The sequence below is a fragment of the Gastrolobium bilobum genome, unplaced genomic scaffold, assembly GCF_033153095.1.
Source record: "Gastrolobium bilobum isolate Gb01-03AN ecotype WA unplaced genomic scaffold, APGP_CSIRO_Gbil_v1 utg2195, whole genome shotgun sequence".
Lineage (NCBI taxonomy): Eukaryota > Viridiplantae > Streptophyta > Magnoliopsida > Fabales > Fabaceae > Gastrolobium > Gastrolobium bilobum.
The window spans coordinates 1359382-1491797 of record NW_026895782.1 but is presented as its reverse complement, the minus strand read 5'-3'; the positions used below and the strand labels follow the sequence as shown (position 1 = coordinate 1491797).

The window sequence follows — 132416 nt, the reverse complement described above, 5'->3', positions numbered from 1 at the left end:
AATAAAATCTTTGCATATATGTTGATGTCTTATTTACGGAATCTTCTCATCCATCAACACCTTTTCATTCTATATTCAAATTAATCTATTAGCAATCAGGTTGTGGCTATTTTTTTTTTTTCTAAAAAACAAAAGACATAGAAAAACAATAACTTTTCGATAAGTGCTACGTTTTCTTTTCTTTTTTTTCAAATTCCTGAGTAAGTTAAACACAGAAAAACATCTGAAATCGACAAATTCAGATGACCCATTCCTCCTTTTTCGATGTCTTTGTCTCTTCCATTCCAAGCTCCATGTCATATCAACGGTTACTTTCAAAAACGTTCCTAACTCGACACGTGGCAACATCGCTTTCTGCGACGATGGAGCTCCTCTCCTTTAATTATAGCAAAATTAACTTCGGAGTTACCTCGCACAAGGAATTTCGGAAGTGCAATTTGACCATTAGAAAACGGCACCGTTGGGTCAAAGCCGTACGAGTCTTGTTTTGACGCAGAAACATAGGACATTAGGACCAATAAAATAAAGAAGTCCATCATGGACCCCCCAGAAAATGATATTTTGATTTAATTCGGTAGAAATTACAAAACAAATTTTTGATAAATTACGAGTTAACAATCAACACGAAAAGATTAGATCATATTTTCTTGAATATTTTCTTTTCAAAAAAATTAAATAAAAATAAATAAATAAAAATCAAGCAGGGGAAGGTAGTGTTGTGGGATCAGCTGAGGATGGGATCTCCGGTCCGACCCGGCAACCTTGTAGCATGAAAACAACATCAGTCATAGATGGTCGATCAAGAGGATCAGGTGCTGTGCATAAAAGACCTACTTTGATACCTAACAAAAACTCTTCCCATTCTGATGACTCTGGATCAAGCTCAAGCAAACCAGGCTCTAACAGCTCTGAAATTTGACCCTTTTGTAATTGCCTCTTCACCCACTTCACTATGTCTTCATCTTCCGTGAACATCACTGGTTTCCTCCCTGTTAGTATCTCCAACAATACAATCCCAAAGCTGTATACATCAGCTTCCTTTGTGGCTTGCCCAGTTAATGCAGCTTCTGGTGATACATAGCCTAAGGAACCAACTGGGGTGGATGATGAGGATGCTTCTGTTTGGGTTGCTGCTATTGTTAACCGTTCCAACCCAAATTCTGACAAATGGGCTTCAAAATCTGCATCAAAGAGAACATTCTGAGGCTTCACGTCACCGTGAACTATTGGCACTGAGTGCAAGAATTCTAGACCTCGAGCAATGCCTAGTGCAATGAGATGACGCATTGGCCAATTCAATACATGGCCATCTTGCTGAGATGCCTCTTGAAGAAGTGTCCCTAAGTTCCCATTGGGCATGTAGTCATAAACAAGAAGCCTTACATCAGGTGGTCCTGCATAATAACCACGCAAAACTGTTAAATTACGATGCTTCACTTTGCCAAGTGATTCCGCTTCTTTACGGAAGGTACCCTCATTCATGAATCCCGCAAAAAGGCGACGAATTGAGAGAACCATCCCATCATTGAAGGAGGCTTTGAACACAAGGCCATATCTTCCCCTACTCAACACATTTTCTTCATCAAAGTTTCTGGTTGCTTCTAATGTCTCAGCATAAGTGATCTTGTTGTTGAACATTACTAGTTTTGGGCCCCCATTTTCCCCACTCCCTCTGCTTGCACCACTTGTAGCAGGGCTACGTTTCTTCTCACCCGTTACCCCTTCTCGAAGCTTATTGCGCCACCTGAAGAGGCTGTAAACATAGCCACAACAACACAATGCCAAAAGACAGAGTCCAACCACAGCCACCCCTATGAAGATTATTAGCCTTCTCCTCTTTCGCCTTCTTACATTTGCACATTCTCTATGCAAAGGTTTTCCGCATAGCCTCTGGTTCTTTCCAAACACAGAAGGGTCATTGAATCGAGAACCAAGCATTTCTGGAATCTCACCCTCGAGATTATTACTGGAGAGATTTAAATGCTTCAAACCAGGAATGCGTGAAAGGTTAACTGGAATTTCCCCGGTCAATAGATTTGAAGATAGACTCAACACTGTCAACTTTGATAATTTAGACAAGGATTCTGGTATATGACCCGTCAATTGATTACCATCCAACTCGATTGAAGTCAAAGCGGAACATTGTGATATTTCATCTGGGATATCACCCTTCAAACGATTTGACTGCAGCTGGAGCACTTCTAGTTGAGAACAACCACCAATCTCTCGCGGTATTGTTCCAGAGATGCTATTGTGAGACAAAGAGAGAACAATTAAGGAACTAAGAAATCCATAGGTTGGTGGAATGTGGCCAACAAAGGCATTGGAAGTGAGATTAAGATACAGTAGACTAACTATGCTGCTGAAGCCCTCAGGAAGAGCACCACTCAAATTGTTTTCCTCAAGTGCCACAACTTGCAGGCTTGGTAATCCAAAAAGCTGAATAGGCAATTCGCCCGAAAGGTTTTGCTTGCTCAAATCCAACACTGTTAGTTTCATCAAATTGCCCAGAGTATCAGGAATCCTTCCTGAAAACCCACAGTGACTCAAATTAAGAACCTGCAAAGCTGTCAAGTTCCCAATGTTAGATGAAACTTGGCCCGAAAATCTGTTGTTGCTGAGATTCAAAGCACTCACGTTGCCTAATTGCATGATCTCAAGGGGCACATTCCCTGTTAATTTATTGTTGCTTAAATTCAGAGTCTCCAGGGAAGAAAGTGTTCCATAGCTCGTTGGTATTGAACCAGTAAAAAGGTTACCACCAAGAGATAACTCCTTTAGGTTCCTCAGTTGCCCGAGAAACGAAGGAATAGGACCAGATAACCGGTTACCCTGAAGATCAAGAACCCACAACAACCTGCAATTCACAATGCTACTGGGGACCACACCGGATAATGAATTATTTGCCACTCTCAGTTCTTCTAACCTCACAAGATTCCCAATATCAACAGGAAGAATACCTGAAAATGAGTTTCCCGAAAGATCAAGAGCCCTTAACGACGTCGCATTGGTCAACCAAGACGGAAACGGAGCGTGAGTAATGTGATTCTCCTTAAGGTCCAAAAACTCCAAAATGCTAACGCAGTTCCCACTTTGCGGCTTGGAAATGCCCGTGAGCTTATTAAAGCCAAGCTGAACGATTCTCAGAGACCAAGTGTTGTTGTTGTTAGTCGAATGTACATTGCAAAACAAGGACGTGGGGACCGAACCAGAAAGTTGATTCAGCGACAGTGACAGCACTTGAAGCTTTGGCATCATCCCCATGGTGGAAGGTATCAACCCACTGATTGCATTACCCTCTGCGCTCACATGCACCAATGAGGAACAGTTAGCAATTGCAGAAGGCAAGGTCCCTTGTATTTTGTTGAAGTCTACCCAAAGATACTCCAGATTTTGCAATGCTCCTATTGTCACCGGTATTCCGCCGGTGAAGCCATTGTAGGACAAGTTGATGAGCTGAAGCTGAGATTTCGAAGTGAAATTCCCCGGAATGTCACCGGAGAATGCATTCGACGATAAATCGAGGAACCGGAGGGAGTTTGAGAGGTGACCGGGGACGGTGCCGGAGAGAAGGTTGTGAGCGACGTTGAGAATCTGAAGGTTGGTGAGGTTGAGAATCGCCGGCGGAAGGTTGCCGGAGAGTTTGTTGTTGTGAAGGTAAAGGGCGCGGAGGAAGGAGCAATGTGAGAGAGAGTGAGGGAGAGAGGAATTGAAGTTGTTGGAGTGAAGACTTAGCTTGCGAAGTTGTTGAAGGTCGGAGAGTGAAGGAGCGAGTCGACCACTGAGTTGAAGACGAGGCAAGCGAAGTTGGCGAACTCGGTTGTTGAAACAGAGAATGCCGCGCCAATCACAGGGAGCGAATGGCGTGGATGGATCCCAGCCGTCCAAGGAACCAAGAGGGTCTTCAAGGTTGATCTTGAAGGCTATTAAGGCTTCGATCTCCGATTGAGTCGCGTTGTTCTGGGCACACGTTAAGGTTAAGCACGTCACTGCCATGAAGCTCAGAAATATAGCCGTTGTTGCCATTTGGGTTTGGAGAAGGAAGAAGGAAGAAGGAAGAAGAAGAAGAAGATAAACTGTGGTTGGTGGGTTACTGTTGGAACTGTCAAATAATGTATGAGTGAGTGAGTGGGAGCTTAATGTGGGTTCGGGTTCTGGCTTCTGGGATTGGCGTTTCTTTGTACAGTGAGGAGCGTTTGATGTTGCCTACTGCAAACGTTGTTCCCACACCACGACCACAATAGTGTGTTTTATGTTACCATATTACTGTTTGGTGCCTGTTTTCTGTGCTCATTGGTCGTGTCGTTTGACCGATAATTGAGGTCACCAATATTTGTATTATAATCAAAATTATATAGATCTGAGATTTTAATTTCTAGTTTTTTTTTTTTAATGATAATAATAATAATAATAATTAATACACATACTTATGACGCGATGGTTTCACGAATTCTTGAGCTAAGCATTCAAAGTGTAGCAGTATTTATGAATAAATGGGGAATGCATTATTTTTCACATGAATCGTGCGAAAGTTATGCGATAAATTTATCCTGTGAATGCAAATTTAGGATCAACTATAATATGAGATCAAGTGTTTTCAGGCGAAAATTATCTTCTGATTTATGTGAGGCTGGCTCCTTACAATTTCAATTCCCACGTGTTGCTAACTTAAGGGGTTTGTCCTGGTTAATAAGTTACAACTTTTTACTATTTTTTCCAACTCTTGTTGCTTTGAATTGAAGACATGCCCATGCCCGAATGAAGAAAGAATCGGGGTTAAAAAGGGAGTACAACCGCGATGATTTCAGGGGGCAAAAACAAGTTTAAGCAGCCACTCGTACCTACCGGTGGATAATTGTGTATTAAACTTATGCTCACAGAGTCACAGTATACAGGCTTGGACTGAGTTCTATAAAAATGTCAACAACAATGACAGCAACATGCTTTCGTGCATCTTTCCCGTGTGACTGTCATTAAGATAAAATTGACAACGACCCATCATTACTGGACTAAATACGCTGCGTGACTGGGCCTGCAAAAGTGTCATGAGCTATTAAATTCCGGGTTTTTTTTAATGGTGTAGGCCATTATTAAATTCTACATTGGGACTCTCTCACAACTCAAAAGAAATTCAAGAATATATTAATGCAGGCTTAAAGGCTTTTGTTTGTTTTAGTCATGCACTGCACCCTATCCCATCACATGTTTAATTTATCACACAAACAACTTAGGTCTTTTCCAATTCAACTCTCTCACAATTCAATTCAATTCAATTCTCTAAAAAGATACGATATGATTATATAGACAATTATAATTATATAAATATAAATTAATGGTGATAAAAAATATTAAAATAGATAATTATTAAATCATAACAATTAATTTATTTTTATATGATTATAATTATCTCACATAATCATATCATTTTATTTTTAGAAAATATGAGAGAATTTATTTCAACGAATTAAATTCCTTTATATTGTAATATATTCATGTCCATGAGCATACATTCATTTTTCCTGCCAATATATAACTGTTTCACAAAATTAATAGGAGTGCGACGACGATGGGGACATTTAAAATAGACTTTATTTTACGGGGTTAAGTGGAGTGGCTCGCAACCTGTCCTAAATGAGTCGGGTTGGGATGGCCTAAATGAGCTGTCAACCCGATACAACCCGATCCGATACAACCCTAACCCAAACGAGCCAGCCCTCGGGTTAAACCGGACAGCTCGCGGGTTGGGTATTTTTTTTTAAATTAAAAAAAATAAAACGTTTGGTTTGAGCGTTTTAACGCTGAAGACCATAATCCTTTTCCAGCATCAGGACGCTAAAACGTTTGAGCTTTAACGTTTTAACGCTAAAGACCTGCGTATTTCTGGCTTTGACGTGCAGCAGCGCGCTAAAACGTTCTGGATGGACGTTTTAGCGCTCCAGACCAACATCTTTTTACTTCTTTCTGTAGCAGGGCGTGTTCTGGATGAACGTTTTAGCGCTCAACACTTAGAATTTTTTCTCTTCTTCAGAATCTTCTTCCTTCTCCTAGAGCCAACCCGTGAGCTTTTTTCCGAGCCAACCCGCGAGCTGATTATCGAGCCAACCCGCGAGCCAACCCTAACCCGGCTCGGGTTGGGCTGGGTTGGGTTTTCTGGCTCGTTTATTTTTTCGAGCCAACCCTAACTCGACCTGATTTTTACGGGTTGAATGCGGGTTGGGCCGGGTCGAGCCGGGTTGGCCCGTTTTGCCAACCCTAAGTGGACCCCTTTTCTCGGCTAAATGGGTTTAAGGTGCAGCCTATAAATAAAGAAGGGCTGCCTTTAAAATATATCTGCTACATAATAATTTATGAAATGATGAATTAGTTAACTAATGAGATTTTTTTAAAGCGCTCTAGGTCTATCATTTTATTGGGTGGTCTTTTATGCAAAATAAAAAAATTAATTTTATTTAAATCTCTTTTTTATAAAAATAATTCTCTCCAAATTCTTTCCTTTTTTTACTTTTTGGCCGGGACTATAATTAGGGGTGTAAATGGGCTGGGCTGGGCTTTGGCCTTTTGGCTCAAGCCTACGTCAAAAAAAATTCAGCCTATCTGGCCTACTGGCCTATTAAAGGCTTTATTTGTAGGCCAAGTCCGGCTCATTTTTAAAAATAAGAAAGTCTGACATGGCCCACGGCAGGGGCCTTGTAGGCCTCCCACTGTAGATACTAAGCAAAAAAATAATTGTATAGAGCAAAGAAAGTTTCATTCATGCATGCACTAGTACTTCTGATAAGAAAAAAATGACAAACAAGAAAGAGTCAACATAATACCCCAGCTCTAGAATGTATATCATAGAGGAATAGAGTCAAAGAAATGGAGGAAATAAGAAAAATACAATTACCAGATGTTAAAATAAAGTTTACAAGAGAATGTTATTTATCTAAAAATCTTTAAACCACCATCAAGACAAGGGAAATAAGAGTATTATTAAAAGATCTTCATCAGTGACATCATAATCCAGCAAGGTACCCATTACTCCATTATATTAAGCTACAACAGCATGTAAAATTTGGAGACATTAGACAAGTAAGAGATATTAGTATTTGGTACTTTACGTCTTTGCCACATAAAATAATATTATTTTATTTTAATAAATTAAATAGGCTAGTTTATAAGGCTGTAGGCCAGGCTTGACAAAATTGGCATATGGCCTATTTGTTAAAAAAACTTTTTTATAAGCCTAAGCCTACTCTACTTTTTTGAAAGGCCGGACTTTTGCTGGGCTCAATGTAGGCCGGGCTGGGCCAGCCTGACCCATTTACACCACTAACTATAATACATCGGTAGCATTAAAAATATGCTTTTAACTAATGAGTTATTGGTTAAGTTTAATTAAATTTATATAAAAATATGTAATAAATATATTAAGTTAATGGATCATTTTCCTTTCGTTAGATGTTAAGTTTGAATCCGAGAATTATAATTATGGTCATAAAATAAGTACCGCCGGGTGGGTTACATGAGGAAAATATTATGGATCCCAAGCGTAGCATGTAATAATATAAACAATCACTTCAATCTAAAATTTTAAAGTTTTGAGTTAGGGCATTTTCAATGATTTATATTATTTTCTAAGATATTCCCTCACGCAAGAGTTATTTGGGCTAGAAGTGTGGATATTGTACATGTCTGATTTTTGGTTTACCTTTTGTGTTTTTTATTTTAATTCCACTTTAAAGTGAAGGGCGGTGAGGATCGAACTTGTGACCTTATAGTCACTCAAGTTCTAATATCATGTAAAGAATCACTTCAATCCAAAACCTTAAGGTTTTAAGTGAAGACATTTTTAATGATTTATATTATTCTCTAACAAATAACATTTTTTTGGGACAATTTTGAAAAACTCAACTTGAACAATTTACTGATTGAGTAAGTAGCATGCCAGAAACAAACTTATGTATAAGTGTTCTTGGTACTGCCCAGCACAAGAATTCACAGAAAAAAAAAATAGTATTCCAATGATAATCTGCTGTGTTTTAAGTTCTAACCTTTACTCATTTCAATAGTAATAAATTACAAAACATTTAAAAGCCATAAGTAAAATCGTTGCATATATGCATGTTGTTGCCTTATTTATAAAATCTTTTCATCCATCAACACTTTTTCACTCTCTAGCCAAATCAATTTATTAGTAATCTGATTGTGGATATTATTTTCTTTAAAAAATGAGAGAAAAAAAACAAATCTTTCTAGAGAAACAAGAACTTTTCATTAAGTGCTGCATTTTTTTTTTTAATTCTTTAATAAATTAATCAAAGAAAAAAAAAACTGAAATCGAAAGACGTCCCATTTCTCCTTTTTCGATGTGTTTGTTTGTTCCATTCCAAGCTCCTTGTCATATTAACGGTTACTTTCGAAACGCTCCTAACTCGACACGTGGACACAACACTTTCTGCGACGATGGAGCTCCTCCTTATAACGAGAATGGCTTTGGCGTTATGTCGTGCAAGCAGAAGTGCAATTTGACCATTTGAGACCCGCAAGGAATAAGTATTTATAATTAAATATTTGAATTCTTGATGGACTAATTAATAATATAAATTACAAAAAAATATTGAAAAATGATAACAATAAATTACAATCCAGAGGTGTAAATGGGCTAAGCGGCCTACCGTCTAACTTATATTAGGTCAGACTTGGTCTGTTATGAATAATAAAATAGAATAGGCATATGCTTTTAAAAAAATCTATTTAAAATACAAGGCATAGACTTTTTTGTACATATCGGGCCTATAAATCTACAGATCAGCCTATATCATATTATTTATTTTAAATAAAATAAGTAAATTATTATTTTAATAATTTTGAATAATAAAATAATATTATTTTAGTTTTTCTTTTAATTGTTGAATGTTTAATAGGATTAAACAGGCTAACAGGCCAATGTCAAAGCTTTTATTTTTTAAATATAAATCAGACCAGACTTGTAATTTGGGCCTACACAGGCTAACAAGTCAGGTCAGACTCTGTTTTTTACATGTACTTAACCTATTTAAACCAAAACGTAACCTAAGTTAGCGTATTTACATCAACATATTGAAGTATTCTTTATCCAGACGCCTTCATCAAATATTTTATCTGATTGGCCTTAGAGAATCATGTTCAGGTCAATCTTCGAGTCTTATGCCCCTTCAAAAGGGAAGATCTATTAAAGTATTTAGGACACGACATGTCCATGATGCACCCGTTGGACTCTGCTATTATTATGCAGGGTGTGGTATATATATATATATATATATATATATATATATATATATATGGGCAGATCCTTTGACACCGGTGTCAGATTTGAAGTTTGACACCTCATCTGAAAGCCGTTAGATCAAAAAAGATCAACGACTCTGATTTGTAAGCATGTAGCACCATTGATCTTTTTTGATCTAACGGCTCTCAGATGAGGTGTCAAACTTTAGATTTGACACTGGTGTTAAAGGATCTTATCTCATATATATATATATATATAATATAATAAGATATTATGTTTATATATTTTTATGTCTACTTTACCTACTCGTCTCTAATATTATTGGATCAGAATTAAAAAAAAAAAAAAATTAAAATTCCCATCTAATGTATTGAAAAAAAAAATAAAAAAAAATATTCTATTTCAATATATATTATAATGCTCTTGTTCGGGGCAGTGTACTGACAACAGGAGAAACCGAGAGAGAAAAGGGTTCCTTTATCGAGAAAATTAAGGAAAGAAATTAAAAAGAATGCATACATTATATTATTCATTAGGATTGATTTCGAGTTGAAATGATCAACTTCACTTTTATAATAAATTAAATTCACCCTAATCAAGTGTATCAATCCATAAAGAGTACGGGAAAATTATAAAAGTATATAACAAGGCAACTTATTCTTCTGGTAATCTTTAAATCTTTATAAATTTTTAATTAAAAAACAATAAATTTATTTCACAAGCTTGCTATGTGTTTTTTTTTTTTGGAATTAACTTAACTTTAATTATTTCTTTAAGGTGAGTTGAATTTTTTTGATATTCTCATAAGTTTCGATTTTTTGAATCAACTGAGACTAATTCAGAGTGCGGGACGAGTCAATAAAAAGATATTTAAACACCTCTCAAACATGACACGTGAAAATTGAACTGAATATCTCCCTGACTACCAATTATAACAGCATGTTACGACGTGGCTTTTTTTACATTGGACTAATCCGATTCACATGGAATTTTAAGTGTTAATAACCTCTCCTAAAAAAAAATAAAAAAAATGTACAGAAATTGACGCGGACGAATCAAATAGCATTCATAGCACAGTCATTTTATTTCCACGCGGACAATGTATTTTTGCATTTGGGAGTTTAAAGTTTAAACCAATGGCCGTTCACCCACCCAAGATAAGTTTTTAGTTCCATCATAAATGGGTAGGCAGGTTAGCCAGAATTGTTAATATATACTCAATTCATGGATCAATCCATTTAAATAGTTAAAAAAAGTAAATAGAGTTGTCATATGGGGACCTAGGTGTAAATGGATTAGATATTAAGTTGTTGATAAATTTTCCAATTGTATTTTTCAATTTTATTGATTTTAATATTTTTTTTTTGTGAATTGTGAATAATTTTTAATTTTTTTACAGTTTTTTAATAAACTGACCCTTATTTTGTGCGTGAATGAGTTGGTTAATATATTAATAACGGCGTATATTTTTCTCATATTACGTGATAACATATCTTTTTTATTCATACATAAAAAGTTATGTTAATATTTATTTATTTATTTTAAAAGAGTGAAATCCATATAGTCTATGTCTATAATAGGAAATGACAAGTCTTCTATGACATGTGACTCGTATTCGCCATTAGTAATTAATTGTCACTCGATTTGATTTTTTCAAAACAATAATAATTGATTAAAAACCTCAAACAATATGGACTAATAACTTGCAAATTCCCTTATAAAAAATGAATAAATTGATATATGACGTTGAAAATTAGTAAAGAACTAATTTAATTCAAAATTTAAATTGTTGAGTTTTATATATTATTCTCTAATATATCCGCTCATGTAAGAGTTTTTTGGATTTGAAGTTGCATATGCTTAATTTTTTATTTATCTTGTGCTTTATTTAATTTCACTAGAAAGTGGAGGTGATGAGGATTAAACTCGTGACTTCGTGATCATTGAAGTTCTAATACTATGTAAAGAATCAATTCAGTCCAAAACATTGAACTGCTAGTTAAGAATCTTTTTAATATTTTATATTATTATTTAACAATATGCACTAATATAGGTTTAAATACAATCTAGAAAAATAATATAAGAAAGAAATAAAATGTTTAATGGTTCACTGTCCAAGTGTATGCTTCAAAAAGAGAAAAAAAAGATATAAATAAGGAAATTTTAAATAATCGACTATGGGTGCTGACTGCTGAAGCCAGTGAGCCTTGTATTAATGCAACAACACATGTCCGTGGTGGGACAAATTTGTACGGGCATTCTGATGCAGTCGAATAAGATATCCCATTAACAGCAATATTGAAATAACACCCCAATGTTACAAAATGTTCTTTCCGTGAGCTGTTTCTGAGTCAGTTTCGTTGTGTAACATTGCTGTTAATGAAATTGAACCATAAGAAATTATGAAGATTAAATTTATATATTAGTGCAAGTGTCATTACTCATGAGAGAAACTTAGGCCATTTGACAATATGGGGCGTGTATTTTATACGCTTAGAATGCTTTCAAAAAGCTATTTTTCGGTGGAAGATATTTATCGCTAACTGGCATTGCAAAATTGTTTTTATATATTTTTTTAATTTTCTTAATGAGTTCTGCACGGTGAAAAAAATTAATTAATTACAATTTAAATAAAAAATTATGAATTTATTGTTATTTTAAAATTATTTACGCGTTTGTCATGCTTGGATTATGCGTTATCAGTCATACCTAAATTAAGCGTCACTCATGCATAAATAGTTTCAAAGCATAAATTAAATTAATTAAATTTTTTGTCGTTCCACGGGGAACTTTTTTATTTTTTATTTCCTGCTTTTAAGTTTAGTGGGATTCTTTGGGGAAACTCACGGATCGTGTCACTTAACGCGATTTCAATCATTCAAAGCAATTAGCTTTATAATATCCACACACAAAAAAAGCAATTAGCTTTAAAATAATATTAATGAGTTTTCCTAGAGGAGTTCATGAAACTTATTAAAAAAATATGAAAGTAATTCTGCAGGTCTATTCGCGGAACTAAACACCTCTCACCCCGAAAATAACTTTGAAAATATATCAATTGGGTAAAAATATAATTGAGGAACCTGAATGGTCAAACAGCCGAGAAACTTAATCTTCCAATAATTATCAAAGTTGTGAGAAAGAATGGACCATACCCACAGTGAACAGAAAGCGTTCAATGGATGCCTTGACTTGACTCGTGAAGTCGTGATGGATTGTTCTTTGCAACTCGCACCGGGTACAAATCCTTCTGGCTATTTTTAAATGTACCTCAAAATTTACAAATTGTTTATTTTTGAACTCAGTAATTTTTCTGAGAGAGAGAGAGAGAGAGAGGAGGGAGTTATACTAATTAAATACAAGAGTATGTATATATATTTAATCTTTTGTCCACGTTTATTTTCTTTTTTAAATTCTTCAACACATAATATGAGATCATGAACAATTTAATCCTCGGCCCAAAAAAAGGGGAAAAAATTATTATGTGAAATCTAATTGCTAGTTAATTTATCTGAGCGAAGTATGATAAATCTGAATATACATAAATAAAAATATTATTTTTCCCTCATTGATTATGCATCCTTGAAATATCAAAAATTGACAAAAAAAATTAAAAAATATGAATTTTTGTAATGAATGTAATGATGTAATAAACAAATAAGATGTGTTACATCACTTTAAAAACAGAAACTAGTAGTGTAGTATCTAAGAATCCATCAAAGCCCATTTATTTATGTCAAATCCTGTTATTCCCAACGCATCCTGGAAATCGTAGGTTAATTGGTGCAGCAAATATTTTAAATGGGGAACGAGATATCATTTCCAGATTTCCCCGCACAAAATCTTTCTTTCTTTCTTTTGTTTTCCTTTTCTTTTTATACTATAATCTTGGGTGGAGTCTCAAGTCTCAACCGTGATATGCAACAAAAGGTTTTTCTCAGATGTCACTGCAATTGGCAAAAATAAGCCTGCACCAAAAACTATTAGGCTGTTAAAAAGGAAAGAAGGAAAGAATTACGTTAGAACAAATAATCATGCAATCTTATTCACGAACAAAAGATGAAGATGAATTGAGGTAAGAAGCATTTAATTTTAATTAATCGCTATCATCTTACATTTCTTTTCACTGTACAACCAGAACCTAGAAGTCGAAAGTGGAAGAAGACTGCAAAGCTAATTGAACCGACTTGAATTTCACGTCGGTGTAACTGCGTAAATGTCATTTTCTCAAGCTCGGCTCAAAGGGTAGACACTGTGTCGTTCCAATTATGGGATTTCCTGCTCTTACGTCCGGCTAAGAAGCCAAGTCCAAAAATCTTCTTTGGGGCCTCACCCGAGTTTATAAGACCAACCAGCTTCGCAACAAGTGCTGCACTTTCCCTTACGTGGTTCAAGTCTCTTGTATTCGACCATAGGAGCCATGCTAATTGTATGCTTCTGTGCTTACTTTTCAAATCAATACGCCACTTCAGGTAAAGTTCCTCTCTTTCCTTCCTCCAAAACTTCTTATGCACTTGCTTACTTAGCATTTTCCTCTCACGATCCAGAGACAACAGGCTGTCCATTAAAATGGGGGGGGGGGGGGGGGGGGGGGGGGGGGGGGGGGGGGGGCGGAAAGTGTAAAAATACTGGACATGACATAAAAATAGAGAGATTGTGTCTGGATATTCCTATTTATGTGCCTTTATCTATGTGTTCGATATAGAATAAGTTTCGTAAGTGAGACACCAGTCACTATTTCTCATGAGATGATCTCGTGCTTCATATTTTCAGGATGTTGAAAGGCCAAATTTAGCATTACGCTTGGATGTGGCTAGAAAGTATCTTTTTACTCTTGCACTTCATGACCATGAGCATATCAATATGGAGTTTTATATCAGTCTGCAAGAAATTTCTACTAAACATACTTTTCAAACAATGTGGTCTATTTTCTTGGTTTTTTATTTCTCAACATAACCTTCCAGTCAAAAAGAAATATTTAAACAATTATAATGTGAGTTCAAAATGCATAAACGACAGAGCACAAATGTCTTATATGAGATATAACAAAAATATTACCCATGCAGAGTGGACGAATCTGTCACTGAGAATCAATCAATATGATTGGTCATGTTTGCAAATGCAAATTTGAATCGCTTGTCGAAAATCTACTTATGAAACAAAAAGATTTTACCTCGAATTAGGTGTGACATCCAGACCATCTTCTCCTGTAATGTAAGTTCCCCTAGAAAAAGTATCCTTAAGAAAGGACAAACGTCTGAGCTCTACATCCAAGAACACGGAATCCGAAAGTTCACCTTTGATGAGAAGGAAAAAATAGGATCTATGTACCAGTGGTACATTACATGCATCCCAAAGTTCGATTATATCTCTCTGCTGCATCTCAAATTTTGAAGGCATCATAGCTCCCGGAACTCCATGGAAACTGACACCTTTTACTCTGTTCATACGTTTATTGATTCCAGGTGTCCTTGCACATACCTATCACGCATATAAAAAACACAGAGACACATGGGCAAAGGCTTCATGAAGGAACTCTGAGATGATCATGTGACATTTAATTAAGTTATAAGGCTAACCATGCACGAAAGATCCGAGGTTGAGAAAGAGAATTAGATAAGACATCCTATTTTCTGTATGAAGATAGCTATATATATAAAAACAGAACTAGTTCGTGGTAGCAAAATTACATTTTATAAATATTTTTTAGTACAGAATTGAATTCATAGATAATATTTGGTGCTCAAGTATGCGTAAATGCCAATTGCTTTAGTTATTCTGACTGATAAAAAGCCAAGTCTGCTGCTCACCTCTTGTTAAACGGCATGAAGGATTTTAAAGCAAATGGGATAATTTTATATATGCTAATCAATTGGATCTCAAAACCTACAATTTCCACACACTATTCATATCATGTTTAAGAATTAGGATAAGTTTCATGTTCTAATATCCCAGGATCATCTTTCCACCAATAATATATATATATATATATATATATATATATATATATATAGAGAGAGAGGGATAGATCCTTTGACACGAGTGTCAAATTTAAAATTTGACACCTCTTCTGAGAGCCATTAGATCAACAAAGATCAACGATTCTGATTTGTATGCATGTGACACCATTGATCTTTTTTTATCTAACAGCTCTCAGATAAGATATCAAACTTTAAATTTGACACTGATGTGAAAGGATCCTAGGATCCTTTGACACCAATGTAAAATTTAAAATTTGACACCTCATCTGAGAGCCATTAGATCAACAAAGATCGACTCTGATTTGTAAGCATGTGACACCATTGATCTTTTTTGATCTAACAGCTCTCAGATAAGATATCAAACTTTAAATTTCACACTGATGTTAAAGATCCTACCTTATATATATATATATATATATATATCATGACATCATCAGAATATGTGTTAGTATGTGCATTTGTGCTTACCATGTGATCATCAAAGTCCTTGTTCAATGGCTTTGACTTAGCCCTTTCATTCATTCTTACCACAAAATTGAGGACGCTGGCAGTATCCTCCGTATCAGAATCCATAACAGATTCTACGTCTTCAACTGGAGCATCCATCTCGTGAATTACAGAATATTTTCTGGACGACCTTCTCTTTTTAGCATTTAACTTCGATTCAGATAGCTTGTCAAGAAAGCACGACAAACCACTACGATATTCCTTCTCGACCCCAGCTGGTAATGTGCTCGATACCTGTTCCAGCTCATCAAGTTGAGGAGGCAACGTAGTTTTAAGCTCTTGCCCACTGGATTCCTTTGAGTGGTCAACAAAAAGGTCGTTGGTCCTTTGAAGGTCCCGAGTTTTTTGCTGCACAGCATCTTGACTATTATCTAAGGTAACATGACTCAACTCACTATGCCCATTCCCTGAGGATGATTTAGCATCTTCATTCACGACTTGTATCATGGGTGTATTTCCTCCACTTTCTTCAAAAACAGGAATCGAAGTATTAACATCTGCTTTGTGGTCTGTTTCCACTTCTTTTATTTCAATGCATGGAAGTTCCATGCAGTTATCTTCAGATTCAGCTCTGCTAGCTATCTCCTCCCAACCTTCACATGGATCAGGCCCAACAAACATGGGAGGACTGCCATCCAAGAGAAAGCTGTCTTCAGAATTCTCAGGTTGCTGTAAAAAGTGCTCATTCGAAATAGACACACTGGATGTTGTTCCGTTAAGATTCTCAGATCTTTTGTCCGTCCCGGGACGAGGATTATTAGCAACACCTGACGATTCTGAGGCCACATCTTTATCTACTCTTAAAAGCCGATCTTTCCCAACTGACTGGAGCAGATTTTCAACATGAGATTGAAAGAGATCACGTTGCCGAGTCAATTCTTTGATCTCTTTATCCATCTGCTTATTTCCAAATTACGGGGGAAAAAAGAACAAACTGAATAAAAATTATCAAAATAAAATGGTCTGCCAAATTTGTCTCTTCTCTATATTTTCTTAATGTAATTATGCTATCCTTGACTGTTAATTGTCTCTTGGCAACAGATTGAAGAAACGATTGATTGTTGACATATGTGCTATGTACATCTGATTATAGGTCCAAGTCAAAGACTGGGGGGAAGTATGGAGCTGACGATTAATAGGAGTTCTAATCTACAGTCCTCCTAAGGGTCCTTATTACGTTGATCTCAAATTCGAAGTCTTCGAAGTAACGATAGCTTTGGACAATTATAATTACGTAGCATTATTTAAGAAACTAGGATATAATAATTCACAAGCAATGGGAATATTTTACGAAAAGGTAAAGGATTTTTGCTCATAAGCACAATGGGTTCTATTGAGGAAATCATAAAAAAAGAAATGAAAGACATACTATGCAAAGGGTTGTACTATATTCAGCAGCAAACTCAACCTTACTAGGAGATGAAACTATCCTCGCAGTTCATCTCTGATGTGAATGAAAATTGTGTATCATGGTGCAATCAGTCTGATTCTTTTTTTCATTCAAAGCAAAGCTAGTGAATAAATTTAACCTAGTTCAGCAATGCATAATTTTTTTGAAGTGAACCATAAATGTAAATATTGTTCAACGTCATATTATAACAGTCGATAAAAAAAAAACCCATCTTATTGAATCCGCCCTCACCTGTTCAATCCGAAGTTCTCTCTCCTTAAGTAAGGTGGTATTTGGGCCGAAGCTCCTCAACTCATTCTCCATTCTAGCCAATTCGTTTTGCAGTTTCTTTACCAACACCTTGTCTGACATCACTAAATTGACCTGAGCATTAGTAGTCACCTGTTTTGCGCAGCCAGCAAAAAATAGAGTATTTTTTGACTGCTCAACCTGGCTGCGTGCAGGACTAATGGTACAAATGATGGCTGTTCTGGCATTGCCTCCTAAAGAGTTATGCAGAATGCGAGTAAGCTTAGAGTCTCTGTAAGGTATGTGTCCATTTCTTTCCTTGCTGCGTTCAATAATTGTGATATAGAATTTAGACAATTTATGTAATTAATAGTAACATGGTGTGGAGATGAAAAAGGAAGGAATTATAAAATAAGAGAACTTTCAATGATGATAACGTGGTGCAGGGGGATGCACTCAACATTTGAGAAGTCAAAGATGAATCTAAACTTGTTTATCATAAGAGGAGCTGATGGTAGGGGGAGATTTATCATTACATGGGCTGAGCTACAGACGTCTATTATAAGTGGGTTTAGATATTACATTTTAGGGTTTTATTAGTGTTATGTTACATGATTTAAGTGTTGTTTCCAACACACACACAAAAATGGAGAGAGAAAGTGGAATGATGAAAGAGAAAGAAAAAAATATGGACCCCACCTCTTTAATATGTGTGTAGGAAAGTGATGTTATATCATGTTACATGATAAACATAAAACCCTACATTTTAATTCAAAATCTTAAAGTATAGGATCAATTGGTCTTTCCACTTATATGATCTCACTTAACACATTTCTAACCAATATAAAATTTCACTATTTGCACTTCGATTCTGTTGAGAAATATAGTTCCACATTGGTTGTATGGGCAACTAATGTGAGGTTTATAAGGCCTTGGGCACTCCCACCCTTTGAGCTAGCTTTTGGGGTGGTGACCTCAAGGTTCTTAACATAGTATCAGAACGTTTGAAATCTCACCGCCTCCCACTTTCTTTATGGTGGAATTTCCACATGTAGGTGGACTTGTATGTTGTCCACCCTTAAAGCCCAGTGGGTTCTCGTGTGAGGGGGCGTGTTGAGATATATAGTCCAACATTGATTGTATGTGCAACTAATGTGGAGTTTATAAGATCTTGGGCACTCCCACCCTTTGAGCTAGCTTTTGGGTGGTGACCTCAAGGTTCTTAACATAGTATCAGAGTGTTCGATATCTCACGGCCTCCCACTTTTTTTGTAGTGGAATTTCCACATGTAGGTGGACTTATATGTTGTCCACCCTTCAAGTGAGACTATATTTCTCAACAGATTCTAATCTCCAACAAAACAAAGAATTAAAGATGAAGCTGCAGGAAAAATAATTAGCAAAGTGAAAATGAACGCTCCACAAATAAGAGAAAATTTCATAAAATGCATGGACATACTTGCTCCAAGGCCAAATTGAGTCTCGTTTCTCTAGGCCAATCACTCAAAATGCGGATTAGCATAGATAATCCATAGCTTAAATTCACCAAAAATATCTATCTAAAATTTGTAGTTCCAATTTCTTATATTTATAGAAATTTAAATAGGAATTGCATAACTACTAAACAAACTGCGAATCAGGATCTTCAAATGTAGCATTAGTGTCACCCAAACATTGCTGACCGATTATGAATTTCGAGTGTGTTCATGGAACGTGTTGCGTCGGGTTTAATGAACCCAATATTGTGGTCGGGGCCTATTTTGCTGACGTGGCCCCAGTTCACTATGTCCCAGCTAACGATCGGAATTGAACTGGGTTAACCTCTGATATTTTAACAAAATATATAAATTTAGATATTATACATACTTTAAGTCATAAAATTTTGAAGGTAGCAAATTAAAACTAAAGAATGTTTTAAAATGTATGTTATGAAACAAATTATGTCAATATAAATATGGGGAAATGATTCGTATTTTTAAAGGATATAATTTATGTGTTTTTAACATTTTTTTTTTTTGAAAAATATTCCAATCGGTTCATTGCTTCGCAATTGATTCGATTCGGGGTGAGCCTAGAATTAAGGCTTTAAACTTCTCCCAAAAGTGGAGGGGTTTAAAGTCTTAATCCTGAACCTGTCCCGAATCGGATTAGTTGATAAACAATGAGCCGATTAGAATATTTCTATAAAAAAAAGTCGTATAACTTTTTTTTCTCTCTTCAGACACTGTTTGCTGACGTGAAAAATGAAAAAAGTATAACTTTAATATTATAACTATGTATAACTCTTAATACATAGTTATAAATTATTAAAAAGATATAAGTTACATCTTTTAAAAAGACAAAATTTTAACTCTATATATTTAAGGAAAATCAATTCTCAATGAGACAGGAAAAATTGTACTCTTCTGCTATAGACTTATTAAAGTTTGTGTTGAGTTTATTTTTATTTTTTAAATTTCTGAAGTGGTGGTTCTGTTTGGAGAAATAATATTTTCTCCAATAATAGGAGAAAAACAACACCCATGTATTTATCACTTTCTATCAAAATAATTATATTTTAGAAATATTTATGTTAGTCAGCACAACCGAGTGTGTCCGAACATAACCCAAAATTCATCGGGGTCTAATATATAGAACCGAACACATCCAAATTAGCTGAAGCGGGTCCGGCCGTCTTGAACAGCCTAGTGAATTTAATATAAAGATTCCTACCTCAGAAATTGCAACAATAATGTATGTATTGGGACTGAGTGAGTGCTTGAGATTTCAATCTTCTCCTTGTCGAAAATTTATGTATGTTCACTTGTTCAGTGTTTGCTACAGAAGAAACTTCATGAGTTATAATATCCAATTCCTCGCTAAGAAACATCGATGCTTCACAAGTAAGGTAACATAACATCGAGTAATTCTGGCTCTTCAGATTTACTGATCTACCAAAACTATTACGCGCCCACCCACAAGCAGAACATTTAATCAACAGTTTCAATTAATTATATCAACATTCAGCTATTGCAGGACGCGCAAACATGAAAAGAATAAGAAGCAACTGGATGCAAAAAAAATTAATCTTTAGAAAGTAGGAGGAAAGTCTACCTTAGTTTCCGAATTACAGATCCAAGGGTCAGTAAACTGCGATTTATGTGGCTACCTTCTCTCAATCTTGCGCCTGCTGATAATGCTTGAGAAGCACGCTCACTTCCTGCTAGATCAACAAAATTCTGTACAAAGAAACTAACTCTTGTTCATTTCATCCACGAAACAATTATATATATAGATATATAAATAGGATAAAAAGGGGTGAAGATCATACCACACTGGCGACCAGAGTACCAGATCTTGCAGTGCCTACATAATCACTAGGATTGCTTTCAACTGTCTGCAGGAACTCATCAATTTGGGAAAATTTAGGAAAAAGGTAAGAAATTTTTATCTCCGTTACTAACTAATTTAGTGATAAAGTGGATACCAATCGAAGAATTTGATGAGATCTGGAGCTATATTCATTCATGGCTGTCTCTTCCGTTGTCCTTTCAGCTGCAAGATATACGCAGATATGGCTTGAAATAGAGCACCGGAAAGCATCAAAAGCAGTAATAAGTGTAAAACTAATTAGACCCCAATACCTGCACATGTGAGAAGGAGTTGCTGCAACTGTCTCCTCTCTGTCAAAGTCTCCTCTGTAAGTTTCTCCACAACTGTCCCTTTCTGTTTGAGGTGCATAGATTCTCAACCATTCAGCCAGAAACTGTTAAACATAACAGGAAAAAAAATGCTACTAAATTTACCTCTGGATCATCTAGGAGTCTTAATGAGGTAGCATTTGCATTGAGAAGGTCTCTGACAACTTCATTATAGATCTCCATTGCAGAGAATTTAACAACAAATTCTCTTTCTTTATGCTGTGACACAAAACAAATGTCATCCTACGGCAACAATCAAAGAACATTATTGTAAAACAACCAATTTAACCCAAGAGCGTAAGGTGTAGTGGGTGAAGCTACATTAATGATTTTTATATTTCTCTACCATGTCGGGGGTCACATGAGAACTCATTGGATTTGAAGAGCAGATGATGTATCAGACTCGGCCTAACTGAGCTTTGAAACTCCACAATATTAATTATTTATTAGTAGAATGGGAGTGGAGATCGAACTTATGACCACTTGTTGACTAAAGCTTTGATCATGTAGAGTAACTAATTCACCCAAAAGTTTAAATGGTTGAGTAATTTTTATATTTCTATGACAATTATCTTTTTCATTGCAAGATGAAACCAGGATTTAAATTGTTTTATACCTTCTGTATGTAGTCGTATATATCCCTTATTGCATATTCAGTAATTCCAGTCATGGTGTATGTCTTTCCACTGCTTGTTTGCCCGTACGCGAAAATGCTAGCTGAGATTATGTTTAATCAATGAGAAACAAAACACAACAATAGATGTAATCAGGAACTATAAAACAAGAAACAAGAAGATTACTCACAGTTGATACCACGAACTACAGAAAGGGCAACTTCCTTAATTCCTTGCTCATACACCTGCTCCGTGGACGACCTTTCCTCAAATACCCTGTCTGTTTCCAATAAACCAGTCAATAAAGTAGGAATTAGGATTCAAACGAGAAAAGCTTGAAAAACGGTCTGAATAATATTCACGGGTTCAAAAGTGTCATAAAAATACAACGATCATATTAAAGAGAAAAGAAATAACCCTCGTGATAGCATATTTCTTACCAAATGTGTAGGTTTCCATTGACAATGATCGCTGTTCTCCAAGACCGCTATTCTTGAATCTGATGGTGTTGCCAGAAATGCACTCCCAGTCCGATACATCGTTCCTTGTTATTTCTCTCTCGTTCAAAGGCCTTACTCTGATCGATACAAAAATTCTCTCTTCCTCAACATTTAACAGAGCCGTGTTTCCCTGCTTCTCTCTCCCTCCCCCCACGGATCCTGTATCTCTCATCTTCATGAACTGTTAGAACAACAACACGATCCTCAATATATTGGCATTACTTACACATTCGCAACTGCTGCAACAACAACCTGATCCCTTTCGTTTCTTCAAGCTCTCGTTTTCTGCTACATTACTCATGTTTCATCCGCAAGTTCTCTCGAATCAACATAGAACGCAAAAATCAACGACTCAACCGCTAACGATTAAATATCTACGAAGTATCAATACAGGACCGGGACACGAAGATATTCATTTTCGTGCGTAAATTTAAAAATAATGAGAAAGGGGAAGGAAAAGAAGAAGAAGATAATCTGTATTTAATTAATGCGAAAATCTGGATGATAAAATAGCAGGAAAAAACTAAAAGAAAATTCCGTTGGATACCGTTTTCTCTATCTCTGTCGCCGGTGGGTGACCAGAGAAAGAGACAACGGAGTAGAGAATCAGTTGCTGCAGGTTATAGGGTGGCAAAGCCGTTGGTTGATCTTTCCCTTCCTCGCTTCTGGATTCCGCAAGGACCGGTGAAATATAAAACCGTTGCGCCCGCTAAAAGAAAATTTATATTGATATACTATTTTGACCCTCAATTCCAATATGGGAATAGATAATTTCATGTGTTATTTAAAATAATCATATCATATAGGACGATTCTAATTATTTATTGGCAAATTAATGGTTGTGAGGAATGAGAGGGAAAAAAAATATTAAAATAAAGAATGATAAAATCACTACTGTTGATCTATTCATGAATAGTTAGAATCCTCTAACATGACGTGGTTATGTTAATTAACACATTCTCTAATTTATTTCCTAAAAATTTAAGAATTGCAATTTTAAATAAAAATAAAAATAATTAATATCATTTTCAAATATTTTACAAAACTAATCTAATCAATTGCGCTTAAAATTTGTGCACAATTGGTTATGCATCAATTGTGTGTGCAACATACTTCGCAAGCCCTTTAAATTGCACATCAAATGAGACGCAACTAAACGCATAGGTTTGGAGCAAGTCACGAAAGTTTGTCACGTGGCATCGTTGTTAGGAATAAATCTTTGGTTCATGGTTCATGGGTCCAAAGAATCGAACAATTTTATTTTATGTGAAATGGTTTTATTTTTCTCGAATTGGTTCATGGTTTAAAACCAATTTATGATTTATAATTGGTTCTCAACTAGTTTAAGAATACAAATCATAATGATCATAAAGCCGCAACTATCAATAATATATATATTTAATAAAAAAATAATCAAATAAACTAGGATTTGCAACGTCCTTAAATAGGCAAAGAAAAATAAAATAATTGAAATTACAATGTTGTTCGTACAAAAATAAAATGAAAAAAAATTAAAAACTCAATGAAAAAGAGTCTGAAAGCCAAAAATATGTTGATACTCATTGTAATCAATGAGCCTTGACAAGAAGACTGATTTCAAGGCTTGGTCAAATTTGAGCCCATTTTGAAATGGTCACCTCGGATCATTACCAATTCAGTCTCTCAATAATAAATCATATATTTTTACCAAATAAATAAATAAGAATAAACCATATATTACACGATTTATGTGGCAAACTCTTGTCAGTTGTTCCCAAACCTATACGTAACTAATTGCACCTCATTTGATGGCAACTCACAAAAGCTTACCACGTGACAGTTGCGCTTGGAATTGATGCACTACCACACAAATTTAGGACCAATTGATGGGATTAGTTTCATAAAATATTTGAAATGACATTAATCGTGTTATTTGTTGTTTAAAATATAATTTTTTGCAATGTACCAAAAAAATATATATATATATAAAAATTTTAATTTTTTTTTATATTTACTTCATCACCCTATTTTCCCCACTCTAGAGTTGCCATTGCCAAGTGCCATCACACCATGTGCCCCTCATCCGAAAAATTTCCTTTTTTATTTTAGTTAAATGCTATAAAATATATAATGTCAACCATACTTAACATTTTTTTGGGTTGAAGATTAAATTTAGTGGTTTCGCTAAGACAGGTGCATGAAATTTAAGGGGTTGTGTCTAGGGGTATAAATGAGTCAAGTCAAGTCAAGTTTTAGTCTAAATGGGCTAAAGTTATGTAAATTATTTTAAGATTGGCCTGACTAGTTAGCTTGATACAAGTCAGATTATAAGTTTGGTTTGACTTGTCTTTAAAAAAATATAAGGCTTGGTATGACCTATCAAGCCTTCAAAAAATGACAGTCAATTTTTAAAATGATAAATATATTATAATTTAAAATTTACGCAGACAAATCATATAAGGAGAACAATGATAATACAACTCAGTTCTGAAAATTTTCACGAATCAACCAATGTATATAAGAATTTTCAAATAAAAAATAATTAAATAAATAAAGAGAAACAAACAAAATAATCAAACACAAACATAAACACATGCCCAACAAACAAGATCAAGATATGTAAATGCATACAAAAGCCAAGGTCAAATAATATATATTTTTAATGGAAACTTTGAAAAGAGACAAAACTTGTCAACGAGACAAAAAAAAGCAAAATATATGGAGAATTAGAACTTATTAATTGCTTCCACCAATCAACTTATTTGAGAATTTTCCAACTAAAAACAATTAAACAAATAAAGAAAATACCAAAAATAAATCACAAACATAATTAAACACATGCCCAATAAACAAGAACAAAATATGTAGATGTATACAACACTCACAAGTTAACTATTTTTTTAATAGAAATTTTGGAAAGAGGCAATTTTGTTAATAGAATAAAAAAAAGAGCAAAAAGTATAAAGAACGAGGACTTACTATGAGCTGCAAAATTCTTAAGAGTCGATGGTGAGCAATTATGGTTTGGAGGGATGAGAAGTTGAGAAGGAATAGAAGAGAAGTGAAATTTGGAGGAAGAGAAACAAACGGTGACAACAAAGAAATTTAGTGTTAAGAAAATATTTGTTTGCCAAGTGAGAGAGGGAAGATTGTGAAAAATAAGAAAATTTTTAAAATCATAAGATACTATTTTATTAAAAAAAAACAAAATATCATTTTATTGAAAATAAAATAAAAAATTATTATAAAAAGATCTTTTAATGAGCTCAAACCAATGTTATTAAACCCGAACCGGTGATCAACCCGATCGGGGTACTGGGTCAGAGAGTCATTAGTTCAACCAGTGGGTCACTGGTTCAACCGCATAAACCGGATATGTATATAAATTTATATTTTATACTTAATTATATAATATATATTTTAAATGGTACAAGAGGATCAAGAACCAAATATAGCTTAGTGATAAATACTATAATTTATATCTTCACAATAAGGGTTCGATTCCCACTAGATGCAATTTTTAAATAATTCTATTAAATGATATGTTATATATATTAAATAGTGCATATTAATCAAAAAAATAACTTAGCCTAGTGGTAAGCTGTTGTTGGACATCCTTCCAAAACCGGTTCGACGGTTAATACCGATTGAACCGTGGTTCACGACCAGTTCACCGGGTTGATACCGGGTCAGCAGCATATCTGGTCCATTGCAAGAATCGGACCGGTTGATGGGCCGGGCCGGTTTTATGAACACTGGCTCAAACATATACTATTTTTAAAACAAAAATATTTCTGCAGTTACTCCAAATAAGCTATATGCATTTACTCCCAAAACAATGTCGTTTTGGCAATAAAATATTACAAAATTATAATTATAAAGACTATAATAATCCTGAAATAAATTAAAATTATAAAAACACAATGATTTCTGTCCCAAAACGACGTCGTATTGGGCTTACTGCAGATAACTTATCTGCAGTAACTGCAGGAAAAATGAACCATTTTTAAAATACACCAAGCTATAGACCTCTCGCAATCCCTAGTTGTGTATCTCATTTTCCGATAAATATCAATATCCCTCTTCCTTCATTTGGCAAAATAGATTCTAACTTCATCATTTGGATGCTTCCATATCAATGTCTAAATAAGGAACAACTGTCGGAAACCAAAAGCAAACATTTGCTGGAAGACACATCGAATCAATGTTATTAAACCTGATCCGGTCATTTACCCGATCGAGATACTGAGTTATTGGGTCACTGGTTTAAACGGTGGGTCATTGTTTGGTTGGCCCAAGTAAGTATATGTAAATCCATATTTTATACTTAAAAATTCTGTGTAGAATCCACAACAAAGTAATTTCACATCAGTTTCTAGAAGAAAGTTGCTAAATTTATTATGCATCTTACACATCAAATTCTACGAACTTGAAACTATGCAAAACTTGGGAAGTTATAAACCAATTTCGATTCAAGACACACTAATGCTATGCATACTATGTCTAGTATGATCATCTTGACTACACAAATCCACACGATAATTTGGATTTTTTAAAACGAATATTTTATAAATATTTTATTAAAAATTCACACCTAAATTCTTTACGATTTAAGAAAAGACACAAAAAAAAATATTTTATTAAGGACCTTATTTTTAAAATGAACTTTGGAGTTTTTCTACATAAAAACAGAGAAAATTAAATTAAAAAAAATGAAAAGCATGAAAAGATCCGATCCTCGGCATAGAAGTGGTGCTTGGAAACAATGCGAAGAAATTGACAGCATTAGAATAATTAAGGATGAGACATGTTCTGCCTGAGGCAGATATGTCCGACCGAAGGTCGGGTGTTTGATGTTGGATCTAGGGCTTTCTCTCTAGATACCTATGAACTAGGTATCTTGGAGACAACTGATCACTACACACTATATGATGGCTTTAGCCAGAAGGGATGTGTGTGTGCATTGTCGTGTCTTAATGAAATAGGGTTAGAGAGATCAGTCATACCTGAGGTCTTTAGTCCCTATTTATAGAGATTACCTCTGGGCTGATTCGGGTTGAGCTTCTCGCTATCGTGGGCCTTCCTCTGGTCCATAACAAGACTAAAGAGGCATTATTGCGGTTGGAAACGATCCCTTCGACAAGATGGAAAGACTTGAGCTCAGAGCTAATGATTGTGGATTAAAGAGAATATGAGAATCAACAATTGGATTGAGAAGTGTTGGACTAAGTAGTGGAACCAACAATTGTGAGTAAATGTTTCAATTGGGAAGAGTTAAGATTTTTTAATATTTTGTGAACAATTTTGATCTTTTTTTTTAAAAAATTGCATGACTCAACCGGGTCATCAACTTTGATAAAATCCAATCAGTTCAAAGCGATTTTTATCGGGACCAATACTTGACTAATCTATTACTTGACTCGAACAAGTTATAGCACCGATTCACCGGATTTTGAGTTGACCCGGCCGATAGCCGGATTTGATAACATTGCATCCAATAATTTCTCGGGTTTCATGATATTATCAAACCAGCGAGCAATGATGGCTTCACCGAGTTAAACATGTACAATAACACACACCCCTCTAATTTTTTTATAAAAACTTTCACGGCTTTCCGACCGTACTAGTGCCAAATAAACTATTTTATATGAATTCAAAACAATGATATCGTTGTAATTTTGAAGCAATAAGCTAGAAATTACAATAATTAGCATTGTTTTAAAACTCGAACCGGTCATTGATTCGGTTGAGATACTGGGTCACTGATTCAATTGGGTTCAACTGAATTTGTTCAAATATTAAAAAAATATAAACATATTATTTATATTAAAAATTCACAAAAGAAAATTATCAATGAGCTTCAAAAAATAAATTGATTCTGAATTATAGCAAATATTTTATACTTCTAGGCTTCTAACTCTAGACCATATCTTAACATTGATTAAAATTGCAAAGTAAGCTAAATGTACCTTTTGTGTCTTGACATAACACAGTTAAACTAATGAAATATACACTAAGAAGAAAGTGTCCACCGTTGAGATGAGACCATAAGTATTTACCCGACTTAACTTCTTGAAATCATTATAAAATACAACTAAATTACATAAATGAACTGTACTAATCCAAAATACCTTCTTATTTTCACCTTACTTTTTAAACATATTTATCATAAAATATGAGCATGATTTAATTCAAGAGTTCTCAACAACAATAACAACAACAAAATGATTTACCAAAAAAAAAAAAGAGAGAGAGAGAGAGAGAGAGTCAACTGGTCTAACAGGGGTCATCGAGTCGCCGAGTCTCGGCCGAATCAACCGTTCTAAGCCAAGTTGACTGCAGAATCGGTCTAAATGACCGCACAAACCGAAGAACCCACCGGGTCACCGAGACCTGGGTTGCCCGGCCGATCCGAGCCCATTTTTAAAACACTGATAATTAGATTGACATGGTTCAAGTCTTAAAATATTAAATTTATGCTTTTCTCACTTATATAATTTTCACTTAACCAATTAATTATTAATATGAGATTAAATTACTCACATTTACATTTTCAACAATATTCTCCTTCTTACTTGTAAGCAAAAGTAAAAGAAACAAGAGACCTGGCGAATCATGCTCCCTCCACTTTCAAAATTTGTCCATTTATATGTTTATACTAAAGGAAAATTGTTTGTCCTTTTAAATGACATAACTTATATCATTTCACTCTCATAAAGAGGTGGGACCCACATCTTTATATTTTTTTGTCCACTCTCTCCTCCTTTATCTATCTCTTTCTCTCACTTAAAATAACACAATTTTACATCCTTTAGAATGATACATATTTTTCCCATATACTAACTCTTCAAACATCAACTAATTCTCATAAGTACCACATAAACCCTAATCCTCACAGATTTTTACTTAATTAAGACAACAGGTAACTAATTATCATTGGTCTAGTCTTAATAAGATTATTTTATGCTTTGTTCAAATACCTAAACTATTGTCATTGATTTAGAATCTTTAAATAGTTTTAGTCTTCATTACTTTAGAATTAAAAATTGAACAATTACTAAAAAAATGGACTAAAGTGTGAGTCAACATCTCTATTATCTCTTTCAAACAAAAGTCATTTTGAGTTTTCACACAGAGTCAAGTATTAGCTAAAGCTTCAAAATACAAACTAGTATAAATTCGAACACCAATTATATATCATCACCTTCCCCGTCCATCAAACTAATAGATTTCTTTTCAAGGGCTGAATCCAACTTCCAACTTAACATTCTTGGTTAATTAACCACAGTAAATGAAAACAAAGAAGTTGCATATGCTTTCTCAATTTATGTTTGGTACATAGCACATGCAAGTTACATGACATGTCAGTCATTTGGTGTGATCGGAGAACTGCAGAAGAATAACTTCACCTTAAACACTATCTTGTATCCAATCATATTTCAAAAGTCGGTCTTCTTATTTGATATGAAAGTTTTCGTACCAGAATGTCTCGTAATCAATTATAGTTAGAGGGAAAAAAATATATAATATTTGGAAAGTAAATGAGTAATCAATATAACTCAATATTTTCTTTCATTTATCTTAGGAATATACATTCATACCATGTGATATTTTTCTATGAAATATAATAATTACGTGTTGCTATAGATCTTTCTAAGTAATACGTAAAAGCTACACACGTATTAAATGACCCAACTATGTGACAAAATTATCATTCAAACCAAAGTGATGACCTCAATTATGACAAAGTTAATTAAGATAACGGTGGTTGTGATGATAGCAATATCTGCAACATCTACAGCATTAACAGTGATACCATCATCATCACCAGCGTCTGTTTTTCGTCCGATAAAAGACAACACGAACCGAGGTGGTGAATTTTATCATCCCAATGAAGATTTGGAAGATTATGGAATTTGGAACCCGTCCCCTGTTTATGATGGAGGAGGTAGTGCCGCTCCTATTCCTCATCAAGAAGAGAAATCATTGTGACTTGTGAGTCATGTACTTTTTATGTTTTCGATATGTTTCTATTATCTGAAAAAGGATTAGCGCGTGTTTTTTTAAAAGAAATAAGTTATGTTATTTTAGTTTTTTATTATATGTATTTCTGGTAGTATATGATTATAATATAAAAAGTTATTTTTTTTTTCATTTTTCACGTTAGCTGATGTGATTGAAGAGAGAAAAAAAATCATATTATAACTATATACTACCGAGAATACATAAAATAAAAAAACATGAAAAGCACAACTTATATCCTTTTAAATCAGAAATAGTTTCCCTTATGAAAATAATAATGATGTACTTGCATTATTTTAAATAAGAATAATATATATAGTATCAAGCATGTCCTTCAAAAAACCATATCATTGAATCAACGTTCAATCTTGTACAGTATTTTCATTATTAAAACAATAATTACATTTCCCCCCTCTAATCTGGTATGTGTTTATTGAACTGTTTAATATGTTATTAATTTTTAAACCAATCGTGATTAAGATTCTTAAGAATATTGTGTCTTTTTTATTCTTTATTTTGATATTCTTATAAGTATAGTTTTGAGGTTTATTCTTCTTGTTGAGGGTTGTGATTAGCGAAAATGCTCTCGTGACAACTCTAAGATTTTAATATAGCAAATATTTTTTTCCGAGATTGCAGTCAGTTCTATATTACAAAGAACATAAACGGTATATTGCATTTGGAATTTTGAATCAACCACAGAATTTTATAAGACATTAAGGGAAATAAAAAAGAAAATTACAATTACTCTCTCTCATCAAGATTCATATACTATAAATTTCAATAACTTCACCCTAAAGATTAGTAAAGATAACAAGAAAATTAAGAAATAGTTCGTTTCCGTTATTGATTGAAAAGGACCAACCCAGTAAGCTTAACTTGTGATGAGTCAGGTTAGGTAATAATTAAAATACAAGTATATTTATTAACCAAAAAAAAATACTAGTATATTTTATTCTATTAAATGAGCATAACTTATAATAAATAATAAAAAATAAGATGTCATTTATAAAAATAAAAATAAGAGTAAACACCATTTATAGTCCCTGGCAATTGTAGAATTGGAAAAGTTCCTCATTCTCATTAATTCATTTCAATGAATCGCATGTCACTATTTATATTACAATGTAAGGCATGAAGGAAGCTACAGCACTAATTAACAGATCCTAACTGACTAACAAACCATAACAAACTCAACAACTAACTGTTTGTCTATTATGATTGGTCCCACGTGGCTTAGTGTCATGTGAAACTCGGAAGTTGTTTTGTGTGGGATGCGTTGGGCCTGGATCCGTTGGGCCAGAATTTGATGACTCTGGTAAGAGCCCCCTGCAAGCTGGACTGAGTATATTCACCAGTCCCAGCTTGGAAATATTGGAAAGGAACATGGAGGAGTGGAGTGGCTTGGTAAATACATCTGCGATTTGATGAGCTGAAGATACAGGAAGGAGTCGAACTAGACCAGAACGTATCTTGTCTCGAGTAACATGACAATCAATGTCGATATGTTTGGAGCGTTCATGGAAGGTGGCATTGTGAGCAAGATACATAGTTGACTGGTTGTCACAATAGATTGAGGCAGTGTGCCATGATAAACCAAGGTCTTGGAAAAGATGTTGGAACCATTGTAATTCACAAGATAGACTAGCTAGAGCTCTGTACTCTGCTTCTGAAGATGAGCGGGAGATAGTTGTCTGCTTTTTCGAACGCCAAGACACTAAGGAATCTCCTATGAAAACACAAAAGCCTGTAACAGACTTACGGGTGAGAGGACAAGATGCCCAATCAGAATCAGCAAATGCTCTTATAGACAAGGAACCATGAGATGGATAGAATAGCCCAGTGGCTGGGGCATTTTTCAAGTATCGTAAAACCCGGTGAGTAGCGGTAAGGTTATGAGCACATGGAGAGGCAACAAACTGACTCAAATGATGAACAGCGTACGCAATGTCTGGCCTGGTTGTAGTTAAGTATAAAAGTCTTCCAATTAAACGACGATAGACTGAAGGATCTAATAAGGGAGAACTTTGTATTTGAGTGGTAGACGAAGCTGGTACTATGGGAGTGGAGACAGGTTTCGCAGCCAAAAGTCCAGCATCTGTCAGTAATTCCAACACATATTTTCGTTGGTTAAGAAGTATGCCAGATTTGGAACGTGCAATTTCTAGACCAAGAAAATAGCGTAGCTTGCCAAGATCCTTAATGCGAAAATGAGCATGAAGATAGTCTTTAACCCGCTGTATTTCAGTCATGCAGTTACCAGATAACACAACATCATCAACATAAATCAGAAGCACTGTGAAAGAAGTGTCAGTTCTGAGTGTGAACATAGAATGATCTGCCTGAGCTTGAATGTAACCCAAGGACAGAAGAGCAGAAGATAACTTTGCATGCCATTGACGACTGGCTTGTTTAAGCCCATATAATGACTTCTGGAGCTTGCAAACAAGATTGCCAGAGGAAGAGAGGCCAGGGGGAGGATCCATGTAAACCTCTTCATTGAGGTCTCCGTGTAGAAATGCATTATCTACATCCAACTGTTCAAGGAACCAGCCTTTGGCAGAGGCTATGGTAAGCAGTGTGCGTACGGAAGTTAGCTTAGCAACTGGGGAGAATGTATCAAAATAATCGACTCCCTCTTGTTGTGTAAAGCCCTTGGCAACTAATCTTGCCTTGTACCTTTCAATAGATCCATTGGCTTGATATTTAATCTTAAAAACCCATTTGGACCCAATTGTTTGTTTTCCAGCAGGTAGTGGTACCATCACCCAAGTATGGTTCAGTTTCAAAGCATGTAATTCTTTTTCCATTGCTTGCTGCCAATGTGTGGATTTGGCAGCTTGTATATATGTGCGTGGTTCAATGTGGGATGAAGAGGTCAAACAAAAGTGATGGTAAGATGGTGTACAAGTATCATATGAAATAAAATTGGATAGGGGATACCTTGTGGGGAATGTGGAATGACTTGGAGGACTCTCGGAAGCTGTGGAGAGGCCAACATGATAATCAACAAGATAATTTGGAGGCACCCGAACCCGTGATGAGCGGCGAAGATTGCCATCTGTGATATTTGTGTCATTGATGTTGGATGAGGTGGCATGATCTAAGGTTGATGGTTGTGAGGTGGTATGGTCAAAACCTGAATCAGGTTGCGTGTCATTGATGTTGGGTAAGGTGTTGGAATCAGAAAGGGGGGGTAGGAAATGTGGTAGGTTGGTTGTGTTATGTGGTAGGTAGTTTGTGTTATGTGGGATGGGTGATGGGACATGGGTTTGTGTTGGAATGGGAGAAATGTTGACATCTGGTATATGGTGTGATGGCTGTGTGTAGGGAAGAAATGTGTCATAAAGAGGGTCATTCAAATGGCTTGTTTCATATGGATTTGAATGTGTGGGATGCGTGGTATGGATCTGTTGATATGGAAAGTGTGTTTCATAGAAAACCACATTCCTTGAGATGAAAATTTCTCTAGAGGTGAGATCATATAAGATGTACCCTTTTGTTCCTTCCTTGAATCCCAAGTACACTGCTTTGCGAGCTCGAGGAGTGAATTTGGTGCGATGAGAGAGTAAGGTTGAAGCATAGCATAAACAGCCAAAAACCCGTAGGTGTACCAACAATGGAGGCAGTTCATATAATCTGTGATAAGGTGTCTGATTGGCCAGAAGAGGTGAACATAAAAGGTTGATAATATGTGCAGCATGAAGAATGGCATAACCCCAGAACGTGAGTGGCAGGTTAGCTTGAAATAAAAGGGCACGAGCTATATTTAATAAATGTTGGTGCTTACGTTCTACTAAACCATTCTGTTGTGGAGTCTCAACACAACTGGTTTGATGGACAATTCCCTTTTTCTTGTAAAAATCATTCATTGCAAACTCAATTCCATTATCACTTCGGATTGACTTAATGGAAGTGTTGAATTGTGTTTCAACAAAGGCTACAAAGTTATGAATATGCTGTCTAGTTTCACTCTTGCTCTTCATAAGAAAAATCCATGTAAAACGTGAGTAGTCATCAACAACAGTAAGAAAGAAACGATGACCATTTATTGATGTAGTTGAAAAAGGACCCCAGATGTCTGTATGCACCAAATCAAACACTTTACTGGTTTTAGTCTCACTGGAACTGAAAGGAAGCTTTCGTTGCTTTGCTAAATGACATATATCACACGGGGTTACATGTATGGAAGGAATAAAAGGAAAACACAAAGACATTTTGTGCAGTACATCCTTTGAGAGATGTCCCAATCTTCTATGCCATAGAAGAGATTCATCTACATTGCTTGTTATAGTTCCACAGCTGCTATCTGCCTTACTTGAATGCTGAGGATCTTTATTGATTATCATGTATAACCCATTTCTCCTTTCAGCTGTACCAATCGTCCTCTGTGATGGCATCTGTTTAATGAAGCACAATTCAGCATCAAAGGTGAGTGTGCAGTTAATGGTTGTGACAAGTTTTGATACAGAAATCAGGTTGACATGGAATTGTGGAATATAAAGGACATCATGAAGAATTAAAGTAGGTGTTAAACGTATGGTGCCTGAATAATGAGCATAAATGTGAGAACCACTTGGAAGGATTACTGGTAAAGGAGTGATGGTATGAATTGAAAAAAATCAGAAATGGAATGTGCAATGTGATCTGTTGCACCTGTGTCCACTATCCATTGAATATTTGGGCTACCTGTTAGTTCTTTCCTTTCTGCTGTGTTCATGCTGGAAATTTGAACCACATTGCTTACATGCGCTGTTGCAGGAGCATTATCAAGACCATTGGAAGGAGACTTTTGTAAAAGTTCCGTTAATTGTTGGTACTCATTTCTGGTCATGTGCATATAAGGTTCTGACCTTGAGGAAACTGCAACTTCTGATTGAAAATTCTGTGGATCTGTGCTTGCAACATTCGTATTAGGAGTTCTATTATTTGTACGGTAACCTGGTGGGAAGCCATGTAGTTGATAACATGTTTCAACTGTATGATTGCTTCTCCCACAGTGAGTGCATATGCGGTTGGTTTGAGATCTACCACCAAAGTTTCTACCACGTCCTCTACCAGTGAACCTTCCTCCATAACTAGGATTTCCTCTTCGATAGCTTGATGGTGTATTTGTCACATGGAAAATCGATGACTGACTTGTATCAGTGACATGACTGTCCAATTTGAACTGTCTTTCTTGTTGAGAAAAAAGTGAAAAAGATCTATTTATGTTTGGCAGTGGACTTATCAACATGATTTGAGATCTTACAGAAGCAAATTGCTCATTCAATCCTCTTAAAAATCGTATAACTTGTTCTTGTTCACGATATTCCCTCATCCTTGTGATAGCTCCACATACACATGGAACTGCACAGACACAATTAGGAAGAGGTTTAAGGTTATCTAATTCATCCCATACCGTTTTGAGATGTGTGTAGTAGTCAGTGACAGATCTGTCTCCTTGATTCAGACGAAAAGCTTCTTCCAGCAAATCTGATATACGAAACACATCTCCTTGAGAAAATCGTTCTTGTAAATCAACTAACTGTTTGTCTATTATGATTGGTCCCACGTGGCTTAGTGTCATGTGAAACTCGGAAGTTGTTTTGTGTGGGATGCGTTGGGCCTGGATCCGTTGGGCCAGAATTTGATGACTCTGGTAAGAGCAATATCTACGAAGTCCTTTTCAGTCCCTGGCAATAAAAAAAGACCAAATTGGTCCCTGAAAGTACAAAAAAAGGGTCATTCTACATATTTGGGAGTTGACATAAGGACTAACATGGCCCCTTTTTTTGTAATTTCAGGGACCAATTTGGTTCTTTTTTATTGCCAGGGACTAAAAAGGACTTCGTAGATATTGACAGGGACTAAAAATGGTGTTTTACTCTAAAAATAAAATTATCCTATCATTGTGCACACCATGTATGCTTGAACATTCACCTATCACAACAAATTTCATTGGGTTATTTCATGTTCCTAAAGTGTGAGGGGATGCACATGAAGCAAAGTTTAAGGGCTACTTGGAGTATGTCCTTTCAAGTTTAATCCAATGCTCACTCGTCATCAGAGGGATGTTTGACCTTTTGTATCCATCTCTTCTAGTTCTAAACATTAACTGAAGCACGAGAGACTCAGCGGCTGAAACATTACCCCATTTTCCCAAACTAACACATCGCGAAACACCTTCACTTTTTAGACCAAAACTTATTTTCAATTTGTCACAAATAAAATCCTGCCCAACATAGCACTTCCGCGAATAAATTTTACATGAGAGTATCATATGAAATTTTATATCTATATCTTTCTTTACTAATGATAATTAGACTCTACTGATCACGGATCCGGATTGTCTGATGTGAAAAATCACATGACATGGTAAAGTGAGAAATCATAACCATACAAAGGTGGATCAATGATAATAAAAGAGGAGAGAGAAAAAAAATAGTAAAATAAGTAGTTAAAAAATCATAATCATTGATTTAACTTTGTATGATTGTGATCTTCTCACATGACCATGTCATGTTTTTTCTCACAACAGAGGATCCATTTCCACTGATCACTTAATACATGTGAAGAGAGAGATAGATATAAAATTTTTACATTATCCGAATTTTTAACAAAAAGAATACATTTCTCATTTTTGCTACATTAGAGAGCATCCAAAGTTTACTCTTAATTATAAAGCAGAGTACTGAGTAACACAAAAGATTTGGAGAATACTGCATTAATTTATTGCTTGATAAGAGTAAGGCCAAGTTCATTTATTATATAAAATATCCCAAGAAAATAGCAATTAATAGTCCACGAAGAAAGCGCCAACTAATGTTTAAAACTATCTATTTATGCTAATATTTGTAAGGGAAAAATGTTTCTGCAGTTAATGCAGATAAATTATCTGTATTTATTTTCGAAACGACGTCGTTTTGCTATTGAAATCTTAAAAAAGTATAAATATAAAGACTATTATAATCTTGAAATAAATTAAAATTACAAAAACACCGTGATTTCCGTCCCAAAACAACTTCGTATTACGCTTACTGCAGATAATTTATCTGCAATAACCGCAGAAAAAGTGAACCTATTTGTAATGATGAATCTTATGAAAACAATTCATAAACTGACACATAAAAATGGATTCGTAGCAAACCATTTGTGCATGATGTCTGGCATTGCTCTACAAATATACAGTGAATTGAATTTTTGAATTTGATAAGCTTTTATATAAAAAGTGCAAATAAAAATTGATTCTTGAAATTCAAGAAAGTGGATCAATTAATATTCGGAGTCCGAAGATTTAATCAACTACGGATTGCCACTTTTTTAGAATATCTCATGTAATTAATTAATGTATAACTAACGGACGATATCAAATTGTGGTAGTTCATTTGACGTCAGGAAATTGAGCAGGTGAGTGTGAAAGTATATATTCAATCTTTCTTAATATTATCTTAATCTTGAGATTTATTCTGAATCGAACTAATCACAAAACAATAAATTTATTGAAATATTTTCAAAAAATACACATGATTGATTAATTGTTTTGCAATCCTGGATACCATGTTCCATAATTAATAGTAAATCCAATAATATTATATGATGTGATATATCAGGGTAAATTATGGTTAACTGCTAAGCAAAGCATTGAGATATTTTTTTGTGCTACGGATATATATGATATATCTTTCCAAAAAAGAAACAAAAAAATGAGGACTTAAAGGAAAATAATAAAAAATATTTGGCTTGAAATGAGATAAAAATTTCTTTATATAAAAGGAAGATGCACCAAATTAGGTGCTAAGGCAGTACCAAAAAAAAATCCCAAAGCAGCGAATCTTTCGGTCTATCTTGTTGTGTCTGTCAACGAATTTTTATCGCTGCACCACGTGATGAATAGTGTATTGCTAGACCCATTAATGAGACTTGGGTTTTTCATATAATAAATGCGAATTTTAAAAAAATTCATTTGTTTAGTTGGTTGATCAAATATTTTACTGGACTAATGAACTAATGCAGGAAGACGTATTTTAGGTGGCTATACGTTTAATCGCGCACCTGACTGTTACGGTCTGATAGATCGATATGTCCAATCAGAGATTGGTATGTTAACATAGCATCTGTTTGCCTTCCCTCAGGTACCTATAGGAGAGGTACCTTAAAGATAAGCGGATCACTGTGCATAAGAATATAACGACATAGTCAAGGCGTGTGGTGTGTGCACAGTGACAAGCTAAGAGAGAGAGTTTAGAGCGTGTGTACCTTATTGGTTTAACCCCTTATTTATAGATGAGTTACCTGGTAGGAGTGGACTTTTGGGCCTCTCAGGAGCATTGGAGGTCCAATTGTTGATCCATTGCTACCGTAGTAGGATTAGCATAATTAAGGAATGTTTCCTTAATTCCCTCTTAGCTGTTAGTCCCAATGAGACTTGGGTTTTTCATATAAGAAATGCGAATTTTAAAAAAATTCATTTGTTTAGTTCGTTGATTAAATATTTTACTGGACTAGTGCAGGAAGACATGTTTCAGGTGGCTATACGTTTAATCGCGCACCTGACAAATCTAAACACGTATGTACCAGGAACGTGTCTGAACACGTCTGTACCAAATGCATATTTTTGAGAAGTCTGAACACGTCTGTACCTAGTGCGCGTCTGAACACATCTGTTTCAGGCGCGCGTTTCGAACAAGTCTGACCAGCACAATACCAAAATATGTCATGTTCAGACACGCGTTCCGTGACATAATCACGCCATAGTTAGAAACACGCATGTGTCAGGTGTGCCGCGACTAAACGCGTAACCACGTGAAATACATCTTTCTACATTAGTCCGATAAAACATTTGATCAATGAACTAAATAAGTGATTTTTTATGAAATTCACATTTCTTAGGTTAAAAACCCATGAGACTTTGTTAGTAACAAATTGAAAAAATATAAAAATATAAAAACTTGGAAAAAATTGTCCTGCGATCGACACATGGTGTCTTGATAACAAATAGTAGGGAGAAGTTATAGTTACAATATTTTTTTTTTACAACCTCTTATAACCATATATCATAACCGTAGATTTCTGTCAATCAACGGTTATGATTTCCGCAAATTAAACTCATTAATTAATTATTAATTCATAATAAATGACAACCGTTGATTGGCGGAAATCAACGGTTATGATATATGGTTGTAAGAGGTTGTAAAAAAAAAAGTTGTAAGTATAACCTTCCTCCAAATAATAATATTATGTTTACCGAAATTTTTTTTTTATTATTTTGGCATAATTTCTGAAAAACATTACACCTTTTTTAGCATAACAATAAACTTCGAATCACGACATGATAAGTTATTTTACTTATTATTTTTCTGCTTACCATCCTTCAATACCGTTAAATCAGAATTCTAATTATATTTTTCATTTTTCTCTTCTATTGAAATTTTGATCTAGCGATATTGAAGAGAGATGGACAAAGGTAGAAAAAAAATGTAAGTTATTCACCTGTCCCATCATAATAATAGAAATAATAATAATAATAATAATAATTATTATTAAATAAGACGAGAGTCGTTCACATGGTTTTCGCGTGCTCAAGTCACGGCGAGCAACATGCGTTTCCCGCTTGCGCGAGAGGAAATAGCCGTTTCGTTTTATTCATTCGTCAAAGCCGGTGCGAATTTGAAGTTTGAACAAGTAAAGGCAGTGGTCGGTTTTTCATTTTGATCCCATACCCAAAAAGAACGATCAACCCTAGGTTTTCCTTTTCGTCAGAACAACATTTCCCCGCTTCAAAATTGCGTTCAAATTTCATATCAGTTAATGCCTTTTAGTTTTAGATATAGTTGCTTTTAGTTCGAATAGAGTGATGGAGGAAACCTCATCGATCTTGTTGCCTACTCAAAGATACGCAGCAGCTGCTCTGTTTGCTCTGGCGCTTCACCAGTCTCAAATCCATCAAGGTCGGTCTCCGGAAACTCCTCGCAGCGGTGATGGTGGTGATGCTCCGAGCAACGCCGATGCTGCTTCTGTTTCAGACAATCCCGAGCTTTGGATTCACGAGAATTCTGGTTTGCTTTGGCCTGTTTTTAGGTATTCAATTTAACGCAACAAAGTTAATGCTGTAAGGATCTTGATTTTCTGTTGCGATTTAAAAATAAATAAAAATAAAATTCAATGATCAGTTTATAAAAGTTAACAGGTTCCTCGGAGTGGATGACCAAGCCTGGCATGGCCTAAAGGAAACTGCGGGTTCGTCTTCCCAATTCAGGCATCACCTAGGAGCTGTATGTTGTTCATTCTTTTCCGTTTTCATTTTCTATACATTAGATTAAATTTGATTCACGGGGTTGCGAATTGCTTCTTTTAATTCTTCTAAAATAAAATGCTCAAAGGATAGTTATTTCATTCCAGTTCTTGAAATTACTGTCAGAGGAAGGCAATGCAACTTCTTCGGAAAGATTGGATAAACAAGCCGCATTGACCAAAGCAGTTGATGCTACAACTGAGAGCATGAATGCTAGTACTGATTCTTCATGCGTAGGCCATGAGCAGAAAACTGGAAGTCAAGATGATTCATGTGCTATAGGGATAAAATCCTCTGCTGTGGCTGCTGAGCCTCATTGTGAAACCATGGACAGCTCAGCTTTGCTGCCTCCAGAAAAACAAGCTTCCACTGCACTTGAAAATGCAACATTTGAGCAACCTTTAGAGGAGGCAACCCTTATCAGTTACCAGAGGAAAGTGACAGTTCTTTACTCACTTCTTTCAGCTTGCGTATCAGATACTGCTGAGGTTGACAAGAAGCACTGTCAGTCAAGGCAGGGCTATGATGCTCGTCACCGTGTGGCGCTGCGGTTGCTTGCTTTATGGCTTGGTGTCAAATGGAATGAAATGGTCTGTGTGCTTGGGACACCTGCATGCATTTTAAACACTATATTTGTGATGTGTGAATCTTCATAGAAAAAAAAATAAAATTCTCTCCTTAATGATGTGGTGCAGATACCAGTATGTGTATGGTTTGGTGGTTTTAACAAAGTGATTATTGGGCGGCACTCCATTGCTAGAAGTTTACTTTCATAATATTTTGCAGGAAGCAATGGAGGCTATGGTTGCTTTTTCTTTTATGGATTCAGTGAGTAAAGAAGGTGCCAAGGAAGAAGAATCTATAGTTGCAGAAACCGACTGGGATAAATGGAAGCGTGGAGGTATCATAGGAGCAGCTGCTGTAACTGGAGGAACCTTAATGGCTATAACTGGCGGTATAAATCTGCATATCTAACTTACAAGTATCTTTATCTATCCCAAGGGTGAGATAGTATATCAATATCTTAAGTGTTGAAATGTTTTGACAGGCTTGGCTGCCCCGGCAATTGCCCATGGATTGGGTGCTTTGGCTCCTACATTGGGCAGTATTATTCCTGCCATTGGAGCTGGTGGATTTGCTGCTGCAGCAACTGCTACAGGATCTGCTGCTGGATCTATAGCTGTTGCTGCATCATTTGGAGGTGTGGATGAATAAATTTTGGTTCACATATGTCGTGAAAGCATTCACCACCAATAAAACACCTAGAAATGTATCTACAACCTACATCTGCTTCTAGCTTGTTTTTATAGATTAAGTATTCTATGGCCATAAATTTATACAGAGAAAGCACTCTGGCATATATCAACTCTTTTATTGACTTTCATTAAAGAACCTATGTTCCAGTGCTAAGCAGCCCTGTTCACTAAAATCTTTTTCTTCTCTCTCTCTCTATCTCTATCTATCTGTGGCGTGAGGGACTTTGACAGTTATCCATTGTATGGATAAAAGCTCAGTGACTTGCTTCTTTTATATTTCAGCTGCTGGAGCTGGACTTACTGGTAGTAAGATGGCTACAAGAATTGGAAGTCTTGAGGAATTTGAGTTGAAAGAAGTTGGAGGCATTCATCAAGGCGTAAGTTCCAAAATGTCATTATATTACATAGATTTTTGTGGACTATTAGGAGTTTCAGGGGTTTGGTGGCGCATGACTTGATGATGAACCCAGCAGGACCTTATACTTAATTGAGAATTACACTAATATAGTTGTTGAAATTTGAAGGAAAACCTCCCTTTTCAATTTTCAGCATCTAGCTGTCAGAATCTCCATTTCTGGGCTTGCATTTGAGGAGAAAGATTTTGTGGAACCTTGGGAAGGTCAAAATGATAACATGGAGAGGTAAGGAAAAATTATTCCTTTTAAACTAATTATTTTGTAGAATTTTTGTTACTGTATAGTATAAATGCTGTTTTGAGATACACCTTTAACATATGTTTTTGTGAGCAAGGCTCGTGCAGAAGTCAAATTGTTTCATGCCGTTTGATAATTTAATCAACTTGTTGTTTCATTAGTTTCTATTATGTTAAAAAATTTATTTCTCATCTTTAATTGATTATTTTCAGGAAACGACTTATGCTACTGTAGAAGAATATGTAATTGCTCCCAAGTCTTAAAGCATACGATGTCCTTCTGTAGCCAATAAATTTCCTCTAATTAATTATTAATTTTACTAAATGTTATATTTGAGGGATTCAAACCTAGTCTGCTTTCAGTCTAAAGTTGCATTCTCAATTTCTACTGCTTTATACTAACAACCTGTGTGCATAGGTATGTGCTCCAATATGAGTCTAAAAATTTGATTGCACTGAGCACTGCCATCCAGGACTGGCTTACTTCAAGTAGTTTCATTGAACCCTGTGTCTGTTAGAGTACTAAGATATTTGACATATTCAAACTGAAAGTATTTGATGGTTAATATTGTAGGAATTGCGATTGAGTTGATGAAAGATGGCGCCATGCTGACAGTATTAAGCTCACTCGTGGCAGCACTAGCATGGCCAGCAACTTTAGTTACTACATTTGATCTTATAGACAGCAAATGGGCAATTGCAGTGGACAGGTAATAAGTGCAGTACTTGGTTGTAGTACCCATGTTATATTCATGATAAAAAGGCTATGATGGCTGTTTAAAGCAGCAAACACATGGAGACAAAAATTTCTTCCAAGGATAAATGATGGGTTGCTCTGAGTTTCCAGTTCTAGGCTTCTAGCAGTACTTGCGATCTATTAACTTGATATTATGGACTTGATGAGTCTGTATCCATTGATCTACTCTGTTTTATTTCATCACCTTGATTTATCCATCCTGATCTATTAACTTAAAATAAATAAATACCTATAATGTTACCAAAGATTCCATTTTACACTTCAGTGCAAATGAATTCCTCTTCCCTGTTTATGTTGATAATTTTTTCTTGGCCGTGGAAAGCATAAACAATTTAAAGGTGTGGCTTCTGTTGATTGTTTTTTCTGTAGGGGGCACAGGAAGATGGTCCTTAGTATCTTGGAGTGAATCATCTCTTATGACCATTTAATTTTTTTACATTATATTTAGCCTGGCTTTCCTCTTTGTTTGAGCAGATCAGACAAGGCTGGTAACGTGCTTGCTGAAGTGTTGCTGAAAGGCTTGCAAGGAAACAGGTGACCATCTAATGTGATTCCGAAAGGTTGATGATAAGCTTGCCTCAATGTATAATCCAATATGTTTCGTAGCTTTCTATTTATGGTCCAGGCCTGTGACACTAGTAGGTTTTTCATTGGGAGCCCGTGTTATTTTCAAGTGTCTCCAATGTTTGGCTGAATCCAAAGGAGACAACGGTAATCAGGAACCGTCGCCTCTTGGTTTTCATAAATATCGGAATCTGGTTTATAAAATCTTCACACTTTGTTAACCTCTACAGCTGGGCTAGTGGAAAGGGTTGTTTTCCTTGGAGCACCCATCTCAATTAGAGACGAAAACTGGGAGGCAGCGAGAAAGGTACCTGAAAGTTCTCTACAATCAATTTTTAATTCTCCATTCATTAACTTTTTTTAAGTATTTAATGATCCTGCTACTACGTAGATGGTGGCTGGAAGGTTTGTGAACGCTTACTCTGCGAATGACTGGACACTTGGTATAACTTTTCGTGCCAGGTATTGGCAACCTATATGATGTCAAGTCACGCTGGCAAAATGTTGAATATTTGACTAAATCTTATTATATCTGAAATTAGAACAAGGACAATATTGTATTTGTCACTGAATGGTAGTAATAGATTCTTATGACGTTACCGGCAGAGGTTATTAAGATGCTTGGTTAAAATGTATCTACTAACAGCCAAATCTGCTATTCTAATTTAATCGTTGAATCTTTAGATATCGAGGATTTTCTATCCTTGTTCAAATTGATATAATCCTTTGATTCCTTTCTGTTATTACTATATCTACTGGAGAATCCCAAACGATTCTGCTTTCGATTAGGTGCCAATTGCTCCACGTGATTAGTTTGCCTTATTGAGCTGAAAATAAGCCTGTAGAAATCTAAAATTACCTTACCCTTGGTTGTTACATCAAAATTGTGAAACAATATATAACTCATTTTCAGTCTACCCCCTTGTCTGAGAGCATGAAACTGGAAATTCATGATCTTCCATCCATTTTTCACTCTCTAGAAAGCAAAAATGAATCACAATAGAAGTCTCTCCATCTCCTCTCCTTTTTTTCCGCTTCCCCTCCCGATCAAAATATATTTTGACATATTTTCCCATCCACAGTTTACTTTCTCAAGGATTAGCTGGAATCCAACCTGTTGATCTTCCCGGGATTGAGAATGTAAGCTCTTTTCCATCCTATGCTATATTCAACTGTTTACTTAGCAATGATATATTGTTCGAAGGTGCTATCTTCTTTTGTTGCTTTGCAGGTTGATGTGACACAACTTATAGAGGGACACTCTTCCTACCTGCGGATGACACAGAAGATAGTGGAGCAGCTTGAATTGGACAATTATTATGCTGTTTTCAGAAGGGGACATGACAACCCCCAGGAAGAGAAGAGTACCGTGAACTAGATTCATTTTCTTTCCTTTTCTCTTTATTCTTCCACTGTCTTTGCTTTTCTGATAGATTAATATCAAGCTATTTTTCTCTTGGCTACTGCCTGTTGATTTGCTATAGATATAGGTAATAGGTAAATAAAACTAAAAGTTGATTGTTTTAAAAGTACTGTTGACGGAGGAGGTTTGTGTTTCCACATGGGGCGATGAGAAGGAAGAGATGGATCTGAAATGGATACATGGACAATACGACCAGGAAGCAAGCATACGGAGCTTTGTTTAAGTGATTAGTGGTAATTATAAGTCCACCAGTTATTAAGTGTGTCTCTGCGGGTAAAAATGACTGTCGATGGAGCACACTGTGGTAAGTGTCCGCCAGCTTTTTCGGTTGGATGCTAAAACCAAAACGCCTCGCGGGAATTTACCAAAAATATGTCTCAAGGGAAGCTGAACATTATTCAGTTTTGAAGGTCTCAGAGATGAAAAAACAGACTTGAGAAATGAAGTACTGCTACGATAATGCTACGTGAAAAATGAAAACATTACAGCAAAGTGAAAGTCTGATAGAAAACGTGAAATTACAGACATTGATTGATGCATAACAGTACAACTTATCAAGCAAAAAATAAACTGTTCACTACTACATAATTACCCATTAAAGCAGATAAGAAAATTGCTCACTGTGCCATGATCCTAAACATGTAAATAACTGACTCCAAAATAATTAAAAATAATATTAAACACTAAATATCAAACTGAAGTTCCTAAAGCATGATCTCTATTAAGTTTGACCATAAGATTACTTGAGTGCCCTAATATGAGCCTACTAAATTAAATCAGATGTAAGGTGGTGCTTGTAGTTTAATGGTCGAGATTTTTGTGCCACAACATTTGAGGCAAAAGATCCCCAACTTTCTTATTTAAAGCAAGGTAGGTGCAAAGGTTCATAATGTTGTTCCTTTTAAAGTTTAGATCTACCATCATTTCTCTTTGATAAAGCTTGTAGCATTTGTTTATTGTCCCGCTGTCCCCACGATGAGATTAGCATGATTCCTTATTTGCATAAATCAGCAAAAATTCGCATTGGATATTAGGACAGGCGTATGATACCTGAATACTTGGGGTTAAAAAGGTGCTTATTTAAGAATTTTTTTTTCTTGGTTAATTTATGGATTATGGTTGATTAACTTGATATTGGGTTTCACGTGGAATGTTTAGGCATGTATCTTGTAAGTGATTGGAGAGTCGCTATCCGGTCTAGATGGTCTATGCATCAACTTAATTTTCCCATCCGTCTCCACTATGCCTCTATGTCTTGTAGCAAACTTTCTCTGTAATCGTAGGGGTGTGCATCGCTAAGGTCGAGTCAAATTTTTGTGTCGACTCGACCCAACTTGATTTTTATAGGTCAGTTATTTTGACTCGATCCGCTTTAATTTGATCCAAGTCAGATCTGACTTGGTTTGAATTTTTTTGAACTAATTCAGAACTGAATAGGATCTGACCTGACTTGGTTTCTGAAGTGAGTCTGACTTAGTTTCTGAAGTCGGTCAAATCTGACCTAACCCGTTTTTGACTTGGTTTTGTCACAAAATTTCGTCGAAATTTCAAAGTTGCAAACGACGAAAATTTCATCACAAAATTATTTTTTCGTCAGAATATTTTTTGTTGAAAAGCAACGAAAATTTTTCTCTAATGAAAATTTTTACAAAAATAAATTTTCTATCGAAATTTAGTTTCTGTCAAAAGTTTTGACGAAAATGATTTCCTCCATCAAATATTTTAAACGAGAAAAGAATTCCGTCAAAAATTTTGACAGAATGTTTTTCGTTCAAAATTTCGATGGGAATGTGATCTGACAAAAATTTTGACGAAAATTGTTTTGAGGGAAATGTTCCATTCGAAACTTTCGACGAAATTTAAATTCTCTAAAGAATTTTGACAGAATATTTTTTCCATAAAAAATTTTTACGAAATTTTTTTACTGAAATGTGTTCCGTTGAAAATTTTGATGGAAATATTTTTTATCAAAAAACTTGAGGAAAATATTTAGTGAAATTTTTTTGATGGAAATGTGTTTCGCTAAAAATTTCGACAAAAATTGTTTGTCAAAAAGTTTAATGAAAATATTTTCGTCGAAAACTTTCGCCGAAATTTGAATTTTGTAAAGAATTTTGATGAAATTTTTTTCCATCAAAAAATTTCGATGGAATTGTGTTTCGTTGAAATTTTTAATGAATATGTTTTTTTGTAAAATATTTTGACGAAATTTAGATTCCTTAATTTGACAAAAAAAAAATTTCCGTCAATTTTTTTTACAGAAATATTTTTAGTCACAAATTTTGATGAAAATATTTTTCGTCAAAAATTTTTGCGAAATTTTTTTATGGAAATATTTTTTGTAAAAAATTTTGACGTAATTGTTTTACGTTAAAACTTTTCTTTTAATGTAATTGTGATTTTCTTTTTCTTTTTTTTTACATAATGGGTGTGGGTCAAGTTTTGGGTCAATGATTTTCTAAATGTTGGAACAGTTTTTTAGCCGGTCTTCGATGGGAGGTGGGTGATGGAGAGACTATTAAATTCTGGGCGGATAATTGGTTGAATCTGGATGATAATCTTTGTAATTTAGCTCATAATCACATTCCTGATCTGGAATTGCATAGAACCATTGCTGAGATCTTTCAGCATGGTACCTGGGATGTTCGATATTTGAAGCAATTCTTAAATGATGAGCTAATCTCTAAGGTGTTTTGCGTTCCTGTTGCTTTGGAAGATAATACTGAGGATAGGTTAGTTTGGTGTCAGAATCATGTGTCCTCTTCCTTAGTTAAGGTTTCCTACTTGAACTTGATGAATTTTCAACATGCTCAAAGGAATGTTCCCTGGAAGAAGATTTGGGACTGGAAGGGTCCAGAAAGAATCAAGACTATGATGTGGCTGACTTTTCTTAATAAGCTTCCAGTTAGGAGTCGTACATGCAAATGGAATGGGGGTCCTAATTTTTGCATTAACTGTCCAAACAGTGAAGAAACTCTTATTCATGTCCTTAGAGATTGTTCTCAAGCCAAAAGATTGTGGATAGATTGGTTTGGTAGAAGGGTCCCCAACGATTTCTTCACATTAGACCTACAGCCTTGGCTCATCAAAAATGTGAGTAAGGGTTGGAATTATCAAATTCATGTTGATTGGAGAGATGTTTTCTATACTACTTGCTGGAATCTTTGGAATTGGCGTAATCATCATATTCATGATGATAGTTTTCGAAGGCCAAGCAATGATAAGCGTGTCATTTCTGATTTTATTGCGCATTTAATTGAAGCTAGAGATAAGAATAGAAGCATTCTTGGCAGCTTCCCTAATGCCCATCAGCCTACTAAATGGTGTCGTCCTGAACCTGGTCGGTTGAAGATTAACACAGATGGTGCTTCTTCCCTATCTAGGCAGCATGCTAGCTGTGGAGGCCTTGCTAGAGATCACAATGGTGCTTTTCTGGGTGGTTTCTCTTTCAAATTAGGTTTCTGTAATCCTCTTGATGCAGAACTCTAGGGTATCCTCAAAGGTTTAGAGCTGGCCTGTGGTACTGGTGCTAGGAGAGTGGAGTTGGAATGTGACTCAGAGATTGCTCTTAGCACTATCCAAGAAGGGAGCAACAATCACAGAAACTCTCAGGTTGTTTCCCGTATTCACAAATGGCTTGCTGAAGATTGGGATGTTCGTTGGGTCCACACCTTTCGAGAAAATAACAGATGTGCTCACTGGTTTGCTTCTAGGCATTTTGAGGATGATAATAATCTTATTGTTTATCATTTTCCTCCTTCTCCTTTGTTAGAGCTCCTTCTTCAGGATGCTTCTGTAGATCTTTTAAGTTCTCGCGTCGTGTAATTTTTGTTTTGTTTGGGGCTTTTGCCCATCTTTATTACAAAAAATAAAATAAAACTGACCCAAATAAAAGTGGGTCAGTATTTAAACCCAGTTCAAAAAAATAGGTATTTATAAGTCAGGTTGTAACATCCTCGTCTCGAGCCGGTTCAATTAACATACATATGATACTTAAAAGAAACAACGGAATACTTAACTTACGAAAGTACGAGTTAACTTTTTTTTCTTTAATCCTATCTCACATGATATATCACACATACAACTTCTAGTTTTTTTTTCATTTTACGGAGACGAAAATCGGACAGAGTATCGTCTGTAAATCGAACAAACGAAGATTTGCAAATCTCACTCTCAAGGTGCCCTGATAAACAGTTTATACAACATAAACTTTCAGAGATATCAGATATCCATGTAGGACCATATACTCATCCATGGGCGCATGCATAACTTGGCTCCGTGCCACTATGTCTAACAACATACATATCTCAGCACGTGCACATATCTAGCCATGATAGTGTCCTTGTCCCGTAAGGCTCTCCGGATAACTGTTCCCTGAAATCATATCCCACAAACGGGGTTAGAGAGAATCTCTAGAAGCTCCAGGTTTATAGAGAACTCTCCATACCCTGGGCTCACTTCCTGCATGACAGTCAGATACATAATATACAAAACATCATATACATCCTATATTATATTGTACTGAACATATCTCATATAACATCTATGAAGTACGTAGTCATTTCCCAAGTATCTTAAATATCTCCAAATCCCAAACGGGGTTAGAGGCGAATCTCTAGTAAGCTCCAGGTTTATAGAGAACTCTTCATACCCTGGGCTCACTTCCTGCATGACAGTCAGATACATAATATACAAAACATCATATACATCATATATCATACTGTACTGAACATATCTCATATAACATGTCATATAATCAATTATCATAACTGAACAAAGCATATACACATATCTTATCAGAGACGTACGCAGTAATTCCCAAGGGGTGACCCCAAGTAGAAATCAATGCACGTAACAAATATCATATACAAAATCATCACAATAATTACATCACATCAGAACAAAACATATCTTATCAGAGACGTACGCAATCATTCCCAAAGGATGACCCAAGCAGGAATCAACGCACGTAACAAATATCATATACAAAATCATCACAATAATCACATCAGAACAAAACATATCTTATCAGAGACATACACAGTCATTCCCAAGGGATGACCCCAAGCGAAAATCAACGTACGTGTTCTCAAGGGAGGACCCCAAGCGGAACCAGAACATATCAGAAGTGTGCACCATCAGTCCCAAGGGATGACCTCAAGCAGACATCAGTGCACATAGGATCAATGGCCAGAGATCGTTACAGAAATCACATCAAAACATATCAAAGTAAACACATCAAAACTTATCAAAGTAAACACATTAAAACATATCAAATTAAACACATCAAAACATATCACATCACATCATCATATAGTTCTATATGAATGCATCTATATCATATATCTCATACATATCATACAATTTGACCACAGTCCGTACACTATGGCGGAACACAAAGTAGGAGCGAATCCCATAAATATAGAGCTTACCTCTCAAAGCTGTATAGATGGCCTACTCAACAACCGAGTTACCAAGCCTCCTCTGATGTAGGGTCCTCAACAAGACTCTTAGGCGCACCTAGAACAGGGAATCCATACAAATATCAATAAAATGGTTCCAAGCTAAGTAGTTAACGAGACACACCATTTATTGATTTTATCTTTTACTTATCAAATATTTCTTAACTATTTATACATACGGTATTGTTCATCTCTACAGTACTATTCATATATACGTCACTATTCACGTATACGGTACTATTCATATATGTCACTATTCAAAAATACGGTATCTCAAATTTTTCAAATACATTTTCACTGTTAAAATTTTCATCTGAACACTTTTCTCAACATGAGCCAAGCCTCAATCAAGTTCTAACATGCTCAATCAAACCAAACTTTTAAATGAAAAACTAAATCAAATCTTCCTCAAAATTTAAAGAAAATTAGGATTTCTCAACATAAACTTACTTAGAACGAAGGGAAAAGCTTACTTCAAGCTCCCATGGCTTCAAGCTCCTTCAAAATCCCCCCTTTCAAAGAAATTCGAATTTTAGAGGAAGAAGATCTCTCTCTACAGTGAAACCCATCCCAAAATACGGGTACCAATGGATTCCTCTCGAAATTTCTCACAAGTTTGACTTTGGAACGAAGTGATTCGGAGGTCTCTAGCTTAAGTTATGAATTTTGAAAGATTTTCCATCAATTTCTCCTATTTTCTTTCCTTTCCTTCTGTGTCGATCCGTCTCTGCTCGTGGAAGACGCGGATTTATAATTGTGAACAGTGACTCACTTAGTCACTTAAGTCAGTTCATTATACCAGCGGATATAAACTCATCTATCTACACACCTTCATTCATTACCAAAGTTTATCAACTGGACTAGAATATTTTTCTAGTAATATTTCTAACTTTACTTTCACTTTTCGGGTAACTTTGTTTTTTCGTATTTTTATCCCTTAACTGTCATTTTAACTCATTTTTCATCAAATGTAACTTTATTTCTTTTTCTTTATATTTATAATTATCTTTCAATATTAAATCCATAATAAATGTGAGGGTCATTATACAAGTCAAGGTCAGATCAAAGATAAAACAAATGAACCAATTTTTTTTGCATAGCCTATACTTAAATACCAACGAATAGTAACTCATACGACTCAGAGTAGGACATATATACCAAGGTGATGCAGGTAATCAACTACCAACCAGTTCATTGATGATGCATGATAAGCCCATATGGGTCCATCCTTATGATGTAATTGCTGTTGTTAACTGCGCGCAGTTGATGTTAGGTTGAATTATTCTAGGAAAAATGACTCTAATAGGCCTTGACAACGAGTTGAACAATTTTACTTCGTTTGCCAAATATATTTGCCGTTAAATGTAAATAAATTATTGATTAAATTGGTTTTGGCAAACTGTTAATTAGATGCACAAATTAAAATGCCTAATTTGTTGTGAAACCAAACAAAGGGGTCAGTTTTTTCCGATTGCCTGAAATTCCCTACTGCTTGGACGGGTATTGTTGGTGAATTTGCAATAATTTTTTTATTTAAATTATAATTTTTATAAAATTTCAAAGTATGATTTAATCAATGTCTGATTTTATTATAAATAATCTAATAAATCTTTGGTTTCTGAAACAGAATACATCATGTCTAATAATGACTCGGTGGCTTAAATGATAGATAAAATAAAATATTTATTACAAAAGTAAATAATTATAAAAGGGTTCCCAATAGTATTTTTTGGTACGTAATTCAACATTTGTTGCTACAATTACATTAGATTCCCAAATTCATGCTTTTATATAATGTACATAACTATACACTTTTTTTTATACAAAGATAACTATACACTGAAGTAGATAGATTGTGCCAAAATTTTGATTATGATAATGATTCAAACCAATGTTATTAAAACTGGCCCGGTCAATAACTCGATCGAGGTACTGGGTCACTGGTTCAACCAGTAGGTTACTGATTGATCCGCATGACTCGGTGATTATATATAAATCTATAATTTATATTAAAAAAGGGTAGCCGTAGATAATCTTATATATAAATATTAAGTATGACGTGGCGGAGAGAAAAAATACAATTTTAGAATATGATCAGTCATGCTTAGTGAAAAAGAATAGCCGTCGACAATCTTATCTAGAGTGGCTGCAGAAATATTTATATATATATATATATATATATAGAAAACTAAGTGTGACTTATCATTTTTACAGTCGCCGTAGATAACACTCTCCATAGCTGACACGGAAAAGTGAGCCCACGACGTTTTAAGAAAAAAAAACAACGATCTGACGCCGTATCCTATGATCCACTGGCTAGCTTTGAAGGAGACGGCTTGCATAGTCTAAATTAAAATTTCGTTTCCTTTAGTGAGCCAAAATAAAGATGGAGACCTTGAGAAATACTAGGGTCCTCTGTCTAATCCTCGTAATGGCAATTGTTGGTCTTAAAGGTGACGAGCTGAAAAATGGCAATGGTCACACTCAAGGCAATGCCACTTCCGTAACTCTCTCTGGTCATGGTATACATGAAGTAAAAGAAAAACATAACAGTTCCTACAATAAAGTCGTCAAAAGTAGTTGGTACTATAGACGAAGTGGGGAAGGTAGTGGCGATGGGGGTGGTGGGGGAGGCGGCGGTGGAGGCGGAGGTGGGGGTGGCGGCAGTTTTGGATGGGGATGGGGTGGCGGAGGAGGTGGAGGTGAGGGTGGATGGGAATGGGGAGGTGGAGGAGGAGGGGGTGGTTGGTGGAAATGGGGGTGTGGAGGGCAGCCAAGGCAAGGTAAAAGGAAGGGAGGAGGGAGAGGCATATACTATAATAACTCAAAGAGGAAGGGTATGTTTGACAAGGAAGACTATAGTGTGGGGGAGTTTGCAAAATGCATGGCAAGAACTCGATGCCGTGGCATGAGGTTGGATTGCCCTCTGCATTGTGGTGGACCTTGTTTCTATGACTGTCAGCATATGTGTAAGGCTCATTGTCGCTCACCCTAAAATACTTAATCCAATTCTCCAGTTCATCCTTTTTATTTTTCCTTCTTTTTTCCGATGATTTCATCGTTCAAAATTACGATTTTGGATGAATCAGTACTCTGCCTTGGGTTTCTTTAGGTACGTAGGTCTTATCAGTAGATTTTTTTTTTTTTTTCTTGGAGACATTATCAGTAGGTCTTCTGATAAGGTACTAAACAGTTTTTTTTTTTTTTTTTTTTATAGGGTTTAATATATTATGTATAAAATTGTATGAGATTTTTATTTATTTTTTCTATCTCATATCTTCGTATAATCTCATATAAATCGATATATTTTTATGTATATGTAGGAGATAAAATTATTTTTTACAATATGAAAAATATCAATCTTTTTTATATTACTTGTGTTTCTTTTTTGTTTCAGTTTATTTCATCAATATTAGATTTATTTACTTTTTGTGTGTAAGGAAAAGTGACTTGACTTATATCAAGATCAAAACTAAAGATGTTAAAAGATAATGAACTCCTACAAATCGCTACATATATTCACGATTGTTTTGGTGATTAGTCGCGGCCATCCACTATGTAAAATTAATTAAGACAAAGCTACCACAGCTAAAGGGGTGAACATGCCTGGCAAAGAGGGCAGTCGAATGGGTTCCTCTTCATGAAAGAGTTTTGCAGAGGTTTTTAGCATGGCACGTGATGCCCTGTAGTACGCATGCGGAATCTCTCCCTTTCATCTTTATTTACCAAAGATAAACAAATATAAAAAATTAAAAATATAAATGACACAGAGTGAACTACTAATTAAAATGACCGTAATGTGGGCGATGAGGAATAAATCTTTGGTGCTACTTAGCACCAAAGATTCAATACATCTCACCAATAGAAATATTACATGTTAGTCAAAGTTTTTTTTTTCTTTGTCAAAATTTTTTTCTCTCCTCTAATGTGTAATGCTTCTATTAGTGGGATGCACTGAGTCTAAGTGCTACAGTAGCACCAAAAATTTATTCCGCGACGAGGTAGCTGTGCATGGAATAAGCGATCCTCTAAGGTAAGGTCCATATGTTCACTATGGGGAGGCAATGGTGTAACCCATTAATGGGTCTTTACATCCCAACCCATAAACATTGGGCTATGAAGGACGCTTCACAACAATAAATACAATTATCCACGTACAAACAAGTTAGATGTTTCGCAATAAAATTAAGGGAGTGAAATAATGAAAATATAATATAAATGGGATGATAGTTCCACATAAAATCTCACATACCTCAAATAATTTAATTTAATTGATTTTCAAAATATTTTAACCACTTAACTACTTACAATTAATTGTTTACTAAAATTACTAATTTTTTACCAATTTTTCTAAATTATTCAATGATCGTGTGTGTGTCTATATATATATATATATATATATATATATATATATATATATATATATGGGAGGTTATACCTACTATTTTTTTTTACTACTTCTTACTATCAAATCTTAACCGTTGATTTCCGACAATCTAACGGTTATAATTAATTGCAAATTAATTATAAATTAATAAATGTGATCCAATAAATTATAACCGTTAGATTGACGGAAATCAAAGATTAAGATTTTGTAACAAGAAGTAGTAAGAAAAAAAGTTAGTAAGTATAACATTTCCCTATATATATATGTGTGTGTGTGTGTGGAAAAGATTAAATTTACAAACTTTTTATTTACAAATTACACTAAGTATGAATGGTCATACTTCAATCAAGAGTATATGTCATACTTCAATCAAGAGTATATGACCGGTCATACTTGTAATTTGTAAAAGAAGTTTGTAAACGGATCCTTCGCCTATATATATATAGGGAAATGTTATATTTACAAACTTTTTATTTACAAACTACATTATGTCTGACTTGTCATACTTCAATCAAGAGTGTATGACCGGTCAGACTTAGTATGATTTATAAAATATATTTGTAAACGGATCCTTCCTCATATGTGTGTGTGTGTGTTTATATATATACATATATATATATATATATATATATGGAAATAATTATTTTATGTTACATAAAATAATTATCTTTTTTGTTTTTGGAGTTACCCAACCCTAATTATCTCTTTGAGACGAGTTGGCTCCCTCCGGTATCCCCACGAGCTTCGACTCTTTGAGCCGGCTATGGGACTAATCCGAAGTGCGGGGGAACAGTGATGGCTAAAGGTTCAGCCTCCTCCCCAAGAATGCATTCAGCGGGAATATAAAATAATTATCTTACGCAACATAATTATTTTATGTAATAGAGATAAGAATAAGATAGTGAACTTCATCACCCTATATATATATATATGTGTGTGTGTGTGTGTGTCATTTCTTAATTAACTATGTTAATATATAATTAATCTATTACCCATATTAGCAATTAACTCCAAGTAATTAAATCAGTGGCGGAGCCACATGTACTGTGGGTGTGGCCTCGGTTCCTGCTAAATTTTAACAAATTATACTTATTATATATAATTATATAATTAATTATAATTTGTCCCGAATTAAAAATATAATTTGGTCCGGGTTACAATTAGTAATTTGGCCTATGTAAAATTTAAAATATTTTTGGTGAAAGATTTGGGTAAGTTGTATTAGGTTATGTATCTAATTTTCACTTGTATAAAATAAATAAATTATTTTTAGTAAAATTAAAAAATATTTAATAAAATTATAACTCTTCTTAGTGCTTTATTTAATATAATTTAAATATATTACGATATGAACTAACTAAAATTAAGAAAAATAAATACACATATAATTTTTTGGTCTGGGCTCAAATTTGAGCCTGGCTCCGCCACTGAATTAAATTAGTCAAAGGATCCCGCCTCTCTCTCTCTCTCTCTCTCTCTCTATATATATATATATATATATATATGGGCTTATCATTTCTCAAGCTGCCGGAGATAAAGTTATCTCCGGCGGCTAAATCATAATCGTACAAAGATTGATCAGTGGTGATAAAGAAGAGAGAGAAAAGGAGAATCATAACCATTCAAAGGTGAATCAATACATATAAAGAAATAAATAATCAAAGCGACGTAGTTATGGAGTAGCCGGAGATAAATTTATCTCAAGCAGCTTGAGAAATGTTTTTCCCTATATATATATATATATATATATATATATATATATATATGAAAAAATATTTCTACAGCCACTTTAGATAAAGTTATCTACAGCTACCATTTATAACTATGTTCTCACGGGAGAACATAGTTATAACATTAAAATTGCTTTTTTCTCTCTTTCCACGTCAACAAACAAGTTCTAAAAAGTAATTGAGGAGAGAGGAAAAAAAGCAATTTTAATATTATAACTATGTTCTCCCGAAAAAATATAGTTATAAATAATAGTTGAAGATAACTTTATCTAGAGTGACCGTAGAAATATTTAACCCGTATATATTGCATAAACCAACCCGCGATTTATAATGTAAACAAAGTCGACAAGACATGTACATGTGAATGCACAAAGTAATAGGATCTTCCATCAAGTCAAGTACCACAAAATTCTAATAAAAGAAAATAAAACTCAAATTGTGAAGAAGTTAGAGTACCTGCAATTAAAACGACATCTGGAAATTAAATTAATGAGGATTAAAATCTTGGGAATTATTATTCTTATGTATCTTATGTGATAGACTCAACATATGTGGGCTCCATTGATTTTCTTAAAAAAAAGAAAAAAGAAAAAAGATAAGCACGGATATCAAAGGGTGAGTAGGAAAAATTTTCTGTCTCATGCTGCATGAGAGTAAGTTAACCCTAAAATCTTATGTGGTAAAGTCGCACAGAAAGAAATCGCTTCTGACTTTTTTGAGGTCCTCTATTTGTTGATCGACTGGATATTTTAGCTCCTAAGCGTAGACAATATTCAATGTCAGTGACTTTTTTTTAAGTAAAAGTTTAAGTGGAATTAGACATGGATATTCATCAGAGTAAGAGAAAATTTATCAATATCTTTAAATTTTTTTGAAAGAGATTATGTATCAATAACTAACAAAATTTTTACGTTAACGGGATTTGAACTCCCACTTTTATTAATTAGCATGTCAGTAACTTTTAACAGGTATTTGGTAGAAGAATATTTTTTTATCTGAGAATCATGATTTCAAGAAATATGGTGGAAAAATTAGTTTTCTAAAAATGTTACCAAAAAAGTTGTTTGGTAGAATAAAATATTCTCCAAAATGTTGGGTTAATTTTCTTGATTGTATGTTTGGTTGGATTAAATTTTCTCTTGCTATGAGAATCCTAAAATACTATTCACTGGGTGGTATTCTTTGATAATATTTTCAGAAAATTTTACACACAAAATAAAACTCGAGAAATATTTTAAAAATCTCATGTCAAACGTGAATAAACAAAATTATTACCCTTAATTTCACAGAAATCCTAAAAAAATTCTTCTACCAAACACACGCAAGGACACATTCACGCACGTTCATGTGCGCAAGCTCGTTTCACTTTATACTGAAATTTAGTTTTTTTATTGAAAGAAAGAATTAAACTATTACATCATGCTTCCCAACTCTTTAAAAAATTCAAGCTCTCATCAACACAGTCACTCCGCATATTATAACCTTACCATTTATTAAAAGGCGAGAAGGTAGGGAAACAACAGATATGACTGTGAAATTTTGTATTGGCCTACAGATATTTATTTATTAATATTTTATGTCATCATGTTATTTTCTATTATTTCTTTCTTGAGAATGAGATTTTGACAAGATTTGATACTTTTTTTGTCCAATCAAATAACAACAATAATTGTTGACAACGTGCAATGATTTCGCCTAGTGCTGATGATTTAACTAATCCCGTATTCTGATCCGAAACTCTCTCTTAACTGCGGCAAAGTGGCCACCCGCCCCGCTTCAGCCCGTTATTAATCCGCCAAAAAAATGAGTGAGTTTGCCTCGCTCAATTTTTGAAAGTGGACTCAAAAACTCAGCCCGCCTCGTCCTGTTTGGCGAGTTGGCCCGCCAGCCCAAGCCTATTTTACACTGACCCCCTCAGCCCGCCTATGCCCGCCATCAACCCACCAAAAAACGAGCCCATCCCGCTTTTGAGATGGGTTGAAAAACTCAGCCCACCCCGGCCCGTTTAGCGGGTTGGGCGGGTTGGCCCGCCGAGCCCGTTTTGCCAGCTCTAGTCCTAACCATGTTACCTTCTCAAACAGTGACCAAAATATCATTTTTTATCAAGTTTTTTACTTAAATGTCACGTGGACAGTGTTATTTGGACATGTTTGTTAGGTAATGTAACGAAATCAGTTTGCTGATGTGTCACATTTCTAGTGTATAACAAGTACAAAGTTAAGAAAAAAAAAAAAAAAAACCAAGTTCGCTACCTTGGTTGGAATATGAATTTCAATCAAGTTCGCTACCTTGTGTAACAAATTTGATGTCCACTAAAAACGTGACACGACAGCAAACTGAGTTCGCTACAGTTCTTAGCGAACTTGCTCGCATGGATGTTGGAAAATAACACTGTTGACGTGACATTTAAGTAAAAAACTTGGTGAGCAGTGACATTTTGATCACTATTCTATCATTCTATCGGTAAAGGTAAAGGTCACAACAAACCCTGCCAAAACCAAGTTTAAGACTAACATCTTTCCCAAACAAATAGCCAATTTTGAAACGCAAAATAATAAAAATGATGATGATGAAGGCTACGGACTACGGTCGCCGAATTTCCTAGTTTCCTAGCTACGTTAAGACAAAACCACATGCCATGCATTGAATCCCCATCATCATATTCATCTGTGAAACCATCTTCTCCATCACCCTTTTTCTCTTGAGTCTCATTGTTGAGTGTCCCACATTCAACAACCCATTGTCATGGCCCCTGACCAAATTAAAGGACCGATCGAGTTAGCAGTTCCCCTGCTTGAAGCTTCCACTGGTGAAAGTTATTACAAACGACAAAATCATCATTAGTTTTCACCCATTGAACCCCTTTGACCTTACGTGTAGCAAAAACAATCTCAATCCAGACAGCTCTTAAAACGTTTCATATTTACATTGTGAAAGTGATACACAAATTTATCAAGAACACAACCCCCAGAGGACACACACACACACACAAAAACAGAATAGTCAAATAGGAACTAAATTAACAACATAAAACAAGCCAGATAAATAAACAAAGTTCGGAACGAGGCTAGGTGTTTCCCTAACAAGTTCTTAGGCTTGTAATTTCTACCATAGAAGTCTGGATCTTTTGTTGGAGGCAACTTTGAGATTGCTTATCTGTGGTACTATGAAAGTATCATCCCGCAACCTTGATCTGCTGCCTTTGATGTTATTGGTGGTTTCCTTTGTCTCTCTATACCCGATATTCTGCTGATCCATTTGTGCAGAATATACATAAGATGGTGCTTGAGGAACCCAGATCCCACCCATATTTCTCTCATTACCAGCACCACCAGGAAGTGGCAACATATCATCATCATAACCATTCTGCAATTCATCAAAGTATTAATCGAAATCTCAGCTCCCAAAAAGTTTAATCAAATGAAACTAGGACGAGGTTCATTATTATTACAAAAAAAACAAACCTTGGAGAAATCAAACGGAACAGAAGGTGATGATGAATCGAGGAAATCTTCGAACTGCCAACCCGGTATAGTATTAATCAAGTACTCGGATATGCTGCTTGTGAAACCAGCTTCTTCATTTGTAGAAGACGATGATGCTTTTGAATTGTCCATAGAATTATGTGGCGATGATGAATGAAGCGTTGTAGAATCAGAGAGCTTAATCCCACTGAGAAGAAACCTATTATGTTTCTTTGTGTGCTCGTTGGAAGAATGAATCGGAAAGTCACACTCTTTGCACAGAATCGCTCTATCTTGCTGACAAAAGACAAAAGCTCTTTTCTCCTACAAATACAATACAACAAAGAAAACTCAACATCGATCATTTTTAACAGTTAAATTAAATTATTATTATTTTTGTGTTACTGTTGTGGAAAAAATAAGAGAATTAATTAATTACGTGGCAAACATCGCAGACTGGGTTGTGCTTTGCAGAAGGATGGCTGAGAGAGAAACGTTCATGTTTGGAGGCGAGCTTGTTAGCATAGTGGACACGGTGGTCGCAGCCGTCGCATAGAGCAGCTTCGTCGGCGGTGCAGAAAAACGAAGCCTCGTGTTTGTTACACACGTCGCACTGGATCTTCATTAGCTCTTGCCTCAGATCAGTGAATCACACACACACACACACTGTGAATTCAATGAGATGGTCGCACATACTTCAAATAAATACACACAAGTCATATCACTAAAGTATATGCAACGCGAGCTAGGACGTCATGTTTCACGTTCCATAAAATAATGAAGGATTAATTAAGAGAATATATATCTATATATATAGTGTAATGTTGAACGAAACAAAGCAATTTTTATTGTTTTATAATTTATTATCTAGGTATTTGTATATGATAAGAAATTAGATGTTTTATTTTTACGGTAATAATGAATTTTTTATATTTTAAACTTTATTAAGTTTTAAACATTTTGTTATGTTAACTTTTGTTGAAATTTGTTTCTTTATAGAGTGTATATGAAATTTTTTATTTTGATATCTAATGTTCTTTTCATCAAGATATTTATTATTATTTAAATATTAATTCAAAAATCTAAATTTATTAGTAATATTTTGCAGTTAAAAATATATTTAAACACTTTACATTTTTATTTTAAAATTATAACTAACTCCAAACGGATTTTATTAATTTAATTTTTATCTTAATAAAAACAAAAAACATGAATAAAAAGTTATATTAATTATGTCAATGATAATTTACAATACACAAATAACTGGTAGCTATCCATACTTTTTTTAAACAATGGCTGCCTAATTCTTCTTAGTCGTGAAGGCAGCAACGGTCCGAGTATTGAGTATTGAGGTCGTCCTTCCCTAAATTTGTTAGATTGATTATGTTGATCCAACGGTTATATTTATTTCCATATTTGTATATGATTCTTCATATTTAATGTTTTCACTTTAAATATGGAAAATCATAACCAAACAAAGGTGGAAATAAATATAAAATATTAAATTTGAAAAATCATGATCATACAAAGACGGAAATAAATATAATCGTTGGATCAACATAATTGATCTAACAGTGAGATTAATTGGTAGTAACTTGATAATAACACATCTTGGTTGTTACAATATTTTTCTCCTTTTATTATTATATATATAAAATAATATTTGTCTAATAATAATAAATTATTAGCACTAATAATTAGTCCCTCTCAAAAAAATATTTATAATAATTAGTTCATTTTATTATTCTTAATAATATTTATAATTTTAATATTTTATTTTTACCCCATAAAAAAAAAAACCTGAATCCACCGCTACGTGTAGCTATATTTCCTGCCCCCTCATGAAATTGACACCCACTAGTTTTTTTTTTTTTTGATAACAATTGACACCCACTAGTTTAATTACTGTTGGTGGGACACAACTCTTTTAAAGTAATAATTTATTTTATAATACCTTTATTAGAGTATATTTTTATTTATTTTAAAATAATTGTTTGATCTTCGTGAGAGGATAAATTATCTTTTTTTTTTTTTTTGCAAAATTATAAAGAATTAATATAAATAAGAACAAATAGAATATCACTATTAACAATTAGGGGAATAAATGCATCGGCCGAGCTAGACTTTTGCTTAAGTAGATCAAACTTATATAAAATATTTTAGGATTTGGCTGGCCTATTACCTTTTAGTAGGCTCAAATTATAAACTTAGTCTTCCTTATATTCGAAAACAAAAGGTTTGGCTTTGGTATGCAAATAGGGATGTAAATGGACTAGGCCGGCCTACAGAAGCCTACGGCTTAGCCTACATTAGGCCAGACTTGACCAACTACAAATAGTGAAATAGAACAGGTCTAGGCTTTTAAAAAAACCTATTTAGAAAATAGGTCATAGCTTTTTTTTGTACATGTCGAGCCTATAAGCTATAGGTCGGCCTATATCATATTATTTATGTTAAATAAAGTAAATAAAATTATTATTTTAATGATTTTAAATAATAAAATACTATTATTTTAGTTATTTTTTAATTATTGAATGTTTAATTGGCTTAAACAAGCTAAGAGGCCTAGGCTAAGGATTTTTTTTTTAAGTACAGGTCAGGCCAGACCTATAATCTAGGCCTACACAAGCTAAAAGACCAGGCCAGTCCTAAGTGTTTTTATACAGGCTTGGCTTATTGAAGTCAAAGTCTAGCCTAACTTTGCCTATTTATATCCCTATCTGCAAACCTGTTTAAATCTATCAGGCATCGATAATTAAAAAAATATTAATGTATTATTAAAATAATAAATTTATTCATTTCATTTAAAATAACAATTTCATTCATTTTATTTAAAATAACAGTTTCATTTAAAATAAATAATATGAAAATGTCAGCCGGTAGGCTTATAGATTGAGTTTTGTAAAAGAAAGTCTATCATCTATTTTTTAAAAAAGACTTTTTTAAAAGTTTAGCCTATATTAAGTTACTAAATAAAATAGGCAAACATATTAATAGAGAAAATTTTCTTTTTCTACACACAACAAATATATGGGTCACTTTGAAATTTTTTTCTTTTTTCTCTTTTTAATGGGACCCACATATTTATTGTGTGTAGGAAAAAATATTTTTCTCATGTAACATAAGAAGTAAACAAATACTAATTCATTAATCAAGTGATACATGTTACTTAATTAAACTATGGGTTGAATGTCTTTCATATAAAATAAAATTATCTCCTCTAAAAATATAAAAATATATGAGATCTATATTTTTTTTCTCTTATTTTCATATAACTCTATATAGATTTCACATACTTTTATGTGTGCGTGAAGATTATTTTATTTCCTATAATATTAAAAACATCATTCCCTCAAATTATATACCAATGATTGGTGTATAACTAGTGTGAAAGAAAGATAATTTTTTTTATAGGCTGTTTGGTATGGGTTTTTTTGAATGAAATGATGGAGAAATGGGGTGGGGGAAATAAAATTATCATATTTGGTATTAGAAAAAGTAGAATAATTTGGGGATATTTTTTCCATGAATCCCTTTTTTTACTATACCTTGTTAAAAAACTTTCCTCTCCCATGTCTGGTTTTTTTTTCCTCAGCAAGAGGCAAAAGCATTTTAACACTTATCAGACTAAAATGCCCTTAACAATATTCAAAAATGATGAATATTTTGCTCATTTTATTTAGATTCCTATCAATATTTTACCATCAACCAAACATAATGTTAGTAAAATTAACTCAATTTTTTGGTAAAATTTTGGCCTACCAAACACTTTTTCGTAACTTACATGGGGAAAAATGTTTCTCATTATATTCTTGGAAATCTTTTTTTCTTGATAAAAAAAAATATCTCTTATATCAAACACTTCCTTAACGTAACACAATATAGATTGCCAAGTCCATCGGATTCCAAGTGCGTCTCATTATTTTATTTTTATTTTTATTTATTTATTTTTAACTGAACTCATGCAGTGTATCCAAATTCATGGAGCACTACGCATGCCAGCGGTTGCTGTTTTGTTTTAATTTTCTTTAATGGAATATATAACTTTTTTTTGCCGAATATTTTCATAAGTATAGATTTTTCTACGTATAACAGAGTTATACCTTGCAAAGGCATCTCACTACCTTATCTTATATAAGGAAATGAATTCCTTCATCTAAGAAATATAATTCATAATATATTATTATTTAAATTTGACATCATAATAAATATAAAAATCAATTATATAAACTTCTACCAAACAAAATTTTTCATTCATAATTTTACCTTACAAAATTTATCATGTTAATTTATTTCTTTATTATAAAAAAGTTAAAGACATAACATATAAATACATAAAATATACAAAAATACAAATCAATAATTAAATATATAATATGTGATATTTATCATATATGTATTGTCACATATATATTAGTATACATATATACGATATTTGTATTATCACATATATATTAGTATACATATATACGATATTTGTAAATTGTACAAGTTCAAATTTGCTGAAATATAAATTTAAATGCAAATACATAAATTGCAGCATATATAAATTGGATGTAGTGTTTGTCATTTTATTTTTCATTTTTTTGTAATAAGTGTTTGTCATTTTAAATGACAAAATTTCGTGTCATTTTTAACGAAACTACGTTGTTTTGGTGTATTTTGTCATTTTTTTTATAAAGGAAAAAATATTTCTGCAGTTACTGCAGATAAGTTATCTGCATTTATTCTCAAAATAACATCGTTTTGGTATTGAAATATTAAAAAGTTATAAATATAAAGACTATTAAAACCTAAAATAAATTAAAATTACAAAAACACCGGGATTTTCGCCCAAAACGATGTCGTATTGGGCTTATTGCAGATAACTTATCTGCAGTAACTTCAGAAAAAACAAACCCTTTTATAAAATTATAAATAAAAAGAAAGTTGAGGAGACGGAATGTAAAAATATATCAAAATAACGTGTTTTCATTAAAAATGATATAACTTTGTGTCATTTAAAATGACAAACATTTTTTTTTAAATTATATAATTATAGATTTCTAATTTTTGTAAATATAAATTTCAGTAACTAGAATATGGTATTTCATCGAAAGAAAAGGAAAAATAATAATAAAAATATACTTCCATATCGTTTATATTTTAAAACAAAGACAGGAAGAATTCTTCAAATAATAATAAAAATAATACTAGAAGATTCTTCAAATAACACATCACAATTATAATCATTTTAAATTTTTATATAATTTAATTTTTCACAAGTGAGCTCTTTCCCTTCTCAATTATGATAAGTTATAATAAGGTTAGGTTAGTTGCAGATATGAAGTCATTTCCATTAATCTCCCATGCAATGAATATGACTTATTTTATTAAAATTAATTATGTATGTTATTAAGGTATAAAGTAAAATTTGAATGAAGAATTTTATTAAATTTATAATTTTATCCGATTAATGTGTGTCGGACAGAATATCGAATCATTTATATTAAAAAGTTGAGTGAGTGCTTTTGGTTTTTATTTTGATTTTTAAGTTTTTGTTAATGATTCTAAAACTGTTAGATTATTTTTAGTAAGGTGACAATTTTATAGTTATTTCCAAAAAGAAATTATTAACCTGGAAAAAAAAATGGAGCCTAAACAGTTTGACTTGTTCAGATCAAAGTTGTAGTTTCCAGATTCAGATGGGTTATCTCGTCAATTCTCATATTCTTCCATAAAAAGAAGCCATGCCTTATACACATCAAATGTATACGGTCCCCTACAATTGTAACCATCATGTACAAGGGTATGGATTATACACATGCATGTTTCTCGACAAGAAAATCAATTCGGCTTATCTGTTTACTCTAATGTAACCATCATGTACAATAACGATAATGTTAATGTAACATCTGGAATATATATAATAGGGATCTTTTAACTCACGTATAAAATTAAAAAAATTTACTCTATTTCAGCTACTGATTTCTTTTCATATAATGATTATAGTTTATTTAGAATTAATTAATTAATTGGTATAACTTAAAAAATTATAAAGGTTAGATGGACAAAAATCAATGGCTGAGATGAGGAGTAAAATTTCTTAGTCTTACACCGGAGTCAAAAAAATCTCATCTCATATATGTAAAAACTTACAAGATCAAACCAAAAAGAGAGACCTTGAGAATTTTGTTGGAATCTCTACTATTATAACTTATCATAATTGAGAAGGGAAAGAGCTCAATTGTGAAACATTAAATTATATAAAAATTTGAAATGATTATAATTGTGATGTGTTATTTGAAGAATCTTCTGAATTTAAAGTAAAAATCTTAATGGCATCTTATAAACTTATCAGTTATCACCCTCCTCATGTGTCTTTCAATTTTTTTTAACTTTAAATTAAAAAATTGATAACTTTGTTTGATACAGAGAGTTTTTAAAACTGAACAAAATTTATATATTCAAAATAACTTTATAATTCTTTTATTAAATTTGCCAAAACCCACATATTCCGTACAGGACGAATGAATCCAAAAGATCTCGTCAGTTGTGTTGATCATGTGAGGAGCAGGAAGTGGGAGAAAAGCTAAAATAAATATATGCACGAATAATTTTAAAATTTTTGAATTTTTTATGTGAATATTTAAGAATAAGTTTTGAATCTCAAAAGAAGATATAATTTAATTTAATACATTAATTCTGAGTGCAGTACTTCGAGCAATGTGGTCCATGTTAGATAAGACCAATGCATACAAAAAACATGGTTATCGAGGTTAAAGTTTGTAAAGTTTTATTAAGATATAAGCTTATCAGAAGTACAAATACATTAACAAATCAATTAAACATTACAGTTTTATTTTTATGTATCATCGTAAAAAATTCAGAGTCTCATATTTTAAATTTTAAAAAATTGTATTACAGTGATTTTTTTTTATTGCTCTTAATTTGAGATTTCAGTTATGTTACTCCCCAATCCAAAAATGTTGAAAGTTGAAGTTGAAATACATTTGTTCTTATTTCTTTATAAAAGTTTACAAAAATGTATACTTATTCTCTAATTTCTTTTTCCAGTTTTTGTATTCATTTGTAATGAACTTTCATTCTAAATTGTTCTTTTAAAATATTAAATTAATTTCGTGAAAGTTAACTTTATTAGTGTTATCATATTAGCTAGAAAATTTTCATAGCACTACGTAAAAACTAGATAAATAAAAGGTAAAAGTATTTGTCATTTTAATAGAGAAAAAATCACCCATTTTTTCTCATAATTTTTTATTTTTTGTGTCTATTTCTCTCTTAAAATGATATAACTTATGTCATTTAAAATGACAAACATCAAACTCTTATTTTATTGGTAGGGACGTAGGGTTAATAAAAATAATCTCTCAAAAAAATATTATGCTAATTTAACAAGTTAAAAGGTCAATTTTAAAAAGTTAAAGGTGACTTTTAAAAAATTAAAATGTAAAAATATGTTTTTTAACTATTCAGTTTCTGTTTTCTAGGTCTGTGTACCATGCAGTACTACTTAGGGATGGATAGCGTCAGAAAGAGGCTAGTTGTAGACTGAAATTTGGTCGATTATTATAAAATTTTACTAAGAATAGAGAGTTACTTTCATTCAACGCTCCCTAATATATAATATATATTCCAAAGATAGTTAAACATTAAGGGGGTGTTTGGTACGCCGGATTTTGAGGGATTCTTAGGAAATTGAATTTTTTTAAATTTTAAATTTTCAAATATTATCATAAGCTGAATGCAAAAATCATATTTTTTGAAAATCGAGATTCCTGGACAAACAAAATTTTCTCATGTACCAAACAGCCCCTAAGGGGTGTTTAGTACGTGTCATTTTATGGGATTGTCAGAAAATTAAATTTTTTAAAATTTTTAATTTGTGAATATTATCGTAAACTGAATATAACAATTATATTTTTGAAAATCAAGATTTTCGGATAAAAAAAAATTTATTCTTTACCAAACGCTCCCTAATGATACTAGGGGTAGGTATGGGTTGAGTTAAGTAGGTTGGGTACTTTTGTTAACCAGCCTGATTCTGACAGCAGTTAAATATTTTTTGGGGAGTGCAACCAAGCACTTTTACAGCACTCTCTATATAACGACGAAAGTTATATTTATAATTTTTTTTTATAACCTCTTACAATCATATTTTAATACCGTTGATTTCTGTCAATCAACGGTTATGATTTTCACAAATTAAACTCATTAATTAATTATTAATTCACAATAAATGATAACCGTTGATTGACAAAAATCAACGGTATTAAGATATGGTTGTAAGAGGTTGTAAAAAAAAGTTGTAAGTATAACCTTCCTCTTATATAATATTTTTTTTTTAAACTTTGACTTACAAATCTGAATACAAAAACAGTCAGTTGTGTGTATCTGTTTTTTAAAATAAAAAAGTACTTTTTATTTTTATTTTAAATTAAAATTTCATAATAGTTAGATAACTTTTAAAAAGATAAAAATCTAAGATTTTTTTTTAATTTAAAATAGTGAATTCTGAAAAAAAAAAAACCCTCTATAAAAATTATATTATAAATAAAAACAATCCCAGTTAAAATTATTAAACGAAAATGTTGGGCGTTTGGTAGCTTGAGAGTTTCCTAGCAACATTTACTTTCTTTTTTTTTTAGGGACAAAAAGGAGGTATGGGAGAGAAAAATAATCAGATGGGTTATTTATTTTTTCAATTGTCTTGAGAAATGTTAAAATTATTTTCCAAGAGAAGGTGCGGGAGAGGAGAAATGGGTGCAAATATCTTGGAAATAGGCAACAAAATTTGAGATACTCACTGCAGTGTAGGGGTGTGCAAAATATCAAAAGAATTAAATTAATCCATAACTAAATTGTTCTACATTTTAAAAACGGATTATTTTTAAAAACAGGTTTCATACAAAATTAAATTTTATTTTATAAACTGGTTATTTATCAAACCATAAAAATAATTGATTATTCATGATTATAACCAAACTCCTCTGCAATTAAAGATTAAATAATTATTATCTTTTATCATGTCCATTGCAAGGCACCATGAATACATAGAAAGCAGCTAATGCCAACAGAGAATCATAACCGTAACGTTCCAGAAACGTCCCCGATTTGGAATTGGAAGCCATTGTTTTTGGTTTGTTGCAGAGTGAGAGTGCAGATTCTCAAGTCTCAACACTACAAAATGATCAAATGGGCTTATTGGGCTTTTTATATGGCTTGGGCTTTCACTCACTAGCCCTGTTGTGCACAACGACCCTTTGAATAACGTAACTATAAACTTTACTAAACGGAATACTATTTGGTGAGAAGATGAGAAAGACGCAGGGGTTTATTTAAAATAAACTGGCAATTTTTTTTTAATAATTTTAAAATAATTCAACTGTTCTTCTATCAACCACTCTCAAAACAACGTAAAACAATTTCTATAAAAATCATTTCATTTAGAGAGTTCCAAAACAATGAAGATTCTTGCAAGAAATAGTTGTTCAGCTACTTATAACGGGAGAAACAAACGACTACTTATAAAAATAGCACAATTCAACAAAAACCGATTTTGAATTTGTTAAAAAATTAATTTTGAACTTGATAATCGGTTTATGGTTCATAACCGGTTTTCATTTAAAATCGGTTCTAAATTAAAACCCGTTTAAAATCGATTTTAAATCAAAACCGGTTACAAACCATAAATCGATTTTGGAACCGGTTTCAAACCGATTTAGAAAATTAAAAATCAGTTTAAAAATAAATAAAAAACCGATTCGATTTGAAAATCAAACCGTTTAAAATTGGTTCAGTTCGCTTTTTATTAAAATCGATTATGAACCGCTCCATGCACACTCCTACAGTATTGATTGAACACATGGAACATTTTTGTATACTATGTTGAATGAACAACAACCAACCATAACTTCGCACCACCCACGGAGGCCAACGGGTTAAAAAAAATGGATATTTAAGTAATTTTTTACTAAGAGCATCTTTGGTTTACAATATATGATAAAGTTTAATAATATAAAATTTAATAGTATAAAGTTTGATGGTACAAAATTTGATTAAATTTTAATACTATCCAGCGATTAATATAATATTGTATAAGATAATGTATTATATAGAATAATATTATACAGTATTTTATAATGCACTGTATAATACTAAATAGGATATAAATAAATATTATTAACAAAAATACCCTTTAATAAAGATATTATAATTTTTTTCGAATATGTCATTTGATATTAATTTTTATAAAAATTTATTGATTAGCATGTCCAAAAAATATATTGATTTTTATAATAAAAAAATCTCCAATATTTTAAAAATTAATATATTAAAAATAAATTTTTATTTTAATATTATATATTGAAATAATATATTAATTTTTTATAATTGTATTGGTCAGCAATGTTAATACATCAACCTTTTATCAAGCCTAATTTGACACCCTTTGTTGGTGTGATCATTGTATAGGACAAGGTTGTTATACAGTAGAATCTCTTAATACATTAAAATTATGAATAATTTAATTAAGTCTTGAAGGGTGAAATTAGGCCTAATAAAAGATTAATGTATTTGGGTAATTATTCAGTTCCCCTTTCTTCTCCCTCCCCTTCCTTCATTATTTTTTGTTCAAGCATTTCTTTCACCAGAGACACCACAAACCCACCTCCCTTTCCCTGAACCGTTCCATCTCTGTCGCCAGCACCGACACCGGCGAGGTGGTCACACGCAGATAGAAGTGAACCTGCCTTTGCTCGCCCTCAACGCACCATGGCTGCTTTTTCCGCTGCAGCCTCCACAAGAGCTTCCGATTGAAGATTGTGGATCTAGACTTTTGACATGCTTCGCTTCTTCGGTTCGTTCTTGTCTGTGTATATAATATAGAATAGAATGCAAACGAAAAATTAATCAATGGCTGCCATAGATGGCGATGATTGAAGCTTTTGCACCTAATTTCATGAAAACAATTTTAATTAAAAATTAAAAATATACAACCAATATGCACTTCAAAATTAAAGTAAAACTTCAATTTGAAATTTGAATTTGATTCCTACAATATTTTTCGTTTCGTCGTCCAATTTCTCCTTGTATGTATTGTGTCGTTTAATTAAAAAAAAAAAAAAAAAATTGTCAAAAATATTTATTTTTATCCTATCTATTATTATAAAATGCATTAACAAATAGTAGATAGTATTATCTTATACAATACATTATCTTATACAATATCATACCAAATATTGAATAGTATTAAAATTTAATCAGAACTAATACAATCAGGTCTTATACTATCAGATTTTATACTATCATGTATTATCCTATCCTATACACCAAACAAGCCCTTAGGTCTGATTAAGTTATACATCATTTTGATATAGTCAGAAGTTATGCTGTATAAGATTATACTATACGATGGTCACACTAAATAACTAAAAATGTCATAATGTATAATATAAGTTTATATTATCAGACCTTATATATCATACCAAACATGCCTTGAAAGACAATTAGTGGATAGTTTAATTCCAAATGGAGAAAAAGATCAGAGTTTAGTATGAATTTCAGAATGAAATAGTAGTTAAAGCAGAGAACCAATAAAGAAATATAAAGATTACACGATTGTTAGACTATTATGCACCGACACTTCAAAAAATCTGACGTACTGTGTCTGACACTCACCGACACTACAATACTGGAGACTCAAAAAAGAATTCAAAAATTACGCTACGTTGCATTTTTAATTCTAACTATTAGATTTGGTGAATTTTGATTACTATTTTATTGAATTTAATATAAATACTTGAAATATCTTATATTTCTTTGTAAAAATTGTTGGATATTATAAATTTAGCTTCATTTTTTTGTTAAATTATTAAATATTAAATATAATATACACTACATAAATTAAAAATATTATTTAATAACAAAATATGTCCTAACATATGAAAATCTAATATTTTTTAAAATTAACGTGTAAGAGTGCCGTGTCGGAGTTGGTACAACATAACTATTAGATTACACTCAGAAATGAGTCTTTTTAGAAGAAAACAAAAAAAAAGTTCCTCCACCTGTAGAAGGATTTCTCCACGATTTGTAAAAGATTTGAAAATTGAGACATAATTATTGTAATGGTAATTTAATTACTTGTGGCAAAACTACCCAATCTCAAATCCAAAGCAGTATTTTTCAACTACCAGATCAGATCGTTGTTTTCACTTCCGAAGTCAATAAAGGGCTAAAGTGCTTAAAGATAAATCAATAAATAAACAGAACGCTGTTTCAAAGAGTATTCATCCTTAACTTGCAACATGCAGGGCAGTAATGAGATTCAGATTCGTCAATGGCTTGACAACAAGATTTTCAAGGTTGGGATAGTTAGCCATATTACAAAAATTTTGGGTTGAAGAATTATCTACTTTCGTGGGCAAGAAGTCCATTCCAGGGAAACACAAGTCCACCACTAAAGGCTGACATACAACAGCAGTCACTCCTTACCAAAAATCAGAAAAGTGCAGTAAAAATAAGCACCTTCTGTGTTAGTGGGCCTCTTGCTATCATTTACAATTGACATTAAAAGGTCTGCGAGTTGTCAGTAATATGATCCAGGTACTGTTCCACACGACTTTGACTTATCTCAAATATGAATGGCATGCCCCTCAACTGCAAAAATAAACCATTTATAATTTATTTCAGACTTGTGGGAAGTTAACTACAGAAACTCAACGAAGAATTCACATTTCCTATTAATACAAGTAATTTAAATGACATCTTGTTAGTATACACAGCCACCCCATCCTTCCCAAAAAAAAAAAGGTAGTCAATTACAACAAATTCCACTTCAATATTCAGTTTGTACAATGAAATTCTATATCCAGTTTATAAATTCAATCATTTTATAAACCAAAACAGACTTGCTACAAAAAAGCAGGGATGGGATTGACATAACATAATCTGTAACATGTGTCATTCTTATAATGGCATGTTTTTATATTCCTGTTAAAGGATATCTGATGAAATTGAAGTACTTAACTCCACTAACAAATAGGAAAAAGCGTTCGCAAGCATAATGGCATGCCCCTCGACTGCAAAATAAACCATTTATAATTTAGAGTAAAGTCTCTTTTGGTCCCTAACAAAAAATAAAGTTTCCACTTTCATTCCTTACAAAAAATATATATCAATTTTAGTCCTTTTTTAGGGACTAAATTGAATTTTTGAGAGATCACATTTTCAAAAAACTGAAATTGTAAAGGGATCAAAAATTGACTTTTTTTTTTGTAAGGGACGAAAGTGGAGACCATGATTTTTGTTAGGGACCCAAAAGAGACTTTACTCCATAATTTATTTCAGACTTGCAGGGAGCAAACTATATAAACTCAACAAAGAATTCACATTTCCTATTAATACAAGTAATTTAAATGACATCTTGTGAGTCATATACACAGCCCACAGCCCTTTCGCAGAGGAGAAATTTATTTATTCTGGAAAATCACGATTCTTGGGAATATGCTGGGAAAGTGAATTTCCCAAAAATATTACCAAAAAGCTATTTGGTAAGCCAAAATATTCCGAAGAATATTAACTCAAGTTTCGTGATTCTATGTTTGGTTGATTGTCAGTGATTCATGGAAATGTGAGCTGATTTTACAAAACTAATATTTGATTAATTTTTGAAAAAAATTCTAATATGTCACAAAAAGGTCACCGGAGCGCAGCGGTGTAAAGCAAAGAGGAACCCAATACAAGCATCGTAAAAAAGAAAAGAGGAACCCACGATTTTGTAAAGCAGAGTATTACGGCTAAGGTTTTAACAAGAGAAAGTATTTTAGTCATAAAAATATTAAAGCAGAGTTATTTATGTCCTATAAATTATGTAAAAAATTTCCATCAGGTGAGAATCCAAGAATACCATCTACCTTCATAAGATTCTTATTCACAATATTAATTCCCAAGAATCTCATTTTCCCAGAAAAATTTAAAAATCCTTGTACCAAACATGGTAACTAGGATTCCCAATGTGAATTTCCTGAGAATTTAAAATTTTCCTTCTACCAAACGGTCCCATAAGGATATCTGGTCAAATTGAAGTAGGAAGTTACTTAACTAACTACACTGACAAATAGGAAAAAGCGTTAGCAAGGATAATGAACACTATCCACCATACATCAACTCCAAAATTAAATTCCGTGAAACCCTTACATTTGCCTACTACATAAAAAAAATAAAGATGCTGTAATGCCAATTGCAGAAACCAATAGGATACGCAAGTTAAATTCATAATCTAAGGCTCAATGTTATGACATGCTAAGATAGCATCTTCATATTTTAGTAAATCGTAATGGCACCCAATCATATCTGATTTACTTGGTATGAAATGATAATGATAGACCCCTATTGTTGAGTTGTATGCATCAAGGAAGGGGATGTGAAGTAAAAGGATAAACAGTAAACACACAAGGCTAACGAGGACAGAATAGGAATAAATTTAAAGCCTAACCAAATGCAGAGCCGGTAACGAATAGTGAGAGGTGGGAATTCAGTTGGGGAGAAATGGAAATATAAGAGGGAACGATAGAAAGTGCAAGGCAGACATTATGTCGTACAGAAGTTTATTCTTATCCAAATTGTTAGTTAATAGATTAGTTTATCTTTACTTTAGTTGTTTAAAATTAGTTACATTGTCTTATCCATAGTTGCAAAAGGACTATCCTTCACTGGCGACGAGAAATTTGTCAACGGGAATTGATGCAAAAGCTGCCCAACCCTTTTATATTTGGAGGGTCTTTGCAACACGAGCCTGTAGCACCGGACCCATACTCAGGCCACGTCTCAATTTGAGGACAAGTCGTGTCTTCCTGAGGAAGGGAATGTTGTGTCACAAATTTATCCATATCCTAGTTAAAGCCTTTATGGATGAGTTTTTTTTCTCTAAAAGCTGTTTCTTTTTTTAAAAAAAGAAGTCCTTCTGGTTACAAACAAATGTTTGGATATTTACTTTTAAAAAAAGAAGTTAAAAAAAGAGAGCCAAAAACCTGTTCTTTTCTTGAAGCTAAAATTTATGGCTTCAAAAAAAAAACAGAAGTCAAAGACTAATTATTTTTTTCAAAATCCAAATTTACCCCGACCAATCTATCTTCCCCCACCGTCATCCCCACCACCTCCTCTTCCACCATTGCCCCTGCTGCCACAACCTCAACCCCAACCTCAACCAATGTCACCTCCGCCGCTATCACCACCACACCTACCATTATTACCACATCATCATTGCTACCACTACATCCACCCGTCACTACCACCCCGCCACCACACATACCATTATTGTCGTCGTCGCCGCCACCACCACGACAATTACATCGTTGTCGCTGCCATCACATCCACCTCTATCACTACCACCCAACCACCACACATACCACCACAACCCACCACCACCACTTCCAAATTTGCTCCCTTGATTTGTTTTCACATGTCCATTTTAGTAATATGTCTATTTTAGTAATTTTATACATAAAAAATGCTTTTTAATTTAACATTCAAATAATATATTTAGTTAAAAGTGTTTTTCAAATACTACACCCAAATGCAAAATAGCTTTAGTTTTTGAAAAAAGTCCTAAAATAAGCAAGGCATAAAAAGTCTTTCCAAGAGGGCCCACAGTTATAAAAATAGTTTATCCTTTTCATAGTTGTTTAAAATTAGCTACATTATATTATCAGTAGTTATCCTAAGGGTATTAGTTTTTAATACAAATTACGATATTGATAGCTCACTAAGGCATGCATAAAAAAATTACCAAATCTCACTCGTATCTTCTCTCCCCCAAAATCCTCCTCCTTAAATTCTTGCTATACATGAATTGAGAGGTAAAATGAAATGGGTTTGTGTAAGAACCCGCACCGTTAATTAAGGAATTTAATTAATAAATTATGAGAAAATAGGAAATGATTCCATAATTGACCCTAATAATTATTACGAGGCTTTAATAATTATAGTAAGTGATTAAGAATGCTGAAAGTCATTTTTCGGAAGAAAAGTGCAGATACCGGTTCTGCTAGTCGGTATAAATGTGTACCGAAAAAGTATCCCGGAAAATTATAATAAGTGCCTGATAATTACTAGAATAATATGTAGGACTTGTAAAACGAGTTTCAAGTCCAAATAATGAGATCTGGTGCTAGAAACCGGTACTGACTTTGAAAAGCGCGTACAGGAAAGGTGCTCGGAAAAATATAAGAAAAATATGTTAATTCTTGTAAATTGAGTAGGTTAAGAATCCTAAGTTTGGGATTAAAATGATAAGCGTAGCTATTTCTGCTTATACTGTGTGTTAAGTGGGTATGTGGCTATATATACCCTTATTATTGGGCACAAAGCCCTAGACCCTTATTTTCCTACGTGACTTAGGCGGCTGGTGAGTCCCTTGCTACTGTTCCATTGCCTTGTGCTCCATTTGGTGAACTTTGAAGCTTCCTCTTCCATTTCTCTTCTTCTAAACACTTGGGTGTGTGTGAGTCACCTTTGGGGTTGAGTGGGGGGCTATTGTTCTGAGTTTGGCCACTGTTTGGCTGTGTTGAGGGCTGTTTTCTGAGTTTGAGGGGTTAGTCACTTCGTAGTGGCATTCTTGTGCTCCAAGTTGTGTGCTTTGTGGAGAAAGACACTAGCTTGAGGTGTCAATTCGTGTACCTTTGTGTGCAGTGCTGTGGGGCTGTGTTGGGAGCTCCAAGGAGGAGTCTTTTCTGAGTTTAAACCTCTTGGAGGTATTCATGATCATCCTATGTTCTTTTTGAGGGTTTAAGCTTGTTTAATCAATTAAAAAGGGAAACTTTAACCATTTGAATAAAGGAATGTGTTTCTGGGTTCATAACATGTTGGATTATATCTGTTTAGGGAGTCATTGGACTCCCAATCGCGTTTGGACCCTTAAATTTGGGATTATGCAGAAGTTGGCTCGAATTTCTGCATTCTGTGGAAGAAGTATTCGAATACCTTTCGTGTAGTATTCGAATACTTGTTCATCAGGTAGTCGAATACTCTTGCTGGAGTATTGGGATACTTTTCTGGGAAGCAAAGTATTCGGTTACCTTTGAAGGAGTATTCGAATACTGGAATACAGTAAAGTTTAGTATTCGGATACTAAGGTATTCGGATACTGGGGGGTTAAGTATTCGGATACTGGTGAGTATTTGAATACTTAAGTGAAAGTAATCGAATACTTTCTGGAAAGCTGGAGTATTCAAATACTACTCGTGGAGTATTCGAATACTTCCTGCAGAAACAACATGTAATGAGTTAAAATGAGTAAGAAAGACTTAATCACTTAGTGTAATCTGAGCTATGATTATTGAAAAGAAGTTTCTGTATATTGATTTTGAATAATTTACATGAGTGAGTATTTATACAAGAAAGAATCGCTAAGAATGACTGAGCGATGACTAATCAATCCTAATCACAATCAATTCTAATCAATCACAATCAATCCTAATCAATCATAATCAATCCTAATTAATAGGAAATAAAAACGGAAACATGTTTGGATTCTGATTTTCTGCACTCCCCCTCAAGTTGGGAGGTAAATATTGATCATTCCCAACTTGCCAATCAAGTCTTCGAATGCTGGACGGTGTAGGCCCTTGGTAAGGATATCTGCCGTTTGCTCTTTGGTTGGAACATATATCAAACGCACACTTCCATCATCTAATTTTTCTTTGATGAAGTGACGATCAACTTCCACGTGCTTTGTTCGATCATGATGCACAGGATTTTGAGCAATGCTAACAGCTGCCTTGTTGTCACAATATAGTTTTATTGGTAGGGAATATGAAATCTTCAACTCTTGAAGAAGTCTTCTCAACCAGATTCCTTCACAAACTCCATGAGATAAAGCTCGAAATTCTGCTTCAGCACTACTTCTTGCAACCACTGTTTGCTTTTTGCTTCTCCAAGTAACAAGATTTCCCCACACATAGGTGCAATAGCCTGATGTAGATCTCCTGTCTACTGATGAGCCTGCCCAATCTGCATCAGTGTAGATTTCAATTGTCCTTTTATACCCCTTTTTAAAGAATAATCCTCTTCCTGGAGTATTCTTGAGGTATCTAAGCACCCTATAGACTGCACTAAGATGCTTCTCCTTGGGTGAGTGCATGAATTGACTAATCATACTCACCGCAAAGGCAATGTCAGGACGCGTATGAGATAAGTAGATTAGTTTACCAACCAATCGCTGATATTGTTCTTTATCCACCTTATTCCCATCTTCAATACCTAACTTGGTATTAGGTTCCACAGGTGTCTCAGCAGGTTTACACCCTGACATTCCTGTTTCCAACAAAAGATCTAGAACATATTTTTTTTGTGTTAGAGTGATGCCTGTTTTGCTCCTAGCAACTTCCATACCAAGGAAATATTTGAGAGTGCCAAGGTCTTTGAGTTCAAATTGAGCTGCTAGAAATTTCTTCAAGGTGTTCAATTCCTCAATATCATCACCTGTAAGAATTATATCATCTACGTATACAATAAGAATAGCAATTTTACCATCCTTAGAGTGTTTGTGGAAGAGAGTATGATCAGTCTGTGCTTGAATGAAGCCTCTTCTTTTGACTGCTTGTGTGAATTTGTCGAACCATTCTCTGGGAGACTGTTTCAATCCATATAGAGACTTTTTTAGTTTACACACTGATCCATTTCCCTTTTCAAAACCAGGTGGAGGATCCATATAGACTTCTTCATGTAAGTCACCATTTAGGAATGCATTCTTCACATCTAACTGTTGCAGAGGCCAATCTAGATTGGCAGCAAGAGATAAGAGAACTCGGATGGTATTAACTTTAGCAACCGGAGCAAAAGTCTCATGATAATCTATCCCATGAGTCTGAGTGAAACCCTTTTGCAACCAATCTTGCCTTGTATCTGTTGATGCTATTATCTGCATTGAATTTTATTGTAAACACCCATTTGCATCCTACTGCCTGTTTTCTTTTGGGTAGGGTCATTATCTCCCAAGTTCCATTTCTTTTTAAAGCATTCATTTCTTCAAAGACAGCATCCCTCCATTTTTGATCATTGAGAGCCTCATGTATATTTCTCGGTATCTTTGTACTATCCAACATAGTATTGAAAGCACGAAACCCTGGGGACAACTTTCCATATGAAATATGATTAGAAATAGGATAAGTAGTACAAGATCGAGTACCTTTTCTGAGAGCAATGGGCAAGTGTAGATCATTTTCACCATGACACTCAAGTATTGGGGTGCTGGAACTAGAACATGGTTCAGAATCCTGGCAGTGTAGAGGCTCTGGGTTATTCACACTTTGAGGAGGCTTTCGCCTGCTATAAACTTGTCCCCATTTTGAGGAGGCTCCTGATGGTGAGGATTCTGTAGCTCCCCCTGTTTCCAAAATTAGAGGTAATACCGTGGCATCAGTAGGTTCCCATGACTAATCTTCATCTACTCCCATCTCCCCCTGAAGAGAAGTCGAGGGGAAGAAAGGGTCATTTTCAGAAAAAGTGACATCCATAGAGACAAAGACCTTACGAAGAGAGGGTGAATAACATTTATAGCCACGTTGAGTAGGAGAATAACCAATAAAGACACACTAGAGAGACTTAGGATCAAGCTTAGACCGTTGATGGGAGGGAATATGGACAAATGCAACGCAACCAAATAACTTGAGAGGTAAGGAGGAGACACCTCGGAAGGAAGGGAAGATACGAACAAGACTAGAAAGAGGAGACTGAAATTTCAGAATGCGAGATGGCATTCGATTTATCAGATACGAGGAAGTGAGAACTGCTTCTCCCCAAAGATATTTAGGAACACTCGTGGTAAACATAAGAGCCCGAGCAACTTCAAGGAGAGCAACTTCAAGGAGATGTCGGTTTTTTCTTTCCGCAACTCCGTTTTGTTGGGGTGTGTCAGGACACGAGCTTTGGTGAAGGATGTCATGTTGGGAAAGATATTCCCCAAGAATAGAGTTAAAATACTCTTTGCCATTATCTGTACGAAGAATTTGTATAGCAACTTGGAATTGGGTTTGAACCATGGCATGAAATTTTTTAAACACGGATGCAGTATCGGACTTATCCTTTAGAAGATACACCCAACAGACTCGAGAATGGTCATCAATGAAGGTAATGAACCATCGAGTACCTGAAATATTTTTAACACGGGCTGGACCCCATATGTCACTATGAATTAAGGAAAATGGGGAAGAGTCATGGTGAACTTTAGAAGGATAATGAGCACGAGTATGCTTGGCAAGTTGACAAATATCACAAGAAAACAAACTTGGACTTTTATGAATAAATAAGTTTGGCAACAACTTCTGAAGATAAATAAAATTTGGATGGCCTAGCCTACGATGCCACATCATAACATCATTACATGAATCAAAAGGAAACATAGAGTTTTTTTCTACGAAAACAGCTTCATGAGTCACATCCTCCTCAAAGTAGTAAAGTCCACCATCCTCTCTAGCACTGCCAATCATCCTCTCCGAGTCCTGTTCCTGAAAAACACAACCATGTGGAAAGAATTTAGCAAAGCAATGCAACTCAGAGGTGAGCTTGCTAATAGAAATGAGATTACAAGTCAGAGAAGGAACATAAAGAACTGATGTCAAAGTAATCAGCTCAGAAAGTTTAATGGTTCCGTGTCCCGCAATCTGGAAAAAACTGCCATCGGCGATCTTGACCCGAGAAGGTTCAGAATATGGAGTGTATGAACAAAACAAGCCAAGATTACCTGTCATATGATCAGGCTCCAGAATCAATGATCCAATGATTTTGACTATCAACATGGAAAGCTGTACCTTGCTGGACCACATGACTAGTGGCCTTAGGAGGTTGAGTCAAAAGTCTCTGAAGTTGTTCAAACTTAGTCTTGCTAAGAAAGACACCATCAGAGTAAGAGGAAGAGTGTTTTGAGGAAGCCATGAATAGAAAGAGAAGGGTTGACCGTTGATGAAAAATCAAGTTTTGTAAATTTTTGATCTGACCTCTGGAACAGGAAAGGGAGAAGCCGGCGAGAAGGTCTGTGCAAGTCGCGGCGGAAAAAGACGTTGGGAAGGCGGCGCGTGGAGCTCACGCGCCGGAAACTGGCCGCGCGTGTGACGGCGCGTGGCTGCGCGTGCGGCGGTGGACGGCGATGGGTCCAGCGGCGGTCGACTCGTCGGATCCTTCTGAGTCGAATGGTCACCTCACTTTCTTGATCGGAGGTCAGTAGACTAGGTTTCTGTGTTGGACAGATTCAATGAGGTGTTTAGGAGGTGTTTGACGGTGATGGAAGTGTTTGGATGGTTATTTCAGATTTGAATTAGGGTAGGAACGAACCCGCTCTTGATACCATATTGAAAAGAAGTTTCTGTATATTGATTTTGAATAATTTACATGAGTGAGTATTTATACAAGAAAGAATCGCTAAAAATGACAAAGCGATGACTAAGCAATCCTAATCACAATCAATTCTAATCAATCACAATCAATCCTAATCAATCATAATCAATCCTAATTAATAGGAAATAAAAACGGAAACATGTTTGGATTCTGATTTTCTGCAATGATTATTGATGATTATTATGGCATGGGCAGATTGTGATTGTGCTGTTTGTGGGCCTTGAACTTGTGTGGACTCTTGGCATTGGATAGTAGCTTACAAGGTAAGCTTTCGTGTCCTCGGTTTAGCCATGTTGTGGTTCCACCATGTCCCATGGGGATCTGGTTATATACATGCTGTGTTACATGCTTTGGATATTTTGAAATGCTGTTGAGCTTTATGTGTAATGGCTTTTAATATGCATGTGTTGTTCCATCTTGACGGTAAGCCTGAGTATGTAGCGTCATACAAGACGGATCCGGGGTGGATGCAAGTAGCGTCTTGCACTATTTGTGGGTATTAGACGTATATAAATCCTGCATTTCTCTGGCCAGTAGAATAGAATTGACACACATGGCATGATTATCTGCTGCATTGCACTGTTTTAGAAATGATATTGATGAACTGCTTTTAAACTTATATTGCACATGTAAGTGAGCTTGGGGTGGAAGATCCTTGAGGACCCCTTGTCTTACTGAGATTTCTTGTTTAGAGATCTCACCCCACGTTTGGGGAATGCTTATTTCAGGTTCCGGTAGTTTGGTGACTAATGCCTCTGGCGGCAGGAGGCCAGAGCTTAGTTGATGATATTATGTTGTATTGCTGTCATGACTGGATATAGATGCTGTTTATGTTTTCCGCTATTTATGATTATGTTGTTGTTGAGACTGATGTTGGGCGTGTTGCCTTATTTGAGTGAGCATGGGGATTGTCCATGACACTTTATGTTAGTACTTTTAGATTGGAGTTGTATAAACTGTTGGATGGTCCGGTCTACGTTGTTGTAGTTCCGTGACTAGAGCCACACTTTTATTATCTATGTTATGAGGTATTTTCAGTTAGCTGTTTTATTGCAATTGCATACAGGCAATGTTTTATTAACTGATTAATAAGCAAATTGGTAATGATAATGACATCATAATTGAAAAGAAAAAGATATTCCGCATTTTTAATTAAGCGCTGCTTAATACGATAGTATGATAACATCACCGGATATATACGGGGTGTTAGAGTTTGGGCTAGAGGTTCCGTGCTTTTGCGAAACTCTAGATTTATGATTTATCTTTTAGTTTCTGCACTTTTTTGTGCCTGTAGGGAGCTAGTCTCCATTGTTTTTAAAAGAAAAAAATCACTTCCTATTAGATAATTCTCAATGAGGCCACTTGTGCTAATCAACCAAATTTGAAAGGAGAGCTATAGGACCATACCTCAATCAGACAATTGCAATGTAGTCTTTGACATTGACCAGTGTGCACTACATTGTTATTTACCAGGATTGAACTCTTGCCGAAGTTTTTAATGTAGAAAGATCCATCTTTATCCATCTTTATAATTGCCTAAAAGTTAGCAAGTGGAAAGCATAATTAATATGTTGAAGTCAACTTGTATTTGGTGGTGAAGACAATACCCAGACGTATACAACCCAATTTATAATGTCACAAACTACAAATTAAAAAAATAATAATAAAAACTTCCTAACATTTGAATTTATAGTATATCAGCCGAACATTTTAAGTAGAATGGTCATTACAGTATGCACGCAACAACTAGAAACTTTGACCCTATCATCAGATGAATAACCCTGATGCATTTGAGCATACATAGGTCCTTCATACACTATTATAAATAGTATCTATTCATAATTCTTGCTCCAAAAGATTCTTAACAAGAAATTGACTTCTCTTTGAAGCTAAATTTTGGAGAAAAAGGCCGTTTTAGGTACGATCCATATGATCCCATGAGTAAGACCGAGTAAAGAGTTACTTTATTTTATAAAAAGCATATTGAGGTGATTAGAACAATATAACTGATTTCTTTATGGGAACACTGTGTCGTTCAAATTTGAAAATGAGAAGTAGATTATGCATGTCTTTATCGGAATCAATGAAAATACAGCAAAAAAGTTGCTGTGACATGAACATTTAAGTCAAAGTTGGGAAATATAACTAACCTGACGTCGGGATATTCCTCCTCTTCCCAAGTCAATATCTACGGAAACACCTTCTGTTGCCCGTCCAAGTAAAACCTGCAGGACGAATGAATCCATCCTTAAAAGCATTGTCAAATGTCTTAAATTAATTTGTACAATCAATTTCAGTTAGATTCTATCACACATTCACATAAAATCTTTACTCTTTCAAATCAACATCAACATCAACAACACCTTTACTCTTTCAAATATAAAAACAAAAACAAAAAACATAAGCACAACTGACAACTACTACTTCCTTGATTGTTTTTGTCATAAAATCAAACCATAAGCACAACTATAGATCAAAGTTATCAAATGCGGATTGCGGCATGTCGCGGCCAACCCCGAAAAACGCTATAGCTGGTTGCGGTTGCGATTGCAGAAATAGCGGAATAGATATATGACACAAATAATGACAAAAAAAAAACATTTTTTAAAGGCAGAGATAGCAAAAGTGACAGAGAGAGATGCAGATAGACTAAAAAAACCTTAGAAATTTTGTTAACACATTTAAATTTAGGACAAAATTGACATTTAGTCTTAAGAAAGCAATATGGCCACGATTTGGCCACAAATATGATAGCAATGACCGCTATTGCGTTCCGGTGCGGCGTGGCACGGTTTCTTGCGACGAGACACCGTAACGCCAATACGACGCGGCTCGTGGAGCAATTAACTACTATGCTATAGATCACTCTGCCTCCAGTCAGAAACACAATCTAAATAAAACAACCAAATATATGTGTGTACTGTACCTATATATATATATATATATATATACTCACACACACACAATATGCATGTGAGATTTTTTAGCGGTAGCAAAGTTATTACACAAAATAACATGTGCTTGTTATGCTTTAAATATTCGAAAAAGAATCAAAGGAAAACTCTCGGATGATAAGTAGATCAATAAGGAGTTTACGTGCTCAAATACCTCAGGTTTCTTAATATAATGCCTTGAGTGGCGATCATATAAAACGGCAAATGCTCCGTGTGAAGCAATGCCTCTCCGCATACAAGAATGAGCACCCTGTTCCAATCTTGGGATACCTCGTGCAGTTTGCTCGTGTTCATCCCTTGATACTAAAAAGTAATCAGAATATATAATGTCAGAATATAATAAAAGAAAATAGAATAGAAGATTTAACGATGAAGATTAATATGAAATCATTGATCTTAGATGTATTTAGCACAAAAGAATTTAATTAAAATAATAAATGAGTTAAACAAGCATATTTATTGGATATGTTGATCAAGGCAACCATACACACACAAACAAAGGCATGCAAACACTATGCACATATTTGGTAAATATTCCACAAATTCCATATATTAAACAACTGACTAGCAGAATCCATGATCCATGTGAAGCAAATGGCTTTCTGCAAACAAGAATGAGCACCCTGTTCCAGCCTTACGATAGCTTGCGTAGTTTCCTCATGTAGATCTCTTGTTAGAGAATAATATAAACAATTAAAAAGGCCCTCACCCAACACCTTAAGGTTTTGAGTTGAAGTGGTTCTTTACATCTTGATACTAAATAGTAACAAGAATATACATTGTCAGGCTATAATAAAAGAAAATACAGTGGAAGGAACAATGAAGATTAATATGATATCATTGATCTTAGATATATTTAATATAAAGAATGTAATCAAAATAATAAACGAGTTGAACAAGCATATTTGATGGATATAAGTTGATCAAGGCAAACACACGCACACAAAAGCATGCAGATGCTATGCATATATTTGGTAAATATTCCACAAAATCCATATATTAAGCAACTGACTAGCAGAATCCATGATCGCACATAAAATATGATGACATAAAGTCTGGTCCACAAAGCACAAGTCAAAACCCACCCCAATGGCAAAACTGGACCATAACGAAACATATGCATCTTTTAACTATGACAATAACATAACAGCATGTAAGTTGTACTATAATAAAGCTTCTGGAGTTTTACCTAATAACTGAAAATCACTGGAAAAAGCATTAAAATTTTGCAACCTCTTGGAATTCAAAAAACCCCAAAAAAAACTCCCCCCCCCCCCCCCCCCAACCAAAAATAAATAAATAAAAATAAAAATGGTCTACCACATTTTATCTTTATTTAGCAATGTATGAAGACATCTAGTAAAAAAGAAAGGCAACCATAAGGAAGCAAACTGAGCCCTGAGAGGCTATAAGCTGCCCAAGTAACTGAAGCATGCTCCCATACCATGAGGCAGCATCCAAAAATCAACAAGAAATAGAATGCTATTTGGTTGGGTCATTAATTCATACTAGGTATCTCTTCTCCAATAAATGAAAAAAAAGGATGACAAATAACACAGAGCAAGAAAAAATTATCAAGATTCATGTCGGCATAATACCTTCCTCATTATAATCCAAAACCTGATCATCAGGATCCAAGTCCATCTCAAGTACCTGTAGGAGGGAAGAAAGAATAGCAACAGTTATGAATAAGGTAAAGCTAACTGTTGACTGAAAAGTTCAATGCAACAAGCCTTACCATTGCCTCTATGTCAGAATAATAAGGAACATCATCATCACTCTCTATATATTGCACTTCCTCATCCACCAGCTCTGACTCAAGAACATCAGAGGATCCCGCTTCAGCATGTTGCAACTGATGATCTTGAAGTGGCAAGGCTACATCTTGTTCCAGTTTTATGTTAAAGCCATTAGTTTGAGGATGATTTCTGAAATCATTAGAACCGAGGGCTGGTTTCTTGATGAAAGAATTTGTCACATGATTGCTTAGATGCTTTACCGAGCCAACATTGCTAGCCTCTTCCTTGGGATTTGCATGCATAAGAGCATTGGTTGTGTTTACTGAATTATTTTCACCAAAGCCACCACTACTAGACACTCTGTGTGATGCATGACTATTGGTAAACTCACATTTTACCTTAAAATCATCCACAGGTCCCGGGAAGCAAGGAGATCCCATCATCTGAGAAGATGCATGAGATTCTACGGGGCTTTTCTGTTCTACATGCATCAACAATTTATCTCTTTCACTAGCTCTATGGTTACTGAATCCATAATCCTGAAAAGATGATGAAATTGGTTTGTTGGATTCTTTAAAAGTTGATTTAGACAAAAAGGAAAATGTTGAAGGAGGCACATCAAAGGGTAGGAAAACATCATCATTGGATGGAACTTCTGGGTCCTCAGTGTTTAATGTACAGCAAATAACTCCATTAATTAGTTCAGGAAATAGAGGGTCTTTAGCTGAGACAGAAGATGGCATTTGGAAATGTATTTTGTGAACAACTTGTACACCACTAGAGTGCAACCCTGGATTGTCATCTACTTCTGCATGACATGAAACTGACTGATTTGTAACATGTGCCTGTGAGGTGACTAACGACCCGGTTTCAGCCTGTTCAGGTATCTGATCTGGACTAACACCATTTGGAGAATTCAGTAAAAGTGAACTCAGACCATCATAAAAAGACTTGTCAATCCCATCTTTTCCATCAAGGTCCATCAGATAGAGTTCTTCCTCATCACTGAAGTTCAAGAGAGAATTGGACAGTTCTGCCAGATAAGCATCCCCGCAAGCAATGGAGTCTTCAAAACCATCACATGGCATATCGGGTTCTTGAATGCTCTCATCTGTTCTCCAGATTGGCATTTCAGGAAGTGGAGATAACTGTAAGGTGTTAAATGATGTTCCGCACTCTAACTTGGGTGAATCAAATACATGATTTCCATCAAACACAGAACACAAATTTCCAGGGTCATTGTTGATATGATTAAATGCAGACAAAGGCATTCTATCTAAACTATCGTCTCCATTCAAGCTATCTGTAGCCAATTCTTTTAGAACATCCTCAACGGCTCCATTCAAAGACACATTATTTCCAAGAATTTGAGATTCTTCCTTAAGTATAATTTTTTGCTCCATGGGGAAATTCTCTTCGATTGGATCCTCAACTCCAGCGTAAAAGGGATGAGCAGTAACTCCATTAGTTGCAACACAGCCATCCATTACATTTTCAGGAAAAGCATAGTGTGCAGGATCAAGATTTGAAAAATGAATCGAGTTTGCACCTTCGGTCATACAGTTTTCAGGTAAAGGCTCGCTTCCACTTCCATTCACTGCATAATTGCCAATTTGTTGATCAGCGAGAAAACTTAAGTCCAAGGAAGCAAAAGCTTCATTGCGGAATCTTTTACGCATAGCATAATAACAAGTGCGAACACTTTCAGCTTTCCTCTTAACACCATCAATTTTACGATCTTTTGAATGTCCAAACTTGACGATCCTTGATGAGTGAGGCAAAGCAGAAAGCTCAAAGTTTGTCATATATCCAGAGGCTTGTGCAGAAATGATAGGATCATAGAGGAGAGAATACCATCGATCTTGTATTTCTCTAAAATTAAATTTTCGAGAAAACTGCACTGCACCTTTCGCAAGTGACTCTAAGGAAGCACCGGCCTGCAAATAAAAAAATAATAATAATGATTAGTTTAAACATGAATCCTGGAATGGTTGTCTCTACAACGAAAACCAGAAGAAAACAACATAAATCTATTCAATTCAGAGCTCCTATTATCTGTCTCTAAACAAGCATAAACATCCAACAATTCAGATATACACCCACACACGCAACTTTTGACTTCAACATATCAAAGACTTATTGTCTTTAGGACTGTTAACCCCAATTAATACACATTTAATCATTTTCTAAGGTAATATAATAAAAGGACTGTGCAATAAATAAGTTAACACATCGGTGGTAATCTAAAATAAAATCCCTTGAGACACTGATTTCTGGTTTGTGAATGACAGACGAGGCAGTTCAAACTTCAAACCATAGTACATGGAAAACAATCATGTAGGCGCCAATTGTACCTAGCCAGAGACCTATTATTATTATTATTGAGTTCCAAGGTTTCGATTATTATTATTGTTAGAGGCATTCCTTAAAGCGAGGTGAAACAGAGGCTTTCGATTCTTGAAAAGGAAGCGCAAGAAAACAAGAGAGAAAAATCGAAAGCAAAGAGTAAATAATAAATTAAAAAGGAGAATGAGAGGTATAAGTGAAAAGGATAAAAAAAACCTCAACGGCGTTCTTGAGCAAAAGATCGTCCTCGGGAGTCCAAGGGACGAATGAAGCAAGAGCTCCCATGGCTTAACACAAACACTCTGTGTGTGTCTCTGTGTCACTCACTCTCTTCGTTGTCTCTCTGTCACTCTCAACACAAAACCCCCTTGTGAATGTCACTCGTGCGTTTCTTGGAATGGCAACGCTCGAAAGGGTTTTAGTCTTTTTAAAACGACGCCACTAATAAAACCCAACCCACCGCATCCGGATGAACCGGTATTTCTTTTCTTCTTCTTCTTTTTTGTAAGATTTTAAGTTTTAAATAGCAAAATATGATTTACGATTCCGTTTCAATCATCTCATTTTTTTTAATGTAAATTAACCTCATAAATACCTATAAATATTAATCTTTAGATTTCCCATATCTACATCTCTATCAATTTATGTTATCAAATCAACATATAATAATATTTTTATACATTAAAAAAATGGTCTGTCATTCACTTCCCTTTACGGCTTTATCTTACCGTTACTTTTCCTGCCCAGGTCGGAGGTTTTATACCCACACTCATGTGAAGATTGGCCTATCCTAATAGAATTAGTTTTTTTTTTTTTTTTTTTTTAAGATTCATAAATTGATAGTATAAAATTTTTATTTAAAGAGAATCTTAAAAAGATAAAATATCATTTTGATCAATTAAAATTACAAAAGTCGTTCGTTCTATTTTTTTCATGTAGCTCATTCATTCTATCCTTATCGTTTTTATTATTTTCTGATTAATTATATCTTTATTTAAAATAATATATTTCAAAAACATTGTTCTCTACAAATTATTTCATTTGCTTTTGTTTTTTAATACACCCAATAAAGAATTTCATTCTACTACAAAAAAGTACATCAAAAGCCTCTAACTCGTGAGCCTCTACGGCAAGCTCTTCAAACCATACACATAACGGGGATTCAATGTCTACGTTTCCTTTAGAGTTGACCATTTTATTCCATTTATTTTGACATGTTATTAATATTGTCATATCTCATTTAATATAATTGAATTATTTAAGATGACCCCAGTCCTCCATAAATTAACAAATCACGAGATAAAATCTTAGCGCCCATTTGGTCAATAAAATAAGGAGGATCGGATAAGATGAGCTTATCATACTAGCTAATTTTATCATGTTCACAATGGGATAAGTTATCCTAGAATGAGTTATTGTTCTTCTCCAACTCTTACTGTCCAATCTGAGAGCGGATAGCTGATGCGTTCTGCTTTTTGAAAAGGGTTCTATGGTCGATCCACGACCCCTAGATGCCGAAGGCGACTTTGGGGTTATAAAAGGGGACTCGGGTTAGGAAAGTAGAAGGTAAGATAGCAAATATCACATTCCTCATTTCAAATATAACCTTATGCTCTTCCCCTATGAACATTATTAGCCATATGAGGGTCAACAATTGTCATTGACCAACCGTCACTACTTGCCATTAGCCACCTTTACCACCCATTATGGCCACCATCGTCATCGGCTACAACCACCCCTAACCACCCACCACCACTAATTAGCCCCCAATCACTGCCACCGCCCCTAACCACCAAGCACCAACCATCGTTGTCACCACTACCATCGTCTACTGCCACCACAACTGCCACCTGTAGCGTCGGTGTCGCCGCCACCACTACTTCAACCTGCCACCACCGCACCAACAACTACCACCATCGCCTTCGTTGCCATTAGCCACTAGCACCTCCAACCATCACCATCATCAATCAATCACTACAATTGTCACTTGTTATTACTGTCGGTATCACCACCACTCATTGCCACATGCCTCTATAACTAATATCACCACCATTTTAATAGGTCACCCATTGCACCAACTATCACCGCCACCACCCACCACTGTCACTAGGCACCGGCCACCAATATTGACGATCAATTTAAAAATTTATTTCGGTGAGGATATAATTTTTAATATTTTAAATAAATTGAAAAATATTTATATATTTTATTTAAAATTATAACTTTTAGATTTTTTAAAAATTTAAAATAAGAAATAATATGTAAATAAGTAAAAAGTTAGTTTAAAAATCAATTTTAAAAAATCATATGAAATCCTATTAAAGAGGCATTTTTATCTAGTTATGTCATAACATGACATTATATGGTTCACCTCAAACACCTGATAAGATAACATTATCTTATCAGACTGCTTGCACATCAAACACAAAATTACTCTTATTCAACCCTTCTATCTTATCAATTCTTATCTTATCATGTCCACCAAACGAGCCATTAAGATAAATGATAAAAAAATGTAATGGCTAATTTGTCTATTAATAATTGAAATAGCCTCACATTCATTCTCATTTTTAACTTAATAACTTGCCAATCACATATCAATATGCCCAATAGGGATGACAAAATGTTCATGATCCGCGGGTCGATCCACAACACAACACGTCAGAATACAGGTCATGTTGACCTGTGTGATATAACATTTTGTAAATGACACGAATGTCGTGTCGTGTCATGGGTTGTCTCGCGTGTCAACTCGCAAAAGTTTTTGGTTAGAAAAAAAGTTTATATTTTGATGATTTTGACACAATTCCGGGTCACGGCTCAACCCATATATTTTATTTAGTTTTCCCCTTTTTTAATTTTTTTTAGAAAAGATCAATTTTTTATTTTTACGGGTCAAATTGTGTGACCCGTGGCTGGTTGCGTCTGAGTTTTAATTTTCAACCCATAAACAAAAACAGGTCGTGTTCGGGATGAACAGTTTAACTCGCAGATCATACCTTAACACGACAAGAACCCAACCACTGACACGTTTTGTTGCCCCTAAATTACCCAAATAGGAGTATGAATTATACGTATAGGAAATTATACGTAAAAGAAATTACAATATTAATCAATGTTCTATCATGTTAAAAGGAATTATGTTTTTCATATATATACAAGTGAGAATTGAACACATTTTCTAATACAACTTATCCAAACTCCACCACTAGACCAGTCTATTGGCTTAAATTATATTTTCTCTAATTATATGTATTGGACTCGTAAATCGTATTACGACTTATTTACCAAACAACAACCCTTTAACCCTTAAATATAGATATTAAGGAGAGTTTTATACCAAGTTAATATCGTAATATTCGGTTTACCAAAAAAAAATATCGTAATATTCGAGCTCTTATATTGGGTTTATAATAACAAATCTTATAAATTGATTTAATGTATAAATAGAATTTTCTAGCTAGGAGTATATAAAATAAAAACTTGATAATATATCAGAGTAAATATTTATTTTATTGATCAAATGTATTGGTGATATATATTAAATCAACTATAAAAAATGTGATGGCAATGGATTTTTGTCCTGCTTTAACATGACTATATAATGTAAAAAAAAATTAGTCATTTATTTACAAATCGACGGTTATTAATAGTTAAAGTAATATTTTTTATTATTTCATTTTATGAATTTTTTCATTTAAATTTTAATCTTTAATTTCTGAATGAATGACTGAGTTTTTTTCAAATAACATCAAAATCGTTCTTTTCTATTACATTATTAAAAAAAATTAAAGTCATTGATTTAATGAATAAATTAATGTATATTTTTCAATTCAAAACACCTTAACTTCGAACGGCTATACAATTAATGTCTAAAGAATTTCAAGATAATTAATGTCTAAACACTTTCATGACCATTTTTTTACAATTAATGTAACTAAGTTAATGGAATTTTTGTAATCAAATAGCTAAATTGATGTCAACTTTATTTGGTTTATTAAATTGATATTTATTATATCTTTTGGAAATATAGTGTTTATTATAAGAAATCAATTACTGGCTATACAACATGCAACCAATTTTTATTTTTTATTTGGTACTCACAACATGCAACCAATTTAACTGAACGTTAACTACGACCAGTACCTCGTTTATTAATAAAAAAATGCCTAAAGAATTGCAAGATAATTAAATAAATATTTTCTTTTACAAAAAAAAGTTAAACGTTTTGTTCATAAATTAAAAGGAATATTTTTTGCTTACCAAAAAAAAAGAATATTTTTTTAAAGAAATAATAAATTAAAGAAACAATTTTTTTAAAGCTTATCCAAACACTTTATATATAAAACACTGACCGTGCTAGCATTCTCATTCAGTCCAAGGAAGCATCATATCATATTAATTTCTGGTATGATTAGGCCAAACAACAGTCAGATAAACAGTTCATGAGTTTGCAATTTAATTCAGACATGCCTTTGGATGGAAAAGATTCATGACAGTGTTTTATAAATACATATATAAAAACTGGAAGGGTGCATATTTTAAAGAGTAAGTAACATATAAATAGTCATTTTATTGGAAAGTGAATCTGGTATTTCTTAATTAGAGAGCTTGCGCACTAAAAAAGTAACGGGTAAGTGGTTAGATCAGACCCTGCTCCGTCATGGGCATTAGGATGGCTAGGCTGTAGGCTCAAGGCAAACATCCTTGGACCAATATTTGAGAATCCAATGACAGAATCATACTCCCCTCCATTGTCTATCATTCCAAAGCGTGGATCTTCCGCTCTTGCTTCCTTTAATAATCAATAAAACAATTGTCATTTCAGAATTAATATTTCTTTAATTTAATTACATAATCAATAAAATTACAAGACATATTTATATATAAGCTATGAAGCATATTACATATATTTTAAAATCAACAGAAACGTATGCTAAAATACATACTAAGTCACGCACGAGTCTGTTGTGTACTTCTTTCTCGTTATTAAACTGAAAAAAAATAAAATGAATTTCAATAATCAAATAAAGTCAACCAACTACTGAAGAACAGATTATTAACGAAATAAGTTAGCTACTTTTACCTTCTTCCTTTGGGTGTCAATCTGATTAGTTATCACCTTATACTGTCAACCATTGTGATAAGGAACTGGTTAGCATGGTATAGTAAATTCAAAATCTTCAGACAGGATCACAAAAGAGTAAGGTGAGATAGTTGCTTTTTTTACAAATTAACATTAAAATAAACTATTAGATACAGCTGTTTATATGTAAATTAACTTAAAAATTAAAATGCATGATAGTTTTGTAAAATATATACTTGAGACATTCAAATTTCAGTTATCCAGAAAACAACACATGCCAATAATAGACTAAAAAATTGATCCGGTCTCACTCCATTTGAGCAAAAAGGAACCAGATCCCCCATGATCCACATTCACCAATAGAAAGAAAATCTACAAAGAAAACAAATTAATTTTAAAGAATAACCATTATAGATTAAATAGAACACATATACATAGTTTCCAATGTCGTCCGGGACCGTATGGTTCTTTCTCAAACTAAGACACTGTGGGATAAGGCAATGAATTCGAACCAGGGAAGGGGTCCCCAAGTTTGAGCAAAATTTAGATATCTCTTACCAAATAATGTTGGACAACTAACCTTCACAGACACCGCATAAACAATTTTTTGTTCCTATCTTGTCTTAATTAAAATAAAAAAAATACCAAGTGCAATTGTTAGAATTCAAGAACTTAATTAAAGAACAAGTTATAAAACAAAGACAGTAAATTATTATGCTAGTTTGTTAAAAAATTTACACTCGTTAAATTTTCAAATAGCAGAGGGTTTCATAGGTTAACACAGAGTAGTGTGAGTACTCATATATAGCAAAGCAAAGGTGGGGATGTACTAGCTAGTAGTACTGCCCCGTCAAATTTTTAAATCAAAGGGTTAAAAATATATTTCCCTAATAAAAATCCCAAATCAGGTAAGGTAAATTTTAACCAATTAACAATTATTTTTATGAATGATTAATCTGTTAACTTTTTCAATCCTTCATGTTAAGCGTACACCGAACACATCATAAAATTAAGAATCTATCTTATAAAATTTCAACTTTGTGCTATGTCCCGGAACCAGAAACTTAAGCTTTGCACTCCCAAATCTGTTCCTTCATGATATAAATATTGTCAAATATATATAAAATCATTAACATAACTTTATTTAAAACCTTAAGCTTAATTTTGGATTGAATTGGTTCTTTATATAGTATCAGACACTCGGTGTCACGAGTTTGATTCTCACCGCCCTCACTTTCTCTTGTGGAATTTCTTAGCAGATGGACCTGTGTATTGTCCACCTTTGAAGTCCACTAAAACATTAATATAACCTCACCCAACAACTCAAACTTTTGATTTGAATTAGTTCTTTAAACTAGCCCAAAATTATGAAATTCTTAAAGATATAAGCATATATAAAATTAACTTGTTAGAGAAAAGCAAAACCTAGTATAATCTAACCTTACGCTCACGAACAACCTTGGAAGCCTTGTCCATTTCTTCCTCAAGGAGCCTAAGGTCTTCCATGTTCAGATCGTTCAGACAATCCCCCATCCTCTGCCTGTACCATGTAAACGGTACATATATATAGAAGAAACATATGCACAAGATAGCTAGGATCAAGAAAAAATATTAACAAAGACATATATATGTGAAATATATACCTAATCTCCTTGCGAAGATTCCTGTTCACCTCTCCGAGTTTCTTCAAGTTCTCTTGCATATTCTGGCGAACAAACAAACCCAAATTAAGTTTCTCCATATTACAAGCTCAGTGTGCTAGAGCCAGAACACGAAATATATATGGGGAAGGAAGAAGAAGAAAAAAAGCGAAAGAGGGAAGAGATGAAGGACCTCATAATGAGAGCTCCACAGATCAGTTCCAACAGTCATCTGGTACTGATCGAAGAACTGCTTTGTTCTGGAAAAAAGAAAAGAAAAAGAAAACAATAATAAATCCAAGTGGGTAGGGTAGCTAGCTAGGGTTTGGAGTAATTAATAATAAAACGTACGAGGTGGAGGGGCTAATGTACTCGTGGAGCTTGCCAGTGCTGGAGAACATAACAATAGAAACCTTGGCATCACAGAGAACGGTGAGCTCGTTGGCCTTCTTGAAAAGGCCATTCCGTCGTTTAGAGTAAGTTACCTGACGGTTTGTGGTGTTCTCTATCCTCTTGATCTGGATCTTTCCTCGAGCCATCTTCTTACCTAGCTCGATCTGGTTCTAGATGTTTCTTAATTAATTTCTAGTTCCTACCCTCTCTCTCTCTCTTTTTCTGTGGCTGGGATTGGAATAGGATCAAACAGAGAAAGAAAGGGAAAGAGATATCAAAGAGAAGGTGGGAGAGGTGTATTGCCCAAAATGGGAGGCTCTTTGCCAAATTGACGAAAGTATTTGCAGGGTTTGTTATAAACGTCGTATCGTATTTCTGGTTTCTTCGTCAACGCCATTCCATGTGGGGTGTGGGGACCCTTACTTTCCGTCCTACTCCGTCACGGAACCGTAAACCACTCCCCGTGACCTAAATGAGGTTTATCGATCGATCCATATGAAATACACCACTTAGGGCAAGGCACCCTACATCTAGCTTGCATCATGCAACTTTTGCTTCTTTGTTTTGGGGCATGGAATCATTTTTTATATAATTATTACATTTTAGTGTTATATTTTAAGAGAATATATTTCTCACCAGATAATTTATCTTATGAAACACATAAAAAAATGAATGAGACTATTAAGGAGAAGAGAGAAAAAGAAAAAAATAAAATAAATTCCACTCATTTTGTATGTGTTACACAAGAATTATTTCATATTTTAAACACCGCTACTTGCACCCAAGGTTTTTATTGTTAGTGACATTGACTAGCTACTAATAGTTATTGTTAGTCACAGTAAGTGCATCTGTATTGAACGCAACTTAATATCCTTGGGATTACATGTTGCGGCATATATGATACATATATAGTTACATATATAGCACTGTTACATTACTCGGAGCTCGTGGTTAAGGCTGTAAGTGAGAAACGGAAAGAGTACGAAGCTTTCTTCAAACTTCAAGCATCAAATTCCAAAGCCTTGGCTTGTCACATCGCACTAAATTGGGATAAAGTTAACGTTGTTGAGGCTCGTGGTATTGTCATTTCGAATACCTCACGTACGCCTTGATAGCAGATTTTAAAGTGCTCATCCACTCACCTTAGCTTAATATTCGTGAGGAGAAATGTATAGTTTTAGGGTTTATCATTTATCATTTAACATGACCACAAAAATTTTCCTACACACACAACATTTTGTGGGGCCCGCAGTAAAAAAAAAAAAAAAACTCTGGCACGCAAAACGAATCTCTATAACATAACACAATCACTTTTCCTACAACATAACTCTTATAAAACCCATAATTTTACCAACAAAGCCTCGTAGTTGTAGATATATGGGTACTTAAGTATGCTCATAGAAATTAGATTCTGGCCATATATATATGGAAAAGATTTTACTGGTAGAGATTATACCTATTATGAGAATTAATCTTTGACTGTCCGCTTGGGATACCCTTGGAGCAATCCAAGAAAGAAATGTGAAATTCTGAATGTTTTTAGATTTTTTTATCTTTAATAAGGAAAATATTATATTTACAAATTTTTGTTTACAAACTACATTATGTCTGATCGGGTAATACACTCTTGAGTAGAGTATTACTGTTCAGACATAGTGTATAGTTGGTAAAAAAAAAAGTTTGTCAATATAACCCTACTTCTTTATTAATTACATTAAGAATATTATTTTCTTAAAAACTTAAACAGGAAACTCATAAAATCAATTTAATTTTTTTTCTTAAACTAAATAAACCTTGATCTAATTTAGATTAGAAATGTTCAAAGAAAATAGTCACTTCAATAATTTATTAAAAAAGTATTGTATTTTTTTAATAATAAATTGAAAAATACAAATTATAAAGTTGTATCACTATTAAGTTTATAATTTTTACTATTTTGTTTATATTTTTTTATAAATATCTAATTTTTTTATTTAAAGCTATTAGCAATGTGGATGACTAGACCTATTTTTATTTTTATTTTTTGTAGTTTCTAGACAACCATTTTAAGCCTTTGTTCCCTATACTTATGTATTTATCTTTCTTACTAATTTCTTTTTCTTATTTAGTTATTTGTTCTCTTATTTTTTTTCTCATATTTTTCATTTCATTTATTATTATTTATTTTTCTTTTTTCTCAATCTTTTATTTTTTTATTTTATTTTTTTCATTATGGCCGATCCCAATTAATTCCAGATAAGGGTGTTATTGAGGTTAATGTTGATATAATATTTGTTATTTAATTTATAATTTTGAAAAACACTATAGTGCTTACTCAGAATATCAAAATGCACCTCAAATATTTGATATTAATTGTAAATTAGTGTGGCTAAATTCATGTGTGATGATACGTCTCTAAAAAGTAAAAACGATAGTCTATTTGCTCTTCAACGCTTTAGGTTGTGGGGCTTACATTCTGACTGCAAAACACCTACTACTACTCATGGGGAACAAAAAAACGCAACTACTTGTATAAAGGCAGACTCAGCAGCGCGCTAGCCCCTAATTCTAGAGATATCAATTTGAATTGATTTGGTTGAGTAAAATTACCCCTTCATAGATTGTTTTTAAAGCTGCGAGTGAACTGTTAGGGTGAGCTGTCACTCTTTTCAAATTTATATTAATCTTTAACTGTGAGAATTAATTTAATTTTTTTATATATTCTTTCATATAAATAGATAGAGTGAGGATATTCTAACTGCAAAAAATTCTTACTACTAACTTACTACTCATCACATCACCATTGAATCAAGGAGAGAATGTTAAAAAGTTTTTGAAGAGACAAAAAATATTAATCTAACGGTGATTAGATAGGTAGTAAATTGGTAGTGAAAATTTTTGATGTTGAGAATATTCCTCCTCAAATAGATATAGTTACAATTCGTTCGTGACACACCAAATCTTTAAATCTTGAGGTCTATGGCCCAAAATTGAAGAGTTACAGTTATAATTTACCCAAAATAAAATACTGATTCAAATATGCATTTTTCATTTATAGAAACGGAACCAATCAAGTCCTCCGATATATATAGGGCTTCAACATTAGAGTGAAGGAGTTTGAAATTGGGTTTCCACGCGGAACCCAACTGGAACATCTCTAACTAGCAGCACACATTTGCGCGCCGCCCCCTATTTTCTTTAGCCCATTACCATACGTTTTATCATATATATTTGGTCAATAAGATAACCCACAGATACTTCAGCAATTGCATGAGCATTTGACTCCAGATATGAATTGTCGAGATCAATTTTCACTGTTGGACTGATGGTGTTGGTATTTAGTATCCGGTGGAGAGTGAAATCTCTCTGTTAGCCAATGATGTTCTTTTTACAATGATTTAAAAAAAATTATAGTCAATTGTTCTCCTGTCAATCTCATTTTTATCTTAAATTTAATTATATCTCTCTTTGGTCAAATTAATTCTATATATATGTTAATACGTACGCTAGCTTTATGATTCTACGCTTCTAATTCTTTAATATTATGACATTATTTTATTCACGACGATTAAATATATGTATATTGTCAGTGTTGTTTAATGTTTTTCCTTGCCTTCGTTGAACTCTTAACTAGCAGACAAAGTTTGAACAGTCGTCACACATCTTGTTTAGTTTCCAAGAAAACAATAAGAAAAACCCAAGGTTTATTATCATTTGAGTTAAAACTTAAAAGTCATAAAACACCTCTACCTAATCCCTTTGATTTTGACGTGCCTTAGTTTTTTAGGTTTTTTGCCGTATTTTCACTCCAGTAAGATCAACTCGACGATGCTCTGTGATTTGCCCCTCATGTCACAAGAATAATCAAATAGCTTGCACCCTTTGTCCTATTTAATTAAGTATTTATTTCTTATACGAACAATTTGCTTCTTTTTTTATGTTTAATAAAATTGGTCCGTGCCCGATTAGAACAATATTATACTAATTTCAAGTTTATGTAACTTTCAATACTCAATAGCTACAACTGTTTTCATCTGTCTAAGATTATAAACTAATTAATGACATACTGATCCTTGCTTGGTCCTATATATAAATGAACGCAATCAGATATGAAAAAGATATTCTCATCTGAATTCGAACTAACAAATTTGTAAAGTCATGCTTTACTGCAGAGCAGATATCAGAAACTTCGCCAACTGGAAGATTCATGAACTTTGTTGTCTTTATATAGCGCTAACACGTTGTCATAAGATAGATTAAGAGAAATAGAAGTATCATGTTGTAGGAAAATGGTTATGTCATGCTATAGACACAACTAATGTGGACTTCACCACTTTTTTTTTTTAAAAATGATGAGGTAAAAAAAAAGTGGTGAAGTCCACATTAATTGTGTCTATAGCATGACATAGTCATTTTTCTACAACATGATACTTCTATTTCCCTAAGATTAATGATTCCTTGTGCAAATTTCCTTTCTCCTCGGGCTTGTGTGCGTCTTATTATAGCAAGTTAAAATTGTAATTTATCAAAGGGTTTAAAACTTATGCGTTTATCAAAATAGCTTAATGTTTGGTTGAGATTTTTTACATACTCAAATCGGTTGTCAAAACTAGTCTTTGAACGTCGCGACACACCAAATCTAATGTGTTAAAACATTACATGCAGCATAGATTCATATAAAAGTGAGTAAGTGACTGAGAAGTATTCACCAAAACAAAAATGACGAAGAAGTGTTTTTTTTTCTAATGAATAAAATTGTGTTTGAAGTGAAAATTTACTATACAAGCTATGTTTTTTTTTTATATATAAAAAAAGTGACATAAGTTTTTCCCAAAAAAAATTAAAGTTTTTTTTAATAATTCTAATCAAATTCCAAATTTTTATTAGTAGTTTTACTCGACATCAATTCTTACATTCTCGCGCAAATTGACCAGCACTGGGACAATTAAACGATTCCAATATGTTCAAATACTTTTTTTAAAAAATAAAAAATAAAAAATACTGTGTATCTGTATTGGTCTTGCTATAAAATTAATTTTTTGGACAATGTAATGACTGGTTACTACTTACTAATTAGGAAGTACTTTTGTCAATTACCTTTTACAATATTTAAGAATTTATTTATCACTATACCCAATAGTTGTTAGTTATTTAGTAAACGATTTGCTATGACATAGTAAATTAAACAAAAAATATGATGACTTTTGTGTATGATTAAAACTTCAAATAAAATGTATATATATAAAAAAAAAGCTTCAAATAAAAAATTGAGCAATCGAAACAGTACTTTTTGAAAGCTGTATTGAGACGTTTGACAACAAATTTTAATACTTGATTCATGTTAAGCTTTCAAAATTTAAAACTTGTAGAGTTATAAATGATGGGATCCCTTATGTTTTATATTCTAAAAGTATTTGAGCTGCCAAGATTTAAATTGGCTATGATTGGCGGGCTTATAATCTTGATTTCAAAGAAACAGGACACGGTGACTTGTTTTTTAGGTTGGAGTGCATTGAGTGTCTACTGTCTAGACGTATATGAGTAAAATATATCTGTACTCTGTTTTGTATATCTATCCGTTGCTGATATATATATATATATATATATATATATTGGTTGCTTCTCCCTTCTTAGTTCTTAATTAGCGTTTCCGTATAGTCTTGGGTCCTGGCCATCTTTTCTATCATGTTTATCCCTTTTTTTTTTGGGCGAACTCTATGTATATGTCTGCGTTTTCATAAAGTGAAAAGCAACATATATATTATTTTAAGAAAAAGGAAAATTACGAAGACATCGCTGAAAATTACTGCTTTACTACGGTGCACTTTTGTGCACCATATATATACTAAAGCAGTTTTTATTTACATGAATATACAATGGAACTTTGGTTGTAGATAACTATATAGAAAAACATGTACCTAATTATCTATAATTATTTTCACATACTATACCCAAAATCTAACTTGATAATCAATTATCAATTATAATTAAACGAAGGCTTTGGTCATTTCAGGAATTGGTAAACGAATTAACCAATGAGCAAGCTTGCAATAGGATCGTTATCCGGTAGAAGCATCTTAGAGTTGAGCAAAGTGAACACCGTTAGAGCAAGGGAGATCAGACAAGAAAGAACTAACAGAAGGAGCATCAGGATGTGTGAAATAGTTCCTTTGACTTCTTGTGCATAGTCCGTGGAAGCCAGAGCAAGCACGGTAACTGGAAAGGAGTAAGCCCACCATGCAACATTGAACCTTCTCATTGATCTCTTGAACAGGGTTGGCCTGCAAACCTGCATGTTCGATATTTATAATTAAATATCAATTAGTGCAACAAATTAAGTAAGTATACTAGCTAGTATTAACTTGCAAGGAACTTCCATAATGTGCGGGAGCCTAATTAACAGTAATGTATTTCCCCAAATCCATTCAGCTGTTGAAAATTGAAATTAATCACATATGGTGAATATATGACCTGTTTCGTACGTATGGTGAATTAATATATAACCTGTTTCGCACGTATAAAAAGGCGGCCTACAAATAAATGTTTATTTTTTTGTTTGGTATTTAATTAATAATTTAATTTCTCTACCAACATATCCAGCTGTATGCTTTGTCATTACTTGAAGGGTGCTTGCAGAGATTTGGGGGAGACTGTTGCATGCATGAAAACGACTATAGTTTAAATTATACAATAATAAAATCTTATATGATTTTGTTGAACTGAGAAATAAATTTCCGGAACTATATGTCATTTTCGTAGCTGCACGTAAACAATTCGAAGCATAACATTGCTATACTAATTTTTTAAAAAAAGCGTATATTAGAAAGATAGTTATTAATTAAATTATAATTTTGTATATTTTATCATATAATATTTTTGTTTTGTTTTATTTTAATGAATCTTATGTCATGCTTGTTTCTTTCGTATGCAACTTGACTATAAAAGACCAACGACTTAATGTCAGATAAGACTTTAGTTTAATATACAAATATAAAATTTGAATAAATTAATGCAACATAGAAAAATTACCAGGGACATGAAGAGGAATAGGGATAGAAAGAATAGCATCTTGGAAGCAGTATCGAAAGTCCCAACTATGGATTCCCAAGCCAAGCTAGCAAAGCCTGGTGCTGCAAAGAACAAGAAGAAAACTGGCCTTAACAACACTGGAAGGCGATCTCCACCTGATAAACGCTGATAGAGTGTAACAAATAACACCAAGTAATGCACCATCCCTAGTGAAAACAAACAAACAGCACTCTCTTTCCAACCCATATGAGCCGCAGCTTGTGCCCCAACCAAGTTCCCTATCACCGATAACTGGCTCGTCGGGTTTGCCACCGTCGATAGAAACCTCTTCCCTTTGGTGAACCACTGGCCATAAATTTTCACGTCAAGCACCACCACCGGAACTGCAAAGACCCACCAGAGAACTAAATAGGTTGCGGTTTTTGGAGCCACGAATGGTGCTGATTGAAGCAATAGAAGCCAAGAAATCCATGGAGCAAAGAGGTAGTTAACACCTACATGGTGTAAGAACTCGGCCTTTACCATCTTAAAGTAAAACAAGCACCTTAGCAAGTAAAGAAGAGAGAGTAATACGAGTACAAACAGAGCCAGATACCAAAGTACAAGGAAAGCTGTTGGGGGAAGCATGCAAAGCACGTGTCGCAAAGTGTTTTTGTCCTCTGTTGGTTCAATTAATGTCTTCCATAATAAAGCTTGGCCACCGAGGGAGAGGCTTATTCTGAAATAACCTGCATGTAATTTGGTTAGTATAGAATTTAGGGACATTAACCAACCCTTTGCAACTATCAACGAGGCTGATTCTCCATTATTATTGATTCTATTGTTATGACTTATAATGGTGGAGGATGTTCTGTCTATCACAAGTTCAATTATCTCGGATCGAGAGCCTTGGGCTGCCATTTCGAGATTACCAAACTCATATAAGAAAGACTTTCTAATGTGAGCATTTTTCTTAGTCCACATGCAGGGGTTTTATAGGAGAAGGTAAGACCATAAGCCAGAGGGTGGACACAAGTGGACGTATTAAAAAAATAAAATTGGTCAACTTTTCAAATAGAAAACGTTTTAACCATGAGCGAGAGATGGTCCTTTCCGGTTCCTTTTGAACGTTGTACAGACGCGACGCGACGTATATAGTTTATTGTAATTTTATTTTTCAAAAAATGATTCTCTGCACACCATTTAGGTTGAGTTTGGAGCATAAGAGAATGAAAGGGGATCGAAGAAAAAAGAAAGGAAGGAAAATAAAACATATTTTCATTTTTTTTTTGAGTTAAAAATATGATAAGGGAGAAAAATAAATGGTTAATGAATTTTTTTATAATTTTATTTTTTTAAAAAAATTAATATAATTATTATATTTTACAAATTAAATTAAATTTAAAATTTTTAAAAATTGTTTATATAGTTTTCACATTTAAAAAATGATTCTCCCTCTAAAAATTATTTTCTCTCTCTATTTTTTTTTTTTAATAATAATGGTATATAAGTAATTTTTTATATTTATCCTCTCATATCTCCCAGATCTCGGGAGAACTTTAATTTTAAGGGTGAGAAAGATTTTGAAGATTCCCTAATGTTTTAAACTCAAACAAGAGAAAGACATAATAAGTAAAACCTTCCCTTTCTAATTTGGACTCTCAAACAAAGCCTAAGAGAAGTGATTTTATTTAGTGGAGTTAATATTTATCATATCGATTAAAAGTTGTTATTTAAGAACATTTGTCTTACCAAACACCTTTGACACAAATAGTAATGAGTTCGGGTCCTTAATTAGAGATATCGAGTTTGAATCATGTGAATAGAAAAAATGATTTGGGAGAATATCCTCTTTTAATAGGGTCTGATAAGTGCTCTAACCAAATATAGTTCGAAGGATGAATAGGATGGAAAACTAAAAAAGGAAAAAGAAAAGCACATTTACCTTTATCTTTTATGTTAATTGAGGAATAATTGACTAGGCTGCTAGTTTACCGAGTAGGCTTCTTTGATATCGCAGAATCTCAAATCCTCAATAGGCTGATACATACTAATGTATAAGACCATAATTACGAAGACCTGTGAAGAATCTTTTTTGGACTATATTTGCACAGGCATATTGAACCCCGTTTCATGTATTTTGAATTTTGTGGGACCAGATTGTATCACTTGTATCCTGTTACATAATTAGATTTTAAATCATATTAGTTCAAAAATTTATTGATAATAATATCATAATATGGGTTATTCTAGTTCTATCACTTAGGCTCGGTTGATTTAATTTGCTTTAAAGAGAGAGGTACGTTTATAGGAAAAAATGTGTATCATTTTAAAGGACACAATGTTATATCATTTTAAGTGAAAAAAAATAGATAAATCATAAGAGAAAGAATGAATAATTTTTTTTTAAAGATATGAATCCCATTTTTTTTTTTTAAGTTAAAGAATATAAGGTGTGTCATTTAAAATGACATACCTTTTTTCCAAACTTATACCCTGTTTTTGGGTAACAATTAATGCATGGGGGTTAGAAATATAAGGTAGTTGCTACAGCGCACCATGAGATAATATTACTACATTCTAACTTGGGATTAAAAAAAAAAAAACTACTGAAACTAAAAGTGCTGAGTTTAATTTGGATTATTTTTTAGAGAGGTACAGGAAATTTTTTAAACAATGAACTTATGCTATATTTTCATCTTTTTGTGTATCGCATTAGACGCATAAAAGAATTTTTTAAATTGTAAACTTTTTTTTTTTTTACTTCTCTTGTAATGGGCTATATTGACTCACATTGTATTAACCGGCGGCATTCTACAGTTGTTAATGAAAACATCATTTCTTAAAATACTCAAGGGTTTTTATCTTTTTTGTTTGACAAAAATATTTATCCTTTTAAAGGATATAATTTTGTGTCATTTGAGATTTTAATTATTTATTTTGTCAATCATTGATTAAAATTTACTGGGTCAAATTTATTAATTAATTCGTAATTCGCAATAAAATTCAATAAATCCTAATTATTGATTGACGGAAATCAATGATTAAGATCTAAAAGCATACAAAATTATATCGTTTAAAAGAATAAACGTTTTTCGCTTTTTGTTTTTTGGTACAATGGTGACTTTATATTACCTTGTAGTCACTTTAAGGATTTATCCCTAGTTACTCACTCACCAGCATTCAGCCAGTGGCGGAGCCAGACCAAAAGTTTAGGTGATGCCAAAAAAATTTAACATATTAAATTATCAAGATATTTATCGTAATTATACAAATTAATAAAAAAATTATTATTATGAATTCTACATAGTTATTTCAATTATGTATTAAATAATATCAGATAACATTGAAAATTCAAATGAACAATCGTTAATGATTATGGGTTCGCTTTTTCTGCAGTCATTGTAGATAAGTTATCTGCAGTAAGCCCAATACGAAGTCGTTTTAGGACGGAAATCGTGGTGTTTTTGTAATTTTATTTTATTCTAGGATTATTATAGTCTTTATAATTATAATTTTTTAATTTTTCAATTCCAAAATGATGTTATTTTGAAAATAAATGCAGATATCTTATATGCATTAAGTGCAGAAATATTTTTCTAAATGATTATATATCAAAGCAAACATATAAAAGGACACTAACCTTTTGGGTAAGCATTTCAAACATAAGAACTCCACTTTCCTCCCATAGCATGATAAGTAATGAACCAAGCATTGTCGTAAGGATATGAAAACACACAAATATAATACTTTTCTATAAATTTCACTTTATAATTGAGATACTAACTATAAATTAAAGTATACAGACAACATTTAGAGTCAAAGGGATTCTCCTTCATTATACTTTTCTATTTACAAAATATATTTTTGTTTGATTCTTCCACCTTTTCATTTCGTAAGCCATTGCTATTTCAATCGAAGTCTCGCAGAGCTAGCAAGTTGTGCAACAAGTCAGATGAAAAAAGGAGCAAGAGAGAGAAATCTGATTGCAATTGTAAGTCACAAATTAGGACTTTAAAAGTGATTTTAATTTATGGGGCAAGTAAAAGGATTTGGGTGCCCACGACTGAAGGGAGAGGGATCCTCGGGAAGTCATACAGGGGGAGCCCTCTCACTGAGGAAAGGGGCGATAAAGGCAAGAGCGAGTTTTAAAAACATAGGAAAACAAACTCACTTTCCTCGGGAAGTCATACGAGGAGGAGAGGGAGCGATAGGGTAGCTAACCCTACTTCTTTATATTTATTTAGGTAGTGTCAAATTATAAATTTAATCTTTATTAATTATAATTAATTATATATTTACATATAATATAATTTTTTTTAAAACCAAGCAGATGCCAAGACACCTGCTGGCATAGGAGTGGCTCCGCCACTGCATTCAGCATTCGTTTTATCTTTCCCCCTAATAATCCTAAATGCACCTGGATCCATTTTTTGATTTCGTAGGTTAAATAAATTATTGGCCCAAAGACATTTACAAAATGGACCCAATTGTCAACCCAGGCCTGTGGAAAATTAGGTATTGAAAGCCCAAAAGGATTCTGACCCTTCTCTCATTTCGCAAAGCCAGAAAGAATAGGAGTATAGCCCTAATATAGCACAGTAGAAAAAAGAAAAGGAAAAGCAATTTCATATAAGGGCAAATCAACAGTCAAGATAAAAAATAATTTTGTATTCTGTCAAAAGATTATTGATCTAGGGGTATATTATTCTTACATCGATATAAGAATAAAATATTTTACATTTAATTTGTATACATCTAACAATTTAAGTATTTAATAAATCAGAACCATTTAAAATAAATATAATCAATAGTTTAGATTGTGAGTGTAAGTTATACCTCTATAAAATGATCTTGACATTTAAGGATGATTGAAAAATGACGTAAGAATAAAATTAGTTAACGTCCAATTTTATTAAAGATAAGCGGACCATATTTTATTTTAGTCACTGGACGAAAATAAAACGAAAGAATCTATTAAAGTAAAACAAGAGTTTACTTTGAAGATTATTTGAGACAACTCTGTAGTGTCATTTTGTTAAAAAAAGTGTAATTTAAGGAAATTAATCGTAAGTTTTCATTTTTTTTAACTACATATGTGATTTAACTAAATATTAGAGCTGGTCCTGAGTTCAATTACCATAAATTTTTAGTGTGAAAGGTCTTATATGGATTATTTCATGTCTGATTTTAACATGATTATATATTGTAATAAATCTTAATCATTTATTGATAGATAAATAATTAGTAATTTTTTTTTAAATTTAGGAGATTTATAATTAAATTTATTACTATTATTGAATAAATAAGATCCCAGAAATGGGAAGGAGGGCAAATCTCACAGGAATATAAATACTCACATGTGTATTTTTCATAATACATAATTAAATTTGCAAATATAACATTTTTTAAATAAAATATAATAAAATATCACCATGAAATAATAAATTTTCAGAAGACAAAAATCAGAAAACAAAAAAGTAGTCAGAAATTTTATAGTATTCCAATATAATCCTCTCAAAGAGTGTTGTCGAGTTTCATGATTTTATTTCCTTTTAAGGACAGGCATAAATCGTTCACTTCTCGCGGGGTTTTGGTTCTTGCTGGGTGCCTAGGCACGTGAGCATTGCGTCAGTATATAAATAATCAGTGGAATAAAAAGAAAAATAAAGTTCTTTTAATCTTTTTTCATACCAATTCTAATAACTATAACTTTATATACTTTTATATACATATTTGGTAAATAATTTTATCTTCAGGAAATTTTTTAAATCTTATCCATAATAATCCTGAAAGTCGGTGTGAATATCAAAATTATCAGCGACCATCATTTCACCCACATGCTTACCCAATTGGACCCATCATTATCCTTATTATAGTATAACAATATTGCCGGCCCCAATCTTATCACGGCCACGTCAAATTGAATTTATTAATTAGTTATATTTACATAAAACTTAACACATAATTAAACACATATTATTGTATATTTTTATAATTTTTACCGTGTGAATATTGTATGTCCTTATTTTTCTTTCTATTTACACTTTGATTTTATGACCTTATATCATAATAATGTTCACCTTAGAGTTTTCTTGTAATGAAATGAAGTTAAACAAGCTTGAATAATAAATATTATTTGAATATTTAATGATGAAATAAAAGAAAAACTTTATTTCATTATTTGAGAAGTAAACATAAAAAAAAAAATAGTCAATAAAATGTTATTTCTATCTCATACTTCTCATTCTAGAGAGTAGTATTGGGTCTTTATGCAATTAATTCTCACTTTCTAGTACAACAAAACATTCGTAAGGGAATAATTTTTCTATTTTTGCTGCAAATTATTTTTTGTCTGCCATAACTGAGTTAATTTAATAAACTTTTTCTCTCTTCTCATTATAATAAAATTATTACATTTTATTTAAGCGCGGCAAAAATAAATCTACCGTAAAAATTAAAAAATTATTATAAAATATCTCACCTATCTCACACATAACTTAATAATATAAAAAGATTTGATTCCTCCCCCGTTCACATGGATTTAGATTCTCTCATTTAAAAGCGGTTATGTAATTTCATCACAATTATTTATTTAAAAATCATATTTTTTTTATCTCTTATTTCATTATCAATGAATAATTATAATTAACAATATACTCCCATAATCACTTTTAAATATTAGAGGATCCAAATCCGCATTCACACACACAAATTATGTGCAATGATATATTTTGGGTATGCATCACAAATTTTCTGTGCTGATTCTCGAGAAAAATAATTTTCTTCTATTTAAGGAGAATTTATTGGCGCAAAAATATGTGGACAATGTTTGTATTTAATAAATGGAAAAAATGTGTATCATTTTAAAAGATGTAAAATTGTGTCATTTTAAGTGAGAGAAAGAGATACATAAAAGAGGAGAGATAGTGGACAAAAAAATATAAAGATATGGGTCTCACCTCTTTGTGAGAATGAAATGATATAAGTTGTGTCATTTAAAAAAATAAACATTTTTCCCTTAATAAATAGACAGCTAGAGAGAGTTTCATTTAGTCCAATTTTCAAATCCTAATAACATATTTTAAGATGTATATTTAATAAATAGTGTGTCCGAAATTAAAAAATAATATTTTTGTTCACGGGCTTATGATTCATTATCTATAACAGAAAAATAAAATAAATTTATCGAACATAATTTGTAACTGATTTTGTTCCAAAATTTAAAAATTAAAGATAAAATATCCATCACCACCTGTTAATCACACCCTTAAGCTCCATTAAGTTATAGTGCATCTCATCTCACAGAGGAACCCAAGAGTCAACGGACCAAATCTCCAGTAGAAATTTACCTGACATAAAACTGGTTTTCTTCTCCCCCTTCGTAATGGATTATGTTAAAAAGATATAAAATAATTAATGTAGACTCTTCTAATGACTTAAAATTTTAAGTTGAATTAATTCTTTATATTACATTAGAATTTTAGTGACTATGAAGTTATAAATTCGATCCTCATCATCACCGCTCTCGCCTTCATTTTCTAGTGAAATTAAACAAAACATAAGGTAAATCAAAAATTGTATCCATGCAATATCTACTCTTCAAATTCAAAAGACTCTTGCATGAGTAGGTGTGTCTCACTTAATATCTTAAGATGTTGAGTTTAATTGATTCTTTTACCTATTATCCATACGCTATGTCATTTGGGCTACTCTTTTCAGCTACATCATATGGGTCATTTTGTACAAGTGAAATAAATAAATTAAAAATCATTCGGCTCCGGGTGTTAACGGGAGAGATTGTATACAGAGTTTGTTTGATACAGCTTTTTTTTAAGCTAAAACTAAACAAAAGAGATTCAAAAATAAAACTAGGCTATTAATGATCATATAAAAATTTTAGCGTAATTTTTTTTTAAAAAACTGTTCATTAAAAAAAAGCACACATTTAAAAAAAAATTATATAACTTAAAAAAGAGCTTTTGGATTTAGTGCCTGTTTGGATGGATTTTTCTCTCTCCATAAGTTGCTTTTTTTTTAAGAAAAAAAGAACTTCTCACTTTAAGTTCGTTTGGATGTCTGCTTTTAAAAAAATCAGAAGTCATAAAAAGAGTTAAAAACCTACTTTTTTTAGAAGCTAAAAATTTTAACTTCTAAAAAAAGCAAAAGTCAAAAACTAAATATTTTTATAAAAATATAAATAACTTTAACTTTTGTAAAAAACATTTTTAAAATAAGAAAGAGATAAAAATGACTTTTTCTGAAAGGCGAAATAAACGGGCTCTAAATGCTCTTATTTTAAGCTTCTTTTCTCCTTATAAGCAGAAATTAGGCTAAATAAGTCTTGGAAAAAACTTTTATAATGAAAAACTCTATTTTTATAAGAAGCAAAAAGTCAAAACTCATGAAAGTTTTTTTTTTAACTCTTATTAATTTTTTTTGAATTGTGTGTAGGCTCTAGGTTTTTGAATTTTGACTTTTTTTTTTTCATTACAAAAAAAAGGGATTGTATTATCTTATGTTGTAGAAGATGAAAACTTTTTTCTGCAGACTCATATGTGATGCGCTGTCATCTGTTTTATTTTTTTTCTTGTGTTTCTTGGTGGGTCCCATTTTTGATTGAGTGTGTGGGAATTTTTTTTTTTTTTCCTATTGCAGAAGAGTCATATTCCCCTAAAAAAAACTCTTTTTATTATAAAAACTTTTGTAAAAACATATTTTACCTAGCTTCTAACTAGAAAATACTCACAAACAGTTAGTCTGGGTCTCTATTCTAGCACGGAAAGGTAAGGGAATTTTTCCAAGTCCGAGGTTCCATTCACACTCCTAATATCTTGTGGTTTTGACTCAAAACTTTTATAGACTTAAGAGGACCTATGCAGAGATTCAACATCAGGAAGCAAAGCTGCCAATAATCAAATTAAGCTCTTTCTTGATGACTTGATTTGAAAAGATCATCCCCATATTTGGCTGAGATCATTTGGGTCCAATTGTTGCTTTTTTCCTTTTTAGGGAGCACCATCCTAGCTTTGCGATAAAAGCAACGTTTTATAGGCTCATTTTCTTTCCGTGTTTTTCTTTTTCTTTTTCAAATAAATAAAATTCTCCCAATTAACTAGCTGAAGCAATCTGTAATTCTTTGTTCCAGCCCATAAGAAAGTTTGTTAGTCTCTTCATAATAAATGGAAATTGGGATTGAGGTACATACCCTGCATATTATGAAAATGAATAGGGCAAGGAACCGCTCGTATTAGCCAGGATAGCCTTTCCAGCTTAGGATAGGAGATTGGCTTTCAATCTTCCAAGCTTTGAGATAATTTGATCACTGGGGATAAGATGTTCGATTTCTTTTACAACCCAGGGGAAAGCCTTTGATCACTAGGGATAATTTGGATTATCTTATTTTTAACCTAGAAGCTACTTATAAACTAAAGCTAAAAAAAGAGCTTAAAAAAAGAAGTTAAGTGACTGTTTGGATCCTCTTATTTTTAAGCTAGAAGCTACTTATAAGCATAAGCTAGGCCAAACAGATTTTGGAAAAAGCTCTTATAACGAAAATCTCTTATTTTTATAATGAAGAAAAAAGCTGAAAATTAAAAGCTTCTAGGAGAAGCTTTTTTTTAAGCTCTTATCTGTTTTTCTCGAATTGTGTGTTTTTTTTTTTAAATGAAGAGTGATAAAGATAGAGAAAGAAATAATTTTCTTGAGATATGTGCTTTTAACTCATTTTTAAGCTAAATTTTTTATGTAATTTCCAAACAGCTTTTAGCTTCTTTTTTGAAGCTCTTTTTTTTAGCTTTAGCTTATAAGTAGCTTCTAGCTTAAAAATAAGAGGATCCAAGTGCCTGTTTGGATCCTCTCTTTTTTAAGCTAAAAGCTACTTATAAGCATAAGCTAAGCCAAACAGGTTTTAGGAAAAGCTCTTATAACGAAAAGTTTTTTTTTTTATAATGAAGAAAAAAAATCTTAAGATGAGCTCTTTTTTAAGCTCTTATATGTTTTTCTTGAATTGTGTGCTTTTTTTTTAAAATGAAGAGTGATAAAGATAGAGAGAGATAATTTTCTTGAAATATGTGCTTTTAAGTAATTTTTAAGTTAAAACTTTTATGTAATTTCCAAACAGCTTTTAACTTCTTTTTTTAAGCTCTTTTTTTTTTAGCTTTAACTTATAAGTAGCTTGTAGCTTAAAACTAAGGATCCAAAGCTGTTTGAAAATTACATAAAAATTTTAGATTAAGAATTACTTAAAAGCACATATTTCAAGATAATTATCTCTCTCTGTCTTTATCACTCTTCATTTTAAAAAAAAAACACACAATTCAAGAAAAATAGATAAGAGCTTAAAAAAAAGCTCCTCCTAGAAGCTTTTAATTTTCAGCTTTTTCTTCATTATAAAAAAGAGAACTTTTTGTTATAAGAGCTTTTTCCAAAACTTATTTGGCCTAGCTTATGCTTATAAGTAACTTCTAACTTAAAAATAAGAGGATCCAAACAAGTACGGTAGTATTGGCTCAGAAACAAAAAGTTCATTTTAACTTGGTTAATTGCCAATTGCCAAGCCAGAGGAATTGGAAATATTATTTTGATGGGTGTAGTTTTCTTCTTTTTTTTTAGGCTTCACTATATCATCAGCGAAATGCAGGTGGGAAACTTTCAAACTTCGCAGGTTTTCAGTTGTTGAGGTCTTTATTTTTCAAAAGACAGTACTACCATTCGCAAGGGGACAAGAGATACCTTAGGAAGTCCCTGCCTAGAGATAATTTGTTCAAATATCATTCCATTGATTATAATTTCATATTGAACCTCTGAAACGCTTCATGATCAAATTTAACTGTCTGGCCTAGTTGCAATGTTAAATTGATCAAGAGTCATGCTTAAAACATCCATTTGATCCTATCACAAGCTTTATGGTTAGCTTTCTTATTTATTAGCATATGGTTATGAACCACCTCGTGAGCGATAATTCTTAATTTTACCTGCGCCACAAAGGCTCCTTGGGACTAAATACTTTCTTTCTAAATGCAGATAATGTATTTGGAATCGAATATTTTGGTAGTTTATTTGATTTTTAAATGAAATTAGTAAGTAGATTAAATTAAAATTCAATTAAAATTTTAAAAAATATTTAGACTTAAAAGAAAAAACATGCCTAATTAATTATGATAAAATCTAAAAAATTAAATCATAAGGAAAAAAAATACTCAAAATCATAAAGATAATATACATAGTTTGTTTAAAAGAGTCTGAAATCATATCAATCAAAATCTAATATCTGATTAGGCAGATAAATGAAAATTACTATGGATTTGTTTAAGCAATATTTGGAAATGAGGTAATTAGATTTTGTTTATAATTGATAAGGAGAATAAATAAGAGAATTGATAGTGAATTAGAAATATTAATTAAACGAAAAAACATTAAGATAGAAAGAAATTATGTATATAATGAAAAAAAGTGCATAAAAAGATTATCAAATCTTTGAAAATGATTACTCTTATTTATTATATAAAAATAAATTCATTATTTGAAAAATTGTAAAATATGAATTGATTTAATTTTAAATTTTTTTAAATGATGGTGCTCTGGTTGAGTTTCTCAAGTCAAAATTCATTGGGGCGACTACTGAGATCAATAAAATGGGCTAAACTCCTACACTTCTGAAGTGAGATAAATAATATTAGCTTAGTTGGTGCAATAGAGTTGAGTTATATGGGGAAGAATCTCGATTCGATCCCCACCAAATACAAAAAATCTTAATCCTCGACCACTCCAAACTTTAGATTGGTTATCGGGAGATCTTCGTCTTAAAGAAGTATTGCCTCGTTCACTAGTGGGTCCATAAGAATAAAAACAATTAAGTTCAAGCTTGACTTACATAAAGGGATCACCACCCCTATAAATACCCCTATTCTCTACTAAAGAAATACGTTTTACACATTAATTATTCTTCTTGTTACTATGCTAAAAAACAGCTACATTAGAGCGACTATGCCCTCACACCTCCCTCAATTCTCAATGTTCGCGTAAGACCCACTGCCCCTTTGAATCAATATTACATCAACATGCTCTACGCTAAAAGAAAACATATTTAATCCTAACACACAAACAATTCAGAAAGTTACTTGTGTTTAGAAATCTACTCGATTTGTTAGATCTGGATGTATTTTATTCCTTTTAACTGTAATTACTTATTGACGGTTTGGCGCTTATTAATTTACTTATCTTTCTTAAGGGTAATAAATAATAAACTTTTCAAAACAAAATAAATTTCATTTTCTATTTAGGTGTTTTGAACATAAAAATTGATTTTACATATTAACTCAATATTTTTATAATTTTATTCAAACTTAAGAAATGAACATATAATGGATGATTGTATAATGAAATTATTGAAAACTTAAGGGAACAAAGTCAAAAACACCTGTATTGCAATTCAAGATTCTCAAGGATAAAAAAGGAACGCACAATGTTTTCTTGGGCTTATGCCCTCTTTAACTATGGAAAAAAAAAAGAAAAAAAAAAGGAACGCACGATAACGATGGCTACTAAAGTAAGGTAAATAAAATAGAATTCAATCATGGTATGGAACAGGATTGGGGAAAGAGTCTGCGACGGAAAGACCAGTAAAAAAGAACAAGGTTACGTCTTCTCAATTCTCCATCTCTCCTGCTAACAACAATCATGGCATGGACAATAAATACCTTACTCGGGAGTTCTTAATTATGGTACGCTTCAACTCGATTGGCCAATAGCTATGAGTGTTATTATAAACTTTTATCAATGATTCATTCAGCTTAATTAAGTCTAATCACTCGTGCTTAACTAAACCGGTTTGTTTTGAGGATACATTTCATATTTTCATGTTGTGGGCCTTGTTGACCAGCTTCAGGCTTCATTTTGAAGAAAGGCACCATCAAAGATTGAGACTTGAAAGCATCGTTTTAATTTCGTCCACAAATTTGCCCAATCATAATTGATTGCAAGTGTCTGACTGCAAATTTATAACCAACAAATTATAAATCGGCCAAAAGGTAATAGGAAAAAAGAAATCAATCATTCATATGATAGTTGAAAGAAAGAAGAAAGAGATATCTGAGAGTGCGAGAATGTGCCATGTTGGAGAAGGGGCGGCCTAATAATAGTAAAATAGTAGTAAGTGAAGGTGGAAAGGCAAAAGGAAGATGATTTGCTTCCTCGGGCCCCAAATAGCAATCGAATTTATAATTCAAAGTTTGGTTTAGGGAATAATAGAATTGTACTATTGGTATTTTTCATTGGTTGGGTGTAAAAATTTTAAGCATGCCGAGGCAGATTAACCTAGATTAAATTGCGAAGGAGTGCGAACAGCCAGAGCAACGCAGCCCTAGGTTGCGTCCTTACTGTTTACCTTGTTTCGCTATGCCCGTTACTGAAGCCAATTATTAGCAGTCTTAATTAATTACGTTTGGGGTGCTTCACGATCACGTGATACCAAATCAGTGATGTCTACATTTTATTTTGCATCTATGGCGGAGAGCCGGAGAGGCCCCCCCTCTATTATTCAGCATTACCAATACCGAATTACCAATATTGCTGGTTTATCGTATGACTATTTTAAATTTAAGTAATTATTTTTAAAAATATAAAAATTATATAGAATTGTTTCTCATAAGATATAATAATATGGATCAAAAGAAAAAAATTATAAATTATAAAAGATAATCTAATTAATTTAAAACATAAATTTAAAGTTTAAGAAAATATGAATTAAGAACAATATGTATGTTTGAGTTATGAAAGCAGTTTAAATTCCGAGAAAAACATTCATGGAAGAAAATAAAATTTATTATTTTAAAATACAAACAACTGATATTTAAGACGGAAAACATAAAAAAGTTTTGAAGTAATTAATAGTCTTAAGTGTTTAATAAATATTAAAAAGTTCTAAATAAGGTGAAGTAACATATTTTAAAGAAAATTAAAAGTATAATAAAATAAGGCAGGATATACTTATCACCAATTAATTTTACCACTTCTTACCACAAAATTTTAACCGTTGATTTTCGTTAATCTAACGGTTATAATTTATAGAATGACACTTATTAATTAAAGGGTAATCTTCATTTTCACCCATTGTGATTTTGTGATTTATCATTTGACCCCCTGTGATTTTAAATTTATCACTTAGACCCATTGTGCTTAAATAATTTATCATTTAACCCCCCGTGGTTTAATATTTTAACTTAGACTCCTTGTGGTTAAAAATATTTTCACTTAGACCCCTTGTGGTTTAAAAATAAAAATTTTAAAAATAAATAAGAGAAAAATAAATTTTCCCTCTTTTTTATTTTATATCCTCACCTAATGCATTTAAAAAAAAAATTCTTAAAAAATTAAACTTATTTTTATCAAGAAAATAAATTCAAATCAAATATTTTTATTTTATATATTTAAAGAAAGTAAATATCTTATTTTGATAGTACATATCTAATTTATCCTAAATAATATTTTTTAATTTCATCTTAAATAATCCTTTTAATTTCAAATATATTTTTAAAATTAAGAAAATTTATAAATTAATTTCAGAATAAATAACTTAAAATATTTTTCAAACCCTAAATGGATTACATGAGGATATAAAATAAAAAAAGAGAGAAAATTTATTTTAAATATGTTTTTAAAATATTTATTTTTAAACCACAAGGAGTTTAAGTGAAATTTTTTGTAACCACAAGGGGTCTAAGTAAAAATTTTAAACCATAGGGGGTTAAATGAAAAATTATTTCAGCACAGTGGGTATAAGTAATAAGTTTAAAATCATGGGGGGTCAAATGATAAATCATAAAACCACAATGGGTGAAAATGAAGTTTTTCTTTAATTAATTATTAATTCTTAATAAATTATAATTGTCAGATTGACAAAAATCAACGATTAAAATTTGATAGTAAGAAATTATAAACTTAATTGATGGTAACTAGATTCCTCCCCCAAAAAATATAGGGTTTACTTTTTCTGGAGTTACTGCAGATAACTTATCTGCACCCAATACGACGTCGTTTTAGGGCAGAAATCATAGTTTTTTTGTAATTTTAATTTATTTCAAGATTATAATAGTCTTTATAGTTATAATTTTTTAAGATTTCAATACCAAAACGACGTCGTTTTGGGAATAAATGCAGACAACTTATCTGCAATAACTGCAGAAACAATTTTTCCAAAAATATATCGTCTTACTTTTGAAAGTGATTCATTATATGAAAACAAATTTCCGATTATCTTTTCATAGTAGAGTAAAGAGTTACTTGTTGCTACTGTTTTTTTTTTAACAACCAATTCAATCCAAAATTTTAAGGTACTGAGTGATATTATTTTCTAATAATTTATATTATTCTCTAATACACCCTCTTATGCAAGAGGCCAGGAGCTCTTTTGGACTTGAAGTATGGATATTATACAGACTCAATTTTTTTATTTACTTGATTCAACTAGAAAGTGAAGTGCGGGAAAGATCGATCTCGTGATCTTGTGGTTACTGAATCTCTAATATTATGTAAAAAATTAATTCAACTAAAAACATTAAGGTGTTGAGTGAGGACCTTTTTTAATTGTTTATATTATTCTCTAACACTTCTTCCAGAACTTTTTTTTTATTTGTTGAAAAAAACTAAGAACGATGGGAAACTTTTTCTATTCTAAAAATAAGATAAAATATTAATGTTGTACATTGTACAATAAAATTATAAATTTTATTAAAAAATTATATTTGAAGTAACTTATGCAATTATCATGAACAGCGTACACATGAGAATAGCCAACTGGTTATAAAAAAGAAAAGAAAAAATAGCCAACTTATTAGCAATTCTTCCGTGTTTTAATTTTTCGCTTTCTATAAATGACAGCTAACTGAGTTTGAGGCTATTTAATTTATTTTTTTCGGTAGAAAGAGGCTATTTAATTTAATCCTAGTGAATTGACGGATTATACAGTTACATATACATGAAATGTCTAGCTAAATGCTCTTGGCAAATTATTTGTTTATGACAAGATGTTGGTATTTGAATATGTTTTAAGAATTCTGAGTTTAAAATATAAAATTGTATATACTTATTTGGGGCAATCAGTGACTTGTTGATTACCCTAATGTGTTGGTCACAATACCGGGTTTAATAACATTGAATTGACCAAACTCCAAACTACTTTTCTCTCCCAGGCAGCACTTACCCTATCCCAGCATTTACATCTAGCAAGTCGGTGAGCAGAAGGAGCAAACATACATGTACAGTAGTTACGCACGCTGTAGGAAACACGACCATGAGTGACTGAGATCACAAATCCACGCGAAAATGTGTAACTTAATTATGTAAGAAATTTTAAAATAGAATTATATGATATTAGAATATTTGATTTACCTTTTTTATTTTTCTCTGTTTTTAGTCATAACTAATTAGTGGTGCTCTTTATTTTTTCGGTTTTAAGCACATGGTTTGTTACTCCTCTGGCAGGGAGATAGACTGATATATATACAGTCCCCTTTGTACCTTTTTCTTTCAATGAGAATACAATCTGAATATTTAGATACAATGTGTGATATCATTCTCTGCAACTAATATATGATTTTAGAATATCGAAGGATTTAGATTTACTTGTTTTTGTTTGAAGACATGATTTTTGATTTCTTGAAGACTTTCTTGCTTCTCATTTACTTTTGCAAAGTTTGAAAGACTAGGATTAGGGTTGGCAAAATGGGTCAACCCGGCCTGACCCAACCCGCATTCAACCCCAAAAAAATGAGCCGGAATAGGGTTGGCTCGAAAAAACGAGCCAAAAAATTCAACCCAACCCGACCCGACTCGAGTCGGGTCAGGGTTGGCTCGCGGGTTTGTTTAAAAACATGACTCGTGGATTGGCTTGAAAAAATAGCTCGCAAGTTAGCTCGAAAATTGACTCGTGGGTTGGCTCCAAAATTGCTCGCGGGTTGGCTCGTTTTCAACCTATTTAAGTGGCTTCCATTAGCTTAAACAAATAGTTACAAAATGAGAAATAAAAGAAAAATATTTTAGTTTCGAATTTTCTTCACAACAAATTTGCATTAACATCAAGAAACAATCAGAATTGCTTCCAAGTGGGTAAGATATTTGAACCAAACAGAGCCAGCACAGCCTAACAATAAAAAAAAACAGGGATGTGAGAAGATTAGGGACTTAGGTTTAGAGAAGGAAGAAAAATGATGACAACATGTGTGAGTTTTGTCCATTTATGTATATTATATTTTGTATTTTTTTATTAAAAAAAAACTCAACCCGCGAGATGGCTTGTTTGACCCCCGAGTTGGCCTACTTTTTCACGAGCTGACTCGGGTCGGGTTGGCAGCTCATTTTTGTCAACCCAACCCGGCTCAGTTTTGGCGGATTACGAGCTAACCCGACGAGTTGACTCGTTTTTGCCAACCCTAATTAGGATCTTCCTATGCAATTCACACCACTTCCTGATCACAGCCGTTGATGGGGTAAGGTTTGGAGTAATAGTTTTCCAACACAATATGAATGTAAGGGGACCTAACCTAATTTATTAACTCTAATCCCTTTCTCATCATGGGCTTACGAGTTAGGTCTACATTGTTACTCACACTAATCAATTTACAAATATCTAAATCCCTAAATCCAAACAAAAGGATCACTTAATTAAATTGACTTTATAATGCTTACTTATATGGATCATGACTTGGTCCGATTTTATAAAAATAAAAAAATTACAATTGATTGAAGTTCATAATTATAAAAATTCTAACAAATTATCCCTTGCAATTCTGTAAATGTATTTCTCACTCCATAATCAAATACAGTCAAATTAAATACTGTCAAATTTAGTCATTTAAAATCTTAAATACAATATTGCAATATGTTTAAAATTATAGCATTATTGAAAATCATAACAAAATTAGTTTTTCGTTCTTTTAAATGTTAATTTCATTTGTCAAGTAAAATGTAAGTTATACGTGATTAAAGCCTTACTCTATCTATATTTATATTATTCTAATAATGTTATCTCAGTGAATCCTTAATATGACAAATGACAAATGTGAATAAGATCGGAAGAGTATTGGTTAGTTGCTGAGTCATGGACTGTCTACGGAAGAAAACAAAGATAAATAAATACTTTATCCACCGTTCAATATAGCAATCATCAAGTGCAAAAATAGTCACACTAGTTATCGAGATTTCGTGTGATGCATGTTCCACGAGAGAAGGCCTGAAATCGAAGAAAGTTGTTTTAATTAATTAATTTCAACCACAAATGCATGCAGATATATATGCTTAAGAAACCCAAAGAGGAAACAAACGCCGTGGCAGCTAGATCAAAAAATAATAGTAAACTATCCTCCAAGTGTATTAGAATTCAATGAATTTGCTTCTTTTTAATTGCTTAAAATTAATCAACACGCTTCGAGTACCCCACTTGTTAGCGAGGCCCGTGTGCGAGTTCCATATAGACGACACGGGAGGGATTTCCTGCCTTGTGTCTGGCCGAATTTTGCATCCCAGGTGTTGACCTCTCCGCAAAGGAACGGTTTTCTAATATTCCCAAATAAATTTATCCATCAATTAACATATAATGCGAGTCAATCATATAATCATTATGCGAAGAATTTTGAGGTGGAATACGAGGCACGGGACGTGTAACAGGTAAACCAAACTTAAAACACACCATTACATAGGTAAAAATTAATACTCAACGCACGAAGAGTAACTTCCATTTATTTTAAAGGAAAATGATATTGTAACAATTAAGTTGTGTTATTATTATGTTAATACCAATTAATCTCACTGTTAGATCGATTATGTTGATCCAACAGTTATATTTATTTCTATCTTTGTATGGTAATGATTTTCTAAATTTAATACTTTATATTTATTTCCAACTTTGTATGGTTATGATTTCTCATATTTAATGCTTTCACTTTAAATATGGAGAATCATAACCATACAAAGATGAAAATAGATATAATCGTTGGATCAACATAATCGATCTAACGGTGAGATTGATTGGTAGTAACATGATGGTAACACAACTTAGTTGTTATAGTATCCTACCCCTATTTTAAATTATATAATTTGACTGGTCTTTTTTATTTATTTTTATTCCCTCCAAATTCTGGTCTAGAAAAAGCAGTGGAAAGAGTCACTTCCCTCGAAGACTATGTGGGCTTAAGAATTACGAGAGCCGTCCGATTTGGGTTTCGTGACGTGGGGGAAGATTTGAGCAGTGATGGAGACGTCCGTGAAGAAGAAATAAGCGACATATAGATGCATGTTGAGTGTATGCACATTGCATACTTGCACAGTATTAATTTTCCACAATGGGTAGATTGCTTCATAGACATTAAAAATCAGAATAAAATTATTTAATTACGGGGAGGGTCAGAGAAAGTACCACCGGGTTTTACGGAGCAAGGACGAATAAGCAAAAGCTGATGATATGACACGTGGAAGAATGGCGTCCGTTGGATGGTCAAAGCACGACTGTGATTCATTCACTCATTCCGGCCGAGATTTATTGAAACTGGAAGAGAACTGTAGTGAAGTGGCCAGCGATAGATTTTTATGTTCCCCCAGTCACTCTCTCTTCCTCTCTGTCACACACAGACACACACTTAGATGACAATAACACACTCTCTGAGTATGGCACAACAACGCACCATAGCAACAAAGCAAGTCTGAATTTCTCATCTGTAGAATACAGTCTAAACTCCAAAGTCTAAGTGAGAGAGAGAGAGAGAGAGCTGGATTGATGAGTGATGACCATAATTCATAAATGAGACTTATACAGTAGAGTGGATGGGTGCAGTTACCATGGCGGCGTAGCAGAGGCTCTAATTCCGTGCCATAATTGCTTAGAGGGAATTGAAGAGAATTCAGCAACATCAACTCAACATCCTGTCTTCTTTAGTTATTTTATTCATAGTTTTCTTTTAATTTTCTACTCTCTTTTTTTTCCTTTTTTTGGTTGAGAAACAGTTCTCCTCAAAAGCTGCAAAAAAACAAAACCCGTCCAGAAGATCGACGCCCCCACACAACACAACACAACACAGTGACAGAGCGAGAGTCAACAAGACCCACCACCACAAAAAAAGAAAAAGAAAAAAGAAATAAAGAAAGATCGGTTGGGTCAAAATTATTAAGCGAACCTATTAGTGTTACACTCTGCAAACCGACCCTTTGCTCGCACTAACCCAAAAATTTAGAGCTATAGGCCGATCTTTAGTAAAATATTTCAAGATTCGCGAAGGTTCTGTTATGGATATTACATCAGAATTGGGGATTATTGTTTCAGCTTTTGGGTGCAACAAATGGCTGGGTTCATCTCTCTAGGTGGAAGGGGAGGCCCACAAAACAAGGAAGGAGAAGGAGAAAAAGAAGATAATATCAACAATAGCCTATTCTTGTTCAGGAACGAGGAGATCTACAACAAGGGGCTCGAGATATGGCCGCAGTCATATCACCCACACGAAAACTCCAACTACTACTCGTTTGGGGTGGGTCCTAGTCGCAGGAACTCCTCCTCCAACGTTAACGTTAACGTTAACGTTAACGACGACGACGTTTCCTTCGGTGTCTCTGATGAGTCTACGAGGTTTGGATTAACGGTCATGAGGTCTGGAAGTGGCATCAACTGTCAGGACTGTGGGAACCAAGCTAAGAAAGACTGTTCACATCTCAGATGCAGAACTTGCTGTAAAAGTCGAGGGTTTCAGTGTCGTACACACGTCAAGAGCACTTGGGTTCCCGCAGCCAAACGCCGTGAACGACAGCAACAACTCGCTGCGTTGCAGCACCAACAACAATTGCATAGAGACAATCAAGGTGCGGCCTCTCTTGCCTGCGCTCCACCACCCATCACTAACACAGGTAAATTAAAGTTTATACAGTATCATATATATTACAATACTCTTCTAATTGAATTTTGGTCTCAAATCCTTCTTCATATGTAATATTTTCAAGTGCATAACTTTTTAAGTACTGTAAGATATTGCTAAAGAAAGATGCAATGAGATCTTGAGGAATTATAGTCAACTATATGAGAATGACTATACCTAACTAGTCCATATCATTTGACTGTGAAAATGAAACCCCACTCCATAGTCACCCATCACACCTTGTTCTTGTTTTATCTGTCCCTCTCTTTCTTCTTTTCCATAATATTCCATCACTGTTTTTAAGTAAAACTGACGCAAGAAATAATTATTATATATGTTCCATGTGAGACGCTGGTTAGACTTATTGCAATTGGTTCTTTTTCTTTAATTTTTTCCTGCAATAACGTAAAAACTAGTTTTCATGAATGATAATTCCTTGATTTGATTTGTTGATTGTTACTAATTAGGGTTGGAGCTGAGACAATTCCCACCCGAAGTGAACTCTTCAGCGGTGTTTCGGTGTGTGAGAGTTAACGCAGTGGACACTCATGATGAGCAGTGGGCATATCAAACAGCTGTCAACATCGGAGGGCATGTTTTCAAGGGAATTCTCTATGATCAAGGAGCCGAAGCTCCTTACATTAGTACAGGCACAAATGCCGAGGGTTCCTCCGGTGAAGGTGAAGCTCAACAACTTAGTCTCATAACCGCTGCAACAACCAGCGGGAACCCATTTGACCCTACACTTTACTCCGCTCCGCTGAATGCTTTCATGGCTGGTACGCAATTCTTCCCACCCCCAAGACCCTAAAGACGTGTCTCTCTATCTATGAAAAATAGTTGAAACCAAGTCTTGTTTCTTCCTTTTCTTTTTCTTTTTTGTTGTTGACTCTTGTTGGAATTATATATAGATTATATCCATCTTAACAACATCTGAAGTAGTAGCTAGAAGGAAAAGTAGTCAAGAATTAAAAAAAAAAAAAAAAAAAAAATTGATTATGACAATGATTCTGCCTCATGAAATTAAAGTCGCCGGGGATGTTTCGTTTTGTGTTATCCGAATGTCAATTCAGATTTTCATGGTTATTTTAATTTTATCGGTAAACTGACTTTTCAACTTCTGGAGCACATACATTTTGATTTTGCTGTGAGTGTGTTTTCCTGGCGCAGACAGCATTTGGATACGTGTGCATTATCATGTTAAGTTTTGTTATGCGCTGGGTGATTTGATTTTCTTTATAGTATTTTTCTTTTCCTGGGTTATTGTAGAGTGAGCTTTCTAGTTGGTGCTGAACTCGAAGCCGCTTTTTCCCGTTTATCCGTTTGCTTGCCAGATTAAAATAGAACGAAGGAGGTTTCGTGTTTGTTTAAGCATAGAATTTTAACTTAAAAGCTTTTTCTTTTCTTTTTTATAATTTTTAAAAGCTTTTTTATTTTATTTTTTTAGAAACAGGCTACGATGGTCCATCTTTTATTTGTTTCTCATGCATTGCCAATTTGCAACTCGGAGAGTCCCAAGCAGTCCAATCCAATCGCTAAAGTGAAACCAATGAATGGTTCACTTTCTATATGCCTTTTTCCTCCTCCTCCGATCGATCTAGTATAGCTGCATAATTGTATTACGTATAAATGGAGAATTACAACTAGCATTTACACCAACTACTTCTCTGAAAAACAATAAAATTTAGCCACTGGAATAGACATCCATGATCCGGGGATGTGACTTCCATATGCTTGAGTTGGAAAAGTCGTCTTCTTTGGTTCATAATGTTTAATGCTTCTAAAAGTATGTGCATGTGATGTATGTTTATGCATATAAGTGTATACTGCCCCCAGTGATATAGGTCAAGGTACATACGATATGATAGGGCAAATGATACTTTCATAGGCTGCTTGTTTTAGTGCATAAAGAAGAATCAGAAACTCCACAGAAAATTTCCCTAGTTTTGTGTAATAACTGGCCCATAACATGTGCTACACAAACCTCAACTGATTGAGACTTACCAGTTTCTTTCTCTTTCATCTATGATTTTATTTTGTATTTATAACATCTCTTTTTTTCTCATATTCCCCCTCCAATTTCTTTTTGATCATGTTTATATATAGAGAATGCGTTTAACAAAAAGTTGCATTGTTGCCTACCCTCTTCTCCCTTCATCCATATCTAGGAAATCAAATAAAATTGTTATTCTTCTGCTGAGATTTCGTGGACAATCTTCATGATTATATCAAGATCAACCGACGATTAAAGTTGACTGAATTTTATGCTTTTTGGAGGACACATCCAGACAGGGAATAGAAAAAAGAGTTGAATCTATAATTGTAGCTCAAGTCTAGTCACTTCTGTTGGCCACATGCAACAAGAGAGAAGAAAGAGAGAGAGAAGAAAACAAACAAAAGTTAGTCATAAAACCACCGTTCAATACTTTAGTTATGCTGCAAATTAAAGAATTGCATAAAACGATAGTGTTTGCTGGGCTAGGTCAAAGCTTAGAAGCATCACAATAAAATCGCTCAAAGCATGAGAATTAGTCTGAAAAAGGCAATGCTCAGATGCACGAATAAAGTAATTAAGATGAAATAATGTTGCACTAATTACAAAAACACTATTCAAATTACAGCAATATATTGTGTCCAATTATTAAAAAAAAAATTGTGTCCAAAATACTTTGTACACTAACAACTTAGACCATCTTTTTGAGATTTTTTTTTTTTTTTTAGAGAAACTCGTTTCCTAATTACTATGTCCTTTTTCTTTTTCCAGTGAGGTATAAATTAGATGTAGGAATCAATGAACTTTAAGCTAGCTGTTTTTTGAGATCAAGTTTTAATATGTTCTTCATTGAAAGATTTAAGATATAACAAGAATGCTCGCTATGCGTATTAGCTTTTCAGCATAAATGATACCCTTTTTTTGTACATATTATTGGAAATAGCTATTGAGACTTGAATTTAGAATCTCCATACAAATCCCAACGCATGTCAATTAATTGAGATAAGCCCAAATGGAATTGTACATGCCGTCATCTTGTAAGAACTGAGAAGCTTTTGAAGTTTTTTCAGCAGTCAGCACCATCCTTAGTTAAGAATATATACAGCACGTACGTTATTACAAGTAGAAATTTTGATGTCAACATACTTATTGCCATTATCATATATGTGATATGGATACAATTGTGAAGTGGTCTGTTATATAATTTTAACATAAATACTAAATAATGAGTTCGTTTTGCAGCAAAAAAAGAACTCCAAATAATAAACCAGGGCATGATTTGAAGTACAAATATTTGTTTGCAAATGGCCGCCGTGTGTGGAAAAGGCTTTGTTGGGAGAGTCTATATCCACTTCGGTGATTTCTCAACCTCGAGGGAATTAGTCTTCAACTATCGGCTGGAGGATACCCTCAGAGACATTCAAAAAAAAAAAAAATGATACCGCACATATTCGAATGCTTGATGATTGATGAACTCCAGATTTGGTGTGTTATAAAGTATTATCTTTCACTTGGAAACTATTCATTCTACACACGCTAGGGCAAGGACTTAGGAGTCTATTTGAGATTTTGTTAAGAAATAACAAAAAATAGGTAACTAAATATTCCATACTGAAACCAAACTCTTTTGGCACAGGTGATAAGGCGTCTGTACCCCTTAATAAGAGGTTTTGAATTCAAGTCCTGTGAATGAAAAAAAAGATTTGGGAGAAGTGCCTCTAAAAGAATCCGATAGTATTTAACGGGGATTAGTTTTCAATTACGGCTGGAGAATACTCTTAAGATTATTCAAATAAATAAATACTCCCGACTATGCATTGCGAATTATAATATTTAGCTAGGTGAAGAACGATCAATTCTTGAATTTAATTGTATGGGATAAGGGTTATGTTGGAGTTATTAAATAACAACAACCAGGGAGGGGGAGTAATAAAGTTTGTAGTCACATTGAGTCATGAATTGTCTCGCTGCCTTCCAATGAAGTGAAATAAACATGTTTTCATACCATGTAATATTTGGCATATCTTTCCTCTACAAAACGGCTATGCTCGATTGCTTGATTTGGGAAGGGAATGGGAGGCTAATTAAAATGCAGCAAAACAACTTGGTTGAGATTCAATATCAAAATTTTCGAAGTTTAAAGAATTCTGCGACACTTGCACTAAGACTATTGGGTAAATTAAAAAACTGTTTGACTATTACTGTTATAGTGCTATGCTTTCTTGGTATCAACAAATATCTGATACCACACTCCTCTCAGTATCTGGGTATCTTGTGAAAGTGACATTGAAAATTTAATTTACCCATGTTTGATATAATGTTTGTAAAAAATTTTCCGACAAAATTAAATTCCAGGATTTATATTTATGAATAAAAATTATATCTTAAAATACCATCAAATAAGTGATATTTTGAGAATTTCATGTGATGAGAATATTTGATAATTTTTTTGGACATAATTAACTTCAATCCATATTCCGATCAATATTTTACAATCAACCAAACATAACATAAAAAAAATTAACGCAAAATTCTCGTGAATATTTTGGCATACCTAACAACTTTTTAGTAACATTCCCTATAAACTCACTTTTCTATCATATTCTCCAGAATCGTGATTTTCGAATATAAAAAAAAATCTCCTCTATCAAACGCTCCCTAATAGTAAAATGATAAATACTTCTGGAATTGCGAGGGGGACAGGAGATATGTTACACCAATATCGACATGAAACACGATACAACACTCCGACATCTTAATTGTAAAAATATTAGATTCAACACGATGTTATGTAAGGCGGGTCCAGGGGTAGCCTGTGGCGGGGACCACCACCAATGGGCTAAGATAGTCGAAATACACTATGTGAAACCCAACATTGATATGTTCTCCCTCAACCAAGTACCCCAGGGTTCAAGTACTCATCACACTTGAATATCCCAACATGTTAGGATACATTTTGATATTAAATAATATTTTTAATTTATGTAGCGTATATTATATTTAATATTTAATAATTTAACAAAAAAATGAAATTAAACTTATAATACCAATCAATTTTGTAATTAAAAAATATAAGATATCACAAATACTTATATTAAAATCAAGAAAATAGTAATCGTAATCCAACGAATTTAATAATTGAAACTAAAAACATAATACAACGCAACCTTTGAACTTTTTGAGTCTAAATGTCAGAAAATATTGAAGTGTCAGGATACATCAAATTTTTTGAAACAGGGACGAGGAAAATAGGAACGAGGGCAGATATAGTCGATTGTACATAGTTTTTGTTTCTCGTAATCCAACTTGTGACCTTCTCCTCAAGACTTACCCTCAGCAGTAACATATAGTATTTAAAGAGAGTTAATTTTATTTAATTTTTAATATAATATAAATACCAGATAAAAATTATTTTAAAGAATAATACAAAACGAAAATTTTATTTTTTGTTAAATTGGTTGACAACTTTTGTTCGTAAACAAAAAACAATAATATTTGTGTATAGCATAAATTTTTTAATTCTTTAGTTATCGAATATTTAATCACTCTAAAGTATTTTATAACTCAATTAAATATGACCATGTTAATTATAAAAAAAATGACCATATTATATTATGAATTTTAATATAGATAAATTACAAAACTCCTAAAATAAAAAATAAAAAAATTAAGGGAAATACTTTTCATCTTACAATGCTCCTTGCTCATGAAATTTTGGATGCTCCCCTCTCTCAAAATGGGGGAGACAAAATGAAAAAAAAAGAAAGAAATGAAAGGGACAAAAATGTAAGAAAACTTTTTTTCATGTGAGATGGACTACCAAATAATTAAGTGGATCTGGATCACTTAATTATTTTTCTAGCTATAGGATGGAAGTTATGCTTCCTGCTTAGACATTAATAAATGAGGCATTTAAAATAAAAAGAAAAGTTAAAAAGAAAAGCTTATGCAAAGTCTCATGTATGTCCAAGAAAGAGGAATAGTGTTGCTGCACCCTAAGAAACTAAATCCCTTAAATTAATATCTAACAGTTGATTTATCATTAAATAATTAAAATTCATGCATAACATAATTAGACATGAGACAAAGACAACTGTTTTGGGCCGAAAGTCATACCAGCATCAACATGGAACATGAAACATCAAATCAACCGATCGCAAACACTGCTGTGACTATTTAGCTGCAATCTGTAGATACCACTCAAATCTTTATCATAGAATGTAGAGAATAGAGATAGTTTTACTTCAATCGGTGGCTGATATTACGTGATACTTGTGAGTTGTGACCTTCTTAATGAGAGGCTCATCGATGGCACATAATCTTCTTAGTGCTCCATGGACAAATTTGGGGGTTTTGAATCTACGGGTCAATATGTGAAAAAAATAAGTACCCACATGTATTTGATGAACACGTGGCAAGTACCCACATGTATTTTTATAGGTGGATATGTAGTACAATTAGGCTATGGAGGAAAATTACCGACAATCAGAGAGTTAGTAGCAAATGACGATCTAGTCCTCGGCAATTAGAGTGCTCCCTGAGTTACATTATGGATCTAAGATATTGGCCCATAACACAAAGGATCTCTATTTTGTCCTTATTGTCATTGTGGACCCCAATTGACACGTAAAGTATACATCCAAAAACCAGAACACAGCCCATAAATGTCTCTTTCCACCAAGAACTCCTCTTATGTAAAGTGATTAGGGATGGTAAAATCGGAAAACTCAAATCGTCATGGTCCAACTCATTTGTAACTCGAAAAAAATAAACTAAATTAAAATTAATACAAAAAAAAATGAGTCAGAAAATTCAACTTAAACCGAACTAAGTTAGGGTTGGGTCGCGAATTAACTCAAAAAATAGAGAAAAAAAAGTCTAAAAAAATGATAATTGAAGTAAAATATTAAATCTTAAAAAATAAACATGATATAAGATAATTAAAATTGCTAAACATAAACTTACATAAAAAAAAAGGTTTTTACTTTCTTTGAAAAACCTCCTTATTATTCTTTTTTATTTTTTAATAAAAAAAATAACTCGTGAGCTGACCAGTTTGACTTGTCCGTTGGCTCAATTTTTTTCTAGCTGGCTCGAGTCAGGTTAACTTGGGTTATCAGCTCATTTTTGTCAATCCAACTCGACTCATTTTATGTGAATTACAAGCAAATTCGATAGGTTGGTTCATTTTTCTCATCCCTAAAAGTGATGATGCTCACCTTAAACGTTTATACAATCTTCCCTCCATACTTCACATATTAACTTTAGTACCTTTGTTTTAAAAAATTTATATTCTCTTTAATAGCAAAAACTTATCTAAATATATTTTGTTGAAGGATATTGTAACAAACATTTAGTGTTATTATCAATATTACTACCAATCAATTTTACTATTAGATCGATTATGTTGATCCAACAATTATATTTATTTCTATCTTTGTATGGTTATAATTTTCTACGTTTAATACTTTATATTTATTTTCACCTTAGTATGATTATGATTTCACATATTTAAATATGGAGAATCATAATCATACAAAAATGAAAATAAATATAACTGTTAGATCAATATAATCAGTCTAACGGTGAAATTAATTGGTAGTAACATTGATAGTAACACTAATTGGTTGTTATAATATCCTACTCCATATATTTTTACAAAAACTCTTATTATAAAAGAATTTTTTTTGTTATAATAAATAAAAAAAGCAAAACCTAAAAGCCCTCAACATGAGCTTTTTTTAAGATATATATTACCTATTAAGAGGTCTCATTTTTCAGTTTCACACTTATTCTAAATTTATATTTATCAATTTTATTTTGTACCCTAAATAATCCACCCTAATAATAAAATATTTCATCTTTCCTAATTTAAAACTCTTAGAATAATTTTATATAATCACCGAACAATTTTTATATTTAGTTTAAAAGTAGCTTTTAGGTTAAATTTTTTTTATCAAATAGGCTCTTAGGTGGCGTATACAGTCCGTTCATTGAGCTAGGGCCAACAAAAATTTAGGTAGGACCTAACACTAAATTTTATCCAGAAACTTAGCCACGTTAAAACTATGGCTAGTTTTCGAATTTTAACCCGGGCCAAGGGCTCACTCTACCCCTAAGTGGCTCCGCCACTGCTTTAGTGTTAGAATGTCTTGCGAGTTATATTCATATTTAATTATACAAATATAATTATTTCATATCGATATAAGTTATATTTTTAATATTCATCATCGATCTCACTTATATATGTTGGTTCTAATTTATTAGTTATTGGAGCCATTGAATATAAATGATTAATGACTAAAAATGAATGTAAACTTATTATTATTTTGTGTAATTTGATCTTTCCTCTTAATTATATTATATGATATTTTATTTAGAAATGATGATTTATGTTTGATCATTTTGTGTTTTCTATTCATAATATGAAAAACAATTATTTTATATTTTTTAATCATTAGATTGCTATAGAAAACTATAGGATTCACTTTTTTAATCTATTTATTTATTTGTTTAAAATATTTTTCTCTTAATTTTAGATAAAGTCTTTCAATATTTTTTTTAGTTATTAAAAGCTATGATCATCTTTTTTAATTCAATTTATAATAGAATATTATCTATTTGTTTGTCGTGTATAATTATTAATACACACAACTTTTATAATGATTTTTTTTCGTAAACACTTTTATAATCAATTTAACTAATCTATGAAATTCATATTTTTTATTTATTTTTAAAATTGTATATTAATAATTTAAAATTTTTAAATATATAAATTATAAATATATTCCTTATTTTGGTTTAATTTTGTTGAAATAAAACTCTTACTATTGAAGTCATTACAATTGGTC

At 33.3% G+C, this 132416-nt stretch overlaps 9 protein-coding genes across 9 annotated transcripts; 3 read left to right on the top strand and 6 right to left on the bottom strand.

The window, feature by feature from the left end:
• Window positions 1-696: 696 nt before the first annotated feature.
• LOC133295834 (probable LRR receptor-like serine/threonine-protein kinase At4g36180) lies at window positions 697-4026 on the bottom strand. The gene has a single exon (XM_061494694.1). It carries the CDS (start codon window positions 4024-4026, stop codon window positions 697-699), a length of 3330 nt encoding a protein of 1109 aa, XP_061350678.1.
• Window positions 4027-13488: 9462 nt separating this feature from the next.
• Window positions 13489-22244, bottom strand: LOC133295851 (kinesin-like protein KIN-7F). The gene is made up of 12 exons (XM_061494713.1): window positions 22112-22244; window positions 21862-21951; window positions 21674-21774; window positions 21163-21276; window positions 21001-21082; window positions 20844-20911; window positions 20688-20753; window positions 20471-20595; window positions 17381-17699; window positions 15700-16635; window positions 14424-14731; window positions 13489-13807 (listed from the first exon to the last, which is right to left on the bottom strand). Exons 1-12 carry the CDS (start codon window positions 22128-22130, stop codon window positions 13489-13491), a joined length of 2547 nt encoding a protein of 848 aa, XP_061350697.1. The 5' UTR covers window positions 22131-22244.
• A 17763-nt stretch (window positions 22245-40007) lies between these two features.
• On the top strand, window positions 40008-45052 carry LOC133295968 (uncharacterized). The gene is made up of 15 exons (XM_061494910.1): window positions 40008-40231; window positions 40341-40425; window positions 40553-41035; window positions 41232-41400; window positions 41494-41646; window positions 41984-42078; window positions 42251-42342; window positions 42772-42842; window positions 42928-43063; window positions 43585-43644; window positions 43736-43821; window positions 43905-43981; window positions 44066-44136; window positions 44757-44814; window positions 44906-45052. Exons 1-15 carry the CDS (start codon window positions 40008-40010, stop codon window positions 45050-45052), a joined length of 2007 nt encoding a protein of 668 aa, XP_061350894.1.
• Window positions 45053-52990: 7938 nt separating this feature from the next.
• Window positions 52991-53554, top strand: LOC133295850 (uncharacterized). Its single transcript, XM_061494712.1, has one exon. It carries the CDS (start codon window positions 52991-52993, stop codon window positions 53552-53554), a length of 564 nt encoding a protein of 187 aa, XP_061350696.1.
• A 6227-nt stretch (window positions 53555-59781) lies between these two features.
• LOC133295969 (B-box zinc finger protein 21-like) lies at window positions 59782-60765 on the bottom strand. Its single transcript, XM_061494911.1, has 3 exons — window positions 60580-60765; window positions 60141-60464; window positions 59782-60042 (listed from the first exon to the last, which is right to left on the bottom strand). The coding sequence occupies exons 1-3, from the start codon at window positions 60763-60765 to the stop codon at window positions 59782-59784; spliced, it is 771 nt and encodes a 256-aa protein (XP_061350895.1).
• Window positions 60766-72460: 11695 nt separating this feature from the next.
• Window positions 72461-88981, bottom strand: LOC133295934 (uncharacterized). The gene is made up of 8 exons (XM_061494868.1): window positions 88789-88981; window positions 86818-88163; window positions 86226-86751; window positions 86086-86140; window positions 84642-84790; window positions 83684-83758; window positions 82941-83069; window positions 72461-72800 (listed from the first exon to the last, which is right to left on the bottom strand). Exons 1-8 carry the CDS (start codon window positions 88855-88857, stop codon window positions 72711-72713), a joined length of 2439 nt encoding a protein of 812 aa, XP_061350852.1. The 5' UTR covers window positions 88858-88981; the 3' UTR covers window positions 72461-72710.
• A 4199-nt stretch (window positions 88982-93180) lies between these two features.
• LOC133295918 (floral homeotic protein DEFICIENS) lies at window positions 93181-95868 on the bottom strand. The gene is made up of 7 exons (XM_061494841.1): window positions 95650-95868; window positions 95492-95558; window positions 95302-95363; window positions 95099-95198; window positions 93659-93700; window positions 93522-93566; window positions 93181-93367 (listed from the first exon to the last, which is right to left on the bottom strand). The coding sequence occupies exons 1-7, from the start codon at window positions 95835-95837 to the stop codon at window positions 93191-93193; spliced, it is 681 nt and encodes a 226-aa protein (XP_061350825.1). The 5' UTR covers window positions 95838-95868; the 3' UTR covers window positions 93181-93190.
• A 5830-nt stretch (window positions 95869-101698) lies between these two features.
• Window positions 101699-103224, bottom strand: LOC133295849 (S-type anion channel SLAH1-like). Its single transcript, XM_061494711.1, has 2 exons — window positions 102700-103224; window positions 101699-101959 (listed from the first exon to the last, which is right to left on the bottom strand). The coding sequence occupies exons 1-2, from the start codon at window positions 103222-103224 to the stop codon at window positions 101699-101701; spliced, it is 786 nt and encodes a 261-aa protein (XP_061350695.1).
• A 19781-nt stretch (window positions 103225-123005) lies between these two features.
• Window positions 123006-124383, top strand: LOC133295848 (protein EXPRESSION OF TERPENOIDS 1-like). The gene is made up of 2 exons (XM_061494710.1): window positions 123006-123564; window positions 124040-124383. The coding sequence occupies exons 1-2, from the start codon at window positions 123006-123008 to the stop codon at window positions 124381-124383; spliced, it is 903 nt and encodes a 300-aa protein (XP_061350694.1).
• Window positions 124384-132416: the final 8033 nt, after the last annotated feature.

What these genes read in the sequence shown, in the direction of transcription:
- LOC133295918 (XM_061494841.1), bottom strand. Translation starts at nt 95,837, where the DNA reads ATGGCTCGAGGAAAGATCCAGATCAAGAGGATAGAGAACACCACAAAC. An exon ending in TGTGGAGCTCTCATTATGAG is followed by an intron (nt 95,364 to 95,491) that starts GTCCTTCATCTC and finishes TTTGTTCGCCAG; the next exon opens with AATATGCAAGAGAACTTGAA. An exon ending in AGGTTGTTCGTGAGCGTAAG is followed by an intron (nt 93,701 to 95,098) that starts GTTAGATTATAC and finishes AATGGTTGACAG; the next exon opens with TATAAGGTGATAACTAATCA.
- LOC133295969 (XM_061494911.1), bottom strand. Translation starts at nt 60,765, where the DNA reads ATGAAGATCCAGTGCGACGTGTGTAACAAACACGAGGCTTCGTTTTTC. An exon ending in CAGTCTGCGATGTTTGCCAC is followed by an intron (nt 60,465 to 60,579) that starts GTAATTAATTAA and finishes TTGTATTTGTAG; the next exon opens with GAGAAAAGAGCTTTTGTCTT. An exon ending in TTCCGTTTGATTTCTCCAAG is followed by an intron (nt 60,043 to 60,140) that starts GTTTGTTTTTTT and finishes GATGAATTGCAG; the next exon opens with AATGGTTATGATGATGATAT.
- LOC133295834 (XM_061494694.1), bottom strand. Translation starts at nt 4,026, where the DNA reads ATGGCAACAACGGCTATATTTCTGAGCTTCATGGCAGTGACGTGCTTA.
- LOC133295849 (XM_061494711.1), bottom strand. Translation starts at nt 103,224, where the DNA reads ATGGTAAAGGCCGAGTTCTTACACCATGTAGGTGTTAACTACCTCTTT. An exon ending in TATTCCTCTTCATGTCCCTG is followed by an intron (nt 101,960 to 102,699) that starts GTAATTTTTCTA and finishes TCGAACATGCAG; the next exon opens with GTTTGCAGGCCAACCCTGTT.
- LOC133295968 (XM_061494910.1), top strand. Translation starts at nt 40,008, where the DNA reads ATGGAGGAAACCTCATCGATCTTGTTGCCTACTCAAAGATACGCAGCA. An exon ending in CAAAATGATAACATGGAGAG is followed by an intron (nt 42,343 to 42,771) that starts GTAAGGAAAAAT and finishes CTGTGTGCATAG; the next exon opens with GTATGTGCTCCAATATGAGT. An exon ending in ATCTTCCCGGGATTGAGAAT is followed by an intron (nt 44,815 to 44,905) that starts GTAAGCTCTTTT and finishes GTTGCTTTGCAG; the next exon opens with GTTGATGTGACACAACTTAT.
- LOC133295851 (XM_061494713.1), bottom strand. An exon ending in TGTAGTTCGTGGTATCAACT is followed by an intron (nt 21,775 to 21,861) that starts GTGAGTAATCTT and finishes ACATAATCTCAG; the next exon opens with CTAGCATTTTCGCGTACGGG. An exon ending in TATACGACTACATACAGAAG is followed by an intron (nt 21,277 to 21,673) that starts GTATAAAACAAT and finishes TTTGTGTCACAG; the next exon opens with CATAAAGAAAGAGAATTTGT.
- LOC133295934 (XM_061494868.1), bottom strand. Translation starts at nt 88,857, where the DNA reads ATGGGAGCTCTTGCTTCATTCGTCCCTTGGACTCCCGAGGACGATCTT. An exon ending in ATTCTGACATAGAGGCAATG is followed by an intron (nt 86,141 to 86,225) that starts GTAAGGCTTGTT and finishes TCCCTCCTACAG; the next exon opens with GTACTTGAGATGGACTTGGA. An exon ending in TTTGGATTATAATGAGGAAG is followed by an intron (nt 84,791 to 86,085) that starts GTATTATGCCGA and finishes ATTACTTTTTAG; the next exon opens with TATCAAGGGATGAACACGAG.
- LOC133295850 (XM_061494712.1), top strand. Translation starts at nt 52,991, where the DNA reads ATGGCAATTGTTGGTCTTAAAGGTGACGAGCTGAAAAATGGCAATGGT.
- LOC133295848 (XM_061494710.1), top strand. Translation starts at nt 123,006, where the DNA reads ATGGCTGGGTTCATCTCTCTAGGTGGAAGGGGAGGCCCACAAAACAAG. An exon ending in ACCACCCATCACTAACACAG is followed by an intron (nt 123,565 to 124,039) that starts GTAAATTAAAGT and finishes GTTACTAATTAG; the next exon opens with GGTTGGAGCTGAGACAATTC.